The sequence below is a fragment of the Camarhynchus parvulus genome, chromosome 3 (assembly GCF_901933205.1).
Source record: "Camarhynchus parvulus chromosome 3, STF_HiC, whole genome shotgun sequence".
Lineage (NCBI taxonomy): Eukaryota > Metazoa > Chordata > Aves > Passeriformes > Thraupidae > Camarhynchus > Camarhynchus parvulus.
In genome coordinates, this window is record NC_044573.1 from 103,127,251 (window position 1) to 103,271,429 (window position 144,179).

A 144,179-nucleotide genomic window follows, 5' to 3' on the forward strand; every position below is an offset into this window, starting at 1 on the left:
GATACAATTCCTTTAGGCATTTAGTTAAGAGAAGCAACAGAATTCACATTCAAAAGAAACTGTTAGTTTTGCTGCAAGAAGCGCAGCTAATTTATGTAGTGAATTTTTTATACATTTTTCCCCTGATTTCTCTTCCCTGCTGTCCTCTTTCCCCTTTCTTCTTCACTACATTAAGAAATTCTGATGTGCCTGCAGCAACATCCACTGGTGGGGAGTGTCTGCAGTGATGCCAGCCCTGACTTCCCAGCAGTGGAAGCCAGCAACGTGTGCTGCTTCAGCAGGATGTGCTCCCTTCCGAGCCCCCTTGGGAATGGGCACACCTTAGGGTTCTCTCTAATCACACACGCTCTGTGACCCGTCACCTGGCAGACAGTGATCCCCAGCCCATCTGTTCTGCGCAGAAAACAGCACGAGAAATCCTTGCTGCAGATCAGGAATAAAGATGCTTCACAACCAGCGTGGTCCTGCAAGCTCTGACTTTTACTGGAGCTCAGATCCCCACGTGTCCACCCAGCGCCTCAGCTCGGGTTTGGGATGAGCTGATCCAAGTGCCAGGCAGGGAAATTCAGGCACGGGGCTGGGCATGGCACACCTGCAGTTCCCACCACCTGCACGGGCACACACAGCTTTGGGAAAGCAAACAGCACAACTCAGCAAAGGTTCTAGCAACAGGCAGTGCGTTACCCCTGCCTCAGGGGTAAAATGTAAAGAGTTCGTTTCCTCCCCACCAGAGGCAGAGGACCAGATCCCCGGCTGTATTCCTGCACTGATCTCATCCATTTATACCTGACAAAAACCTGCTCCTTCCTCTCTTCTTATGACAACAACCAAAGAAAACCAGGTCAAATACTTTTACATTACTGTGGTTTGACAATATATTTGAGGAGGGATTTTCAAGTCAGCCATTGCAGATACTACACTTAAGGGAAATGCAAATAAAACCTATTTCTTAGTGTGTGCAGGTCACAGTTATTGCACAATAACATTTCTCTTGGCTTCAGAAGACAGCTTGTCAAATCAAGGATTTCATCTTCCCATTGTAAATTAGCAGTAGATAATTAGGAACTGCCCACAATTAAATATTGGATGTTAAAAATAAATAAATCCCAGCACTTCCCTGTTTAGACAGTAAGAAGGCTTTGCATCAAAAAACACAGGACACATGAGAATGTGAATAGTAAAGAGCTCATAACAAAGAAGGATAAACTCTTCATTGTGTGCTTACAGCATTCATTTCTTTCTCTGTAACTGAGAACCTATACAAACAAATGGGATAAAAAGACAACATATACCGAGATATCAGCTGTAATCTGCCAATTCTTCAGCCAAACCTGCTGGAACACAAAGGAAAGGGGCAAGGTTTACACAAGGAGCACAGTGAGCCAGCTCTTGTCTCAACAAAACTCCTCCTCAGCTCCTATAGCTGCAGCAGGACAAGTCTAGGTAGGACTGACAAAACCACTTGCCCAGTTCCAGCAGTATTTCAGCCCAGCTCTTTGCTCATCCTTGGAGTTCACTTGCACCTGTGACTCGCTGTAGGTGAATCCCTTAGTGGCTACTCTAGCAGCAATTTCAAGCCCTGCATCATCAAAATTCCTGGGCACCCTGCTGCATGGGAGGCATGGATCTTTGGCTGCAGAGCACAAGGTAGTTTCAGTATCTGAAGGAAAAAACAATTGAGCAAGAAGTATCTAAGCCTGTGTGCAGTGCACAAGGCAGGACTTGGGCCACCATTCAGTCTGAAGAAGACCCCCCAAGTGTGTGCCACAGAGGATGCTTGTGCTCCCCTGTGTGTGCCCACAGCCTGCTTGCAGCCATAGCAGGGGTAGGGCAGCCAGGGGGCTGGAAATCCTCAGCAAATGTGCACCTGCTCCAAAACCCTCCTTAAGAAGTATTCTAGGTTGGGGAAGACAATGAGCCCATCTTTGTATGACCTTATGTTCTTTGTGGGAGTCTTCTCCTAGACTTAGGTACCTCATCTGCAGCTTCCTACCTCCAAAAATTACCCAAGAATTCCTCAATCTCACAGGAGAGCAGGGGAAATCCTGGTTCTGCTGTAGCTGAACACAGAGAGCTACTGGATTGTAAAAAGAACTGTTTTCCCTGACCTCATCTCTATCCCTTGGAAAAGGGATCACTCCCTTCCTGTGACTTTACAGGAGGAGGGGAATGGAAATGTAACACTGTTTCAGTGCATCACAGTGACAGTGTTTGTAGCAGTTTTATTTTGAGAAGAAAAAAAGGCTTCATGCTAAAAAAGGTTTACCAAAATATCAGCAGCAATTCAAGTAACAGTAACAATTTAGAGCAAAAGTGCAAGATCATCCCTGTTTCTGGCTCTGACACTTCAGGCAGCGTATACTAACAGGAGAAATTGTGATAGAATTACTGAACTAACACTGCTTTCATTCATTTTATGGGCCAAAACTATTGTCTCAAGTCCTTCTGAAGCACCAGATGCTCAGGGTACTTTGCAGTACTGTCATCCCACTGCAGGTGGATTTTCTACCACCAGGGAGAAGCCAGACAGGCTTGTCTCAATCAGTGATGCTGGTGTCAGCCTGGTGAGCCTGATGAATTGGCTTTGGTTAATGGACCAGGCTTGCTTGTGGCACCATCCCACCCACCCAAGTGTCACATTCCTCCAGAAGCCTTTAGAAATCAGTCACACAGCAGCTAAATGGAATAGTGGACATTCATTTGGGATGGCAGCTTTCCTGCACAATTCAAGAGCTATAAGGAGGTAATTATTCACTGGTTTTTCTCTGTGACAAAACTATTTAGAAGGGATTGCAATCTGATGAACACAACTGAGGGAGGAGTGCCCTCCTTTAATTCCCCAGTAAAATGGAGTCACCACCCAGCATCGTTCTAAGCCTCCTTATTTCTCATTAACCTCAGCATTTCCTTTCTTGCCCCTCAAAAAGCACAATTATGTAGACTGACAGTATCTCTCCTGCCCTAATGCCTCACTACAGTATATACCTTTGCTTTTGACTCTCTCTCCTGAGCCAGATTTAAGCCTCTGGTAGGCTTCATGCTGACACCTCTATAAGAAAAGCAGGACCATTTAGGAGACAGGCAGGAGAGTTATCAAATAAACTTTCCATTTTATTTACAGTTCAGGAGCCTTGCAGAATGACACACACTTATGGTTTGGGATCACTAGCAATTATTGTAAAGGTGAAAGCAGATACTGCAAATTTAACAAGCCTTTTGTATGAACTAATTGCATTAGAATACATTAGTAAGGGTGCACATTGTAGGTTTTATGTTTCATTGGAAAGGTCATCCTAGATTCTGGTTGAATAGTGAAAGAGAGGAAACCATATTAGCAGTTTATCCAGCAAGTGTCTCTAGGATGAATTTCCTTCAGGTCATTTGCATTATTTGATTGTAGCTGAATAGTTCTCCCTCTGCTAAGCAAGTAGGGGAAGACCTGTGGTGACAATAGGGGAAGTTCAAAGTCTTTGAGCCTTATTAGAAGGCTCATTTTCTGCACACATTTTCGTGCACTCATTTCCCAGAACTAGGCTAGCAGCTGTATAATCAGGACAGCAACTTTACATGCCTCCTGTAAAATACCAACCTCCCAGGGAAAGCTGCTGTTGGTTTTCAGGAGGCAAGAGGGCTCCTGCTTCTTCAGAGGTGCGGCACCCTGGTATGCCACAGCACACAGCCCCCCTTGCTGGTCCCTCTGCAGATGATTTGTGCCAGTTCCAGCCCTGATTCAGCTGCCTTGGGTGTCTCTAAAACACTGTGTTGGAGACAGTCACTAACCAACCCTGCCAGCTCCCAGGGCTCCAGTGGCTTTGCAAGCCTGTGTGGTGGTGGCAGCCCTGCAGAGGTTGCAGAGGCAGAGGGGTGGTAACAACAGAGCAAAGCCAGTGTCTGGGGAAGAGAGAGGGAGAGAGCAGCCCACAGGATCCTGAAGGAGGTTGTGGGGTGGAGAAGCTGAGCCAAGTAAGGCACAAAGTTTTGGTTCAAAGACAAAACTCCTCTTCCCAGTCAGGCAGAATTTCTGGGAAACCATCTTCCAGAACTGCCTCATCACATGGCTGCAGGAAGGGGACTAAGTGACAACCAGAGAAGAGGAGAGACTGCGTCCATCCAGACATTGTTGATCTGACAGTGTAAAATCTTCTGGTTACTCCATAAATTCCCATCAGGATTTCCAGAGGGTAGCTAGTGTCCACTACCTTTACTGAGCTGTGTATTTCAACCAACCCTCCAGAAAACCTTACTGGGTAAAAATCAGGAGGTGGCATTCCACTAGGCTAAAGAGTGCCAGCAAACCTAGAAGAGAAGATAAATTGATGCTAAAAACTGTTCCTATCCCCCCCACCCCAAGCCCCTCTCTGTTGTGTAAATGACAAAGAAAACACAGCACCCTCTGGGAGGCTGTAGTGGCATTTACGCTGTCACCAGCCACCTTTGCTCTGAAAGGAGGTGGCTTCTGCCCATCTGCCACTCCCAGAAGATGTAAAAGAGAGGAGCATATGGTTTTGAGAAAATGAAAGGTCCTGGTATCTCAGCTTGGTAAAGCTATTGACTTACTGTCTGACCTCTGGCAAGACGTGTGCCCTCCATCTGCCTGGCTCGGGCTGGCGAGACAAGCCAGGAGAGACCCGAGTGCCGGGATGCTGAGTTTGAGTTTAGCTTGTCAGAGCCACAGCAGCTGGTCACCCCTTTGATGCTGACAAGCTACATTAAGGCCTATTTCAGCCAGCTCACAGAAGCTGGGTCTCCTCGCCCCACAAACCCAAACTGGCTCTAAGGCTCCCAACAACTTCCCAAGCCCAGGAGCACAAGGAGTGTAAAAATTTGCACAGTACGACTGCTGCAAAGGTGAGCTGGGACCCCTTGGGCCCCAGCTCCTCTTCCCTCAGCTCCATAGCCCATTCTCCACCTGCTGCAGCCCCACAGGCTCTCCACATCTGCTGGGGCTGCACACTCACTCCCTGCCTATATCTCCTTTATACAAATGCTATCACTCAGCCACGGCCAAGGGATCGAATCAATCCACTCTGCATTGAACGTCACCTCTGGCAAGGTTAAAACTTCAGCAAAGCCCTTGTGCATTTGGCCATGGGGACTCATCCTGCACTGCAGCACATCGTGTAGGAGAGCTCTGATTGTGCAGAGGATGACTAAGCCCCATCAGAAACCAGAGGCACCTCAGCCTTCCAGAACCAAGGCAGCAAAATCATAACATGGGGATAGCAAATATTGTCCATCCTTCATTAAAGCTGCATAGCAGCCCAAACAATAATTTTTACATAGTCCACATTAAAGACATAATACTTCAAATTTTAGTGTCCCATAATTTGCATAGGGAATTCCAGGGAGGATATTTGATGGAGTGTGTTCCACAGCTCCTGTATGTATGTACTATATCCAATGGACATGACGATCCAGCATAGCATCAGGTAAGTCCTAATAATAGCCATATTTTAAGGCCCATTTCAAATATTTAAAGATACAATCTGAAATAAAAATGGAGTGTGAAATGTCCATATTAATAATATTATCATCAACCATTACTAAAGTCAATGGCTTGGGTTTACATCACTGCTACAGTCCCAATAATAATTTTATCCTGATAAATGCACCCAGGACCTCTAGTTTCCTCTTCTTGGCCCGCTTTATCATTTCTTTTCATAGGGAACTAAAAGCTGCAAGTTCTAGAAGAGGGATGAAAACCTCAATATCCCATCAGGTCCCATCAGCACAAAGACCCTGAGGCTGCTTCTGGTCCCTTCTTGGTGCCACTGAAACTGGCCTGACAAACCCCATTATTCAGCCACCCAGCACCTTCTTCTCTCCCATCCTAAGCTAATACAAATATGTTTTCACTGTCTCCCAAGTTTCCTGGTGAATTAATAGCCATGAAACCTACATCTGGAACTTGACAAATCTTTTTAAGCACCCTCCTCTGACACGACTCATGCCTGCCACCTCTGTCACCCCCTTCCTTGTTTACTTCACCCCTCTTAGATCCTGGTGCTTCTCTCCAATTCAGTAGGAATGGGGAGGGACAGTGTTCCTGACTGCTGTGAATATGATGGGGATGTGGAAGAAAGGATTTATATTGGTGTTATATGGGCTAAATATTCATTATATCAATGTCTTTACACAGCAACAAAGTAAATATAAAACTTTTAACAATGTGTTTTGAAAGGTCATGAAAATACATTGAAATACATCAAATCAATAACAAGAACTTCAAACTACTCTCAGAAAACACTAAATAGCTACATATAAGAATGATAAGCATTGGAAAGAGCTCCATATAAAATCATTTCTCACTTCAGTACCCTCTCATGGTCTGATGGAAAGATTTTTCTGCTCTGGAAGAAAAATATTTGTTTGTAATATCAGTCTAATACTATTAGTTATATTGATTCATGTTTGACTATAGACTGGTGGAGTTTTCAAAGCTTTAGCATTACACAGCTTATGAAAAATCTCTCACAGGAGGTTTGGGCTGGGCAAGGTGCATAGCAGGGTCCCCCAAGTGGTGTATATTTTGTTGGATTATGTTTAATCGAGTCATGCAATAATTACTATAGGTTAAATTGTCTTGAGTTGTTAAAATAGTTTTATTATTTTGATGTATTAAACATAAAAATCTTGAGCCTGTTTCCTTGAATTATTCTACAATTCCATTTCTCCTACTATTCTCATATTCTTCATGTGAATATATACAGTATTCCTGGTAAACACAAGCACCTGGAATGTGCTTGCACAAGACACTTCCAAAGACAGCACATAATCATTGTGTTACAGTTATAACCCTAATCCTCATATAAAGGAAAAATGCTGTGTGAGGCTTTTGTTTGCCAAACCTCTCTCACTTTTCCAAAACTCCCTACAGTATCATTACAACAAATTTGTTTCTTGGGAAGATCCCTTAGCCCTCACGCTCCAATGATGCATGAACCCCAGGGACTGGACATATTGTGCAGGGCTCTGCAAATGTGGATTACTTTTTACCTCAAAATTCATAAACAAAAAAGGTAATCTCATGTGGACCTGCTTCTCTGAATTGTTTACAGTCTTGGTTTGTATTAAAAAAATATATTAAAATTCCTTAAAATAAAAAAAAAGATTCCTTAAAAGTCTAGAAGATTAACAAAACAGAAACACTATTTAAGGTGATGAATCATGTAAGGTAATCACTAAACTCTCAGACTGTAAAATAGGATTACACACCATTTCTTCTTTTTTTTAATTTTCTCTCTTGGACACTGCAGTATCAACTGCTGTAGTCCTAAATTTAGCCAAACACTGCAATTATCAGATGTATTCAGTTGCAAAAGCTTTTGTCACTTTCCTGGTTGTCTGACGGTGTACGGTTCAATCATAAAAGGGCAAATGACAGGCGGGTGTAGGAAATGAATTTTCTTCTTCTTCCTGACATACCAGGGGAAGGCCCCCTGCTGTAATATGGAAAATCTTTTATGCAAAAGAGCACAGCAACTTACAGCACACAATCACTATGCAGACTTTTGTTGGAGTCTTTTTTCAAAATTCTGCAAAGGAAAGAGAAGAAAAGGCAGCCTTAAAATCAAGTTTAAAAGTTCAAATTTGATTTTAGCATTAGGGTATATTTATAGGTTTAGGGATCTGGCAATTAAAATGCAGCAAAGCTCCTTCTAAGTATGAACACGCCTTCTTTAAGCAATGTTGCTTTTCTGGTGATCCCAAGGCCACAGCAGCAGAGTTTTTCACACACAGCTGAAGCAAGGTGAGAGGCACAGAGGGATGCTGAGTCCAGCTGGAAGCAGTCAGGGCAACCCCATGTTGTCTACTTAGAAAACAAAGAGAAGGCTGTATATTTAGTATTTATACTAAATATATTATTTCTGAACATAATGCAAACAAGAATCTGGGAAAACACAGAAAAATATCCTTCCTATAGGTTTTAAGTAACTGCCTTTGGAATAAATAATCTCTTTAACAGAAGGGACTTTAACACCTTCTGGCAATAAACAAAATTCTTAAAGAGGGGGCAAAATTAGCATTTGTCATTTTAAGGTCCTGGTGTATAGTGGTATTATGGCAAATAAGCATCACTCAAATTATCCACAGGGTTTCCAAATGAGAACAGGTATGGCATAAAGACCTATTATTTGCCAAATTGAACTTTGGCTCACAATCCCTGCTCAGCTATATGAGCCACAGGTGCCAACTCCGAATAAGAGAAAGGCCTGCTCCTTGCACAGAGGCTGACAGTGGACACCATGGCAAATATTCTGGGGTTTCTCAAGTCAGTGACTCTCCAGCTGAAGGGAAATTGGCCAAACCTCAGGGGCATGGTGGTGCCTCCTGGGCTGGCCTTGCAGGCTGTGCTCGCTCAAGGAGCTTCACAGGCTCCTGTCCTGGTCAGGGAGCAGACCCTGCAAAGAGAGGGAACACAGCTTACACGGGGAAGCAGAGGTTTTACACCCCCAAACTACACTTCCCATCAGACATTGGTACAGTATTTCCAGATCAAATGTGGGGTCACTTTCAGCTTAATTTTTTCAGTCTTAACAAAAATAATACCTTTTTTATCAAGACATCTATTTCCTTGGCAATTTTTTTCCAGGAAAAGCTGATGTTTTGCTTCTAAAAATCTTTTTTTTTTTTAGTTAAGAACCCACATTTCTAATGAAAAACAGTCTCAATTAAAATATCCCTTTTGAATTGCTCACAGAAAACTGAACAAATACCAACAGCAGGACATATTAGGAAGGAATTTTTAATTCCTTAGTGAAAAAAGTAGCCCTTCAATAACCAATGGCTCAAATACAGCAGAACTGGTCCCAGTGAGTGCAAATCAGCTGCTGATTTCAATGAACTTGTGTCAGTCTACCCCAGGTGAAGTTCTGGCCCACTGAGCTCAGAGAAACAAAATGCCACCTTTACTTTTTAAACACTCTTTCTCAAATCATATTTCCCTTGTAATAATGTGCAGCAAGTGTTTAGCTCAACATGCCTCTTATAGTTTCTGTTTGGGAGATGATTTTTCTTTTTAATTTCTCTGTCAGGCACACTTATTGAAGCGCACACGCTTTAGACAGATGCAATCTGCAAAAAAGGTTTGAAAGACAATGATTTATTTATGAAATTCCTGGTTGAGAGGGTGAGGTAAGCCACACAAAAATTTTAAAGCTTCTCACTAACGTAAGGCATATGTGTTATATATGTAAAACACGGGGAGGGAAAACATTTAGAATATTTGGGCGCAAGTCCTTCACAGGGTGGAACTGCAGTGGGAGAAAAGGGGCAGCAGGTGGAGAAGAAACCATAAGGACAAGTTCTGCTCTGCCTTTAATTTCACTTTGTTCCCTCAGGGCCAGCAGCATTTATCATATGGGCATTATACATACATCAATTTTTTTGCTCTTGTGTGTTTTATGCTGCGTAGTCAGCACAGCAACCAGATCTGAAGCTCCATGGTGGAAACTTAAATTTACTGAAAGTATAAATTCACTGAAAGTCCCTGCAGTAAAGTGTTTTGGTTCTAGCTAAACACTTCTCCATGACAAAGTCCTTTGCTCCAGCTGGGAGATGCTTTAACTTGCAGATGTCTTCCAACAAAGTGGGCACACCAGAGTGCAAAGTGTGCACTGCAGAAACCATTTTTTGGCTGAGCAAGTTCGAGGGCTGCCAGTGCCAGTGTCCTGGGGTAAATGTGCTCTCCCTCCACAAGGCTGCTCTTCCTGGCACTGTGGAAGGTGGGAGGTTGGCAGACACACCCCAGCAATGCCACTCCACAGCATCTTCAGAGGGATTTGTCCCAGTCTATGTCCCACCATTGAATGCCCCTGTGACAGAGCCAGCTGAAGAGGAGGTGCATCCAAAGCCCTGAGGAGCAGCTGGCTGGGAGGAGCCAGTGGGAGCCCCATCCCTTCCCATGCCAAGCCATGAACCACCAGAGACTGTCCATACTCACTGGAGAAAGGTAATTGAAGGACACACACATGGAGAGGAAAAGCACCTGTTTCATGCAGGTTGCAGCTAAAAGGTGGAACTGAGCAGCCTGAATTATGGGAGGGAGAATGATGTAGGGAAGAGCAGCAGGAACTGGACTTAGAGAGACTCCTCTGGAGGCTAGAGTTAGCCAGGGATATATCCAAACATCTTTTAAAAGCCATATGTTTGGATATATCCAAACATCCAAAAAAAGATATTTTAACGGGCTTAACAGTCCTAGCTGTAAGCAGGTGGCAATTTCTGAAAGCTTTTCAGCTGAAATGGCATTGAGAATTGTGGAGGTGAGCTGGCAGTGGCTGAGCTGGCTGGCTCAGAAAGGACAGCCCCTGCACAGAGACAGGAGCATCAGACTGCTGGCACTGGCAATCAGGAACTGGTAAAGAAAGGCACAACAGCCATCAGGAAGATGTTGGAGCTGCCCTGTATCTCACTGGGGACAGGGAAAGTTGCACTCAATAAGGTGGAGAGTGGGGCTTTGGCAGAGAGATTCAAGGTGTGAGGTGAAAGGGAGAAATGTGATGTGAAAGACCAGTGAGAATCATGATCCTAACAGGAATAACTGGGATGGATAGCCAAAGGCACTCTCACCATACCGGGGGAAATCTGTACTCATTATAAAATCGTGTTCTGCTCCACCATCTTGTCCATCTTCCTGGCACATAGTATGGGAAACGATGTCAAACTCTATGGGTACAACACCAAACCACCATCACACAGGGCACCAGTGCCAGGATAATGCAGAGCTGGCAGTGGAGAAATCGAGCCAAAAAAGATCCAAGGAACTTCCTAACAGCAGACAAGCCCTTGAGTCACCCAACCCTGCTCCAGTGGTGAGGAGCAAAGTCCTTTCTGCCCTCCAAGGGAAGAGCAGTGACTTAGGAGGTTGCCAGTAGGTCCCTACAAGTGAAAAGGGTTAGAAAAGGAGTCCTCACCTGCTAGCAAGATCAGAGCAGAGGAAATTAAAATCTTAGACTAGAAAAATCATATTAGTGGTGTCTTCTGCTTCTCCCTGAGGGGTGGGAGAGGTAGATGGAGGGAAAGGTGAGGAGATGCTGAGTGTTGGGAGTTGCTATGTGAAAAATAAAAGATGACATTAATCAAGGTGGGAGATGAGAAGAGTTTTTGCAGTGCCCACAGAGTAAAACTGGAAAGGAAGATATGGCAAGCATTAGAGAGGACCCCAAGGGGATGGGGCTGGGGGTGGAAAGAAGATGAGAAGAGGCACAGAGAGATACCAGATGTAAAAGATAACAACCCAGTAGAATTTTGCCAAGAATAAAGGCTTCCCAGCCATCACTTTGAATCCACATGTCCACCCTCTACTAGTAAAACCATTAGACAGACAAGAATTAAGAGGAGAGGAATCAGTCTCCTGCAAACAGCTCGCTGAAGACATGACATTCCTGAAGAAAAATGTACACAAGCCTAAGCAGCTTACAAGAGCAGCTATCTCAGCCGGCTCACCCCCCACGAGCACTGGTAAATCCATGAGAATCAGAACAAGGAAATTGTCAGGGAAAGGCTGAGATTAGCCAGAGTCTTGACTAGAAAAATAGTTTATGAATTGTCATAAAAATTTAAAGCTCAACCTCACATTAGCTGCTGCAGTGTCTCTGCTCCCACCTACAGTACAGTTCGTCTCCTTCTATCTTCATCACTGACTGTGCCAGCACAAGGGGGAAATCTTCTGAATGTTTCCCCAAAATTAAATGCTGAAACAGCATATCATTATTTTTGATATTCAAATCTATTATTAATAAGCTATACACTACAAAAAAGATTCTGAACATGAGTGATACATCTCATAATTCTGACCTATTAACAGAAGTACATGAGTCTCCCTGGACCAAAAAAATAGTTGTTAAAAAAGATGAATCGCTTACTCAAATCAAAATAACATGACAGTCCCATGAAAGATTTCAAAATAAAAGTTAATAAGTTAATGGATTCATTTTACTGCTCCTAGGATGCAAACAGACAATGCAGAACAATCTTCTTATTAAATAATATGAATCAAGACTCCATCACATTTGTATTAAGCAACAGGCGCCAGAACTCAGTTTTGGTGTATTAGGGTGAGTGTGTCAGTGGGAGGGCAGAGCCAAAGCACATTCTGAATCTTCTTTGCCAGCAGTGACCAGGTACTTACAATTTTGTCATATACCTAGATATTATCCTGAATGCAGGGGTAGAAATGTCCCCCCAGCTGATGCCAGCAAAACCTTCCTGATTTACAATTGCTCCTCAGCCTCGTGGTTTGTGTGAGACTCACCTTAGCAGCTGCCCTTTTATGTGCCATGCAGCAGAGTGCTGGCAGCTCCCTGAGTCCCTTCTCCTAAACATCTCTCCCCTCCAAGAATTCCCAATAGCTCCTGATGGAGCCCAGGCAAGTGGCTTGAACCAGGCTGCCGGCTTTTCAGTACTGAAAATGAGGGGAGAGGAATACCATGCTCAGCGTGCACTAGAGGAAAATGTTTCTCAAATTTTTGATTTTAAAAAAAAGTAGGTTTTTCTCCAGTATGAGCAGAATAAAAATAAAATGGCATTTCCCTGGTGTAAAAATAATTCTTCTGGCTTCATACAAGTGCTGTAGCCTAGGAGTATTCCTAAAGAAAGAGAAGATACTTGGAAAGAAGGTTGCCCTTAGGGAGTGGCGGAGGGATTTTCTCCAGCCCCATGGATGTCCTGTTCAGTTTTGGCTGCATTATGTGGGCTTGATAACCAAAGTCTTTATATGCACAGGAGTTACTTTAATAGGAATCAGGGGTAACAAAAACTCTTCCATTTGAAAGTGGATTGCATTGTACAGGCATAAGGGATTTCACTGCCTGCTCAGAATAGATAGGTGGGAGGGTTTTAATGTAGCAATCAGGTGGTGAAAGGACAGGAAACAAGTAGCTTGTGGCTCCTGCCATTTAAGCATGAGAGGGGCATGTGAAGAGGCATTAATTTCAGCCACACTGGGCTGCAGGGTAAGGGCTATTCACATAAGGCTTTGGAGGACTGGGCTTGTAAACCCCAGCTGCTTAAACAAAAGTCTGAGGCACCTTTTGTCAAGAGCACCTAAGTCTGGTTTTCTAAAGGACCTTCCCCTCTTAAGTTACTTGGGCTACATGTACCCCTTCCATGCTGGATAACAGGGGGCTGTGCCTGGGCTGGGGAGGCTGTCAGGGATGGGGCTGAGGCTCAGCGGGACCCCCACAGGCTGCTGCTGCTGCAGGGCTGGATGTACCAGCACGGGCAGGGTACCAGGACCTGCTGCCATCCCACATCTTTCATCCCTCAGGCACTTTCAAAACTGCTGCCTTAAGCCTGCAGCAGGATTTCAGCAGAGGTCTCTTAGGCTTTAAGTAGCTTCTAACTGTATTTATGTGCTTTATCCCTTGAGTAGGATAAACAGGTTAGCAATTAACTCTGGTTTTCTGACCTCTAGCTGGATAACCAGATCTCTAATTATATTTTCAGTGGCAGTGAATCTCAAGAGTTGTGTGACACTATCTGAAAGTTTCCACTCCCATGTAACATCTGCAGCTCTATGTGGAAATTGGCAGCCAAGAAATTATCGGCAAAACAGAAAGCAAATTTTTTTTCCCCTCCTCAGTGCTTCTGCCTCCTCAGCACTTCCAATCCTTCCTCTCTGTTGCTTGGAAAATATTTACCCTGATAGGTGATTCCTGGTATGCCAGACAGGTCATATTGAAAATCAAAAATCCTGAGAAGTGTTTTATTCAAAATACCATTTTTTTTTAATAGGACCCTTGTGGTAGACAATATTCACAGGAATTAGAGGCAGTGATAAGCCCGATGCCTTGATAGGTTCTTTTCTATTGTTTCTCAATAGAGCACTATTTTTTTAGGAGCATGTTTTTTAGGGCTACAAAAATATTATTTATGAAAAAGAAAAGAAAGAAAAAGAAAAAAATTTAATGTAGCATTTATTGTAGAAGCACAAGTGACCTTCAGAAAGGTGATGTAGTTGCAGGAAGAGCTCTGGAACTGGCAGAGCACCTCAGGAACAGAGTCCCTAGATGGCCCAGTGCCGGGAGTTAACAGTGACAAAGCAGAGCAATTTGGAAAATCAGCTTGCTGTCATCCTGGATGCATGTAACTCTGGAAATAAAACAGTGATCTAATATAAGGGAAGTATATGAATTTACTCTGACAGCAATGCCAAGTGCTCATTCTAATCAAGTGCCACACATATTCTCACTTTAAAAGGGGTAAAATAGACAGCAAATTAGCTATGTTCACATCTTCAGAATGAGTGGTCTTTGCACTAATTTTTCCATGTGGATTACTGTACCACCTGTACAGAAATCCATATGGAAAAATGTGGATTTTCCTGTGGATTTACTGTACTACCTGTACAGAAAATTCATGTCTGTGTCTGAGCCCACTTCTTATTTCACTGCCCATAAAAATTATCCTTTCTGAAGACAGATGTGAAAGAACTGTTGAAGGTCTGAATCAAACCAGAAGAAAAATAAACTACTTCTTACTTACATAGAACATGATAATTTATTGTAATAAAAGCTGGTTTGGACTTACACCACAATCACTTCCACGCTTCAGGCTTCTGTGCTGCAAAGATTATTTTGGAGAGCTGTGCCAAGTTTCCCTGTCATCAGAACAAATGGGCAGTCAGACACTGGTAGATTCCTTCTCAAGATGGTGAAATCTAAAGTAAGATGTGCACACCATCAGATGATAACCTACAAAAGTGAAAGCCAAGAGAAGAAAATAGAGTTGACACATCAGCTGGAAAGCTAATTATACAGGTCTAGAGGACCATGACAAAGTCATTTTAGAAGCCTAATTTTGATTCTCAACGCAAAAGACGGAGGTTAGCTCATTAGCTCCTGCTTAGATCTTTCTTTTCTCAGGGGCTCCCTAGTTTCTCACAATTTGCCACCAATTCTGTTCATCAGGGCCCAGTGCATTACACAGCCAGCACCAGCCAAGTCCCTGCTCTGCCTGGACTACCCTCACCACCAAGACAGAACCTCATAACAAAGGTTACTCACACAGTGACTATGGAGAGGAGATGCCTACTGAGACACTGCTGATGGAAATCACATTTCCTCTATTTGTGCAGAAAGGAAACAGTGGGAATGTAGTATGGAAAGCAGGTGAGGGATACAGTGCAAAGGGATGCACACCTGAAGCTGTATTCAGGAAAAGAGAAAGAGAGGGAAGATCAACTGAAATTTTAATTGTTCTCATCTTTTAAAGTAGTGGACTAATTTTTTCATTGAAAATTTTCAGACAAGGAGATAAGGAACAGCCTTAAACATCCAAATAAACTTTGTGGAGGATATAGCTAGAAGTCACTGTACCCAGAAGAACTTAGCAAGGTATAAACAGTGTTGCATGAGGCCAGACTTAGCAGAAGGACAAAAGTACCCATAAAGTTCATGTTTACCCCTGTGCTGAGCAACCAGCCTGTACAGTGCCTGCTTGGCTCACATGGCACACCTGGAGCCATGTAGTTGCCCTTCTGCCTCACATGTAGACAGACACATGAGGAACAAGAATACAGGAATCAAATTGTTGCAGATCACAGAGTCAGGGCACAAAATATTCTGAGTGCTCTAAATAAAGGTCTAAAAGAAAAAAAAATACTATCCTGTGTAATTTATACCTCAGAGAACCAAAAGATGGGGATGATTCTGTTCTTTAGATGCCTGAAAGACTCCAAATAAATCAAGACCAAATAAGTAGGCAGGCTATTCCAAGCTGAGCCTGAAGGGTAATGTGCAAAAAGAGTTGTTTCATGACTGAGCCTACCCCATAAGTGTGTTCTCATCCTCTATAACCTGCTTCTAGGCTAAAAAAAGACCAGACATCCTTCCTCTTTCTAAAAGTTCTGCCCTGTTTTTGTGCTTGGAAGAGGTTATAAAGGCTGAATTCTGCAACTACCTGGCCAGCCACAAATACATTTTTGGTGGTAAAGCAAAGACAGGGGTCCAGTAATTGTGGTTGAGTATCCAGCAGTAACAGTGTATGTTCTCTGAGTGCATTCTTCTCCAAGAAGCTTTGCAATTTCCCTGTTCCTAAAGTGAAAAATAATTGCTCCATAAGAGTGTTGGCTCTTTAACAGCAAGTGATATACATACACCAATATTCAGGTAGTCTGAAAATTAATACTTATCTCTGTGGCAGTTTTACGTACTTGGTTTTCCCCTTCCCAGTCTGTGTGTTAGTTTCACAATCCCATTAACAAATCACATAGAAAACTAAAAGTGATCCACACACAGTGTAAAGTTAGCAATGAAGAATGGCGCTTGTCCATTGTCCAAAGATGCCATCTCACCTAATCACACTTTTAATGCATAAAAAACCAATATTTCACACATTTATGGAGGGGAATAAAACCGATCTGTTACTGGTGCCTTTTAGTTTGGCTTAGTTTGCTCAGGAAACGATGGTTTGATAAGAGCCCTCCTCACAGAAAGCATGCAAGTCTGAATTAGAAGTGTGAAACTGAATTTATGAAATAACCTTGGCAGTAAATAATAGCACACCTCAAACCAGGATTCATCACACACCTGTGTGGTAGGGAATGGAAGTCGGCTTCATCCCACTCAGAGTATCAATCACTCCCAGGATGCAAATTCCATGAGATACAGAAAGATTACTTTACATAAACTGCAGGAAGTATTTGAATCAATGTAATAAAATTTTCAGCACAGCATTGTACAGCCTATGAGTGTCCTTACAAACACACTTTTTTCATCATTTTCCATACGAACACGAGTGTGGTGTGTAGATAGATGAACGAGCTTGTAGCTGCATTTCATTCAAAGATTTATTCAAAGCTTTCAGTAATGGGTGTTGGCTGTTCATCAGAAGAAACCTCACCTTCCTTCAATTAGCAGCAAAAGGCCTGTGACCTTCACTCAGGGTGAGTCTTCTACCCTAAATGTATTTTGAGTGCTCTGCTTCATTCTGCCAGCATTTCTGAGCGCTGCCCAAAGGAGGCTCAGCCAGCAGGACACAAAGCACTGTTCCTGTGTGTCCCAACCATGTCCCAACTGCTGCTTTGGAAGTGTTCCCTTGGGACAGAGATCACTTCATGGACTGCAGCTCTCCACAGACCTGCCTCTGTCTACTCCTGTACAGGCACCTAAAGGAAACACCTGCATTTCCAAGCAGCCCAGAATCCAGTAGCAAAACTCTTCTGAAAATCTGAGTGAGATGTGTACATTAAAGTCAAATTCTTTCAAAACACCAGTCCTAAGATGTTGGGCAAACCCTTCTAAACCCCAGTCCTTGGTGGCCGTGCCAGGTGCCAGGGAAGGGGGAGCACAGTCAGCCCAGACAGCCACTGCCCCCGAGCTCTGCGTGGCAGGCACAAGGTTAGCCAGGCATTTTGCTGGGAAGGCAGACAGGAGACAGACTGTCTTGGTTTTAACTTCTACTACATAATACAATACTTAGGCTCCATTTACTGGACATACAGTCTCCTAAATACTCTGTTATTTGGTAAAAGTGTATCACAGTAAATCCCTGTATCATGTATGTTGCAAGGGATTTCTGATGCCAAGATACCTTAGGAAAAAGATGCATGTGAAATGCACAGTAAAAAAAATATAAAGGTCTCCTCTTCATTCTCATGGGGTTTTTTTGCTGTCATCAAAGAAATATAAACACATCAACATAAAAACATAAATCTTGTAGCTCATTTTATATGTGTTTTATGTATTAAAAAGAACTATTTACCTTCAGTTTCTTATTGTATTCCTTTTGAAAAGAGACTAATATTAAAAAGTTTTAAAATTAGTCATTCCACTGCCACTTCTTTCCTATTGCACTATTTATTACCTCTTTGAGTCTGCAGAAGAGAGATGCAAATGACACTTTATTCCATAAGTCTTTGGGTCAAACTCAGTTGCCTACATGCTGATCAGATTTCCTTTTTTTAATTTTGGCAAGGGCTAGATATAACCCATCTTCATATTAGATTTTGCAATATAATCCTTGTTACCTAAGCCCACCTACACCTGTGAGTGTACCAATTTCAAATTTCCTTGAAATTTCTTTCTTTTCTTTCCCTTTTTTTTAATTTAAGATTCACACACAGAATCCCCACCCTAACTGATATATAAAACATCAGGACAAAAGATAATAAACTTGTTAGCGGCAGTTTGGCAAAGCCTGAGAGGAAGCTGGGAATGTCCAGGTCCTGCAGTCACATCCAGAGTTAATTGAAGCCACTGCCAGCCTCAGTATAACAGAACTGGAAGTCTCTATTCAGAAAGGAGGGGGAAAAAACCAAAATACTTTAAAGATGTGCTTAATTCAGGGCACATCAGATCACCAGCATCACCCACCTGCTGGAAATCAGGCCCACACCTAAACCTTGAGAGCAGATCAGCTCTCGTTGCTATTACATTTCCATTCAGGGGGGCTGGGGAGGCTGCACCCCAGAGCACAAGGGCAACATTCATGACAGCCTTCATTCACTGCTCTGCAATAATTCTTCCTCCTGTGTTCTACAGAAGAGTCATTTAATATTTGCTTCTGGGTAATTAATTTTGGAAATGCTCTGCATTAAAACTGAACTGATCACCGTGTGTTCTGCATGTACCACAGGCACCCAGGTAACCTGGGGCTTGTGCTGTGCAAAGCTGGACACAGAGGAGCTATGGGTGGGATGGAGAGACTGCAGATTTATAAGATTGTTTTAAAATGTGAATGAACTGGCAAACCTGATTTTCCTTGGTGCAGCAATGGCTCATCTCTACTTAAAAACTAGTAGATGCAGAACTGTGTTGAATATTCAGTGTGCAACCAAGACTTCTGTCTTTGCTGTGCCCTCACTGGAAATTATTAAGCTTGTAAGTCCAGAAAAATACTAAACCTCTGTTCCCACGAGTTATGTTCACTCTGCCCAGCTCAAATTGTCATTTTGGAGCTTGATGGAAAAGTGATTGAGAAGGAGGAGACAAACAGCCATCAAACCAGGGCACTGGCTATGATGCTCCTGCAGCTGCTCCTTGCCTGTTCTCGTGGACAAGTTGGACCATCAGAAACTTCTCCATCCTATTCCAGGGTGAGCACCAACCCTCATGAACACAGAGCAATATTGTATTAACCAGTGTCCATGGCTCATCTACACTTCAGAAGTTTGGGATACCCAATGAGGATAACTCATTTCACAATGCTATTCTCTGTTCTACCCAACAAATTTAAAAATTGATACTTTCTTTCACTTCCAGGCAGAAGACTGAGTATAATGAGCTTGTGTTCCAGCAAGTAACAGGTCAGATTTCTTACTGTGATGAGGGCTAGTAGTGTTCCACACGCATTATAAGGGAGGCTTTGGAATAAAAATAATACACACACAATGTCTAGTTATTATCTATCATTGCCATATTGAATTAAAACCTAAAACTAATTTGATCATTTTATCAATCCTCCCAAGAGGTCACTCCACTTTAGATGACCAGTCTTAGCCAACTGGGACCACATATGTAATCACACAAGCACATTTTCATTTATGTACACAAGAGAAGAAACTTAATTCTGTCATCCTGTAACTTTTGAAGGCTCAATTATTCAACCTTCATACCCCTCAAACAGATGGAGTTCAGGAGGAGGAAAACTTTATGACTTGTTTTAAAATAAACATATCACTGGGTAGGAGAATTAAGTCCTCCACTCACAATGAAGTCTGTGACATCATTCCTTTCTTGAAATAATGGCAGTAACAGGCTGTTATCTTTGAGTGCTTCTCACCAGAGGTGTATTAGAGCATGGGTGTACGGGAGCATGTTCAAGACTACTGCTTGCAAGTCAGAACACAAATGCAGAGCAATGGCACTCTTGGATCCTGCTGTGGATCCCTTAGGGAGCTGCACACCCCTTGGCCTCTTTCCCTCTATCCCCCTTCAGTGTCATATTCTGTCCTATTTTGGGCCCTGATGTTTCCCTCATCCTCTTAATTTCATCTTGATTTTCCACCTTCCTCCTCTTTTCCCTTGTGTGAACCCCCATTCTCCCACCATCTTTCTACACTTCTGGCAGTTCTCCCCCTCCCAGTACTCCTGCCTCCTCCCATAAGATCAAACACATAAGATCACAAGAGAGCAACCCTTACTGGCTGTTCCCCTGCCCAGAAACGCAGAAATATAAAGTCATCACAAACAGGGGTTGCAGGGAAGACCTTCCCAAACCCAGCCACCTTGCTGCATCCAGAGCCTGGTCATGCCCAGGTGAGGGGAGAAGCTGCAGTCTGTTAAAGGTACCTAGAGCCTGCAAGGACTGCGTCTGGCACAGGATAAACAACCAGCTGTAAACTCACATTTTTAGAAACTTCAGAGTTTGGTTAAAAGCAAAATTCTGCACTTCTCTACCAAATATTGATGTGCTAGACTTTCACAATGAAATAATAGTGATAATTTTTTAGGATGTTCAAGTGTATCAGTTTTGCCTTAATTTCATTCTCTGAAACCACAGAACCACGAAACTGACTGCTTCCAAGACAGTTTGCGTTGAGTCAGAGACTAGCCAGAAAAAGCTCTTTAATTTTTATAAGTTTGACAGAGCTATAAACAATACTGCCAGTCCTGTGCATAAAGAAAGTACAAATCAGGCCATGCACAAAAAGCTTTATATATTAGCTGTAAAAAATGAGTTGTTTGGGTTTTTTTTTAAAATACCAGTAAAAACAGGCACCTGTCATTGAGGTGTTTTAAGCTTTCTCATTGCATTTGCAAGGCTCGCCTTCCAAACTTTGCAACTTTGCAAACTCAAGAAGCTTTTCTTTTGAAATGAAAGATAAGCTGCTTATATTTTCACTTGTCTCCTGGATCTTGATCTGGATGAAAACATCAGGGACTGAAACACTCAAATCAAGACAGATGGCACAACTATATAAGCAAGAGGAAGCAGAATTTCATGATGAAAAGCATCAAGGAACATATCTATAGGTGATAGCACCAGTGTGTCTATCAAGATCCTCGTATCTCTTATGATAAAATTCCAGCCTATGAATCTCAGCTCTGGGGCTAGTTATGTGCTCCTTTCCAGAGCTTTGGATAAGATTTCACTGCACGACAGAAAAAGTGATTTAGGGCTACCAGTACTCAGAGAGCAAGAAGAGAGTTCAGCTTCTTGCCCTGATCTTCTTTCCTCGCATCAGGTCTATTTTGCTACCTAAAGCCATGGTAAAAAGAGAGCTGTAACATTTCTAAACCAGCAGCAACCCCAACAAGCCCCAGTAAAGTACAGAGGACCATGGCTGAGGCAGCAGCTTACATGAGCAATGCCTGAGAGGGGTCAGACCCTTTTGGGGCCAGGCTCCACAGAGAAATGTGCATCAGTGAGCACACCTGTGTGCAGCCCCAAGTGCTCCAGGGGCTCCCTGGCACCCCAGGCTTCAGTGGGAAGAAACACACCCCTGTCTGCTGCGTTCACAAGAAAGGATGCTGAAGAGCTTGCTGAAAAAGCTGCTTCCAGAGATGCCACATTTGTCTGCCCTGGCAAGCAGGGTGAAACTCTGTGGAAGATGGAAGAAGGGATGTCTCCAGGGTATGCCCCTCTACAGTCCCACCCTCCATCCCACTGGCTGCTGTGGGCACTTCTGTCCCTGCTGATTCTTTTACCAGAAAGTAAACCTATGCATAGCACTACATGTGCTGACTTGATACCCCAGGGATTTGTTGAGATAGAACAGATAGGAAAACAGCAAGTGGATGCTTGTTCCTGTACTTCTATATTCCAGTAGCTTCCAGAAGAGTCCCCTCAACATGTACCTAACCCCTTTTTAAATGGCACACTAACTTTGGCCACTGCAATGCAAGGATGATGCTAACATATCCAGAACTTCTCCTGGGACAAGTTTGTGTGGAACTGATAGCACTGTCAGCAAGTTACAGGACAAAGGTCCAGCAATAAACTGGGCTACATGGGCATAGAGATGGAAAAAAGAAAAAAAGTAGAAAGTAGAAGGCAAGAATCCCAGACCTTCTTATTTTTAAAAAGGGGAACATTTCAAAGTGAGTATCAGGCACCTGTTGTTATGTGCTAATGGGGAAATCTTTCCACCAGATCCACAGGGCAGGTCTGAGATAAGCAGCTGGAGAATGATAAGTTATCTCTGTTTCGATTCAGGAAATATAGATGCTTCAGATGCTAATAGTGTGTCAGCAGGGAGCCAGGCACACAGTGGACTGCGGTTAAGTAAGCCCAGGAAGGTGTTTATTCATGTATAACATTTGCAGAGAAGGTGACTCGCTGCCTCCGTCCCGGCCGCCCGGAGGAGCTGCTTATGACCAGAAATGCGCTCGGAGAAGTCAAGCAGAAAGGTCAGGCGGGGCGAGAGGTGAATCCCAGCCGTGACAGCCCTCCCGTGAGCGCTGCCCGGCCCCGCTCTCCTCCTGGGCAGGGCGGGCGAGTGCCCACCTGCCCCTGCCAGCCCCGGCCCCCGGCACAGCCCGGCCGGGCTCCGCAGCCCTGCCGGCGTTCAGGGGCCGCGCCGAGCCGGGCTGCAGCTCGGCACAGTTAGAGGTCACTCGAGCATCCTTTGGCTGGATGGACTGCAGCTAAACCGTTCCCAGCAGACATTCGTCCAATCTATTTTCAAAATCCTCCCACTGTCACTCTAGGCAATCTATTCTTGTGCTTTGCAACTGAAAGTTAGAAAGCTGTTCTTAATGTCTAATCTAAACCATAAGTCAACTTTAAAAATGCCAAGTATGGTTAAAAGTTTCGAGATTTTTCCTAATAATAAATGTGGTTCTCATTCTATTTCTCTGTTGGTTGCTGCACATTCAGGGTACTTTCAAATCACTTTTTAAAACATCCCTCTACAATCACGATGTATAGAAACCATATTTATTATTTTTCACAAGAACTGAAATTGTAATTTAATTACATAAATCCAACAGTAGGAGATTTAAGGAGGAAAAAAATTGCAATAAAGTCCTGAGAGAGATGCCAACACTTAATTTAGCTGTAAAAGGTTTTCGGAGGTTTTTCTATCTGTATGTCTCACAGACCCATTGCCCAAAAATGTTCTGAAGTGGCAGCAGTGTCAAGCAGAAAAGACAATTCACCCATAACTAATAGAGAAAAATATCTCAGGTGTGGGAGACAAATATTCCTGTGTATATGCATACACATTCCTTCATTTACCACTCATCAAAATCCCTTCTAACTGTCCCAATCATGTGAACACAGTCTTTCATTTGCAAGATCCCATTCAAACCAGTTAATAGCAAGAGAGTTTCCTCCTGCCTCACTGAAGATGAACCCCTGGAAAACTGCCACTTTGCTCTGGTGCTTGAATTGAAAAACATTACTCAAAAAAAAACTGGACTCACTTTCTGATTCAAGCTTTTTGAAAGTGCAGTGTAAGGTTGCTACCAGCCCTGATTCAAACACAGAAACACAATAAAAACACAAACAGGAGCTCTGATCCTTTACATCAACAGCGCCAGATACGAAGGAAAACTACACTGGCTCAACTTTCTGGATCCACATGGCTGGGCACTGATTCATCCCTGGAGACAAACATGCTCAAAATTTACATCCTCAAAGCTTGTTATTTACCACTGGAAATGCCTAGCCTTTTAACTAGGGTGTCACATTAATTTTGCTTAACTTTAGCATCCATGGCATAGTCAGCTGTATCTGAGTGAGTTACCCCAGGCACTGCACTTCCTCCCAGAGCAGACACAGAGCACAGCAGATGAGCTGTGCCTCCCCTTGGCTGCCCTGCACTGCAGACAGCAGGAGTTAGGGGATGTTGCCATCACCCTTGCTGCCTGCATCCTTCTCTCCAGAGCTACCCGGGGAAGAGCAGAGAGCAATTCCTGGTAAGAGATGAGCAGCTGTCTCTGCTTACATTTCCTATCAGCAGGCTCAAGCATGCCCTGTTCAAGGTGCCTGCTTATCAGGACTGTAATTGGGATAACCTGGAGTGCGCTTTCAGGCTGAGAATTCCCTTGGAAATCCAGGTATATAAAAATTAGGTATTGAAACCCTGAATTTCAGTCTCCCTCTAGGTATCTAGCCTGAAGTGCATTGCTGGTCTCTTTTCTGTACCTTCAGCAAACACAAGGGAGGCAAGAGGGCTTGTGGGTGTCCTAAGCTGTTTAGCTTTAGATTTTACCACATCACACTGGACCTATATGTAGGATGTGCCTTTTTATTTATGGATATAATACATTATCTACAAATTACATTCAAATCAAGAAGCAGTGTCTATGGTCTTGTCTTTTGCAGACCAACCTAAGATGATAAATACAGTCTAATGAAGGGTCCAGGACTGCACACTCCTAGAAAAGAGGAACAACCATTCATACTCATTGTGTCAACCATGCACTTAGAATGTCAAGGCATGTAATTTTGAAATGGCCCCAATTTCCACCTTCAGCATGCCTACAGGACATACAGCATCAAGCTGGGTGATCTCAGCTCTGTCTGGAAGAGCTAGCTCTGTTATGCTGTGTACACAGCTATGTATATACATACATACAAAGTTCTGCTATGTACATAGCATAACATCTGAAGCCAGTCCCTTTCAATCTGTTCCCCACTCCCGAGATGGTTTTCTTTGCCCCATTGTAGATTAAAATCTAAAAGATGAAAATTTTTGTCCTCATTCCTAAAGTGCTTGTGGCAATAGAAAATCTGGACCTTGTCAATGCAATCTAGAGACATTATAACCAAAAATGTTTAACTGGAAGTATCATACAACTATAGCAAGGGGCAGCTCTCCCATTCCCACCTGTAATGACCAGGATGCGTTCAGACACGAGGCGAAGAAAAGAGTGAGGTCTTCATCTCCTACCCTTAAAACCAAAGCAGGCAGATTTTTTAATTAATGCATTTATTTTTTGTCAGCAGCCATTAATACAGACCTCTTTCAAAATAATGTATGCGCACTGGATGTTGACCAAGTTTTCCTGGATAGTTACTGGATAAATATGTTTGTATAGTATAAAAAAGGACTATTAAAAAAATGAAGAAAGGAAATAGTGGGTGGAGTATAAGAAACCCTGCAAGAAATTTGGGAGAGCTGGCAGAAGCCACTACACCACCAAACTGCCCTTGACTAGTCCAGTCTAACCACATTTCACCATCCCAAAAGGTTTGAACCAGCAATGCCAAAACTCTGGAGCAAAGGGACTAAATTAGAGACCCTTTTGGCTTCATGAAGATCTTTTATTTTGAGCAGAGAACAAGTTGTTGTGAAGCCATGGCAGGGAAAACACACTGACCCGGGGTCCCCCAGGATTACTGGTGCCAAACACAGAAGCTACTGTCAGCTCACAAAATGCTTTATTGACATGCCAATGAAAAAATTCTGTATTGCCAACCGCCCTCACCACACATCCCAAATTGTGCCATATGGCCAAAAGTACAACAATGGATTTTGCCATTCCTCAGGTTTGGGTGTGAATTGACAATGAGTCTAACATATAAATTACATCATCTTTTAACTTTTTGTGATATATAACATCAGACAGCTTTGTCTGGGACAATCCATCATGAACTAGTCTTGTTGACATTCTGGATTCTCTCTTCTGACCTTGTCCTTTCAGCACAGGCATAATTGTGCTTATGATAATTTTATTCCCAGTTAGGCAGTGATTTTGCACACCTTTGAGTTACAGAATAACTAAGAAGCCAGTTCTCTGTACGACTGCTGAAACAAGGCACCTTGAACCAATTTATGCTGAAGCGCAGGCCGGTAGTGTAGCAGTAAATAAAAGTGGATAAACTCACCTCTCTCAGTGTGCATAAGTGGGTTAACTCTTTACTCCTGTTGACTGCTGACTCTACCACAGGTGCACTCTCAGCTGGGGGCTCCCCACTGAGGAAACACCAACCATATGTCTGCACAGCAGAAAGTGGAGGGCGGGAGATGTACGACCCAGTCTTCCTGGTATGAAGGGTCTAGCAGGCAAAGGGAAGGGATCCAGGCTCATTTCTGCCACCCAGCTCTCGTGCAGAGACTCCCGTTTCAGCCACGGAGCTCTAGGCTCAGTTATCACCACTAATTTTTACATACTTGTATATCATCATGGGGGTTTAGGGATCTTTTTTTAGAAATGTAACACTTCAGCAATCATCTGGGGTGATGGGCAAATCTTTTGTGTTGAAGGATCGACTGTTCAGTGTCACTTTAGTGGGAATATACAATTATTATGGTACATGAATTATTTGAGCTGTTCCCTACGAAGACTGATTGCCTTTCATGGGCTGTGTGTGGGAGTAGCAGAGAAATCCCTGCTGCTCCAACTGGTGTCAGCACCCCCAGACAGCCAAGCAAAGCTGTGGAAGTGCAGCTGTCACGTCACCTGTAGCAGTGCCTGAGTCACGGTCCCTGCCCACCCTGCACTCAGAGCAAGGGAGTGATTGAGCTAGTTTCTAACCACTGGATTTACACAAATGTGAGAAAATAAGTTGGACTGAAATATACCTAAAATTAAACTTTGGGCTGTCACTCACCACAGCAGAGAGAAAGGGGCATCCCAGCACATCCACGTCTGCATTTTCAGGAGAGGAACAGTTATGTCAGCTGTAGCCTCCTCTCAATATGAAACTTGTAGACCAATTATTAGATTTTTATAACAAATAGGCTATTGCACTCCCACTGTGATAACTTGGCAACCAGAGGAGTGCCAGTGCCAGTTGAAGACCACTACCACCCAGTCACTTCTGCCCTCTTCAACACTATTTTCAGCTCGGCCCCTGAAGCTGACAGGAGGATATGGAGGAGCACACATCAGCTTGACCAGAGGCAGAAAGTAAGTTCCTACAGAATTGGTGGTTCTAAAGCTGGAAAGAGTGGCAAACAGTGGGAGCTCTGCAGGTTGCTGCTTTTTTAGCTGATTGTCACAATATTCTTTTGTGTGGTTTCTGGATCTGCTTCTGTTAAATGTGTTTTTCAGCTGTTTCTGGGGGAGGTTCTTTTTACTGGGGTGTGGATGTGTTGCTGAAGATGCTGTTCAAGTTTGCAGACTGCTTGTGTGCCACAAGCTAACTTTTACTGCCCTTAGTGCCTCTGGTCCCTTGTCTATCCAACTTTATTTGCCATCAAATTTAAGATAAAAGGAATTTGTTATTTATTGGAAAGATTAACTCCCTGGGGAATAATCACTTGTTTTTAGCATTGGTCTGACTGCATGGCCTAGGCTTCAGACATGAAGGAGAGGTGCTTTTGGGAGAGCAGGACCAAAGAACAAGACAATTTGCCCTTATCTCTTCCACAGCCTCCTCACCTACTCCATTTCTCGAAGCTGTTACTTAACATAGCATTAAACATAAATGGTTATCAATCCAGTCCAGAAAGTGGGCAAGAGGCATTAATAGACAAGAAATGGATGTTTTTGACAAATGCTGAAGCTCATGGAGGAGAAGTAACACTGCAATAACAGAAACTGAGCTTCAATTGAGTTGAAAAAGCAATTATCTGGTACTATAGAATGAAGTGAGAACAAGGAAACATTTTATAATGTTATGATTCCTGTTCCTAACAGTTTTTCGAGGTGGGTAGGGGGTTGCTATGACTTTTGCATTTAACCATGAAGCTACCAAAGGCCACCTCAGCTCTGCTGCACAGTTGCTCTCCCAAAACAGCCTCTGGGTAGTAACGTTTGTCTCAGTCTGGCTTCCTCGGACTTTTCTTCAAGAGCTTTCCGGGAGGCTCAGCACAAAGGCAGACACAACGAAGGACAGTCAGTACACCACCACCAGGCCGGGGATGCTGCCAGGAGGACAGAGCAGACAGGGTCGCCTGCCCCCGGCATCCTCTGCCCCACGGGTGAGCACCCTGCCACACGCTCCCGCCTCTCCTTTTCCTCTTTCTTTTTTTTTTTTTCTTTTTTTTTTTTTTTCAATTTATTTTTCCCCTGCAGAAGTCGAGGTTAAAGCCCTGAAACCCGAAGCCCTGAAACCGAGCTGCTTGGCCCCGCCGGTGGCACGGCCCCGCCACGCCCGCCCGTGTCCGCTCCGTGCCCGGGCGCCGTCGGGAGGGGCAGGGAGGGAGGCGAGGAGCGGGGAGGGGACGGGGCGAGCACAGGCTGCTGCTGCTGCGGCTGCTGCTGCTGCTGGGGTGACCGTGACCCGCGGGTTGTGCGTGGGTGACCGCGGGGCTGGAGGGGTGAGGGAGCAGGGGAGAGAGAGGGGGTTTCTCATGGGCAGGAAAAGGCACGATGCCCTGTGCCTGCGTAGGGGAGGGAGGGAGGGAGAACCGCTGAGGTTTTATTCTTGAGAGAAGCAATTAAACTGAAATTAGTTGCACTCATGAGCTGGGAAGCAGCCCCGTCTGTCTGTCCTTCCTCCTCGGGCGGCCGGCGGGGGCAGCCCCTGCGGCCGCTCCCCAGAGCATCCCCGGGCGCGGGCGAGGCGCTCCCGCATCCCCCCCGCTCCCGGCGCTCCCCGCCCCGCCCGGCCTCGCCACCACATCCGGGGCGGTGGGTGAGGGAAATTCAAGTTGCAGAAGGGCTGACCCAGAGCTGCTCCCCGGCCCCGATCCCAGCCCGCGGCGAGCGCCCGGGATTCGGGAGGAGCGGGACGGGGCCGGGAGCTCTCTGTGAGGCCGCCGGCTGCCGGCCGCCGAACAAGTCCGGTCTCCCCAGCCTGCATTTTAATCCTGAAATCTGGAAATGGAAATTGTTTGATGTATGAGGAGACGTTATCTAATTAGGGCGTAAGAAATTTAATCTTTCCAGCAGGCAGGTCATATAATTAATGTTAATTTAACGCTCAAATTCTCAGTCATTAATTTTTATTCTCTTAAATGTAGTTTGGCAGGGCCCCCTGATCCATGGCAATGGATTTTACTGAATGTAAGAGCACACTTGGTCTTCGGAGTGAATTACTGCAGCCCTTCCTATCCCAATAACAAGATCACATCATGTATGCATTATTAAGCCATGTAATTGAATGGTCCATAGTTTGCATATCAGACTATTAAAGTAATGTGTTTTGCTTTTCTTCCAACACGTAATGTTAAAGCCTTTGCGAATATTTGGTGATTCTGATAATTATCACCAAATTACTACAAATGTTCTCTTCATTAACGTGATTTCTCTCAAGCATTTTTTTTAAAAATGTCAATAATACATTAAGTGGTAGCTTGTAAAGTGTTTTTTAAATAAAACTTGTCAACTACAATTCGAAAATTAAGAAAAGAAAAGAAAAAAAAAAGGAAAAGAAAAAAGAAAAAAGGAAAAGAAAAGAAAAGAAAAGAAAAGAAAAGAAAAGAAAAGAAAAGAAAAGAAAAGAAAAGAAAAGAAAAGAAAAGAAAAGAAAAGAAAAGAAAAGAAAAGAAAAGAAAAGAAAAGAAAAGAAAAGAAAAGAAAAGAAAAGAAAAGAAAAGAAAAAGAAAAAAAAAAAGGAAAAGAAAAAGAAAAGAAAAGAAAAGAAAAGAAAAGAAAAGAAAAGAAAAGAAAAGAAAAAGAAAAGAAAAGAAAAGAAAAGAAAAGAAAAGAAAGGAAGAAAGGAAGGAAGGAAGGAAGGAAGGAAGGAAGGAAGGAAGAAAGGAAGAAAGGAAGAAAGGAAGAAAGGAAGAAAGGAAGAAAGAAAGGAAGAAAGAAAGGAAGAAAGAAAGGAAAGAAAGAAAGAAAGAAAGAAAGAAAGAAAGAAAGAAAGAAAGAAAGAAAGAAAGAAAGAAAGAAAGAAAGAAAGAAAGAAAGAAAGAAAGAAGTTAGGGAGAGAGAATAAACAGTTGCACGGAAAGAAAACAATTTTCCTCTGAGATTGAAAAAGACGACTTCCCTTTTTTCCCTATTTCAGATAAGTTACTATACACCTAAGAAGTTTCACTTCATCGGGAGCAAAAGTGCATGCAATCTAAAGAACTGTCGATTGCAGATGATACAGAACAGATGGAGGAACAAAGTTGGAGCTTTTCCCTTTACAGGGAATGGATGGGGACATAGGCGGACCGACAGAGAGATTGATTTGAAAAGATACTGACCTCTCTCCTTCAGCTGCAATTTAACTTGTCCTGGGAGGAAAAAAAAAAAAAAAAAAGACAGAGAGAGCAAAAAACTCCCAAGTGAGACCTGCCTCCTCCCCTGTCGGCCTCCTGCCTCCCCCCGCCCCAAGTTCGCACTGTCATCTGAACAAACTGCTGCGCCGATCTCAGAAGGTGAATAATTCTCAATTAACTAAGTAACTAACTTTCTTTGTGCAATCTTGAGTCACTCACTTAACTAAATCTTAAGCCTTCGAGACCCTTCATTATTGCCTTCCCCCGCCACACTATTTTCAAAGTTCAATAGCAAGGCAACAAAAAACACTGCTGCAAAATAAGAGTCTCTTTTAAAACTAAAGAACTGCTCATTTGCATCGGAAGAAGTTATTTTTTTTCCCCTGCTTTGAATTATTTAGGCACAAAAAAAAATAAAATAAAGGACACCCCACAAAGCCTCCCGCAGTCCGTGTCAGGATCAGTGTCACGGATGCTCTGCGGGGTGCGAAGCCACTGTGACCAAGTGGGTAGGCTGGATCAGGTGTGCAGTTGTGCTGTGCCACTCGGGGCATCCCGCCGCGGCGCTGGGAGGTTTCTGTGCTCAGCCCGCAGCGCTCGGAGCCCGCCGGGCCGGGCCGGGCCGGGCAGCGGAGGGTGCGCGGCGGCGGGGCGGGGCGGGGCGGCTGCACCCCGGGGCCGGGGCCGGGGCCGGGGCCGGGGCCGAGGAGGCTGCGGAGGCTGCTCGCCCCACCGGGAGCCCGGCTCGGCCCGCGGCCCGCTCTTATTTTGGTTGGGAGCGGGGAGCGCTACCGGCTGGAGCCTGGTGAGCGAAGGGAGGTGAACTGTGCTCCTCTGTTTGGTTTAGGGTCGGGTATTTTTTTTCTTTCCCTCTCCCTCCTCTCTCTCTCCCCTTCCCTCCTCCTCACTATAGCAACCAACGCCAGCCTGACAAAAATGCACCCTCTGTGGACAATGGGCCAGCCTTCCTGCTCGCCTCGCTCCTCTTCTTCCTCGCCAAGCGAAAGAAAGTTTCCAGCCCCCCCGGCCCGTTCTCGCCTCTCCTCCCGAGGCAGGCTCCCGTGCAAATCCCGCTCAGCCCCGCCGGGACTGTGCCGACCCCCACGTGGGAGGCTGAGAGCGGGGGGGACACAGAAGTCGCCCCCCAGCCGGGGCCCCGATTCCCGAGCCCGCCTTGACAACGGGCTGGCAGAACGCCCCTGGGCCACCGCCAGCCCCGCGTCCGTGTGCGGGGCCGCCCGGGGCCGCAGCCGCGCTGCCCGCGGCGCCAGCGGGGCTCAGCTCCCGCTCCCGGGCTCGCCTCTTCCCTGGCGAAAATCCCCATGCCCAGCCTGGAGCGCTCCGCACCGGAGGGAGCGCTCCGCACCGCTGCCGAGTGGGGCAGGGGCGGCCGAGAGCCCTCTAGGAAGGCGCTCCTCAGAGTGAGGAGCGGGAGTGGCGCCCAAAAGTGCCCCGAAAGCTGTAAGAGGGCAGCGAGGATCACGTCGCCCGGTGAAGCAGGCACACCATTTATCTGAGCTCCTTCCCGAGGATGTCTGTTTGTCTCCATCAGGCGTGAGCATTGACAAAACAAACAGAAAAGCGGCCGTTAGATTTGTCAGGGAAAGCTGGGCACTTTATTTTTCTTTTTTTTTTTCCTCCTAAAATCTTTTGCTGTGTTTCGTCCTGCACAACTCTCCAGACAGAGCAGGCTTTGGAAAGACCTTTGTGAGACGGTTTCCCCGAGCCAGAGAGGCTGAATCGCCTCTCCTTCCAATTCACCTGCTTTTCACGCCAACAGAAACGCCCTTCCAGCTCCAGCGCGGGGCGGTCATTTCCCAGCCAGGCTTTTGAACACTAAATTGCAAACTCCGTTGCACCAATCGCATCTGGGTCTGTCTCCAAGAATTCAATAAACAAGCTGTATTAACTCCAACCAGAATTTATCTCGTAGACTGATGGAATTCGTCTTTTTTTTTTTTTTTGCTTCTTCTGCTTCTTTTTCCCCCAAGGCCTCATATTCACCACTCAAAATTTAGCAGCCTGCCTTTGATAAATTACTCAAAGTAATCCCTGCAACAGCTAAGTCTGACTGGTTGACGTTGCGTTAGAAGTCTTCATAGCGGTATCTGTCTATAAAATATTCACTTGCGGACTACAAAGGGTGGATCATTTTTAATGACAAGATTCAGAACTGGAGGATGAAGGGAAAAGATTAATATCCGTGAATTCAAATAATTTAATTTCAAATACTGAACTTAGAACATTATATCCCACTAGTTTAAACACTGATGCAGATAAAATAGCAGATTCTCAGATGAATGGAGCGGCCGGAAGAACAGAGTTGTGGGGAATGTTGGAAATGAACATTAATACAAACTTTACAGGAACTTTTTTTTTTTAATTCTACACCTTTCTACGTTCTGTCTTCTGGGATAATCAGTATTCTAGCAGGGCAAAAATGTACATGATATTACACGTACACGTGTGTATATCTATATACGCAGGGAGTGAGTTTTTTTCTCTAGAGATAGGTGGAGAAATCTATTTAGATGGAGGATTTTAATTTCAATGGGTAATGTGAGCTTGTGCAATCAAAGTTATCAATTTCTGTCCTTTTTGTTTAGATTTCTTAGTTAAATGTGTTTGTTATATCTACCCCGAGGAGAAGCAACTTGAAAGTGTAGCTTTTGAGTCATCTTATAAATACATCCCTGAGGCTGCGGTTCTTGCCGCTTTAAGCAGTTTTCATTAAAGCAGCCAGCTGCCTCTTTGTGTAGATTGGATTTTTTTAAAGCAATCACTTGTGAAGCCCCGGCCTCAGTTTTGTCTCTCCGCAGGCCCTTAAAGTTGAAGTTTCATTCATGTCTTGGGTCTCTCCGCCGAATCAGACTCCTCGGAGCAACACTGGAAAGAGCCACACGAAAGCACAGGCTTGAATACCTCATAGAGAAAGGTTAAAAAGGAAGCAGAGATCAAAACAATCCCATCTCACAAAAGGTGCATTAAATGCGCCCCAGCAATAAGCACAAATCTTCCAAGTTGGCCTTTAAAGCGAGCACCAGGAGTCTCACGTTTATTGCACCCAGCAATTCTCTGAGCGACTCTCCACGTCTTTGCACTCCTGGAGCATTTCCTCCTAAAACAACATCTAATGGGTAGATAATAGAGACGCGGAAAGGAGGCGCGGGGATTTCTCCCCCTCCTCCTTTCCTTTCAGCTGCGTGAGTCTATCTCAAGGTTTGGAGAGCAGAGTTAAAAAAAAAAAAAAAAGCTTTTCACCTCTAAACACAACAGGCATATGCAAATACATATTCCCCACCCTACGGCCGCACGCATCCAAAGGCGCAGAGGAGCGCGCGTTTGGGGAGCGTTCCCCCGGCTCCCCGAGCCGGGCAGGCTGACGAGCGGCGGCTGGAAGCCGAGGCTCGCTAGGAACGAGCCGTGCTCTTGTTTTGCTGCTGGAAATTCAGCTTTCTCTCCGGCACGCACGGAGTTGAAACACCAGGGAGTCCAGCATCTCGTCAGCCGGAGCCCGCCGCGGCAGCTGGGGGCGGGTGGCGGGCAGGGGACCCCCAGGTGGGGAGATGGGGGGGCCGGCGGGGGGCGGCCAGAGGACTCCCGCAAGTCGCCCGCGTCCTTCTGGATGCACCTGATGTGTATGCGGCACCTCGCCTCCCAGCCAGGACTCAGCTCCAGTTAAGTGGCGCTCTATGTATTTTATAGCGAATATTCTCGAGTAGCTGCACTGCAATGAAGGAGATATCAAGGAGGCCTGTCAGTTCAAAGCTTTTGGGGTTGTTTGAAAATCTTCTTCACGTCAAAGTAAGCAGCCCTAGTATTTGAACAGCTGCTTTGAACAGTGAAAAGGGCTGAGCTGAATCAAAACACTGCAGTGTCTGCCCAAGACACCGCATCACCTTCAACCTGCTTTTATGCGAGCAGAGAAAAGGAAAGAAAGGCTGCTGAGACCTCTAATCCCGCGGGGTCAGCTCCGCCAGAAAGGGGCCACATGACTGTCTCTTTTACATCCCTAGCGGCCCGGACCTGAGCGGCGAGCAGAGCCGGAGCCCGCGGCGGGCAGCGGCGAGGCGACAAGACCGGCGGTCGGGCGCTCGCTCCCCGCTCCCCGGTGCTCCTCTCCACGGGGGGAGACGGGAGCGGAGGATGCTTAAGGAGCGGTATTAATGACAGGGCTAACAATGATGGGGAGGACGAGGAGGTGGAGTCTGCGGCGGCTCTGAATGCACCGGCCGCGCTCCTCGCTGCTCCCAGCTGCGCCTCCGTGGGCGTGCGCTCCGCCGGGGAGGGGGCAGGAGGGACGGCGGGGGGCTCTGCCGGGGACAGCGGGTTTTGTCCGCCTCCTAAGGCCGCGGTGCTACTCCGGTAGCTGTGATTACCGCTAGCCCGTGAGATGCGGCGGGGGGAGCGGCACGCAGGACGGTGCCCGTAGTAGGCAGCACCTGCCCGAGGGCCGGGCGGGACAGAGAGGGCCGGGGAGGGTGGACAGGAAATGCACGACTGAGGCAGGCCCGAAGGGGTTTTCCCCCCTCCCAGAAAAGTGTTGGGTGAATCTCGCTGACCCCGTGTCCCGTCTCCTGGTGGCGGCGAGCCGCGGGGAGCGCAGTGCCGTCGGCACCCCACGGGGACCAGCTGCCCGTGGGGCGGGCACACGCCGTGGGGCCGGGGCACAAGGGAGCTGCCTCGGGCCACCACCGGGGTAGCTCCGTGCTCGGCGAGCACTGCACGCTGGAGGCGCCCGCGTGAAAACCTCGCTCTGAAAATGACGCGTGGCGTGGCCCCTCGTGTCTCGTCCACGCAAGAACTTTTGGCAGCGGAGCTGGAGGCGGGCTGGCGGGAAAGCCGCCCCCGGCAGAGCTTCGGCGGCCCCAGGAGCGGGGCGGGAGGGCTGGCCCGGGCGCGGAGAGTGGGGCGGCTCTCCCAGGACGGTCCCCGCGATGCCTTGGCAGAAGCCTGCTGCGGACTTGCCCTGTTGTTTTGTTTCAACTCACTGGTCTACACCTAATTGGGAGGAGAGAGACGAGAAAATGAGCATCAAATTATAAAATTCCTGGGTGCCCAGTTGTTTACACACGGGAAACAAAAGGCACAGCTTCACTTCAGAGACACTGACTTCCCTCTCCGCAACCCTCGCAGAAAAGGCAGTATTGTTCTTTCCTTCGCCTGCATCTCGAAGAAAGGGAAAAAAAAAAACCCCAAACGTGAGGAAGAATCTCCACTCTTTCATGGACAAAGTTTGCGCCCCCCTCCTCCTCTCCTCCTCCTCCCTCCCCTCCCCACCCCCCGGCAGAAGGAGCTCTTGATACGCCGCTAAACTAACGAAACGAGGTAACTCCTGCTGCGCCCCTTGTCTCAGGGCACTGGATATCCTGTTTATGCTGCTGCTGTGTATATGTTTATGTGCAGGAGCCCATCCCCCCTCTCCTCCACACCCCCACGCAGAGGAATATTTCCAGGCAAGGAGCCTTTCCAGCGCTCACGTTAAACATGATGATTTATAAACAACTCGCAGAAGAAAGCTGTTTCTTGTTAGTAGTAATAAATTCCCCGGTTCGCCCTATTGTGTTATTTCGATGAAGATAGTGGGAGCCTGCGACGCTCACCTACCCCCGTGAGCAGTTTGTTTTCGAGACAAAGCTATGGCTTTCAGCTCAAAAATGGGCAGTGAACTCTTTTCGCGTCGGTCAGCCCGGCGCTGCTCCTTCCTAAGAAATCCGAATCCAGTTCCAGGGTCTCCTTCCTTCCTGTCCGGGCCGCAACTTCTTTTTCTTTTCCCTATCCCCCTCTTTTTTCCCTATTTGTTTTTTCCTTTTCCCACCACCCTCTCATGCCTATCTTCCGCATCCATGCAGAGTCGCCAGCGCAGCTGAGGCGGTCCCGCAGGCACCCCGTCCCCACGGGACGGGACGAGCGGAACAAAACCACCTCTGCAGCGCCGAGGTGCGAAGCCCCGACATCCCCAGAGGAGCGGCGCGCCCCGGCGACCACCGGGTGCCGGGAGCGGGGCAGGGCCGGCGGACGGGCAGGGGCCGCCCGCTCCCCCGCCCCCGGGGGCGCGGCGCTCCCGGGCCGCTCCGGGGGGCTGGCTGCGAGGCGGCGCTGAGAAAGTTGGGGGCGGGCAGGCGAGCATCCCCGGCCCGCGGCGCCCACTCCGGGGCGCAGAGACGCGCGTCGGGCCCGAGCAACAGGAGCCGGCGGCGCCCGGGCAGCGGCAGCATCCTCCCGCCGGCCGTGCGGAGCGGAGCGGAGCGGAGCGGAGCGGAGCGAAGCGGGGCGGGCCGGGGCGGGGCCGGCGGCAGCGGCGGCGCGCCCCTGCCCTCCGCTGGCTCCCCCCGCCCCGCGGCCGCCGCTCCCCCGCGCCCCGTTCCCCCTCGGAGTTGGGTCGGAGCGGGGGCGGGCCGGGGGCGGGGCCGGGGCGGGGCGCGGCCGGCGGGGCGCGCCAATGGCGGGCGGCGGCGGCGGCGGTCGCCGGGAGCGGCGGCGTCCGTCAGGGCGCGGGGAGCCAATGGCGTGCGGCGGCGGGGCGGGGCGGCCGCGCGTGCCTTCGCAGTGGGCCCCGCCGCGCGGGCCGGAGACGCGGGCGCCGCGCGGCGCCGAGGCGAAAAAGTAGCTGTCAAATGCGCGGCGCCTTTAACCGGCGCGATCAGTGCGGCTCGGCGAGTCATGGCGACCGCAGCCTCCAACCACTACAGCCTGCTCGCCTCCGGCTCCCCCATGGTGCACGCCGAGCCGCCCGGCGGCATGCAGCCCGGCGGCGGCTACCGCGACGCCGGCGCCCTGGTGCAGGCGGACTACGCGCTGCAGAGCAACGGGCACCCGCTGAGCCACGCTCACCAGTGGATCGCGGCGCTGTCCCACGGCGGCCCCGGCGGTGGCGGCGGCGGCGGCGGCGGCGGGGGCGGCGGCGGCGGCGGCGGCGGCGAGGCGCCCTGGTCGGCGGGCGCGCTGGGCCAGCCCGACATCAAGCCGGCGGTGGTGCAGGCGGGCGGGCGCGGCGACGAGCTGCCGCCTCCGCCGCAGCACCCGCCGCCGGGGCGGGCGCCGCACCTGGTGCACCACGGCGGCGGCGGCGGAGGGCACCACGCGGCGGCGGCGGCGGCGGCGGCGGCAGCGGCGTGGCGGGCGGGCGGCGCGGCGCACCTGCCGCCCGGCATGGCCGCGGCCAACGGCGCGCAGGCGGGGCTGCTCTACTCGCAGCCGCCCGGCTTCACCGTCAACGGGATGCTGGGCGCCGGGCAGCCGGGGCTGCACCACCACGGCCTGCGCGACGCCCACGAGGAGCCGCCGCCGGGGCCGCCGCACCACGGCCCCGAGCACCCGCCGCCGCCCCACGGCCCCCACCCCGGGGCGGCCGGGCCGGCACCGTCCGCCGCCGCCGCCGCGCCCCCCGGGCCGCCGCCGCACCACGACCCGCACTCCGACGAGGACACGCCGACCTCGGACGACCTGGAGCAGTTCGCCAAGCAGTTCAAGCAGCGGCGCATCAAACTGGGATTTACCCAAGCGGACGTGGGGCTGGCGCTGGGCACCCTCTACGGCAACGTCTTCTCGCAGACCACCATCTGCCGCTTCGAGGCCCTGCAGCTCAGCTTCAAGAACATGTGCAAGCTGAAGCCTTTGTTGAACAAGTGGTTGGAGGAGGCGGACTCCTCCTCGGGCAGCCCCACCAGCATAGACAAGATCGCGGCGCAGGGCCGCAAGCGGAAAAAGCGCACCTCCATCGAGGTGAGCGTCAAGGGCGCGCTGGAGAGCCACTTCCTCAAGTGCCCCAAGCCCTCCGCCCAGGAGATCACCTCGCTCGCGGACAGCCTACAGCTGGAGAAGGAGGTGGTGAGAGTGTGGTTTTGTAACAGGAGACAGAAAGAGAAGCGCATGACTCCCCCGGGAGGGACGCTGCCGGGCGCCGAGGACGTGTACGGGGCCAGCAGGGACACGCCGCCGCACCACGGGGTGCAGACCCCCGTGCAGTGAACTCGCGGCGGGGGCGCCCGGCCCCTCCTCCTCCTCCTCCTCTCCTCCTCCTCCTCCTCTCCTTCCCCCAACTTTTGATTGTCCTTTTTTTTCTTTTTTTTTTTTTTTCTTTTATTTTCTCCTATCTTTAAAAAAAAAAAAAAAAAAAAAAAAAAAAGAAACAAACGCGAAAAAAAAGAGAAAAGAAAACAAAAAGCGAGCGAGCGAGAGGGCGAGCGCGAATCACAGCGGACAGACAGATAGACAGACAAAGCACCTGCACCACACTGTCCCTTAGACTGTAGGAGGTGTGATGCTGTATTTTGACCTTTCCAGGCCAGTGGCCGTGCACGGGAGTGGAGTGGGTACCGCGCACCGGCAGGCAGGCGGGCGCCGGCAGGGCAGCGGCGGGCACCGGCAGGGCAGGCGCAGGGCGAAGCGGTTCGCACAAAACTCCCTCACTCGCTGGCCAAAACAGACGGCGCTGCCCTGCCGGGGTGGGGGCGGAGGAAAAAGGGGGGCACGGCCACCTCGGGTCCCCTCCGCAGCCCCCTCCCGCCACACAAAGGCAGATCGCATTGTGGAATGTCGCTCGGTGTTGGCACATGCTGCTGTGTTTATTTTCTGTGGATCCCCTGTATGAATATATGTAAAAAAGAAAAAGAAAAAAAAAGGAAGAGAACTGAAAAGCTATCCCTTTTGATGTAGACAGTATTTAACCGTACCAATTTGCACTGCAAGAAAATCGAAGTTTACATAAACAAAATGTTTATTTTTTTCTTTTTTCCCCCTTCCTTTCCGACCTTAATTTTGCAAATGACTTGCATTTTCCACAGTGAGCGTTAGTCAACCAGTGACCGGTCTACAACATGTTACTGTGTTTTAGCCTTTGCTTTATGTGTATATGTGAACTTTTGTTATAAACAAGTATCCTTAAATACGTGTAACGCTTATTTTCTCCTTTTACCATAGCAAAAAGAATTAGTATATGTGTGTGTATGTATACATGTGCACGCGTGCACAGGCATACATATATACACATATAAATAATCTCTCTATATACACATATATATGCACCTCCAGCTTCCATTCTCCAGAGATGTGACTCTCATAATTGTTTAATACACGCCTTCAATGGCAGGAGTCAAGTTTGGAGAAAGGAGAATAATGCAAATCAACAAAGTAAACTTCATTTTCAGGCAGTGTGTCCGGGGGTCGAGGCGCAACCAAAGGGGGAGGAAAAAAATATATGCAACCCTTCCAGACTGTGTCAGTGCGGGCAAGCAAGGCCTGGTGTGGGGAAGGCGGAGAGGGAACAACATGTTTCCAGAGTTTTCTCAGAGAAAGTGGCATTTCCTTGAGGGGGAAAGGGAATTATTTAGCTCCCCCACCACCGCCCCCTCAGTGCCCTTTCCTTCCCCTCCTCCCCCCCCGCGGCTCCCCTGCGTGCCTTTGGCATCCCCGGTCTCGCCTCCCAGGCCGATATCAGCCTCTAAACTTTCTTTTATTGAGCAGTTTTATGTCAAGGCAGAGCCAGGGAGAGCCCGAGGAGCTGCTGGGCCCGAAGTGGGGGTCGGGTGCTTACACCTGCCTGTAAACACACGCTGCCCCCTCCTCTCCACAGACACCGTGTGCATTTCTTTTTCACTTTACTTTCCGTATTTATTTTATTTTCTATTTGTATCCAGCCCCTCTCCCTTCCCATCCTCCCCTTGTCCTTTGGTCAGATTGTGGTATAATTTATTGAAGGAAAGGACCAGTTTTAACTTGGGCAGCCTTGTGTCTTTCACTGGGGAATGAAATGAAGTGGGGAAAAAATGCCATTTTTCAATCCGTGTTTCTCACCCCCCCCTCCCTTCGCTAATAGTTTTAAAGTGCATTTCGTGACATTATCTTGATGAGAAATGGTTAACTTTCCAAAATAAAAAAAAAGAGAAAAACCCACGGGGACAAAAAGGAAAAAAATGGAAAAAAAAAAGGAAAACAAAAAGCTCTGAAGGGAAGCAGAGGAGCAGGACCTCGGAGCAGCGCATGTATGTGCGTGTGTCTGCGTGCGTGTTTGTGTACTTATGCACGCACACAGCTATGCATATACATTAGAGGGACTTTATGATAGTTATAAATTCATAAAGGGATCATTTAGCCAGCACAAATGGGTGCTATAGAGACAAAGCATTTTTATAATCTAAAAGTTTACTTAGTTGAGTGTTGGACAATTATGGAGAAAAAACAGTCAAGCATTCTCTCGCAGAACTCTCCTATAAATATTGCATTCAGTAGCTAAGGCTTTAGAATATGTTTCTCATTGTCTTTTAAAATGCCTGTGACACTGGGTTTTCTTTCCTTCTTTCTTTCTCCCTTTCTTTCTTGCTTGCTTTCTTTCTTCTTGGTAAGACAGATGATGATTTCTAAGAGGCACATGCATTAGCCTTTTTCCTGGTTTTCCAACAATTGTTAAAAAGATACGGGCACCAAGCTTTTCTCTTTTCTTTCTTTTTTTGGTTTGTTTTTTTTTTAATTTTTTGTTTGTTTGTTTATGTGTTGAGCTGCTTGTTATTTAAAGTGTTGAGGACTAGCGCCTAGTGAAGTGAATCAGATCAGGGCAGATCCAGTGGTAAAGGGAGGAAATGAACTTTCAGACACTTATTAATATGTGCGTAAGGTCAGACAACGGAGTTGAGAGGATGTTTGAGAAAGCCTCAAACTCCAAATAGGTTTACTAAAAAAAAAGTTACCAAGCAAACCTTACCACTATGTATATATGTTTAATATTTGTCCTTTGAAATGCAGAAATAGTTTCAATGTTTTCTTTGTCTATTTTTCTTTTTTTTTTTTTTTTAAATGCTACCCAGGGAAATATTTTCATATCATTTTTAAGTGGCCTGCCTCAATGTATATTTATTTCTTTTAAAGCAAACAGGTTCTGGAAACTGTTTTTCTGTAGCTTTAAATGAGTAGGTGAACAAAATCTATATGGGATGTAATTTTTTTTTTGTTCAGTCTCTTTAAAAATACTTTGTTTTGGTACATTTGGATGTGCTTGTGGGGAAAAATAAAAACGCAGAGATCCTTATATATTTATGTTAAAGTAATATTTTATTATCTACATAAAACAGAAATGCACAATACCTTCATAGTTTCTTCTAATTATTGAAATATCGTTATTTTATTTTTAAAGATAGCACAGATTTGCATAGTTCTTAAGATCTGGAGGGAGAAGACCCCAGTACTTATACTGAGCTGAGTTCTGTGTAAAAGCACCGCCATTCCTTTCTATTTCATGGAATTTTTGGAATAAATTTGATGCCTATACCGAGAGGTTCCACGCTTATAACTTTGAGGGTCTTGAAGGAGAGCCTCGGGAGCTGTGTTCATTGTGTCTCTCCGCAGATGAACCACAGCCGTGTGTGTTTTGGAGCATTGATTTCTGTGCGGGTAGGGCTGTCTTGCCTTTGATGCTGGTGGGGAGATCTCAAGTTTTTTGCATGCTCTGGCGGAAGGCATGGGGGAGAAGAGGTTCGACTCTTCTCGATCCCCTTTGATAATTTAACATCTGACTCCTTAAAAAAAAAAGAGAGAGAGATAGGAAAAAAGCAAAACAAAAAGGCGGGGCTTAATGATGCGAGTACCGTTTGAAGGAGGAAGGAAGAGCGCGGCTGCCCAGCGGGGCTGCGCACCCTCGGGCCGGGCCGGGCCCGCGGCGGTGGCCCCGGTGTCACGTTCGGTGTCGGCGGCTCCGTGCGGTGACGGGCGGGTCGGTTTTCCCGGAGGGGTCCCGGCTGGGGACCCGCGGGGCTGGCGCGCTGACAGGCGACATCCGAGTGCGCGGTGTTCCCACGCGCGGCGGCGTGTTCAGGTCCTTCTTGTCTGGCTCGGGTTCCTAAGTGCGATATCCTGCTCTGCTCCCCCCTCCCCTCCTTCACGATAGTTTCTAGGCTTATTAGATTTAATCATCTTTTCTAACTTCTAGTCAATATTACACGCATCCCGAACAGATTCAGCTAAATGATCTTATCAATAGTTTCGAAGAGAAGTGACAGAAAGAAGAAGTGTTTTGTGACCGCAGACGTGCTGACGGGTAAAATGTTGAAGCTGGGTATGGATTTAGAAGTCCTTGGTCAATAGCCCGCGGAACGGGCTGCGGAAAGCGAGCAGCCTCTGCCCTCTGCAGGACACTCGGGTGGGCGCCCAGGGAATATTTCGCCTTTGGCGGCAGGGCCCTGCTCTCGGGGAGCGCTCCCGTCTCGGGTGGGCAGGAGGTGGCTTGCACGGACGGTGCCGGTCCCGGCGGGGCAGGCCGGACGCGGGCATGGCCGGCTCCGCCGGTGGCGGGTGGCGCGGCCGCTGCTCGGGGCAGGCCCGGCCGAGGTCCCGGGGCTGCTCCTCCGGGGCTCTTTGCCCGGCGACAGGCTGACCTTACGGGAGAGACTTCGCTCGTCCTTCCGGGCTGGTTGTGGGGAGGCCGGCTGGTTCGGGGGTCGTTCTTTTTATCGCTTTCGATGTCTCTTTTAAGAGAAAGGAGAGGGGGAAATGGAGCAGCCATGGGATGCTCCTTCTTCAGATGGGTGTCAGGGTGTGCGGCGGCTCCTCGGGCTCCCTCCTCTCATTTCCAGGCAGGGACACTCTGTCGTAGGTCAGATGTCAACAACAAAAGCCCTGTTTCCTCAGTTAGCTCTCTCTCTGGGGGAGGCCGAAAGTGGGAGGCGAGAGGAGAGTGTATATCCTGAAGTCTGTCAGTCCTGATTGTCATCCCCAGTGTCCCCAGCCCCGCCGGGGCCAGAGGCAGCAGTCGGTGCTGCCCGGCCCGGGGAGCTCCCACCGCCGCCCAGCTGCGCCGTCTTTCCTGAGAGAGGGCAGTGGGGGCCGGGGTTTGGAAAGAGAGAAGCGGAGGAAGGCGAAATCATCCTACAAATTCCCCAGGCTGCGGGGCAGGCCGGGATGGTGTCCGGCCAGGCGTCACTCTGGGGCTGGGCAGCTTGTGAGAGCCCCACCGGGGGCAGAGGCCGCGCTGTTTCTCCGTCGGGCTTTGTTGGCGGCAGTTCGGGGCTCCTCCGTGTCCCTTCTCCAGTGCCCCGGCTCCCGAGAGCGCCTCTGGCCGCGGCCGGGCCGCGGGGGCAGCGAGGGACGGTCCCGGCTGCCCGCGCCCTCCCGGCCTCCTGCCCGCGGCCTCGGACCTGGCCCCAGCCTGGGGCTGCTCCGGCCCTCCGCTGATCCGATGGGGGAATACCCTGCAAACCCTGTCCCTGGGCTGCCTACCCCTGCCTGCCGGGTGCCCGGGCCTCGGGCTGTCCCAGGCCGCGCTGTTGGAGGATTGGTGGCTCTTTGTTGCTGTGCCGTCGGTGAGGTGCACAGAGAGGTGACCCGGCCGCGGAAGGCAGGCGATGGCCTCCAGTGGGCGATGAGGCCCGGGGGAGAGCGATCCCCGGCGGGCGGGAGAGCTGGGCTTAGTCCGGTTTGAACCTCTGGCCGTGGTTACAGCGCTGGGGAGGGTGGTGGGCGTGGGGGGACCCCCAGGCCGAGCCGGGGCAGCGCCTTGCGGAGCAGGGAGCGGGGGGTGAGGAAAGAAGGAAACTGCCCGCGGCTTTTTGGCGGTGGACGGGGCAGCGACGGCCTCTGCTGCGTCCGGAGCGGAGCCGGGGCGCTGGGGTCCGTCTCGGGAGTCGTGGCTCTCCCGCCTCCCCTGCTCCTGCGGGCGGGTGTCTGTTTATTTTGCGTTTCGGAAGGGACGCCACCTGGGCTGCCCCTCTGGCTGTAAATCTCGATGTGGAAAATATAAAAATCCAAATTTTCAGAGTTGCAGACGCCAAGTTGGCGCTCTGTGCTCGGAGCATGGCCGGGCGCCGTCGGGGATGTAGGAAGGTGTTCTGCAGAAGCGAATTTACCCCTGGCTCGGACGGGCGATGCTGGGGAAGCAGGCACTTCTCCGGGGGAAATTAGTTAGAACAAAGCCAAAGCGTGCTTTAGCCGAAATGGTAAAACAAAAAGCAAGGACTTGTCTTCAGACCCAACTTCTCATCAAACTATAAACCAAACAAGTGGGCTCTCCGGCAGGCGAGTCCCAGCTGCAGTGCGTGGATTCTCACGCCGCAGTCGACCTCGGCCCGTGGCCTGGTCCAAGCTGTGGGTCTCTTCCTTCGAAGCACTTATCTCTCCCTGCAAAGTCCCTGTAAATACCTCCGAAACTCGGCCAAGTGCCCCGAGTGTGCCGGGATTTCAAGCAGAGCCCTCGGGGCCGGGAAGGCCGCCCGTGCCGGCACGGAGCCCCTTCCTTCCCCCGCAGCCCCGGCCCGCAGCGGCCCGGAGCCGGCGCCGCCAGAGCCGAGCATCCCCACGGGGACCCTGCCCTCCCGTCGGCGGGCAAAGAGAGAGAGGGATGGGGCGAGGACACGGCAGCACAGCGGCCGAAGCTTGCCAGCGCTGCCGGGAGCAGCGGCGGGGCTGCGGCTCGGGCGGCTGGGGAGGGGGCGCCGGGACCCCTTCGCCCCAGGGAGGCCGCGGTTCTGGCCCGTGTCCGCCCGGCCCGTCTGTACCCCTGCCGGCCCGGAGCAGGAGCTGTGCCTCCCTCGGCCAGCGGGGATGCGGGGCCTGGGGCCGCCCGGGGAACCCCATCGCTTCTCCGGCAGGGCCGGGGCGGTGCGGGCCGTCCCAGCGCCGGGTCCGGCTCCCGCCCGGCTGCAGCTCTCCCGGCCGGCTCGCAAGGTCCCGCCCGGCCGGGCTGAGCTGTACCGCGCCGTGTGTCCCTGGGCCTGTCCGCACAGATATGATTTTTAAGGATTAAAAAGAGAGCAGGCCGGTAGGAAGTTGGCGGCCGGTGTTTCTCCCCCTCCTCCTCGCACGGCGGTAAATCCTGGCAGGCAGAGGCAGCTTGTAAAAGTGATGACGAGACCGCTCTCCCCCTCCTCTTCCCCGTCCCGTCTCCTCCCGTCCCGGGAGTTGTAAGAGGCGCTCGTCTAAAAGTTAGAACTTGTTTTTAGCCAGCCTGACTCATTCATTAATTCTCCTTCCCTCCTTGATTCATTCATGTCTACAGTCATTCATTGCCAAGTCCATGGAGGCATCAGATCCTTGGTCAGTAGGGGAGACGTACAAACAAGGATGGTGCTATTTATTTCCCTCTGCCTGTGGATTTCTAAGACGTTCAAGCAGGCACAATCATTAAACTAATTTGTATTTGATTGTTTGGGCGGACGGGGGTGAATTTTATTGCACTAAGCATTCAAGCACGCACGCATCGCTGATTACCAGTATACATTAAATAAAGTTGTTTGTACACATTGTCTTACCACATATAGGCAGTCTTATTATTCTAATTACTCTAATTAGCGCATTGAAATGTTTTCTACTTGATTTGAGGAGACAGTGATTAGTTCTATTACTTCTTTTAACTCTTATTTCATGGAAAACTGTTGATGCATGTTCCAATTACCTTGTTTTTCTCTTTAATATAGCGTGGGCCAAAATTATTATGAAATTATATTGTTAGCGGGTAGAAACATCCATCTATTTTCCCTTTCTAAAATAATTTCCTTTTTTTTTTTATTCCACCACCACCAGATAGAACACCCCCAAAGCGTTCACAAGTAATTACTTCTAGGCAGAGCAGCACGTTTCTTCTTTACGATTTCTTCTGCTAGTGCTTTAGTACTTTGTGGCTGTAGCATTAACCTTTATAATTTTTTTTTTCCTAAAAAGAAAAAAAAAGTCTGACATATACTTCACGCAAAGCTATTTCATAAGTTTTAAATTAAGGTTACTATTAATTGATAGGATCAGTTCATCAAACATGTTACTTCGATAGGGAATTGTAATTAAAACCTTAATCCCGTTTGAGACTTAGTTTTATCTTGAACAATTTCTTGAGGGGTTTTCCCCCTTTTCCTTGGCGGTTGCCGCTTGAAGCACGGTGGGGGTACAGAGTGAAACCCAGACCCCACCAGAGCAGGGAGGTTATTTCGTTATCGAAATACCCATCTTCACTATTGAGCCAATTGAGGTTTTGTGTCGAGTTTTGGGATGTGTGTGTTGGCCTTTTGTGTTGATGTGGCGGCCACTTAAACCCAGACGGTGACAAAGCGGGCGGCGGGGATGGAATCTCGCCTTCCTTCCACATTACAGACAGGGAGACTGGCTATTTCTCGGTCATAAAAATACTGCCTTTTTTGTTAGCTTCCCCCCCTTCCTCTTCGGGTTAGTTTGTTAAATAAATACGAAGGGATGGGGAAAAAATAAAGAAGGGATGGGGGAAGGAAAAAAAGGAAGAAACGCAAACCATCCCTTAAATTCTTGGAAGTCCAGGTCTGGAGGGAAATCTATGGAGTTACATAGGTAAATATTGGGCCTGGGCTGCTTATACTTTTAATATTTAAACTGGGATTATAGGGGATGTAAAGACGCCTTCCTAACCTTTGCCAATTGCCTGCGCGAGGAGAAATCCCACAAGATGCACAAAGGGGCGAGACGGCTTCCCACCGCCTCTGATAAACGACTCCGCCGCTGGTGTGGCTGGGGACCGGCTTTCCCCCAGGGCCGGGGCTGACGGGGTGTGCAGCGCTGGGGTTTGGCGGGGGTCCTGTTTGAAGGCGGGGGTCCTGTTCCTGCTTCCCGCGGAGCATCGTCTCGCCCCGCTCCGTGGGCCGCGCTCAGCGCCGGCAGCGCTCCGGTCCGGGGGAAGGCGCAACGGGCCGGGGCCGGGATTGAGGCCGAGATTGGGGCTGGGAACGGGGCCGGGATTGGGGCTGGGAACAGGCCGGGATTGGGGCTGGGAACGGGACCGGGATTGGGGCCGGGATTGGGGCTGGGAACGGGACCGGGAGCGGGGCCGGGATTGGGGCCGCGCGTGGAGCGCGAGCGCCCCCCAGCGGCTACCGCGGCCGCCGCGGGGGCTCCCCCGGGAAGGGCCGGAGAGCATCCCACATCCCGCACCCCGCATCCCGCACCCCGCATCCCGCACCCCGCATCCCCCATCCCCATCCCGCATCCCCCATCCCGCATCCCCCATCCCGCACCCCGCATCCCGCACCCCGCATCCCGCATCCCACACCCTGCATCCCGCATCCCGCATCCCGCACCCCGCACCCCGCACCCCGCATCCCACATCCCGCATCCCGCATGCATCCCCCATCCCGCATCCCGCACCCCGCATCCCGCATCCCACACCCTGCATCCCACATCCCGCATCCCGCATCCCGCACCCCGCACCCCGCACCCCGCACCCCGCATCCCGCATCCCGCACCCCGCATCCCCCATCCCGCACCCGGCATCCCGCATCCCGCATCCCACACCCCGCATCCCCCATCCCGCACCCCGCATCCCGCATCCTGCACCCCGCATCCCACATCCCGCATCCCCCATCCCGCACCCCGCATCCCGCACCTCGCATCCCCCATCCCCTTCCCCGCTCCCAAGGTCCATGCTCTCCCTGCGCACAAGGACGGCGGGGCTGGCCTCAGGGACACCTGTCGGAGAGGTCGCTGGAGTCCATGGTGCCTCTGGGAGGGGGATGACAAAGTCGTGAGTATGCTTGTTGTCTTTTCTTCCTTTTTTAAAATTTTTCGGTGATTTGGTTTTGGTTTGTTTGGGTTTTGTTTGGTTTTTTATTTGTTTTTATGTTTTGGGGTTTTTTTTGTATGTTGTTTTTTGTTGTTGTTTTTAAAATATACACACAGAAACATCTAAATCCCATGTAAAAGTGTTGCTTGTCCTGTCGTCTGGATGGAATTTAAAAAAAAAAAAAACGGCAAAAACCATCACCCAGGAGATCCATGGTTTATTTGCAAGCCCCCGAAAACCGGGAGAGATGCCATTTGCCTCTCCTCCTCCTCCCGCTGGAGAGGTGTGCAGTCCCTCAGACTGGCAATCCCTCTTCCAGCTCAGGCATGTTGGATAACGGGACCAAGCTCTGTCACTTCTCCGTGGCACAGCAGCAGACCCATGGCGTGGTTCCATGGAGGGGACACCCGTGAGGCTCGGCTGCTCTGACCACGCTATGTGAGCATGGCGTCGCTCTTGCTGCTGCCCTCAGGCTCGCAGGGAGGTGCAGCCCAGCGCCAGGCATCCCGCAGCCTCCAGGAGCTGTTCCCCGCCCCGCGCATCCAGGCATCCCGCAGCCTCCAGGAGCTGTTCCCCGCCCCGCACATCCAGGCATCCCGCAGCCTCCAGGAGCTGTTCCCTGCCCCGCGCATCCCCCGGCAAGCAAGGGCACAGCCGGGGCAGCGGGACTGGGGCAGGTCCCAGGGTCCTGAGCCCGCCTCTGCCAGTGCCTTCCCTTCTTCTGGGAAGGCAGGGGGCTCGAATCCCACCATCTCACCAAATGGCTTCTGTTCTTGCTGAAGGCAAACCACCCCACATGCCAGACCAGTGTCACCAAATGCCTCCAAAAAACCGCAACAACCCCAAAACTCTCCTCCATTGGATGAACCCCCCAGGAAGAGAGATCTGGGGACAGCCCTGGTCTCCTGCAGGGCCTTTCTCATGCTGGCTGGGTGCTCTCTTTTTACGACAGCCTCCCCAGGTTGTCTGACATGTGTCAGGAGTTGGGCTCTGAATGGGCCCGCACCCCTGGGCGGCAGCACGGGCTGGTACGACCACACAGGTTTACAACTTGTGTTTATTTCAGTGCTGCTGGTTTGTAACTACCACTTGCCATGCTGTGTATGTAGGTGCTGAAAATGTTAAAATATTGTGAATATCAAGAACCCAAGACATTCAGACATTCTGCTGCAGCAGACTTCCTTGCACTGAAAACTGATAAGTGACATATCACGATCTCAGAGTCTCTTGTTAACTCAACAAGCAAATTGAGCTGAAACAAAACAAAACAAAACACCCAAGACAGATTAAGTTTTAGAAAGAAACAAGCATTCTGCACAGAGCTAATCGCACTACAGGCAGCCAACACTGTAGCACTGAGCAGACACAGGAGAAAATAACCAGTTTTCCAGCTGAACATCAATGCTGGACTTGTTCAGATAACAGAAAGGAGATGCTGTGGGTACAGCAGGAATTGGAAAGGTAAGCTGTGGCTACATCTTCAACTACTGACCAAGTCTGTGTCTATCCTACCTGTGGAGATAGCTCTGTTCACAGTAGGCAAAAAGCCATAAGGTCCAGCCTCCAAAAGGAACAGCTGGCTTTGTCCCAGGGACTCTTCCTAAACCAGTTGATAAGTAAGGATTGATTTATTTGCTAATAGGTCTGAGGAGCTGGAGAACATTGGCCTTTTGCATACTAATTTTGCATACATGCTCAGTATATATAATATATCCCAAACGAGCAGTTTTAAATTTTGGGTGGAATTGATGTCTTTAGCTTAAAGTAGTCTCTCATTTAATCATGCATGTCTGCCTCTCTGGATGGGGCACGAAAAGGACAGAAAACCCAGCCTGCCCACACGCCTTGTGTAGCCAGCCAAGAGAGGTGAGTGTTTCAGAGGGCCTGCAGAGAGGCTCTCCGTCCATCTGGCTTTGGTCCTGCCTCCCCTCCAGCTGACCATTCAGAAATACAGGCCCAACCACAGCAGGGGCCAGGCCACTTGAGGTTTTATATCCATAGATTCGATTTCACTCCCCTTCACTTCCCACAAGGCTGAAATCAATCTCGCTCTCCCCTGCCTGGCCCAGCACTGCGACTCTTGCCCTCCTGCCTCTACACCTCCAGTGAAAGGGCAGAAGGGGGCTCACCTCGAAAACACACACATAACCCAGCAGCTAAGCCTCAGCTGCACCTTCAGTTAATTCCCCTTGGCCTGAATCCAAGGCTTCCCACATTCCAGCCCTGCTCTACTGCCAGATTGGGACCTAACTCTCACCAGGGAAAATAAGGCTAGCTGCAGGAGGCTCCTGCTAGCCCCAAATACACAGCCTACATGGCAGGGGAAACCCCACCCCCATGTGCTGAACCACTTCTGGCTAAGGTAAAATTCAGCAGCAAGCAGAGTCTGGGCTAAGGACACACTGTGGAGTTTGCAGGAGACCTTAGAGGCAGTGGCTGCAGTAGCTGTGAGTGTTGTAAAACACCAATAACAGCCTCATTGAAATGTTACAATTCCAACCTGTTACCCAATACAGAAGAGCATCCCAAGGGAATATGGACCATTTTCTCATATCTGTTTTGAGACAAGATACAGCATTGCTATTTCTCGGCCAGAGGGAACAGCCTCTGCCTTCCCTGGATAGATCCTGCTGTTGTGTGTGAACAGAGCCACAACAGATATGAATCATTCAGCAGCAGACAGAAAGATGCAAAAAGCTGGAATTCCCTCACTCTTCCAAATTTAAGCTCATTATTTTAGGAGGCTTCTGGGGAAAAGTGTTTTTTGTAAGGAGACAGTGCTGTTCTGAGGAAAAAGATATGCTAGGGAGCAAGGCAGTACATGTACTTCCTTGCAAAGAGACAGGAGACTGTATTGTTCACTTAGTCTCCTGCAATATTTAAGGGAACTGAAAGATGTAAAAACTGCCTAAGGACTGTATATTTAGGAAAAGGCAAAAAGAGGGGTTGTAACCCGACCCCCTCACAAAGGACTTTTTCCTATCAGGGCACAGACAGCACTGAATCATTAGCTGGACATCCTCAATCTGTGGCTCCTTTATGAAGATCTGCCACTTTGAGCAGAGGAGACACAAATGTGAAAGCCTCTGCACCTTTTGGAGAGCAGCAGAACACCCATTGATCAATACTTTAACTTGAAAGCTGCCATAATTCTCTGAAAACACTGAATTATTTAAAAGTATAGATATAAAAAAAAATCAGAGCAGCATTGTAGATCTCTCAGTTTGATCAGTGCCCACAATTTTTTGATCTTAAAAATTCTTTCTCTTAGTCAATTCAAAGATAGTGATTTACTCTTGTGTAACATTTTTCTCCATGAGTGTCATTAATAACAGATACAGTAAATACTACCTGGTGACACACAAATGGAAAATGAATCAGAACTGTTTTAAAACTCCTCCCCAGGTCCAGCAGCAGCCACAGCATGGATAAAAACAGACCAGGGTGCCTGAAGGCTGTGTCCCACCATTTTTCTTCCCTTCCACAATAATTTTTAAAAGAGAGGCATCTTATACTCAGCACTAGGTAAGGGTTCTAGAAAAGATATCTGCTGGGGGAATGAAAGTCACTGCAAGGCACTGTATCAAGTCTAACAATGAATGTTATGGGGAAAAAAATAGACATGTTGAAAATAGCATGTCTATATTTTTTATAAAAATTTCTCTAAACAGAGATACCACCAGAGTTAGTTCTCTGAAGTTTATCCCAAACACAGTAATTTTCTTCTAGATTCTTCTGTGGTGGGCCTTCTGTGCTACAGTAATGTTAACATTTATTATTAGACATGTAGACTAGAAAAGATAACCTAAGTAGATTGCCAGTCACATCTTTCACATTCAGTGTAGTTTTTAAATAGAAACAATTTAATATTATTATATATACTTTTAAAAATATTTTGCCTGTGGTGCACTTTGAGCCCTGAGCTTGTAGCCAGTTAACAAGGCTGAATCTAAGCATGATTCATCCTTTCCACAAAGAAATTATACAGACTGCATCACTGGCCTCCAGCTGCATTTAGAGACACATTGGCCTGAAGTTTGAACTGAAATTGTTTGTGCATTTGCATCCAGAGGGGTAGACATGACCTTGCTACAAAAATTCTGATGCATTTATTTTACCTTCTGAAGATACTTCTCAGTTCAAAACTACCTGGTCACGGCATCAGGGCATTTTTATTTCTAGCTCTAAAAAACTGTGAGGGAAAGCATTATGCTAAAATCTGTTTGTGATAATAAATGCCTACATTGTATATAATAACATTTGATTTTACCAGTGAATAAACAATTGCAGCATGCATGGTATCAGATCTGCAGTGTTCTGTTTAAATTTCAGTCAAGATTGCCAATTGCATTGCAAAGTAACAGAGATAAGTTTGCATTTTTAATGTTTTCACAGAACACCAAACTTTCCTCCCTCTGTCTAGACATAAAGCAGGTAAAAGTATGGGCATGGAGAACATATAACTCCTTAAGCTGCCCAAATAAAAATGCACATCTGCCAAACAATAATGTAAAGAAGTGTATTACAGGCTCTCAGGCATTAAAGTCTGCAAATCCTGACATATTTTGAAATCTGGCTTTATCTGTGTAGGTTTTTAAACTGTTTACACTACCAGAAGTGCCCCACAGAGGAAAGACAAACACCTGACACCTTTCAGATTTTTGTGTGAATTTTCAATATTGTGAAAGAGGTATCATGAGAAACAGGGCCACCAGAAATAATTCCTGAAACTGTACTTTAGCAGGCATCAAAAGTCAGCTTTGTTTAGTCCAAATGCACAGAAGCCAGGTCCAGTCTTGTTCATACACTTCTGGATAACTATAAGCACCAGGAGCTCTGAATTGATGCTAGAAGACAGTTTTAGCACATTTGAAATTAAACTGGCCTGAGGCAAAGCTGTGATACAAAAGCAGAACCCTTCAGGAGGTGCTGGAGATTAAAAGTCTTATTAAGAGTTTCTTTAGAGGTGTTAGAAAACTCAAAGCTCTGTGTCTGGTTAAGTTAATTGCATTGAACAATTAACATTATCAGGAGAACCTAACACTCAAAAAATTTGTCTAGAAGAAAATGGGCACTGATTAAATCAACATCAAGTTTGGAACCCATAAAACCACTTTAGATAACTCATCAAAAGGAAGACAAACTCCTAGCAAAGCATTTTCAATTCAACATTTGGGTTGATCTTCACAAGTAGAGTCCAGCTGATCACCTGTCCCCTTCTGGTGCTCATATTCAAAGCTGCAGAGGTCTTAACATTTTTGCTAAATTCAGAATTTATCGTGTTACTTAAGCTCCACATTTAAAAGCAGTGCGAACATAATTAAAGGGATTAAGAAATACCTTATGGTAACATAATTTGCACTAGACTAGGAAATTATTCTTGAAAGAAAGTCAACAATTATATTTTTCTTGGAGGTCTCTCTTGGTACATTGTAATCTCCATATTCTGCTTTATATCCCATCTGTCTACATACATCTGTTGTCTCTTGCTCTGTACCACAAACTGTTTCAGGCATTGAAGCATCTATTTTGTGTAACACACCTAGTTCCACGTGCTTTCATAGGACTAGAGGAAGCTAACCATTAAACAATAATACACTTTTCTAATAATAATTTTTTTAAAAGCTAGGTTACAAATCAATATCCAAAAAACAACCTATTTCAAAACGAACAGTGATAAAAATATAAGCAAACTGTTCTTCAGAATGCATCATATTGTGTTGTATTTTATTGGTTTTTAAAAGGAATGCACGAAAGGTCAATGAATGTAGACAAATAATTTATTTTTTATTTATTCATTATTTTATGTACAGTTGGCATTTTGCAACACAGTCAAAGGGAAACAAATTAAGTGCAAAGCAAGATAAATATTATAGGTTGAATATATTTTAATACATTTCTGTCATCTCCAAATTAGCAGACACTGACAACTCAGGGAGAACATTAATTTCAACTTTTTTATACTGGCAGTAATGGAGTAAACTGCACAACACAGTATTATGATATTTTAAATGATCCAACACAGCAGAAGAAAACAGGCTTAATTTCCTACATAGAAATCATTGATTAACTTTTAAAGATAAGATTTTATCTTTGAATTAGCATTATAAGGCATTAGATTATTTCTCCATAATAAATGAAATCCTTCATGAATACAGGGCTAACATCTCTGTTTTGTGTGTATGTGTGTATTCAAGTCAACCCATACTTCATACCCCAAAAGCATCAGTCAAATGAGGAGGAGCCAGGGATCCATGGCGGAGCTGTGTCTGCAAATGCACACACATGTAAAACCTTTGGCTCTACACACAGAAAGAAAGAAGATACAGTTGCCAAATCTGAAAAGAAGGAATACACCAATAACATTATCTTCCACTTACTCTCAGTCAACACAGATCAGAAGAAAACCCTTGTTTTGAAATGTAATCAAGTACTTGCCTAAGTATAAAAGCATGAGTCTCAGAGAGGCATATCAAAAATAAATGTAGATGTTAAGATAAACACCCCTAGTATACTAAGAGGAGGAAAAAACTAAAACTGGATCAGCTAATTACTGAATAGGAACACAGAAAACAGATTTGGGATCTAAGACTGCACATACAGAAAGAGCTCTTGGAATACTGACTATACTTAGGACTGCAAAGGGGTGGATGTTAGCTTCATGGGCCAATGCAGCTTAAGATCAGAAAAACGGTCCTGAAAAACACATCAGAGAACTGCTGCCCCTCCCTCCAGCTTAGATTTGCTAACCACTGCCTTCACCATACTTTAGACATGCTCTTATTAGCCTTTCTAATGTAAAACTTCCAACGGCTCTTTGGAAGGAAGGATCTTTTTTGGGGAATTTATCGAAGCCAGTTAGGACCTGAATGTTCTCATATGTTCACACTAGCATTTTATACTTTAGGGCTTGAGTCACCACCATGAGGTTCAAATAAACAACCTCACTTTGGACATTTTTGTGGCACAGTACTGAGATGAACTATGTAAAAATTTAGAAGCTTTGGATCACAATCAAAAGTGGCTATCCTCACTTATGCTAATTTGAATTAAAGCATTTGCACAACCAACATGCTCCCACCTGCTGCTTGTTATTCTTTTAATTGAAGCTAAATGCCCCCTTCCTTCTGCTTGCTTTAATAGCCAAATTGGGAGAGAAAAAAAAACCCAAGCAACTAAAAGGACAACTACTAGAAAACAAGCAGTTTTCTAGTTTTAACCGAGATATTTTGTAGGGAGAAATCAAATCCAGTTCAACTAACAGAGCAATGAAAGTGGTGGCCTTTGGTGGAAGCAAGTCAAGCTAGGGGACTAATAGAGAGCACCAAGGGGTAAGCAACCTCTTACTCTGAATCCACTCAAGCTAGCTTCCAACAGAAATTGTATTGGGTCTACACAGACCTCTGCTTCTCCAAAGGTCAATTCAAGACCTCAATTGAAGACTAATCTGATCCAAATTACTCCATAGAAGAACCTATCTACTCAGTGACAGGACCGTAGGAGAATAGTGTCCTAACTTTAGTATCTACTCTAGATATTTAAAATTCAATGATATAAATACCCTCCAGCTACAGAAAATGTGCTTAGAGGCAATTATCCCTTTTGTCCTTCTCAACTTGTTATTACAAAAAGGCATAACTTGCTTCTGGTGCTTACAGGCATAGCATGCACAGCACAGGTACTTACAGATAGTGTCTGGAACTATTCCCTCTATTGCTGCACTTCCACCTTTACAGAAATTAGTTTCTTTAAAAGGTAATGCAATAGGAGTTTCTCGTTACATTACTCAAACTCCTATTGCAGCAGAAAATGGATCGTACTATTAAATCATAAATACAATGCAAGTATTTTGTTGCTGGTTATGCGATGGGGGGCAGGGAGAGACACCTATTATGTTTAAATGAATCCAGGTGCTGGATTTAGGTATTTAAATGTGAAAGTCTGGAGATGTCCTTCCTTCTCATCTGCACATATGAATAAATGTGAGCAGGAAATTTCCCCAGGGAATTCACACACCTCAGTTCCAGAGCTAGGCCAATCTCCACAACCCTCAACTCCACCATCTGCCTGGCAAGGACATGAATGCAAAATGCCACAAGATGCTGAAGAGCTGCAGTGTCTTTATGTTCATTAACAAAATCCAGAAAGATCACCATCACACAGATTTCACCATGACAGCTGAAGGGCACCTGTAATTGTCTGTATACCAAAGTTAAATCAGAAAGTGCAAGGTCTCCCTGTGAATACATCAATTCCTGGTTATTTTAATTTACTTTTAGTAACTATTCCTAAATAACTTCAAGCATAGACTAGCCATTAGTTTCCAAATCCTAACCACGCCATTCATTTCAGAACAGCAGGTATGTGCAAAAATCTGTGGCACTGCCCTAAAAGAAAAATCTAGAGAGACCAAGATCTGATAAAAGGGAATCCATCTCTGATGGTGAGCAGAGACAACACCTCCTGACAATGGTAAAATAGTAAATATACAAAAGATGGGAACTCACCACAATTATACACAGTACCTCCCTAAAACACCCAAACATCTCACTCTTTTGTAAACTTGGTCCTCTTTTTTACTTGAATTGGAATATTTGTGTTTGACACTATGAACAGATAACTGCTATACTCAGTTTCCAACAGAGTAAGCAGGGATAACTGTCACCTAAACCATGGCAATCTCAATTCAGTGTAAGGTCTGTATAAACAAAACTAAAGATCTACAAACTAAACCATTCTTAGTGTATTATAGACAACTCAGTTTCTACCCAGAAACTATCGCCAGTGCCCAAGAACAGGGTTATTTTTCTTAGTCCTTGGTGTAACTTTCAGGCTTTGGAGTGACAATCACTCTCCCATAAAACAGTTGTATGTTTTGTATGTTACAGAGCTGCATGTTGAAAACGTTACCAAAATTTTATTCCAGTTAAGTTGCATCTAGATTTTCCTGCTAACTTAAATGGAGAGATATGTTACTTCTCCCAAAATAACAAAAAAGGGAAATGTACAAGATTCTTGTGTCATGTTCCTTATGACAGGTATTCTTTCTTTTCCCCTCTCCCTACCTTCTTCAGCAATCAGTACAATGAAGCAAAGAAACCAACCACGGGCATATCTCGGATGATAAAACAAAGAACAGATGAGGCTGGAAAGGGACCTCTGGAGGTCATCTAGTTCAGCCTCCACCAGCTCAAGTGGGGCCACCCCGTCAGTGCCCAGGATGATGAATATCTCCAAGGGTGGAGACTCCACAAGCTCTCTAGGCAACCTGTGCCATAGAATGTGTCATCTTGGATGTTTCAGTTTGTGCACATTGCCTCTTGTCCTGTTCATGGGCATCACTGAGAAGAATATGGCTCCCTCTTCTTCATTCTTTCCCTCCAGCAGGTATTCCAATACATTGATCAGATTTCCCTTGAACCTTCTCCAGAGACTTTACCATTTTCACCCCCAAACTACAGCTTGTCTTCAGAAAAGGACCCGTTGCAAAAAATCTGAGCAATTACGTCTTACATGCATCTGTGTGTACATGCATGAAATAGTTTCAATAAATAACAAAAAACATGAATTCACAGTGGTAGGCAAAGAAAAACTATTTTTATGTAGTTGATAAAAATGAAACAGAGACATTCTGACTTACTGCACAAACATGTACACGAAAGGTCAATATTAAGAGCATCTAAACGGTAAATCTTGATTTAGAAGTATGAGCATGTGATACTATGTGGAAAGCTATGTTTCTGGGAAAGGTAGAGCTGAAGAGCTGACCTAGAGCAAGGCACTTATTTTCCTTACATCTATAAATAGCTCTGGCTACCCTTCCATGAGTTTACAGATAAATCTGAATAAATCCCCTTTTTTCTTTCCTCAACCTTGTTGACATTTACATTTCTTTAGAATCTAAGGAAAATGAGTTTTCAAATAGTTGAGAGTATTTTCATTCTTTTATTTTTAGAAAAGGTGAACAAAACATGCAACAGAAAAACTCATTCCTTACAATGGCTGCCCTTCAGTTTAGGACGTCTGTCCTAACTCTGTGCCATTTACCATCCTTAAGTGAAAACAACACAAGGAGAAACCAGAGCTATGTAACTCAAACAAAAGTATTTAGACCATTAGCTGAAAAGGAAAATCTCACCAGTGCCTCCTATTACAGAGGCTGAATCTTCTTAATGAGACTTTTCCTGCTGATGCATTTCTCTGAAGCTCCTGAGGATCTGTAACATGCAGCATCCATTTCTCAGCCCTTCCAAATGTTAGTTATCACAACTTGTCCTGTGCTGGTAACTTTTATTAAAGAGCACCTTCTTGCACTTCATTGTCAAGTCAGATATCTAAAAATCACAGAAATCATCATCTCAGTGAAGGACTAATGCCTTCATTTGGGAAAAAATGTTGACTGCATCTGACACAGCAAGTGCAGATGCATTAAACCAGGGATTTCTAGTCTAGTAATTTCCAAAGCTACAACTTACAGAATCACTGTGAAAGAGCCATGAATATGTAAATCATCTATATAAAGTCGCTCCCATAGTCCTCATAATAAAATGTTACATTTTATTTAGTTTTTGTAAATTTAGCAGTCCTGCTGATGTGACATGGGAAATATATCCCAAAAGATGCAATAAGTACACACAGTAAGAACCAGGACTCAGCACACAATTTTTGCAAATGCACAGTGGGTGACATTTCTGATGACAGCAGAGCAGTTAAACTACTCAGTCTTAATTATAGCAATATGAAAGATTATCAAAATAGTGGCAATACATTAATTATGTTTGCCTGTTCAAGCATTTACAGAACTATACGTACAGCCAGTTAGGTACATGAGATTTTGGAAAAGGAAAAGAGGATGCATTTCCAAAAACCCAAACTCAAAAGCCAAATAAACTGATAACATAAAACAAATTATATACCACAGGTATTAGCAAGGGGCAGAAGCAGATCCTGGCATTAAAAAAACTCCTCAAGGTTTCCTCCTCAGAATTTCTTTTTTCTTTCTTTTTTTTTCGCTTCTGTCTGGATGGAATTTGGAGGGTTTGAAGGTTTAAGGATGGATGTTGTTTCAGTCTTGTTTTTCAAGACAGGCAGTACAGCACTGGATGGAATTAATCTCAGTTTAGTATCTAACCTGAGCTAAATCACAGCTTCCACAGTCTCCAGAGAGGCTCTCTAGAACATGATTCATTCTACTTTCCTGAAATGTCTGCCTTAGGAGATTAATAACCCTCTAGAGGTGCCCAGATTCCTCCATTTTAGTAGATGTCTAACTTTCAGAGAACTACATTTAGTGAGATTAATTCTACTCACTGTGTACCATGATTACTGGACATCTTATGTCTGGGAAATTTAGCATAAAAGCTCTAAGGAAATGCAAAGGTTTTGGGAGGTTTTGTTGTTTGCTCACTTGTGGTTTTTTGTCTGAAACTTGGGCCTCCAAGTACATGGGGGACTATAAGGCCCAAACTCCCATACAAAATTGTTCTATATAAGTCATGCTCACTAATGGACTTAATCAGGTGGATAATTTAAAGAACAGAAACCCCATCCATTTCATAGAGCTATGCAGCCAGACAGCTCAAAATTATGAACACAAGTACACTACTGAATTAAAACCTTGAAGAGTTAAGAAGATGCTTTAAATGGTAAAGTTATCATACTAGTTTTTGTGTTTTATTATTATATTTTATTGTTAAATTACCCAAGGAATTACATCTTTACCAACAGGCCATCCCACATCAATTTCATACAGCAGGTATGGAAGACCCCCTTTAGCTTAAAAACAGGAGCAGTTCAGAGTAAACCCCTTCTTTTGGACATGTTAGCCATGTTTTTTTAAACATTTGTTGCCAAAGAATATCTTTTCCAAAGCTTCAAAAAGACAGATAACCAAACAACAGGATTAAAAAAAGGAATATCCTTAACAGCAGAATTTAGATAACATGACTGAGGGACAGTCTAGTGATGGAGACGAGACCAAATTCAAGAGTAATTAAATTTCTCCAGTGGAGGAATTGACATCATTCATTTTGGATTAAATGAAACTAGAACGTAAGTGTCCCTCTATATGACTGCTTTGCAAGAAGACAGTCCACAGTAGTTATCAGATTTTGCATTCACTCTTCATACCCTGTAACCCCTTTCACGAGCAGACAAACCAAAAGGCACTTTGGTAAAGCAACACTGGAAATTCAGCACATCTGTCCAGGCTTTTCCTGCTCCATGGTAGAGATGAACTCAGTCTCCAGGTAGAGTAAAGCAATAGTTGAAAGCAGAACTGCTATGAAACACCTTTTTTCTATTACACTCACTTTACAAAAGTAATTCCTACATGAAAAACTTTGAGATTTATACATATATGTTTATGTATGTACACATATCCAAAAGAATTCATATAAACACATGAATGTATGTGTGTGTATATACATAATTTATGCATACATATATATAAATAAATAGACACACTTAAGATAGCACAACTAAAGAGACAGCAACCTATTCTTGCTTCTCTGTGACATAAGGGGAAGGTCTAAAAGCAAGTTGTTTTCTTTATCCTACAAGTATTACAAATGTCAAGTCTGGTCTAACTTTATTTTGCTGGAAGACTTCTTGGACTTATGAGGCCATAGCTAAAAGAGCTGCTTACTCTCTGACTGAAGGTTGAAATCTACAACTATAGATGGAAGTCATTCCCAATCGCTTCTCTGCTCTTTGAATTAATTACGTGTCAGTAATAGCCAAATTTTAAACAATCCAAATAATAAGTCAACTTCAATTTATCTTCCAACTGACAACAGAGAATTCCTGAAAAAAACATTTTCAAACAGAAGATGCAACATAAGAAAGAAAAAATCCTCCAGTGTGAACAAAATTTCAATTTAAACCTTCTTTACGCTACCTAAAAAGCAACAGAGAATGCAATTCTTTACATGTATGTGATTACAAAAACACTTATTTGATTCACTGATGAGAAAAATCTCTATTATCTACCAAGTTTACCAGTTTGAAGGCACAATGGCTATCACTTCATCCACATCCCACTCTATTTACAGTGAAAAACAAACAAAACAGATCTCTGTAGGAAAAAAAAGGAGATAAACACAGAATAACCCCTGAGAAGTGATTTTACAACAAATACATTTGTTTTGAACTCTGTTCTTTGTAAACTCCCATTATCTGTACCTGTGTTCTCATGTAACTAGAATAATAATGTTTAACAATTACAATGAAAAATATAGACTAAAAAAAGTTACAAGTTCACAGAAAAACAAATGAACCCAAACATGATTGAGAGAAATGAGGTCTCACAGAGAATCATACCAAAGCTGTCACCTTTCAGTATGGAAAAAAAAGTAAATCAATTTAAAGTTCTCTGACAATGCTCAGATTTCTAAAGAAGAAAAAAATGGAATGGCATAAACTAGTTGGAAATCCCACAGTGCCATCTGTGTGGAGGGAAAATATCAAAAAGCCAACTGTGCATGCCCTTCTTTGGATCTGGAATTTCCCAGAGATTCAGCAAATTTTAAAAATCTGAAGAACTAGGCCTTTCAATAAAATCAGATAAATGTTCTGTAGCTGTTTCATGACATGGTTTATAAAGTATTGGCACCAGCACAAAGAGTTCAAAGCAGTCATTCAGGAGTCACAGAGATTGTCAGATTTTTAACGATTTGCAGCAATCCTCTAGTAGCACTTGGTTATTTACTGCATGAACTGAAGTGTTCTTTGTCACTGATCTTCAGTACAATACTGTACTTCTCTCAGACAAAGTATTTTTCTTCTTATTCCAGTAGGTAGTAAGTGCCATCAATACAAGAATAACAGAATCAGTATCAAAAGACAGCCTATATTTTATGGTCCATATGCATCAACAATGGCTAAAAAGGTAAAACTCTAAACCAAAGCTGTACAGAGCAACATACTCTAGCAGTGGTATTCAAGGGAAAAAAAAGAGAAAAGCTTCATTCAAGAAAGTGCAAAAGGAAGAAACTTCCAGAAATACTTGAGCAGTCTTAAAGAGAGAGTGCAATAGTACTTTCAGCTACTCTCCTCTTGGAAAAGCAAAACAAAACAAAAACCCAAACAAAAAAAATCCAGTAATAAAGTTTGGTGATTATAAAATCATCAAATTGTATTGCCCTTGTTTCAAACCCATTGTATTTTCATTGCTGTTTTATTGAACAAAGATGCTTATTTTTACACCTGACAGTAGATTTGATGCCAGTGAAAGGACAGTTGCTAAGACATTACCCTAAGTTCTACTTTTTGTGGTACTCTGCACAATAACCAGATGTATCACAAATAAAGTTTTGACCATGACAGAAATTTGAAAAAGAAAACTGCCCTGGAGTTTTCTACACATCACCAGTTACAACATTAAGTACTTGGCTTAAACTTTGTATCTCAATACCAAGAAGCAGCTGTCAATTTTATCTTTAGTTTCTGCTCTAAGTTCAGGTGGTCCAGGTTCTTTCTTGCATTTATCTGTTGTGCTGCTTAGGCTGGACTGTAAAACATCACTACATCTATTTCAGGTGAAGGAAGGGAGAAAACTGTATCAGATACAGTTCATTGCCAAAACTCAAAGAAGACGAAGTGCATTTTCTATCTGTTCTTATACACACTTAAACTGGTTTTCAAATAACTAATTATAGGCCAGATGATAAAATCTTATGCTGCAGGTCAAACTAGAATGCTACAATATCTGTGTATGTATATACAAATACATATGGATACATTTATATATACACACACAAACACATGAAAAGGAAGCACCCATATTTTCCTTACTGATAAATATTGAACTTCTGCTTTCACCTGGATATTAACATAGTGTATTGTGTATAACACCCTGTGAAGGGACATTTAAGAAGACATTCATTTGCTTCTCATTAAAGCCAGACATATGGCTAGTATTTAAAAACATGCAGTGCCACCAATTAACAGAGCAAAATAATTCTTAGGTACAATATCAACTTAAAGAAATATAATACATTTAAATGTATTTTACCCATCTGTGTAAATAATTAATAGTTTCCACTATTTTATAGCAGATTTATATTCTCCTTAAAAAAAAATTCAGCACAAATTTACAGGAAAACAACTCTGTCAAACAAGTTCCACAGCAGCATATGTAGGGAGTCACTGGGTGAAACTCTTTTTTATGAACACATTAGGAAAGTTGGCATTCAGTTCTAGCACAACTCTATTATCGATCTGTGAACAGAAGGACACATCGAGTAAAGAAAGATCTTTACAAGACTCCAGCAATTTTCTTAAAGATGCAGGGCTCACCATCCTCGTTCCTGTTCAAAAACAAAACAAAACAGAATTGTAAAGTTACTGAGAAAAGTGTAGGGTTTTAAGCTGTTAATACCATGTCATGAAAAAATGCTACTACAACACAACTTTTATCTAGATTATTTAAATGAGTTTTCAAATTAAAAGCTTCTCAAAGAGCACATAGAACTTTTACCTTTAAAAAGCCTAGTGTATTTTCTTAACTGTTTAAGTCACCGTCATTTCCTACTGGGGGACAACTTTACAGCTTCAAGGGGAATCTCTTGCTACAGAAGCCAGGTACCCAGAGCCACAAGCCCTCCCAGGGACCAGATGCTGGGCTTAGGCAGCAGCATGGAAGGTTACAGTCATGCTCTCCTGTTGAGCACACAGACCATCAGCACAGCAGACAAGTGACTGGGAGCTATTCCAATGCCAAAGGCATCAGCAAGGCTCCCAGGGCTCCAGATCAAGTGTGGGTATTACACACATGCAGGGGCAGTTATTCAAGAGACTGCTGATCATACATACATGTATGTATAAAACACACTAGTTAAACCCTGCCAAAAACAGCACTACAGTGACTGAACTCCCAAGTGTCACACAGGGTCAGAGCAAGCATAGGATTCAGTCAGAAACCAAATCTATGTTTATAAGCACAAATCCACACACCCACTACAGCTGATGGCCATCCAGACAGCCCAGTCCATGGTGCTTAGCACCTGGCTCATCTGACTGGGCTCTGGGGTGTGAGTCAGCTGTCTGGAGCACTCAGTGCCCCCTGGGGACCTTACACCATGCAGGACATCCACATACAGCTGGCACACAGGACACTGGACCCAGAGAAGGAGATTCATGCCATACAGGAAAGGCTGGAAGCCTGGCTGGTTACTCTAGGCAAGTGAACTGAGCCTGGGTGTCTACAGTGCGCTAAACTGCTCATCAAGCTTTCCTTCTAGAGAGTTTCTGTATCCAAGACTACTACAGAAAACTGTTGGCAGACTTGAACTCACACAGCTCCATCTTCATCTAACTAGCACCCCAAAAAGCCATCTAGTTTAGGATCTTATGATCCTGAGTGCCAGGGCCAATTATGTTCCCTACATTCCTTACCTCCCCTGCAAAAAAAGCAGCAGATTTTTTTAAAGTAGATTTTCACTGGTGAATCTTCTCAATTGCCAAAAATTATAATTTCAGGGTTTCTAAAGCAATCTTTCATGAATTCTACTACTTTTTAAAAATTTCTTCATACTTACAGCCCCTTCAAAAGTTCCACAGTTTAACTACATAACGTAAAAAAAAGAGAAAAAAAAACCAAACAAAAACCTCCAGCCTATTAGCTGCAATAACTAAGGTGCAACTAAAGAAGCATGAGATTGTTCCCAATTCACTATTTCTAAATCATGCATACTCCCATGCACATCTCTTCTGTTCCCTCAAGGCCATCTGTTTTCTAGACTCCCTTGTATCTCAAAATGACCTCTGTTGTGTTGTTTCTGCACTAATTTAGTACTTTTGAAACTGGATGACCAGAACAATACAGTGCACTGAGCACACAGTCAGTAATTTTATAGTAAGTCTTATGATGTTTTTTCCATTTCATGTCTAAATAACCGTAATTTTCTCTATTCCCATTAGAATGATGCTGGGCAATGAGCTGATGTTTTCCAAAAATTGTCCACAGGATCTCTTTCCTACAAAATAGAAGCTAATATAAATCCAGTCCCCTATATACTTAGTTGATGATATTTTGCCTCATGTGACTACTTCGTACTTGATTCAATGTTTTCTTCCTGTTTTATCACCTGTTTAGTAAGTATCACAAGATCATTCTGCCATTCTTCAGTGTTAGGTTCTTCACTTTAAGATTTTTCCATCCTGAATACCTGTGTGTTACCCTCTGGCATTATTCAGCCCTCTGCCTGGATTACATATAAGCAGAACAGAACACAGCAGTGACATAACTTCATTGTGAAAAGAGATGATACATTCTTGTCCTCTGAAACACTTATAATCCAAGAAAAGATAGTTAAGTTACAAAAGCAGCACAACCTTGGCTGAAGTTTTTGACAATCCAATCTTCTATGGATTGGAGTAGTACATTCGCCAAGAACTTCAAGGAAGTTTAAAGGACAAGAGGCAAAGCCAATACTACCCTTGCTGGGATGCAGCTCTTCATCTAAATATGGTAATGTCCTCTGTATGTCCACTGACTGACCTTCTCATGGCTGCCACTGGTTTACACAGAGAAAAAGATGATCTTACTGTTTTGTATCTCCTAACCGAAGCCCTTTACAGAAGGCTGTGCCATGTTTGTAACCCTGAATTACTCTAGCACTGAGGCTGATTTAAGAGACAGATCACACACCAGAAATAAGATTTCCAGAGCCCGATATCTGAGCTCATTTAGAATCACTGCATAAATACCATTTAGTCCTAACAATTTATTATTGTTCAATGTATTGATTTGCTCAAAAGCTTTCTGTATTGGCATTAGAATTTAAGGCAGCTTTCCAGGCTAATCTCCTGGAAAGAATGGCTCTGATGTAGCAGCCTGCTTGATCCCCTCTGCCATGAACACCAAGCAATAGCCTCGTATTGGGGTGAGCCTTCACACCTGGACTATCTACCAAGCCCAGCCACTCCTGTGAACTTGTAACAGCTGAAATACAGTATCATTCTCCTCTAGCCAGTGGTTCCTTAATCCTTCATACTGCCTTACTGTTATTTTGTTTCACTTTCTAGAGTTCATCCTCCTATTTTCATTCTCTGAATGGGATTCAATTTCAGAAAGACTCTGGATGGTTTCATTAGTTTCCAGTACTCTTCTGCATTAGCAAGGAGGTAACTGAATCCGGTCTCCAATTATTCTATGTCAGGCTTTAAGATTAGTTGCTTTGAGACATTATCGAACATCACCCAAGTCTTTGCTATCATGCCCCCAAATTTTATCTCCTCTACAGAGACTAAGCTTGTGATTTTTAACTCCCTTACCATTATGTAATCACCATCATCAGAACTGTCTGGTGGTTCATGCAACAGTCCCTAAAGATCTACACAGAAATTCTGTAACATGCTTTATTTATTCACTTCATTTGACCACACACTTTACCACAGTATCACTGTTCTACCATAAGGACCTGCTCTACCATTCCAAATGAAACTCTAGGAACAACACATTATGCTACTTACTTTTTTCCACCAAGCCTTAAAATTGCTACTACATCAGCACCTTCATCTAAACTCAGCCTCATTTATGCATCACAGCTTTTATGCTTCAAGATCCAAACGTGTATTTCTACAAAAATTCTAGATTTAGATGCCTAGCCACAGATTTTTTGTGTAGGATGTTCTTCATTCCTTCCTACCTGAACTTTGATAGTTCTCCTATCATTTCATCCAAAACTTTTAATAGATTTGCAACTAAGTAGGTCATCCTAAATTGCATGTTTTATTGCACCTGGGCTTTTTCCCCTCCTTAGACTTAAAATTTTATGTTAGGAAATACCTTTTTCTACAAGCAATCCAGTTGGGGTTTGGTTATTCACACCACAGGATAAATGCACATCATCTGTAGTCTTACTTTTATTTATACAATGTACCGCTAGTTATGTATGTATCCTATAAGCCCATTCAAAAGCATTTCAGAATTTTAATACAGCACATTTTCCTTTGCTTTTGAAAGACGGGCAATGTAGCCTGCTAGTTAATTACTTACATAAAGCATTTTTCTTCTAGAGTTTGGAGGCTTTTGGACCTTTATTATTTACTATAACTTCTCCTCCATAGACTAATCAGCGATTTTTCAGAATACATACATAACCAAAGCATTAAAATCTGCTATTTAATTTTGTTGCTCAATCAATTCCCTGTTACCACACTTGTAAAAGGCACCTCTGAGTAATGATCTCTTTGCTCCAACAATTATGCTTATTAGCTGTAAATAATTTAATTGATATCCATCATATATCAAAGTCTTCAAACTCTATAGCTGTTTAGGAGACCTGTGCAGGACAGCTATAAAAACTGCAGAACCCAAATTTCTAGAGCAAGAGACACTACTACACACCAAATAATATTTCAGAGTACCAACTCTTGAAAATAACTAGCACTCTTCCCTCAAATATTCTTACTTTTCTTACCTTTATGTCCCTAGACCAGCCAAATTAGCCTTTTATTCTTTACATTTAATTCAATCTACTGCACACAACTCAAATTCAAAATTTTAATGTGCTACACATTTTCATGTTTGAATTGACTAACTACGTGTTGATGTTCTCAAGATAAAGCTGAAAACTTTGACAGCTGGCAAGGGGGCAGTTGGGTTTTCTGATGCTCAGGAAGGTGTGGGAGGTGTTGGAATGTAGCTAGGAATACATGAATTTTGTGGTAACGAGGGTGTCTACTTTTCATTACTCTTTTCGTGCAGGACAGAGGCAGTTGGACCTTTTGGGGAGCAAGGTTAATACGATTTCCTCTTCACCCTTGACAGCAGCTGAGAACCCCACAGGAAGAGAACTCAGCAGCTGATGTGATGTGCAAGAAAAGCTTTTGACACTGTCAATTCAGGTTGCCATCTGACTTGTCACATTGCTCAATGCTGATCACAGTTTGAAGACTAGTTTTTTAACTACTGGTCTAGAGGTGTCCACTTAACTTTTGATAGCACTGGCTGATGTACTGCGTCACTACAGAACTGTCAGATGATCAGAGCTGGATCATTCTGACAGAGGGTGGAAACATGCCATGTCATCAGCAAAAAAGATGTGGGCTGAGAAGGAAATGATACTTGTAAGCAGGCAGTTCAGGATGTAGTGGGTAAAAGAAAGCTCAGAACTAAAAGTTCAAGAGAAGCACATCCTCATGCATTCAGTGACACACACCACGCTTCCTCTTCCAAACTTATGATACAGCAGATATGGACGAGCGCTTGATTTTTTTTAACAGAAATTTACTTTCTATGTTTTACACAGCACAAATACAGATTGACATCCAACAATCCTTTACATGGGCCAGTAAGTATATAGAGTCCTTGAAAACCAGGAATTTTCATCTTTCACAGAGTCCTCTGACTCTGTAACAAGGAAATTACCAAACAATTATGGTAAAGGACAGATGGGTAGCAAGCCTCAGGACCTATCACCTTCAAACAGCATCCAAGCTATATATAATCTGCATTTTTCATTCCTTACAGTTCAACAAGATTTCTTTCAGAGGCTTAGACTCCTCCACCCCTGAAGGTATTGTGATGATAAATAACCTATAAGTGAAACAAGAAGTTTTCTCTGTCAAGTTTATAAGTTCTAACAACTAAAGAGAGACACCAGTATAGTATCTTGAACATTGGTGACTGCAGTGAAGGGAAGATATTCTGACCCTTACTTAGGTAAGTGCTTGTATGTAGGAAAAAACTCGCTTTTACACAGCTTTGTTGAAGCAAAAGAAGTTCCCTTACAGCACACAGTGCTAACCCAGCAGCAATACCTCTACATCCTTCACAATGCACACGCAAGCCAGACATTTCTTTACTTGGGAGATGACAAAGGATATAATGAGAGCACCTCTCATTCCTTCACATCACAGAGAAGACCCACTGTTCAAGGTTACTCTTGCAAAGCTGAGCTCTGACCTCTTACAGCTTCAGCCCTGTTGTCACACTTCTACTGAAGGACAAAAACATACTATACATTCATGCAGCTTAAAGTAACAGGGTGGCCCTGTATCACATGCCCAAAGCAAGAGCACATTCAGAGATTTATGACTTCCTTGGTACTCCCGCACAGCGAGAGAGTCACTCTTTAGTTCAGACAACAGAGACTTCTGCACTTACATGGGAACACCTGGCAACTCTACCTCCAGATGACACAGTGCGGTTCTACTCAACAGCTCTTTCATGTAGCCATAGACTGTAGTGGTTACTACATTCAGACAAAAAAATTAACACAGTTTCCTCACTGTTGCCAAAAAAGCAGGGTAAGTCCTTCCCGTACATAGTGAATATCACCTTGTACTGACTTGTTTACAGCAGAGGACAACCTTTTTTTCACCCTATCAAGTATTTCTCTAAAGAAAGAAAGAAATAATTTTTTGCAAATGATTCATTTTGCAGGAAATTAAACTGGATATCCCCTAGAGAGGATTTATGTGAACGCAACATGCAATCTCACAGGAAAAGTCTGACTTTAAATCCATCTGACTCAGAAATATTGGTAAGCACCAGGGAACAGAACAAACTCCTTTTCCACTTTCACATTACTTAAAAAAAAATCATTAGGATGTCCAACTGAATTAAAATCTGAATTCAAACACAAAAGAAGTGTGGCAGCAAGCCTTCCCTGCTGTCACACAGGCAACAGAAGTAACAGACTATCCATAAGTTCATTCAACACAGCCAAACTATTCTTTGGGGAAGCCTCTGGTGCAGTAAGGAGATCTGAGCACTCTGTGGGCAGACACGAGGCCAGTGTAACAGAAGCACATGGAAGTGGGTGGTCAGGGGCACCTAAGTGCTTCTTAGAGACTTAATTGCCTACGCTATCTGGAAACTTCTCGTGTCTGAGCAGGGCAGTGTGCCCCTGATAATGCAGCTTCAGAGCAGATTCTCTTAAAGATACACAAAACACAGTACCCCTGGGGGGCATAAACATAACATATCTACAACTTGAACTAGGTGGAGTTAATGTTTTTTCTGTTCATATGTCTTTCCCACATTGGTCAGAAGGCAACTCTCTCAGTCACAAGTGAGTAAAACTCTTTATCATTATAGAAGAGTGTACTGGAATGCCAATCTGAAGCCATATGGGAAATACTTTGAAATTATAAATGCTGATAAGAATAAAACCTTAAACTTGCTTGGAAAATTATTCATGTTGATGGCTCTCAGTTCTTTGCAGTATCCCTCTCAACCTAAATGTAATATTTTCATTACAATTATTAAACATTAGAAGTATACAGAGCAACTACTTTATTCCCTTTCATTTAAATCTTCCTTTTTCAACTATCCTGTGAAACTAAATTGGTAAAACCATGAAGAATTTTCTCCCACACTGATGTCACAAACATCTCTGCTGTCCTACATTATTATAAAAAGAAAACCTCATATGCCACCATAAAAGAATAAATTCAGCATCACACAAAACTACACTTCTCAAAGTCCTTACTCAAGAGTTCAAAGTATATTTACTTTAGATCTCTAAAAATATTTTCAACTATGGAAACTGCAGAGGATTAGAAATTTCTGATTTGCGAAGCTTTTTGACCCCCCCATCACTTCCTTCCCACCTTACTAGAAAGTCTATTTAGGTTTTGTTTTTAATTACCCTTTCATCTTTAATAACTCAAATTCACTTACCAATAAAAGTGATGAAGAAATTCAGTATTGCATACTACATAATATATATTATATAATATATAACAAATATTTATTGCACAAAAGCAAAATGTTTATTGATCACAGACTCATGCTATAAATACACTTTGTCACGCTTCACAGAAATAAAAATACAAACAAAAGCAGAAATAATTATAAGAAATTTGATCTTCTGCTAATCAAAAGAGGAAGGTTTCAGTTAAAAAAGCTGATAGTCATGAAAATAAAAGTTAGTGGAAAAAAATCTTGCACTTAAATTCCAATTTAAGCAATTCATACTCAGCAGTCAAATTACACAGCTGGTGTAAATCTACTGGCTTCTGAGTCAGAAATCATGCAGTGAGCAAAACGTCTCTCTTTTTTTTCATGTGCTAAACCATAATTTTAAGAAATAATTATTTAACAAATATGTCTGGAAGACAGTTTGGTACTAAGGACTCCATTTTAGCTGAAAGGCTTTTGAGATCCATAAAACAAAGCCAACACTCTCCCCTTCTCTTACCCAATATATCCAGCTGCCGTAGGTGCGTGCAGTTGGCAGCGAGCTCCTCGATGTCTGTGTCACACACAGACCTGTTGGCCGTAAGAAAGAGCTTCTGCAGATTGGGCAGTTTGCGTGCAAGGTTTGTGAAGCAGCCTGTGCTGCTCTGGAGTGTAGGACACCAACCAAGGTCAAGTTCTTCCAAAAGCTGGCAGCCCGAAGCCAACTCTGCGATCCCACTTTCAGTTATGTTTTTACATCTCCACAAATCCAGACTGCGAAGCTTTTTGCATTTTGCTCCCATCATGCTTGCTATAAGGTCATAGTCTTCAATCTGCAAGGAAAGCAGACGCTCCGTCATGCGCAGTATCGTTCCAGACATACAGAGGTGTTTCAAGGTTTGCTTCCTAACACACATAACTCAACTGGCTCAAGCATTTGTCATTTCTAAAGAGCTCTAAAAATTGTTCATTGCATGGTACAGTGAGATCTATTTTTAGAAAAGACAAAAATAAAATTAAATTCCTATAAACCCCAGATTCAGCTGTTTTTAAATTCACTTGATACTGAGGATCAAACCGCAGCAAAAGTTGTTTCTTTGAAGAAACAATTTTTTTTGCACAGTTGTTTTCCCCTTAAAAGATGATTATAACAGCTTTTATGACCACAGGAAGTGTAACTACTGAAGAACGATTGAAGTACTCATTTCCATTTTAAGTTGATCAGTTGCTGTATGTCCTTATGAAAGTCTTATTAATTGCTTGTTAAGTGATTACACATATAGAGAATTGCCCAAAAACTTAGAAAAAGGCAGAAGAACTCTGAGAAAGCCTACAAGCCATTTTAGGCCTAACTAAAGTAGTACATAACCCTTAAATATATGACCAAGCTGCATTCATCTTGGACCTTGCAAAAGAGTAGAGTTTTGTATAAACCTTGCATTTAACACATCTTTGTGAAACAAACCCAGATTGGTTCCAAAGTGAGTGCATACACACAGACACAATCCCCCTACACCCTGAATGCTCCAAGCACTCACCATGACACAGCTGCCCAGGCTGAGGTGCTGCAGCTCCGAGCAGAAGTTCAAAATACTGAGCAGGGCTGTTTGCTGCCACGGGGGAACACATCAGAAGGAAATACGGAAAGTGAAACAAAGAGAAGAGGTCAATTAGACATTAAAGGCTGTCACCACATTTCCTGAAATACAGCTCAAAACTCTTTTACAGGTGCCTCAAATGCCACTTAATGAGTCTCTGGGTACTTTACCCATTGATTGGCTTAAAGAAATGGTAATCGTTACAAACCTTTATGCAAGTCACTCTGGATGGGGTTGTGTGCTGTCCTGAAGATAGCCACACACCACTGACCTATCTGCTCATCTCCCATAGGAGAGCGGGCGAAGAGTGCAGCAAGATCAAATAACAGGCAAGGCCAGCCTGCAAACACAGAGGGCTGGCCACACACCAGGAGAAGAGGGCAGGCTCTGACATTCTCCCATCAGCTGCAGCCTGATGGAGCTGCCAATAGAGCTGCACAGCATCAGGGCTGGGCTGGAGACTTCAATGTCAAAGGCAGCTCCGTTCTGACAAGGATGCTGACAGCCCTGTCACTACTATCACGCAGACTGAAACAGATATAATGGGTATTTTACACTCCTGTTCCTGCCATTTAAGGTTGCCATTCTTTGCAGAAAGTACTGCACATTGCTCAGCCTGAAACTGACTGCAACATCAGACACACCTTACAAAAGTGCTAGTCTGTTCCACAAAGGAAACTTTTACAGATTTTTTACCTGTGTTTCTAAGATACAAAAAAGATCCTTCTGCACTGTCTGTAAACATATTTTGTTTTGTATTTGGAAATGCTCGCAGTGTGAAAAATAAAGAATATAATCTGGGATTCACATCACAAATACCTGTGCATCATAATTAAAACATCACTTCATTAGGACTTTGTGATCTATATGAGCTTTAAAACAGGACTAGGCTTCACAACATGTTAACAAGAAAAATATGCACATTTCTACAGAATATACAACAGCTTCTAATAGAAAAAAACCCAAGCAATATACAAGTGACAAAGTAATCTACTGCTATTAAGTGTAATTACACCAAGAACGCTAGTCAATGTTTATATGCAGGGGTAGTATAATTTATAGTTTCTTTAAATATAAATTTACTTGTTTTCAGAAAGTTTATCGTAAAATGCTTTATTTAATTTCCTCTGTTACATTCCAATGGAACCTGGCAGAAAGATGATCCTTTGCCATATCACCAAGAAGAAACATCTGATTCCTGGAAAGACTGGCAGACACAGAACAGGGACATAGCATGGGGCATTCACAGGGACCATTTCAGACATTTAATTTAGGTGTCTCCAAGGAGCAATTATAAATACTCAACACTTGACATGCTGAATCTTGATTCCAGCTTGGCCTTCTAAGATTTGATTTCCCTAAGGCAGCCTAAAAGTAGATGCTAAGAGTAAGCCTTCCTCACAAATATCTTGGTAGAAGTCCTACAAAGTCATTGTCCCTTGCTTGCTTGACTTTCATTCACTTTTTAAAGGAAAAGGTAGCTAGGGAATGAAACACAAGCATTAAAAAGTCATTATTTAAGAAGTTATTAAGAATATTTTAAGGTTGGTAAATGTGTAAATATCCAATTCATTTTAAATTGAGCAGTTAATAAGCAAATGGTTCACTTGGATCATGAGAGAGGAATAAACAAATAACTCAAAGAGAATGAGACATAGTCCTTCCTATTCAACTCAGTGAAAGCTATGAGCTTCAGAACCTACTCAGATGCACAGATTAAAAACAAAATCCCCAAACCCCTGTCTGCAAACCTTAAATATTGGAGCTAAACAAATCAGTCTCTAACAGCACACAAAGCTCCAAACAAGGTTTCTGCAGGTATTCAGATGTCTCTGCAGCAAAGCTGAATATATTGCAGCATTCCACCAAGTCTTTCAGTAATGGTTTCCAGACTGGAATTTAAACATTGGCCTGAAAGGATGGGAAACAGCAATCTCTTTCCTTAATTGACACAAACAGTACAAAAGTGAACAGTGACTCTGAACAGCTAGTAGGATGTGAGATCAATTCCATGCCTCTTCCGAGAGGGGCGAAATAGAGAGGAGGACTAGTATTCATAGTTATCTTGATAGATAATTGAGCTCCATGTGTTAACTTCAACAGGAATGTCATGGATCTCTCAGAGTACCTTTTTAGTCCCTCTCTTTTTTAAGACATTCCTTCCTGTACTGCCATGCACTGAGGCTACATTTTCAAAGGTCTTTTCACAATCTATTACTTTAAACTATTATTTAAGAAACAAAAACAACTTTTAAAAAAGAGCACTAGAAATCTGAGTAATAGAAGGGAGTTTGGTAGAACACCATGTCATACCATCACAAATCATGCCAAGTCAAGCCCAAGAGTAAACAACCACATACTCAACATTCATTTCACTGGCTATATTAATTCCTCTTCTAGGGCTCACACATGCCCACACACAGCAAGCCAGATTTCCTTCAGACGCAGTGTCTGTTCTTCTGTAACTGAGGTGGGCTTCGCATATGTCATGCAAGAAGAAAAAACCCTTTGTGCATGCCTAGCTGTGTCTCAGTCAGTTGAGGATCCAGGTGGCAAAAGACATGAAAATAGCAGGAGAGAATGGCAGCTCACAGAATCCATATGCACTCCATATAGGAGGACGATCATTGTAATAACCTGCCTGTGTCAAGCCATCTGTCAGTACAACAGCATGAGTGACACCACTCCTACTGCAGCAAAGGAGAACAGCAAGGCAGTCACCCCATCCTGGAGCTGCTACAGGCCAACTTTCCTGTGTTAGAGTGCTTCACAAGAGGAGCCTGAACCTGGAGTTTAACTTCACTTTCTTGGCCAAGCAGAGACATTCAAATCAAAGACTATCCATCTAACAACATTCTTCAGCCTGGCAGCCAAGACATTTATAGTTCGGAGATTTCTTGAGTTTTCCCTGAAACAAAGGCAAGGTTTAGCTTTGTACCGGCTCCCTTTTAAAGGGATTGAGAGAAGAGTGGATGATTATAAAAATGCCAAAATACACTAAAACAAAAAAAAAACACTCTGGAGACAGACTTTAGATAAGATTTACTTTTGCTTAATGGAATCATGGCATTAGTGGTCTAAATTTCTTTTGCCATCCAAGCAAAACAAAACCTATCAAAATAATCAATTTTTATAAGATTCCACAGACAACAGGAAAAGTTCAAAGTGAGTGAATAAAATGGTCTGCCCTATCCTCCATTCCCAGGAAAGAGGTTTTTAGATGAGGAAAACAGAGTGAAGGAGTTGTTTTCAGAAAGAAGACTGTGATGTCAAACTGATCAGAAGGATATGACAGCGTTGCTAAACACAACCTTACAGAGCAGATTTCAGAAATATTTTAAGGCATAATAGTTAGTCATAAACCTCAGAAAAGGAGAAGATGGCCTGAAGATTCTCTGAAATCTTTATAAACGGGTACAACAAATGTCTCTCAGAAAGGACATCAACACAGCTGATCCTGGCTTGAACAAGAGATGAGATTACCATTTGAAATCCTACTTTTCTCCACACAAGACAAGTGACAGGTCTGTCCAAACATCAGTCTTCCACCCTGTAATACACACCTGAATACACACAATAATACTTACTGGAAGACAGTTATGTGCTGTGTATACTTCAAATAAACAAGTGGTATTGGACTAAATTGTCTCCTACTTGTCTTTGTAAAGGCCTTGGCCATCACACAAGTTTTGACTTCAATGAAGTACTGCTGGTTTGAACAGACACCCCCCAGCAGAAAACCAAACACTGGTGTCAGAGCAATACACTTGGCAAGACTGAATCATGCTTGGCTTTTTCCAGTATTTTTTTACATTCATGATCCAGCAGAAAGCACAAATAATTTCTGATGTTATTATGATAAAGAAAGCATCCAACAGATAGCCTGAGCTCAATGTCTGTTCAAACAGAAAACTCTTCTGTCTGTGGCAGATGTGACTCACCTGTGAAAGATGCACTTAGAACATTAAACTATTTACTGATTGCAGTTTCATTGTCAAGTAGTGTCAGAGATTAAAAAATATAAAAAGGATTCAAAAATACAAATGATGCACTATAATATGGCTATCACACAACAACTCCACTACCATGCTACAAGGCATGAAAATAAGTGCACCACAGTGTGACTCTGGAACATTAAAGGAAGAGCTTAAGAAAAACAACATTTTGCTTTGGGTTAGAGAAGAAATAGTCTGCAGCTTTTAATTAACTTTCTATAGACAAATCTTGTAAGATACTTTTAAATTTGTAACTGTTTTACTGGAGACAAACAACAGGTTGTTTCTTCTCCTTCTCAGAAGAACCATGTCTGACATAAATTGGGAATTCTTCCAGTCCCTCAATAAAACAAGAGCCTACGTCTTTTAAGATACTTTTATTCTTCTGCAATTGTTTCTTCAAATTTTTCAGTGAAGTTAATGCTAAGACAAAGGAATCCAAAAATTATCTTAAGATAATTAAAGACTGCTTCTGAGTTACTAATTCTCCAGTTAACCTTTTTGTTAAAGAAAAGATTGAATTATATAGGATTTAATTTTGCATTTTTAACATTAAAAATCCAAGTTACTAGTAGAAAATATTTCCTTCAATAGCCAACCCCACAACCCTGCCTCAATGAGGAGGGGTAAATGTGGTAAAGACGAGGCAACTCTGCAGGGTGCTCTAAGTATTCTGTCTTCCTAAAAACTATCAAAGTCAATGACTTGTGAATGAATTCCTTAAAATTCTTGGAACATGAGATACTGAAAGAAAGAAGAACTGGAGAACTGTGAAGGCCAAGCCAATGAAATCTATGTCTCTCTCAAGCCTACCAATCACATCCACAATTCTCAGAAGCTGATTCTTTAGTAAAAAAATCAAAATATTCTTAGAACTGCACAGAAAGGCTCCTCTGTTCATGATCTGAGCAGAAGCTTCCCTTTTGTCCCCAAAAGGTTTAAATTTACAGGAAGGGATGCTGGAATTGGCTGACTTACCCAGAGAAACACACAGCTGTGGGAACAGATTAGCCCAAACCATCTCTAACTTCAGCACACACACCATGAGTGCTACTTACTGTAGTTAAATTAAAATGTATTTTCAAATAGTTGATGCATCAGTCTACCTTAACCCAGTGAAATAGCATTTCATAGATACCACACCAATAAAACTTTTGGCATACTAGAACTACCTGTAGTAAAAAACTCAACCAACCAAACAAGGAAGTCCTCAAAAGAAACCAATTTTATTTCAATCTGAGTGCCACTATTGCTACAGATATTTGTAATTACAAACACCCCCCCCCATACAAATGTAAAATACAGTCTTGTTAAGACTGTCAAAAGTAATTAAAAACCTACAGAAATTCACAATTCTTATTTTCTCCTCCCTTTGGCATGATATAGCACTAAAAGAAAGCCAAAACTCAACTGTTTGGGTGAGGGGATTTTCTTGGCTCAGTCTGTGAAAGAACTAAGTCAGAAATTACTTGGCATCTGCTATTCTACAATGATTAAAAACCTCATTGGATGCAAAGCCAGAATTCTCTAAACTTCTACTGAACCATGCCTTTTGGAAGGTACAACAGGGCAAACCAATACTGCCTGTAAGTAAAAATAAGGTCTACTTCAGGAATTTCCAAGTATCATACCGCTGCATCTAAAAATCTACAATCATACTGCACTAGTCCCCAAAAGCACTTTTTTTTTTTAACATAAAGGAGAATGTAATAAATTAATAATGCAGAAAACTAAATGTAGGATAATGGTGAAACACAACTTTCATCTAAAACCGCTCCAAAAAGAAATTGTACAATATGATTTTCCCCCACACCCACAGTATTTCAAAGCATCAAGATAATTTCAGTTCCAGACTTCTTGGTCTATGATATTTCAAAACAATTATGCTAACGATACGAGGTACTGTGAGTGGTTTATAGAGAGGAGATGCATGCTAATAAACATGTGAGAGTCAGTGGTTTACCCAGATGAAAAAGCCACAAAATTAATTTTAAATAATTACAAAGTAATTATAATTACAAAGTAATACAAAGCCTTAGTTTTCAGAAGAAGTTTTCATACCTGCTGGTTGCCCAGAAAGCACTCATTTTCAGACTGCTTCTAAGGTTTTGAGCTCTGAGGATAAATACCTATTCTCAGTAGCTTATTTTTTACAGAAAAAAACCTACATCTGGGGACAGTACACAAACATTCAATAATACATGAAATACATAACACACTATTTCTTGTTGGAGCTAGAGGTCTACAGAGCTATTCAAGTTGTTCACCTTCTACTGGTCTATTTTTCACTATATGTTAATTTTCAGCTAAATAAAATGTTACAGAAAATGTCAGGGAATCATATGTTAAATTAGAACTAAATGGTGGCCAAATTTGTTTAAGTCCTTCAGTTCCCTGAGCTATTTCATGAGGAAACAAATAGAAGAGGTCACTTCACCATTTACCATGGTGTTTGTGTGGCCTTTTGGAAGAACAAGATGATGCCCAGGTAGTCCCAGAGAGACAGAGATATCCCCTGCAAGTATCCTGTCACTTTGTGGCCAGATATGATCATACCTCTTAAACAATCTTAAACAATTCTTTCCTCAAATTTTCCAGACAAAAAAAGGTTGAGCTTTGTAACAAACTGAACTTCCTGCAACCTAGAAAAGTGTGTTATGTTATGTACAGTATTTCAAGTCCTTACACACACCCCTATGTAGAGTATCCTACAGAGTATCACACGCCAGAGAACCTCAATCTTTATATCTATCCTCATACCACAGCTACAAAATGAGTAAATTGCTACTACACAAATTTTATTGACAGAAGAAGTGTAGCATACAGAAACCATGTACCTTGCAACTGGCCACAGTCAGAGATCAGGAACACAAAGCTCCCGGGTTAAACTCCCAATTAGTGTCATCAGCACTAAGAGAATCACAGAAGAGCTAAGTGTGGGAAGGAACTTCTGGAAACTGTTTAGCTCAGATCACCTGGCTCCAGGTCGGCTGGCATCTCCAAATCAACTGAAAAATGCTGGCAAGAGATGTAGGACCCAGACCCTTTCCAGGATGAGGCCCCCACCCTGTCCTTAAATACCACAATCACAGGGTAATGAGTAATGCCCTCTGCCATTAAAGCAGACAATTTTCTTTTATAGATTCCAAACAAACATGGCTGCAAATCACACTAGAAGCTGGCATTAGAACAGGAATTCTATTGTTCCCCAGGTATCCACCAGCTATCACCTTGGAAGATACAACATGGAAAGAAACATGATGAAAAGGGAGACAATTGAAATGTATTCATTAAAAATCTGCTGTCCATATCTCCCTAATGCACATGGATTATAGGACCATTTCTGAGATATCATTTTTGAGACAGTGATAAAACTTCTGTCTCCAAAACTTTATGACACATTTAAAAACACTGATGCAACATGGACACTTGTGAGTGCGAGGTGGGAGAAGAACGAGGTGGAATGAGCCCTATTAACGAGTGCAGGTGTAGCCTCTCAAAAGTCAGAACAACCTCACTCCTCAGAAACAGACCCAGCATCATTTGCAAGCTGGGATTCAGAATATACAGGGGCACCTTTTTGTTCTCTACAGCTACTTGGCAGTGCCAGGGGCACAGCAGGGACTGGGACACAGCAACACAGCAATTACTGAATTAATTCAATGAAAGTAATAGTCTCTGCAGTTAATTAAATTACTGTATTTTGATTTTGCTGTATTTGGTCAAATTATGCCCTCCCTTATGTCTGCAAATCTGTTTTACACCTTCTTCTTCCCCCTCACTTCACATTACAGGCTCAAACAACCAAATTCCACACTGTGAGCCTGACCTGAAATCAAAAAGCACCATCAAGGCCCTGTATCACACAATTGTCACTGACTCAACTTGATTCCAAGAATCCACATTCCAGCTACAGCCTTTCACCTTTTTTTTTCCCCACTATTTGCTTGCAACTCTTCATCCTAAAGATTCATACCCAAGCCAATGGAACTTTGCCCAAACTGAAACAATAAACTTTAAACAATAGCTCTCAAAAGTATGATGTGACCCATAATAGGGTATTTCTGAAAATACTGTAGGACATTTTTATGGCAACATTAAATGTTATATTGCTCATAGTATAAGAAAATAAGAGTTATTACATTTGCTGCTATGATTCTTCTGCTTCTTTTTGGTATCCAGGATTTCCAGTGTCCTCTCTTGAAGCTACCCAAGTTCCAAATTCGCTTTTGGTCAAAATTATCAGAGATAAAATCTATAAATACACTTGCTTTAAAATGTGTGAAAAACAAAGTCCTTTGTCCATTGTAATTAGATTTGAATTTAGTTCATTTTGTATCTCAAATACAATTGCAATACAATCTTCACATTTTTTTCTTTACACATTAGAAAGATTTCAGACTATCATGCAACATGAAATATATAATCTTACATTAAAATTTACACCCATCAGTAAGAAGACTGACAAGTTCTACTGTAATTGTGGCTTTGGTTTCTTTAAAAATACATTTTTGGCTGCATTATTTATATGGACTAAATACTTCACAATAAGCACTAAATTAAGAAAATATTCATGCTCAAGGATAAAGATGTGCATTGCCCATTACTGTATACAATAATACAATGTTCATTGTATTCTTCAAAAGCATCAAGGCCAACAAGTGCTTAAGTTGTGCTATGAATACATTCAACAAATCAACATAAAGGAGTAATGTATCAGTAAATACTAATTCCATCAGTACAAAAATCCCACAGATATAACAGTGGTGTTGAGCACAAAGAAATTACATTTATAAAAAGCTGAGATCAGTTTCTCAAAGCAAGATACAAATTATTCAAGCATATACATAATCAAACAACCCTTAAGAACCTCTAATGAACTTAAAGCACTGGAAAAATGAGCCACATTTGGTGGGGAGGAGGACAGCCATGCAGGACACTTTTTTAGTAATTGAAAAGTTACTGAAAGTCACTGGACTTTCCTTCTTCTAACAGAAGAGTTGAAATCATTCAAAGATATTGGAAGCTTCAATTCAGACATTAGAAAAAAATTTTATACACACAACATCACACTCAATATGTCAAGGAAATAACATTACATATGGCCTTAAGAATCACCAGGGTTAAGATCAAAGACTACAACACTCTCCAGAGGGTACAGCAATCTTCCAAAGCAGCAGTACACTAAGTAGCAAAATACCAGCCTTGCCCATTTCACTAAAAACATACACTTAAAAACTCCAGCTTTGATTACAGAATTAACGGCAACATTTTTAAATACAAAACCTATTCAAAGAAAATAGCTAAAGTAAAAAGAAACTGTAATTACAATTGCTCAGACAACATAATATTATCAATTTTATTAAGTTTTCATTGCCCTCAAAATCCATGCACCTAAAAAAAATCATTAATAGTACTCAATTTTTCGGCTGAGTGTTTCCTTAGAATTTATCTATTAGTGTCACAGTAATCATATACATGGAAAAAGTACAACAAATGCTTTAAATTTAGATGTTGAAAGAACTTTTTTCCTCTTTCTTAGTATTAAAAGTCAAAAAAGTAAAGGAAAAGGCTACAGCAGGACTTAGACTGCAAGAAAATCCCTTGGGCATTTTCTTGGGTGTGCATATGGGAGAAATACCACTTATTTTATTAAAATGTTAATTCTGTATTTTTATCAAGCATAATAATGCAAAACCAGAAACAGCATTATTACATGCTGACAAATAGCATGGAGAATCTTCATCTCTTCCTATGTTATTTAATCACATGCTCTTCCTATGTTATTTAATCACATGTCCAAATCCACGACCAAAAGAAAAAATTGTACTATTTACCCAGATGTGCTCTAACACATGAAAATTTTGTAGTTTATTTTGCTCATTGCTTGGTTTAGGAAAAAAAGCAAGCCCCTGAATTATTTAGGAAAACAGCCTAAATGAAATGAACAGATTTTTCTTTTGTTTTCTTCTTCTTGGATTTTGAAACAGAACTTTAGCAGAGCGCTGTATCAGCTCTGTTCTTATCACCTTCTTATTTTCTCATAATAAACACATACTTGTTATCAGTTTGCATTTTTTTCTTAGCAGATTCACAGCCTCAGATTCTTTTCACTGAGCAGATCCAGTTGGCACCAATACAATGCCAAGTTCTTGGTTAATCATTAGCATTGTTCCTCTGTTTGCTCCTCAGAAGCTCCAACAATGAAGACAGCAGTAGAAATTTCACAAAAATCAAGAATACTAACAGCTCTTTGCCAAGTTTTACAGAAGTCTCAATCACTTGACAGCATGCTTGATCAATCTATCCTTTTTTGCATATAGCCATCACTTACTAAGAAGCATTTCTGTACCAGCTGAAAAGTACAGAAGGAATGGCAGCCTATTTTGTACAGATAACCAAAGGTTTGCACTAAGAGAAGTTCATATTGAGAAAGATAATGTTATTTCTACAAATCTGTGACTTTTGTAGTTCTAATGTTCTAATTCAAGTCCTATGCCATATCTTCATTCTTTCCCTTTTATTTTTTGACCTGTGATGCACAATGTGTATTGTTAAGTGGCTTCATATTGACAAGTAACACCCAAGCATCATCTCAAATTTACCTATTTAAAATTCCAGAAATTTCTCTTCCACTGTTTATTAGCAACAGCACCTTTTGTTCATACATATGTATAAAATGGAAGCACAATCTCATATAAACTTGATTATGAATGAATATTCTTGCCAGCTACAAGCTGCATGTCCATACACCCGAAAGGGAGAAGTGAATCTTCACAATGTAAGGGCTTCAAAGTCAGGAAATATTTACCCACATTCAGTTTAATTTCAAGCTCTGCTCAGCAAAGCAATAGCTGAGGAATGAGTTACCAATCACCTCAGAGTACATTCCATCTGCTGCACTATTACAAGCATGAAGTCTCAGATTTCAGAAGTTACCTGAGTAGAATCAAGAAGATTCTGAACAATCTTCAAACAGTAAAAAATAATAAAATTATACAATCACTACCTCTGATACAATGATCTGAAAAAGCTTTGTGAATTAGAGCCAATAGACAAAATGAAATAAAGAGATTTATCCAAAATTAACAAAAAGACTAGTATTGTAGAAACAGAACAGATACACCCAAGGCACCAATACAGCTCTATTCAAAAAATGCAGGGCTCACCAATTTTCTCTGTGGCTTGAAGAAAATAATAATTCTTTCAATACAGAGAGCAGCCCCCACAGTCATGGTGACTGCACACCCCACAGTAAGCATCACCCAACACCAGGCAGATCACCCTTGAATCTAACTACCTCGTGTTACCCACTCCATTACAGACACCTAGCTGGAACTTGGGCACAAACAAAGTTAGGATTCGCCAAATAAAGGACAACAAGACCCAGCTAACTCTAACACGTGTCAGGTGTGAACTGCTTATGAATGCAATATTGTAGTTTTAACTCCAGATGTCCCTTGCACATCTAGCTGACAGAACCTACTGTTCCATCTTCATTCCCTTCATCACACTACAGATTGACACCCCATACAATCCAGATTCACAGCCTGACTTCTGTGTGCACCAAAAGCACAAACACAAGTAACACACACAACCAAACCCTTCTTAAAATGTTTAATCTAGAATTAGAAGCTAGGAAAAAAGCCTGCAGAGACATGGGTTTGCCCCCATTCTAGCACAGCTTCTGCAACATAAAAGTAGGACAGCTTCCAGGTAAACCATGGTGGCAAGGTTGTAACACATGAGTAATGTAGCTACTGAGAGGGAATGGAATTTTTCTGATTCAAACTGCTAAGTTTATAAGGATACAACATTTGTAAAATGTAGCAAACTACAACAGACTGCTCAGCTACTTGTGGCACACAAACCCATTCTATCTTAGAGCAAGCAGTAACAACTCTGATTTGGGCAAGAAACTGCGTAAGAGGTAATTTTTGGACCGTAAATGAGAAGTTTATGAAAAACTTGTGTTTCGTGTCTCAATTGCTGCTAATATCCAAAGACTATAGGAATCTAGAAATTAGCAAATCATTTGAAAGGAAAGAATGCTGAGTATTAAAGGAAGTTACTAAACATGATAATTTTACAACTATATTTGCCAATACAGTTTGTCTAGAGTACACTTCAAAATACCAGAAAAGCTTTAAATTTGTAATTTTACCACATTGCTTAAAACAGGTGGTGAAAAGTCACCAACCCTACCATGAAACTTAAAACATGCAGGCCAAAAGCTATTCTGAAAATGAAAACACATCCTAAGGATTTTGAAACTACCTTTGGATTTTCTGAATTTAGCTCTGAATTGTCACTCAAAATACTAATTTACTTTTCATTACTGGGAAAAAACCAAACCCCAAACCAGCTTTATCAGGATTGGAAATACTTATTGCAAAGGTTGAAAATTGCTGTTCCTACCTCCACTTTAGTTCTGTAGAGAATGAGACGCTTTAGGCTGCCCACTTTGGCTATGTGGTTGAAAGCCTGAGGTGGTATTTTATCACATGATGAGAGATTTAATTCCTGAAGATTTGGACACATTTCAGTGATGACTTCCAAGCATGTTTCATTGAGGAAATGGCCACAAGACAACTCAAGACGTACTAGTTCAGAGCCACAGACTTTCAGGAACCTGTAAAAGAAGCCCATGTTTTAAGTGAAAAATTAACATACTTTCAGGTGAGAGTCTGAATACTGTCAAAACCTTAACCATGTAAACCAGGAAATAATTCCTTTCAACAAAGAAAAGACAATAGTCTCAATAATTCTGTTTTGGTTTAGGAAGTGAGAATGTGCTTTGTTATTAACTCTGAGATAATGGAGCAAAGTAAAACACTGATCATGTTCGAAAAGTTTTAAAACAGTCAAAAGCCAATTTTTGACAATGGTCTGCAAGTTTACACCAACAATTTCATATTATCTCAGAAAGATCTGCAAATATAAAAATGAGGTTAAACAAATACTTTTAAATGGATGATCTATTCAGAATTGTTTTAAGACTTTCAAGAAAAGAAAAAATCTCATTCTTTTCATTAACAAGTCAGAATCAACACTTGCTAGCTGTTCTAGAACACAAATTCCTGAGGAATATATGACTTTCATTGGAATAAAAAAAAATTAACCTATCATATGAGAAAAGACCCAAAATGTAGAAACTTTGATGGCCTCTATATTTTGCTTTCCTGACAGAGATCTTGTGTCAGAATCTCAAGCTCTTTTATCTCTAATCCGAGCTTTAACCAAAATGACATAAACTTAGTCCCTTTTCATTTCAAAGATAACCTTCAAACCATAAATTACCCACTAGGCTTGTAAGCTTGATATTTAATAAGATTAAAAAGCCCACACAATTGGCATGCTTATATTTTGATAGTTCCTCCAGTAGAAAAACTAGTGTCTTAAACTACAGCTTGTAATCATTTTCCCATGTTATTTCCTAGAATAATGGATCTACTTGTGAAAGAGCATGAATTAGTTTCTCTTAATAAATATTCTGTTCTGCTCTCTTACCAGTTCTATCCTACAAAAACATTCAGGCAGATAAAGCAGCTTCAGGTTCTGACATTTCCACCATGAAGTCAATATTACGTCTTGGGTTTAACTGATGTAATAAAAATGCCAGACAGACACAAGGCTCCTGCTCGCACAAAAACTCCGATTGCTACAAAGAAAGAGTTATTAGCCTTCCCAAGCATTTGTTCATGCTGAAGCTTAGTATGAAATTGCTGCTGGACTTAGAAGAAGACACATTCAGAGAGGCATTCCTCAATGACATCCAAGCCCAAGACTTGAAATCCATCTTTCAAGATCCAAGTTTTCAAGCTGCCTCCTTTCCTTATTTTTTCATTACTCACTCAAGTCATACTTGCTGTTCATTATCACCTTTCTTTATTCCTTTCACTTTGCATATTACATGGCCTTAGTGTGATTATATAGATCCTATATAATACAGAGGGAAAAGGAGATTCCAGGGTGGCATCTCCATCCCTAGATGTGTCCAAGAGTCACCTGAAACCTTGACTGACCTGATCTAGCGTTGGGGACACTGGCACTTCAAGTGGAAGCTTGGAGTAGACGACCTTCAGAGGCCCCTAACATCCAACATTTCTATGAGCCTAAGCAAACAGAAACAAAGAGAGGGTCTGAGACACTCAGAAAGGGGAGGCATAAGCCCCAGAGCCACGGGAGTTCTGCCATGTATGGTCTGCAAGTCTACTCCTCCACTGCTTTTTCTAACTCTGCAGTCTCTATTTAGGCTCTATTTAGCTTTTAAAGTCAGAGTTTAATAAAACACCAAGCAGTTTCCATACTGGATACAGTGAATTCACAGAGACTGGTAACCCTTCCTGTGGGAATGTCAGAGCTGAAATGACACAACAATTCACAACAATTAACATCAGGTATTTAAACATTTAAGTGCTATTTTAGACTAGCAATAGAGCTCAACACTATTATGGAGAAATGCAGGATGGAAATCCCCTGGAAATCAGAGTAGAGATATATGGACACATTGCTGATTACCAATTAGCCAATTCCTCTATTTAATGAGTGCTTTAACAATACATTCACACAGCTTTTTTCATCAACAAATTATCAGGTTTGTTTGAATGATGGTATTTTCCATAAAACTTTGTCAGTCATCACTTATTATACCTCTAGCTTTTAATTTGTTAACAAATAAATATTTTATTAATTACTCCATTACAATAATGGATGTTAGTTTAACTGCCATATAATTTAACAGGGCTTAGCTGTTATAAATGTTAGTAGAGATCAATGCTTTTCTCCTTCTAGGACTATTAAAAGTTAACATTACCAGGTCAGGGAAACACTCAGTTAACCCCTAGATATGGAGAAGAACTCCAGGCTCACCAGCTGGAGGAATCATTATCCTCATAACATTTTATTTAAACTCATTACACTTGAAACACACAGGCAGAGACCAAACATGGTGACAGCAACAAGCACTGCCCTTCATGGCTTTGCTGCCTTGTTGGAAAAGGTTATTTAGGAGACATGAAACAGAAACAAAAGGGGGATAAGGTACATGCAGCAGCAGGGTACAAGAACAAGCAGACATGCGTGTAGGAAAGAGAGGAACAGGAACAGAAGGAGGAATCTGAGGAAGTCAACAAGCAGCACAGGGCAGAGAACACTGGGCAGAAGTGCACAGTTCTGTGGGGGCACCTGATCTTTGTTTGAATTAAACAGACTGCTCAGGATAGAGGTTTTTGCTGCTGCCTTTCCACATGGATGTCCATGCAGAGCCATATGGCAAGGTTCTCATACTTTCAAAACAAATGTGGCATGGTCTTCATACCTCTGAGACTGAACAGTCTCTGAGTGACTGGCTTCATTTAGCTAATCTGAAAACAAACAACACACAAAAAAGCACCTTCTACCCAAATCAAAATTTCTTCACATTTTTTCACATACCTCTCCTTTAATCACTGAGGATTGACTGGTTCCTGTTCTCAGTCTCTCCTCTGTTCTGCAGTCATCCATCCCTCTAGTTTTGTTTTTATTATCAATATTTTATAGACACCATTTCTGAAGTGATTTCTCTTCATCCCTTCATGTTTGCTATAAAATATGACTGAACAACCTAGGATAATGTGAACATGCACATTTCTTTTGCTAGACAGTGCATTGGGCCTTTCCCTTGAAGTTTATCCTCACTCTAGGAAGTAGCATTTCAGGCCTTTTGGTTGTTCAGTCTTGTTTCTTTCTAATTTTTGGAGGGTGGAGAGGGGCCCTGTTTTGTTGTTTGTTTGGGGTTTTTTTCCTAGGGGGAGGGGACTGTAGTTTATCATAAAAAAGGAATCCCACTTTCCATCACCCTCTGCCTACTCTCAAGAACTACTGGTTATTTTCAACGCCTCAAACTATTGGGAAGTAAGTTCTAGTGAAGTTTTCCTGAAACATCAAATATATCTATTAGCAGGCAGGATGATATTTGCTCATGGTTAAACCCATCATGATCACAGGGTCACTTAGCCCACTAACAATTTCCAGTCTTGTAATTCATGTGTACATCATAATCCAATTTGGGATCTCATGATCCAAAATTAAAATCCAAGGTACAAGAGATAGTACTCTTCATGACAGAAAGACCTTCCAAACAAAATTCTCAAAATACCTTTAGACATGTACTTATGCAGGTACTGAACATATCACATTTCCTCCAATTATTTCTGGTGGATCTAGAACCTATAATTAACTCTTAGTTTAATGATCCTCCCTTACTCTATATGTCCCAGTACAAAATTACTGAACACTCCACAAAAAGTAGGGATCAGTAGTAGTTCTGCTCTCTTTTGTCTACTCATCCTCCCTAAATGCAATTAGCTACATAGTTTTACATTCCTTTAGTGCAATTAACACAACAGTTTTCTATTATGCTGATTTTACCAAATCTTTATTCAATTAAAATCTTCACTACTGATTTTATACTCATTGAGATATATTTGAATTTGGTATCCAAGAGAGAGGGTGGAAAACAGAACCAACTTCCATTTGTGAATAACACAGGGTCGGATAGAATTCTTTTCCTTTAGCACTTTCCCTTGTAACGTTACCTTACATTAGCACCCATATTAGGGATGTTAACTCTGTTACTTGACAGATACAATATTGCCCCATTTGCCAGGCCTTCCTTGGTATAAGCCTCCTAGAATTAGTATTTCATAAAACAGCCATTTCTGTCTGCTTCAAGCCAACTACACACTCCCTCCAGCATCTCAGGTCTCCTGTTTCCAGAGCCTGCCAGCAGACAAGCAAAATGTCAAAACCCACCTGGATTTTATTCTTCCTCATTGCACTTCCAAGATCTTGAGATCTCCTCTTTCTTACTTAGTTCTATTTGTATGATTACTTGCACAAGCTCACAGAGCACTTTCTGCCTTACAGTTTTGCATTTAAGAAAATGGTTTGAAAAATTCCATTTTAATATCCTTCCTAAAGACCTGTTCATGTATTTTTAAATTCACAGTGATGCTTTTCCTTTCAAGACTGCCATGTTACATGACAGCAGCAGCACTTAGCACAGGTAATAGTAACTAAAGTGTTAAGGCTGGTATGAGTGGAGAACAGCTGGGTACACAGAGGTGTAGGAGGGAAAAAGAACAAATGGCATCACAAGGGCTGGAACAGAGTTGTGTGTTGGTGGAAGTCAGATTAGCAGGTCAATGATATCCCTGAACACTTGTGCAGGCAGTTTCTCAGGGCACACAGATTAGGAGATGAAGGATAGGAGCAGCACAGGATGGTGAGAGCACATGCCAGACAAATTAATTTGGACACACATCTTGGTTCTCTTGGCACATGCAAGTATTCATGCTTAAGAGTGAGACTTTGTAAGGTAATTTGGTTTTAAAATTAAGTCACTTTCCCTTCCTCTAGCTATTCTAATTAGTACAATGTTATTTTCTACTCTAACATGTATTATACTTCTTTTTTGGTAAGTAAATCCTAAAACATGGCATGTAAATATGTAGAATATCAAGTACCTAATCTTGTGCTTTTGTCAACCCAGACCAAACTATATCAAGAAAAACATGCAAAACAAATGTTGTAACCTACTCTCAACCGACCCTAGTTTTACTAAAAACCTCTGGAAATTAAAGCAAGAGACAGACCTGACTGTTAAATTGAGAATCCTTGTAAAGTCACACATTACTCCCATTTTCTATGACTGTTTGGTGCATATTTCAGTAATTTCTCTGACCCTCCTTCTAGTTTGACTTCTAGCAAAGTCTCACCAAATTAAATATTGTCAGAACACACTTCTACTAAAGGCAATGAAAGCTTTCAATTGTCAACAACAACAAAACTGTTAAAGAAATATTCCTGGATGTGCTTGTCATGCAAATACTGCATCACTAACCTGAAAATAAAACACTATTAATTCATTTTCACAGTGTAAAATGTCAGATGTAAATAAAAATCCTAATTCCTCAGATATTTAAAGCAAAAGAGTTTAAACAAGTTAATGACATTATTAGTGATCCAAGGAAATCTGCATGCAGAACTCAGTTTTTAAATTGTCATTGTCCTTGAGCTGTTTAAACCTCAGAGCATTTATCCAGCATCTCAATATTTACTACTTCTCCAATCAACTCCCCTCACTCTTTCTATATAGGTCCTACCCTCCCACACTGATATTTCCCCCTGGCACGAAGAGATGCACCAGACCTCTAAAGCCAAGAGAAATGCAGAGCTGCTTATGTAACACTTGCTGTTTAATCTTTGCTTATTCCCTGTCATTTTACATTTCAGGCTCCTGAGACTGCTCAGATACTCCTTTCACTTTTTTGTACACTTTTAGTTCAATCTAATATAAAGTTTAGTTAATTTATATTATATGCTGAAATGAAAAATTTATGATAGTAATTTTTAGCCCTAAGGAGTAGATGTTATCAATAAGTTAAAATACCTTCAGCTTTGCCTCAGGATGTTCATATGCCTGAAGCATTCTGTCTTCTCATGATAATACAGTATTTGCTCCAGTCACATTTCCTAAAATTGCTTTTAACTTCTTTTCACTCTAATACATTTCTGAAGAAAATATGTATTTCCAATCATTTCTTAGTATTTTCAATCATTTCATGCATATATAAACATTTTAAAATGACAAATTTATACAAGCTACTACTTATAAGACTGTCATAAAAAACAACAGATAAAAACATTTTTGAAAGATATTTTCCAAAATAAGATTTAAGCAAGAATAGCATTTAAACATACCCTGACTTGTAGAAATCATAACTTAAACTGTACTACTGTAAGAATTAAACCAACTCTACCAGTTTTGAATTCAACACTGACAACTGCAACTCCAAATGCTGAGAAAAATGCAAAAACATATGTATCCTGGTTTTGGACAAAAGGAAAAATGGTGAAAAACAAGTCTTGTTCTAATGAATCTCCTCTATTAGTAGACACTTTCATAGCAAATGAGCCACAAATTTTCCTCTCCTGGAGGCCAGGAAATTTGACAAACATGCTGACGAAGACCGTCAAAAGAAAAACTTAGGTTGCAGATTTTACTAGAAAAGGCTTTTACAGAAGAAAGGGTTGCAAAATAATTTCTTTAACAGAAAAAAGCTTAAAAACAGACCTAGTTACAGTGTAGAAACTTTGTTTCACAAGGGAAAATGATAAGCACAGTTTAGACATGCAAATTATTTAGCTTATAACTTTGCTTCTAAAATTTACGATTGAACTGCACCTCCCATTCCCAGACTGCATCCATCTCTTCCAAGAAACACTTTTTTCTAAAGCTAAAATAATTTCAGAATTGCAACAACGTCAAATTTTTATTCCTATTTGCTACAAATAAATATAATCCCTTATAAGAAATAGAAACACAAAACATTTACTCACAGATTATTAACAGAGAGATAATGAATATTTATTATTTAAAAACACTGTATACACATACATGTTACTAGTAATTCAGCACTGAAGAAAAAAAAATTAGTAATAGTAAAGTAATTTTCAACTAAGTAGAAGTCAGAAATGCCAGTTTCTGACTGGTAAAGTTTATAAGTCTCTGAATCTGGCAAAAATTTCTTACAATACTACGAAGACTTTTCACAGTACTGTATACTAAAAAAACAATAAATCATGGAAATGAAAAAAGTTGCCACAAAGATTCACATATGTTAAGTTTTCAAAAGACAGACTTAATAGCTAAGCATCAGAAAGCAGGCACTTCATGATTTCAGAGCTGAATTCCCAATTAAAGCTTGCATATTTATCCTCTGCATAAAGTATCTAAGACAAAATCCAAATTTAGGAGAAATTTTTGTACCCAATTCAACAACTAGCCGATGTATATTTTCTCTCCCTACCAATAAGCACAAAAGAGGCATAGGATTCTTGTATTATACTGGAGGGTCTGGAAAAACAGAAGAGACATTCCCACTTTGTCATCTTGACAAAATATTTCCTCAAAATATTTTACTTCCTCAGGTAAGGAACTGAGGCACGAAAGGAAAGAAAATGTCTGCATACTTGAGTTAACCTTTTTATTCAGAAAACAAATGAGAGTTAAGGCAACTTTTTCAGATATATTAAACATTTCTGTTTCTTATCAGTCAATTTCTGCTTTCCCCTCCCATTGCTGATTACCCTTTAGTTGAAGCAACAACTTTTGCTTTAATGAAATGCATTGATAGAAGCTGTTTAACTAATGCAAACGAGCAAAGAAGCAAGAAACGATATCTTAAGAAAGCAGAGAACATGGCTGTTATAGAGAGAAGAATCCCTGCAAATTTGCTATTTTAATGACCTACACCACAGTCATATTTTCAGCTCATTGGAATATGCACATGCAACCCCCCTGTTTTCCAACAGGGCTAACGTTTTAAATCACTTTTATGAAAATATTTGCATTTACATTGGACTCCAGTGATTACTAGGCTCATATCATGTGAGCATGCAATCAGTTTATTACTGCAGCCATTCTAATACCGTCCTACTGATGACTCATCTGTACAAAGAACAACCACAAACATTTTCCTTGTGAGATGGATTTTTGATAGCTCTGTTCTAGCACAGTGGTTCAGAAGCCCAGAAGAAAGCAAAACACTGCTCCCCCTGGAAGAAGCCTTTCAGTCACAAGCAGCTTGGAACATGCAGACTCTTCAGACTGCCATGGACTTGTGCTGCTATATTTAGTATCTCCTACTGTTTTAGCTGTTCCTTTTTTCTACATCATAACAATCACATCCTTTACAGTAAATCCAATACATTTTTTGCCTTTTAATAAAGTTTCAAATACTTAGTGAAGCTACCGTGCAGCAGCCCTGCAAACAGAGCTTGTCAAAACATTTCTGTACATTTGACACTGACCTGCTAAATCCAGAAACAGAGATGGCTCCCCTGTTTCCAGTCCAAGATAAATTCAGCCACTGGATGAGTGTGCAGCGAGACTGTAGGTGCTCCAGGGATGTGTCATTAATCCTTGCCCAGTAAGGTTGTAAACTGAGATGAATGTACTGTAGAGGGTCACAGCAGTGTTGATACAGTAGCTTACAAGTTTGTGCTAGTCTACACAGGTCTGGTACTGTAAGGTGACTCAAAATCAACTGGATGAGCTATATTAAAAACAGGGGAAAAAAAAGTCACAGATGGTCATATAGCACTTAAAACATTAAGGGAAAACTGCAAAGGAATAAGAAAATGCGTTCTAACTTCAAGGAAAACTAAAACCTTTTACTTAAAAGTAACTTCTCAAATCAATTAACTATTAAATAGAACTGCACTGCCTTCTCAGTTTGACAACATGCTAAACAAGAAAGGAAAAAGCAGATCAGCATATGAAAGTGACAGGAAGCTTTCAAATCAAAAATTTCTTTACCCATGCTAATTTAAACAGTGATATATACGTAAACACTATGTTTATATATTTCCTTTCACTAAGTCTGCTCTTTCATTGAGCAGAACACAGAACTGGCATCCTCCTTCTTCTATGTATTTGGTTTTAAAGATGGGAGATATTTGCAAAATACATGGAAAAACTATATCACGTCCCAGTTTCCCCACACCCTAAACCAATTTCAGATTTATTGTTCTTCTCACTGCTTTAAAAATCACTGTTTTGTCTTCTATCTTATATCCTCTCCTCTGGACTATGTAACCGGGTAAAAAATTCAACATAATCAGATCTCCTTTTACGATCTCCTCCTTGCTGTAATACTTTGAGAGCATTTTTGTTCTACACCAGAGTAAAATCTGAACAGCAAAACCCCTTTTTAACTGTATAAGTTGAATCATCTCAGTTTCAGAATAATCACCAGCCTTTCTGACTAGCATCACTGTAACAGTTTTTGTAATAACTTATGTCACACTCGGAAACTAAGAAATATCCCTCCTCTCTGTTTTCCTTTCCAAGGAATGATCAACACAGACATAAATACTCTCTTTAGGAAATAAAAACGCCTGACAAAATAAAGAAATCTCCTTTAGCTTAGGAACTGAGAGAAAATGCACTTGAAAAATGAAATCTAAAAATTAATGTTTACTTTACCAGAGCTGTCTCTAGCAGATGTAAGTACCTGCACTCAAGTTACATAACTTAAATTGACTGTTATCAAGCAGAGTGGGAAAGAGTAACTCACCAAAATGAATCAGTGTAAATTAAAAAAACTACAACTCACAAATCAACTCTAAAGGAAGAGAATCCTGTGGTCCTTTCAAAACACCAATGTTTCATTTTAATGTCTTAGAAGGATTCATAAGACAAATCCGCTAAAAATCAGAATGAAATCTATGACGTAAAATGAAAATGGAGCTTTTTGTGAGATCCAAACAGATTGTACTTCCAATGCATCACTTTATTATGCAGCTACTTTCCACCTCCCCTCCTCCCCCCTTCATTTTTGGAACAACAAAACAATTCAACTTCCTGCAAAATGGAAAATGTTACTTCCTACTCAGCTCCAGATTTAGTATTTAGATTTCCAACAAGATCTACATATCTTAAAACATTTTAGTTTAATTCCAATGCAAAAATACAGTGTTTGATGTACTCCAGTTTCTTTCATACTTGGTTTCAAGCCTTTCATTTTCTCTTCTCCTTGCTTGTTCTTTCCCCTAAAACCAGCCCAGGCTTTTGTCTCTGCAGGTCTCTGGAACTCAGATAGATGCAGAGGACCAGCACAGACATTTCAATGTAACAGCATATATAAAAAATATATATGCATATATAATAACTGCAGTTACATTATAATCAGCAAAGTTTGCACCCAACTGACATTTAGGAACCTGTTGACATTTTGAAACCTAAAATATCCAAAATAACTAGGAGCTAAAGACATAATCCCAAGTTAATATCTTGATTTTTGCAAAATTTCAGTTAATCCACACTATGTAAGTCAGCTAAATATCTATTTTATTAATGCCTTCTCCCTCAGATTTTTCTCCCATAGTTTCTAGAGCTGAAAGGTCAGCAGAGGCTGCACAATTAGCAGAATTTATGTCTACAATTAATGTGACATAATATCTGATAAAAGCAAAGTAATACAAACTTCATTCAATGAGAAAAAAGCTATTTTATAACTTCTGAGCAATATAGAGAATGGTGAATAAAACTATAAATGACTGAACAATGTCCATTTACACTAACTGATGACTTCAATGAGTATTTTGTAACACACAGGATGTTTTTCCACACCTGAGATGAAATTGTCCATGTCTCAATCAAAGAAATCTGTCTTTATTTTTTACTGAAATTGAGCTACTTCATAATATATGGAATGAAACCATACCATGAAATGTCACTCCTAGAGCATTATGTTATAAAGTGCTTTCTCCTGGCTTTTGATTAAACAAAAATAACAGGTTCAAAACATACAGGCTAACAACCATTAATCACCACTAGCCTGGAGTCTGGTGTCTGTCAGGAACACACTTTTTGTGTCTGTGTACCCTAGCATAAAGTACAATTTGATATCATAATGAGTATGTGACATGATGTGCTGTACTGCGCTACGCTGTGCTCGTGGTGATTCCAAGAATGCTACAAAAATGAGTATCTGCTTTGAAAGCTAATCTCATAATGTAGTTTCTCACAAACAACAGTTTTTACTGTGATTTTTTTTACTGTGAAAAATTATGACAATCATTATTATTTCACACTTTCTTATAAATCAATCAGTAAAAACAAAGTTTATCGGAAAAAAAACCAGAAAGAAAACAAAATATAATTTATACAACACTGATTGCCTTTTTAGGCTATGATGGACTAAGAATGCAAGAGTACTTCCTCTCCCATTTCCAGGGAAAAAATGGCACATGCTAGCTTTAAACCAGGTGTATTTTTTGAACTACCAAATAAAAAATATAACATCTTAAAAAAAAAAAAAAAAGCTTCTCACTCCCTAAAAAGTTTGCCTATAAGCCCACACAGAATTTCCACTCCCTAGTACTGGGGGCAAAACTTTACCAATGGTCTAGTTTCTAATAATACTTACTGAACCAGAAGTTTCTGTGGCTTTTTAAGCTTTTTTGTTGTAAAACAGCAAGCAACAACCATTTGTACTTATAAAATACTTTCTCTGGCTAGAGCACAATAAAGCACAACTTGATTTTGTCAGAAAAGAATGTCTAGGTGCTGGTCAAACCTACAGTACCTGCACTTCCTACAAATTTCCTTTTTCAGTTCTTCCACATGAAGATGAAATGGTTTTCCAATAAAAAAATACACTGGCCTATGCAAAGCACTCAGTCAGAAACAGACAAATGAACAACTTGTAATTTTTTGACTCTTGCAGCTAGAGCTGCTACAGCTTAGAATCCATTTAATTAGAGCTGATATTAAAACATGCTCAGGTAAAGGACAAAGGATATGTGCACAAAGAGACAAAGAGAGAAGACATGAAGAAGATGGTATTTTAGGGCTTTTGACATTTCTCAGCATAGTTTAAGGAAACACACATCCCTGGTTCCACACAGTACAACTTGCACCAGCAAACACACATACATTTATTAGTGCATGTGAACACCAGCAGACATGAACAGCTCATAAAGCTTGTAGGCAGGTTTTGGAAAAATTAGCTTCAAGGAATGACAAAGATGTAATTTATATCTTTCTATACCAAAATTTTTACCAAAAATATATTTTGGACTGGAGCATGCAGAGTCTTCTGACTCTCCTCTCTGGAGACAAACAAGCTGGGGTTTTAGTAGCCAGCACATCTTGGTGAGTCTCAAATGCACAACATGGATGCTGTGGCAGGTATTCCTCAGCTTTCCCAAAAGCATTGAATTTGGTCAGGCCTTCAGACTTCAAGTATTCCTGCAAAGCCAACTCAGACTAAGGCCTTACCCCTTCCACTTAACAGGCAGCACAAGAGATGGTCAAAGATCTGGGAAGGGAGACAAGTCTCTCCTCTAAAATCCTTCCTCAATTTTAAGGTAGTTCTGGAGAAGAGATCACAGATAGTACAAGTACTTTACAGCTAATTAACAGCTGGTTAACACTATCCAAGGTTAGGGAAGGAAAATTCTCTCACTAGGTCATCTAAAACTTTACAGTTTCTTCTACAGAAGTCTGTGCCCTGGGAAGCTGAGCATTTTTCTCTTTTTTAGACAGGAGCAATCCTAAAATGCCTTTGGAGTTTATACTGCAGCAAACCATTCCTAATGCCATTTTGAGGAACAATATATCCTATGAACGACAGTCTATGGAAGTTTCAGAAATACAAAGGCAAAAAAAACCAAAAACTTAGGAACTGCTGCCTACATAGCAAAACACATTCGGCTTGTAGATTTTGTGAATTACAGAGGATAGTATGAAAAAGCTTCAAACAGCTCAAATAAGGAACAGGCAGGTTTATGAAAACTTAGGGCAGTTACACATTGACAATCAATACAGACCGACAGAAAAGGTACCATTTTTCATGCAATGCATCAATCAAAACCAGAAGGAGTCAGCACTTGCCTTACTTCACCCACAGTTTGAACACTGCCCCTAAAAAGCTGACATTTGTCAGTCTTAAATAGAGCATGCAGAGTACTGCTTCCATATCCAATGTGATAAAAACTGTCACACCACCAAGTACAACATTTTTGTTGCTCCAATGCCCAACCCTTCCAGCTGGACTAGAAAGTAGGAAACTGGAATTTTTGCTGTCACAAAACCGGTACAGAAGTAGTCTTTTATGGTTTTCTGACAAATATTCCACCCATATTTTCAGTTTCTTTAAACCAAGGCAGAAGAAAAAAAGATGTTCTTGGTATTGACAGACCATATAAATTTATTCATGAAACCAAACATGTTAAAAATGGATGAAAAAGGAAGCTGGTAGACAAAAAGGAGAGCAGAAAAACAAAATAAAGTATATGGAGACAGAAGTTCATAGGAGTAACAAGTCTACACAAATACTTCCTAAATTAAAATTTTAATATGTGTAATCAACCAGTTATGGTTTGATTCAATGATCTTGGAGGTCTTTTGCAACCTTCATGATTCTATGATCATGTGGGAAAGAAAAGAGATTGATTAATCTCTCTGATATTTTAGTATATTACAAATCAATTTATCCAGCCTTCTCAAACAAGAAAAATTCCTACATTTAAATGAAGTTTTATCTACAATTAATTCCCTTGAATTACTAAAACCAACATGTTTTCAAACTTTCAAACAATTATGCAAAGTACTTTCTTTACTTCAGTACTGCCATGCAAGCATCAACAGCAAAATATATTAAACACCATGTGTACTCTGGGGAGAAAACAAACAACCAAACACCACTAGAGCTAACTCATGATAAAATTAGTTTCCTTATTTATTATTCCACTGCATCAACAAAAAAAAGAACCTCAATCCAAACTCAAGGGGTTTGGTTTCAAAAGAAGTTTCAAGAGAAGACAGTAAGAGCTGTTACATTCTCTTCCTTTCTCTTCCCTCTTTACAAGCACAGCAAACTTCTGCAGGCTACTAGGGCACATGGTCACCCAAGCACAGCCTTCCTGCATCAAACTAAGATACTTAAGAGTCCAAAGATATGGTAAGAACAAAATGCTATTTGATTAGATCAGGCATTTCTGCAAGCACCCTTCAATCCATGGCAGCATACCTCACCCTCCCTTTCAAAAGCAAGTCTGGTTCAAGCCACAGGCACTCTGAGCATTTGCTGAGCTATACCACGGCATGAACACTTGCTGCCTCTGCCTGCAGCACACTGAAGAGCAGGAGCAATCCTGTCTCTGCCCAAGTCTGACCAGCAAGTAAAGGCCCCTTTCCACGATGTGCCAACAGTTTATTTCAGTAGAGGTGAAGATAATTGTTTCATCTCTCAATTCTTACTCCAATCAGGGTACCAGCCTTCATAAACCGCTGTATCCCGCTGAGAATTGCCTGGCCTGCACATGGTATTCAGCAATTATACTCCACAATTTCATTATACTGGAAATTAGAGGAAAGAAAATACTCTCTACAGACTCTGAGCACATTTGCAACCATTGTGCTGCCAGGGGAGCTGAAAGGAGTTTTTCACAACTGTTTTCTGTTCTAATGACAGAATAAAAAGTAGCAAGCATAAAAAGAAGACAGTGTGCTGAAGTCCAGCTATAACATATTTTATCTGCACCACAATTCAAAACTTAGCTGGATGGAAAAAGTTCATATAATAATAATATAAAAATATTATGACACTTTCAAGAACAAAGCTCTGTAAGTTTTGTAAGGGAGAAAACAGGAAAACAAACTTTTAGACTATTGCAAACTCTTTCCACCTCCAGATGTTGACTGAATCTTTCCATATCTCTTCTGTGTATTTTCTTTGTCAAGTATGAGGACTAAAAACCTACCAGAAAACTGCTAAAAGCTTATAAGTTCAAGAGCTGGAAATTCAAGGCTAGAGTATCTGGTGTAAAAACTGTGTGTGAGTGCAATGATTCTTGAGAAGTAAGAGTGCAATAACCATGCAAATACCTAACATCCACCCATGGAAGCAGACAAACTTACAGAATTCAGGCAGTAAATGCAGGAGATTCACGAGGAATGCAAGGAATTGAGAAAAAACAACAATCCTGACCAATACTCTGTAAAGTACCTTTGCACCCTTAACAATCAAGACAATGATTGAGTATAAACATGCTTTTCTTACCTCATAAGGCAGTTTATCAAAATATCCATTAGTTGGCCATTCCCTGAGGGTAACAATGCTGAACTGTTTATTAAGGGCGTCCATTCCACAGGCAAATTTTTCTTCATCCTCATCTTCATCTATATCATTCATATCAATCATTGAAGTCTTAAGTGAAAGCACAGGCCTCTCTTTCACACCATGTAGTACTACTGCATCCAATTCAGTGTAATAGTCCAGAAGAGAGCTGTTCACTTCCAGTCGGATCAAGTTTGTGGGGAAGTTTATCTGCTTGATACAAGGTGTGAACTGCCGAGCCTGAGGACCATTCACCTTCGAAGGTGCCTCAGACCAAAGTATTTCCCACCTGGGGAAAAAAAAACACACATACAGTACAGGAATTAAAATCAAAGTTACTAAAGCAATTCCTGAGCACAGTAAGAGGGCAACATCATCTGTCAGGCGTATTTAACAAGCAAGAAAAAGGCTGAAAAGATGATTTATGATACTTACATTTTCCCTAGATTTGATAAATATCCTATGGATGAATTTAACTCCTGGTAAACTCACACTAATTCATGACCTTAGCATATTTTCTCCACTGAATAACAAAACAAGCTGTAGACTCACAGTCACTTTTGTTAGTGTTATCTGTGCCCAAGTTTATCTAGCATCTCACTGGTAAGGTAACCAAAATAAATGGATTGCTGATGTCTTCACAATGATGGCATGTTAGTGTAAGTACACAAGGAACACTCTTGCCATGTAACCCAAAGAGAGTCATCTGACCTCTTATTTCCTACAAAATAAAAGAAAAAGCCCCCACCACTCAGACTCTCTAATATCAAGCCTGTCCAAATTACAGTATTACAAACTACCAAAAAAAATTAAATTTTTAATGTGTTTATCTGCCTAGGCAAGCAAAATGTTCCTTTTAGAAGTAATTCACTGACAAATTAGCAAAGAAAGTAGAAACTTCAAGTCATTTTTTAAAGAGTCCTTTGCAAAAGACGCCAGAATTTCCAAACTGGTGAACTGGAAAGCCTTTCTCCTTTTGGTCCAGTGACAGACAGAAGTTCAAGGCATGCACAGAACTACCATACAATTACATCCTTAGTTTCACACACAGACCCTAAATCTCCTCCACCAAGTGACAAAGAAACCTGCTGCCAACTGAGTAATCTGGGGGAACCAAGTCTTACATTCCTTAGATCTTCAGCACTCCCAAACTTGCCTAAAGGCCTGAAAACACAAACATGATCTTTTATATCTGCATAGGTCCTCACTTAATGACTGAAGATCCTTCAGCTTCAATGTTTTTCCTCCCTCAAGTCTAGTTAATTCCTAAAGAAGAAAGCCTCCAGAAGTTACTACTGCTACTCCCTTTGACAACACGCTTACTTTGATACTAATCCAGAGACTTTCACATGCACACCATCTATTTCTGATCAGCCTAGTCTTGGCTTCAAGGATTTCTCTCAGACTTCTTGTCTTGCCACATGAATCTCAGAAGCACTCTATCTGCTCCCCAGTACCTCAGCATCTTGGCTTCCCCTACCAGACACCACTACCTTGAACTTACAACAGAAACAAATGCTTTAACTTTTTCCATCATGACAGAAAGTGAAAAAATGCAAGGATTTTCATTAAAACACTGCACACAGCCATAACTTCCATTTTACAATGAATATTTTCAGGCATGCACAGATAAATTTTCCTATCCTACATCATGCTGCTCTCCGAGTACTTTATAATAGAATGGGAGACTTGAAGAACTCTTATGTCTAAAGGAAAAAAAAAACCAAAAACGAAATGAACAAAAACCAAACATACAAGAGTAGCGAGCATATGGCTCATCAAAGTACTAACACAGGAGAGTGGACAGCTCTACCCTAAAATTAACAGTTTTCATAAGAGAGACATAGTATTAAGAAAATATTTCATTAATTTACAAAATGAATGTCTACTCATGGCAAAGTAACAGCTGTAGTCCCACTGTCACATCCTCTCACATAGGTCGATTCTCTAAGCAAATACTCAGTGCTGGCAAGGCACATGACCTTCCTTGAACACATCCAGATCACCATCTGACATTTTGCTTAGACACTTCCATGTACCCACTCAAAGTATCCTTAGGGAAACTCAAAGGCTATTTTTTCACTAATCTAACACACATTGGACCATCAACTTTTAGCAGAATGTGTCTGTTATTGACTTCTCCTTTTGGACCCTGGAGAGAGGATTATCTAGCAGCAGCAGAGCTCTCGAAAAAAAAAAAATCATGTATCTGGAGATCTGGGTTCATCAAATTGCAGTGCAATAACCAGCTCCAGCAGGCAGTAGCTAGTTTCCAGTCCTTGTAATAAACTAGAGAAAATGGAAGACACGTAGCATGATTTCACAATCTTGTGAAGCTCACATTGCATACCAAATGCTGATGAACAACAAAACCAGTGACAGCTTTCCACTGTCCTTGTCATGCTGTTTACTTCTCATCAACAGCCCACCAATCTAACTTCAAAGAAGTTAGCTCTTGGTTTATCTGGAAAAAGTCAAGTTTATCAGGTTGATTTGATGATGTTCTCTGCCTTGGCGGCACCACAAACAAGAGCAGATAATAGCAGTTGCTCTGAGTCAGGGCTGGCAAATCTTTCCCATGTGTAGGCATGGTAAATCCTTCCCATGCTCTTACCCCATTACTACAAGTGGAAGTGATCTCTTCCTCTGGGATCACCACTGTGACACTTAAAGAGGCTGCAGGTAATCAGAACGGGAGTGAAGAATTCACATGGGGATCAAAAAAGTCTGGATTTCCAAGAGGCTTCAGAAAGAATTTCATTCTTCTGTTCTGGAACATTGTTTTGTTATGGTAATCCACTTAAAAATCTTTCATAAGAAAGGCATTTTTACAGTCAGTCCTGGTTTGAGGATATGTATCCAAATCAGTTTCCCTAGGAAGGTCGCCTGCATCTGTTTCAAGCTTACAATGTTCAATAAGCTATTTAACCCAAAACAAAGAAACTGAATCCCAATAAATGCCTTTAAAGAAGGCAAAGGATTTCTGCCTGCCCCACACCCCGAGTTAATTAAGTAGCTCTCAAAAATCAAGTAGAATCAAATGAATTCAGGTAGTACATTGTTTGTCCTCCATTCTTGCAGATATATAGTAACAGCTGATCAAAGATGTCACACAGAGAATACTTTGATTAGAAGGTTTCATCAGCAATGGGCTGGAAAGCCTCAGTGTTTCCAGCAAGGAGTGGCAGGCAAAGCCTGAATAAGAGTCAGCAACATCTGTATTTTCTCTAGTAATTGAAGAAAAGGAGGACATTAAGTGAGTTTCTCCAATCAGCCGTGGACTCCGTTTTCCCATTAAATTTCTCTCTGTCCCATGAAGACAGACAGGAACTCAATTTTCTCTGATACTAAAGACTCCATAGACCTATGTGGTTAAAAAACAAACAAACAAAAAAACAAACAAAAAACCAACAACAACAACAAAAAACAAAATAAAAACAAAAAAACCCACATCCTTCTCCCTTTACCATGAACAAAAATACAATCTGGTAATTTCTAGGCTGAGAATCATATGTGGAAGGTCTGTGTCAAATGATAGCACATATTTAAAGCTTGCCTAATTTTTTGTTGACCTAATGTTGTTGGAAAGATTTTTAATGGTTAAGATGATGTCTGAGCAGACCTGGTTACTTCTGAAGAAATATATGTAATAAGAGAGAGTCTTTGAAAAGGTGGCTTCTAGAAAAAGGAATCAGATTTCTCTCCAGCAGTACAAGATTAAACTTTGCTTGCAATTGCTGAGGTTTCTTGTATTGTCAAATCAAGATAGGTGTAGAACGTAAAAAAAAGTACTACAAGCAATTCAATAAATGCCTCGCCTCAAGAAACTAATAGCTGAGTTAAAAGCCAATAGAAAGGGGAGTTCCAGATAGACCAACAAGGAGAAGAACATAAGGAATCTCAGAGAATACAACCACACCTTTGACAAAAATGCAACTTGTGAAACCATTATAATCACATGCTGCTCTTAGCCAAGCAACTGCACAGCAGAAGTCTGTAGATTACCTAGGAGAAAATATCTCCTGCCTGCAAACATGCCAGGGATGCTCCAGCACACTAGTTCAAACCAGCCTGGAAAGTGTACCCCTGAGCTGTGAGCTCATAAACACAAAAGAAAGGGAAGACTGGGAAGATCATGATCACAACTTAAGAATCATTCAGATTAAGCTGATAAGCAGAGTTCAAGGCAGTTTTAATTATTATGAGAAAATACGAAGCAAATTTTAATTTCTACCAAGAGTTCAATTCTGAAATACCAGAGACAGCAGACAGGACTCCAAGAATGCTCAGGACGTTTAAAACAGCAAAAGGTACTTCAAGTAACTGCTCTGTCAACATGAGCCTTTTAGGAGCTTCTCAAAAATGACTGTATTCCACAAACTCAGAATTCACTTTTCTATGACAGGCATTGAAACAAGAAAAAGCTGTTTGCCTGAAGATGTCAAAACAAGTTTTAAGTAAGGATGCAAATGTCTAGAACTTGTGTGTTACACATAGGTGAGATACAGGCCCGGAGGTTCCTTATCACACTCTAATGTGTTGATGGTATCAGCAGTGTTTTGGGTGTTTTCATCTGAGATTCTCAGGGAATAAAAGGCAGAGTGAAAGAACCATCTGAATGCCACTCTCTACAAGAAAGAACTCCTGATATTTTACATTCACTACACTGCCTTTCTGGTTTCACTCCATTTTTTTAAGGGAGGAGAGGCGGGCAAAGAGAGAGGTTCCATAAAACATTTTGATCGCTGTCCAGGTTGCTTAAATACAATACATTTCCCACTGGAAGGAGAGGGAGCCTTTTATTTTGTCCATCTTCATTAGCTTGCTGCTCTGGTTTGTAGCAGCTTCTGTCTCTACAGGTTTCAAGACTTACAGAAACAGAAAGAAACTTTGCATACAGCAAATACAGTTAAGCTTGGAAATACTGAGACATGCTCAATTTTCTAGTAAAATTCTAAATGACATGAAATTAAACAAATTAAAAAGAAATAAACAACAGGAATACACAAGGCAGAATGGAAGTGGTCCCAGACAAATGATTATGGCATCTTGTCCATGAGAAAAAACCTAATAAGTGTCACACCTTATCTGTAGCAAGCAAGAAAAAAATAATCACAAGATAATCTCTAATTATTGAAGAAGCAATCACTGCACTGCAGGAAGGACATATACTACGAAATATTACCCCAAGTACAGCCAGAGATTCCAGACTTGATAGGAATCTCTGATTTTGAGCTTTTATAAAAGCACATGAATGTACAGTATCACTATAACACATATATGACATAAAAACAGCAGTCAAATCAAATTTTAGAAGACCACAACAGGAGAATAAGGACCACTTTTTGTTTCATATTACAAACTTAAAAACCTAAGTTATTTTTATAAAAGGAAAAAGCTGGAAAAGTTCTGAAACAATTATTTTTGACTTTCCCATTTAAACAAAGACTAACAACAACTAACTATTAAGAATATCAAAATGTAACATCAAAAGGGCTGTAATTACATACTGTAATGTAATATCAAAAGGGCTAACACTGACGAAGCCACTAGGGAATCATCAACAGTAAGCCTTCTGAGTAAAAAAGGAGGAAAAACAAAACAGGAAAAAACCCCATTTTTCTCATCATAGAGACTATCTATAACTTACCCATCAATCTAATACACTATGAAAAACAAAGAAAGCACTCTTGGCTGGGTTCAGCTTATGCTGCATTTGTCCCCACCACATGTGTGTAGAGCTCTGCCTCTTCCACTGGCTGAAGACAACTGGCTTGGTGACAACTCAGCATTGCCAAACCCTACAAACACAGAACGTGCGCTACTGTACAAAGTCCCAGGGCCACACTAGTAAAATAATCACAACACAACACAATCAAAAATAGGGATTGATTTCTTCACCACATAAAAATTGAGACTTTATGTTACAACATGTCCCTAATCTCAGGCTATTATATTTTTCTTGGGTCTTCTGCACTTGGTTAATTCACATAACAAATCTGTACATGGAATGTTAGTATAGCTTAAGGAATTACCTACACTTCTCACCAGTCAAGATATGAGAGGCAAAAATAAAAAGCACAAAAGGTCTCAATGTGTTAGAACAGCAGTTCCTCTGACATTGATGATTTTTAAAAATTGTTTTATGTAGAGAAAAGTGATGTAATGCCTTTTGTGTTTGAAGCAGTGAAAGGTACGAGAGGATGCCAGTTGAACCATAATGAAAAAAACGTCAAACTGTCATGTTCTAAGCATGAGGATTACTTAGAAACAATTGCAAACCCTCTGAGAAGTAAATGCTTATTCCCATTCCATGAAGATCTGACCCCCACCCTTAAAGACACTGAATAAAGCTCACCTGAGACAGCATCACACAAAGCTGCAATAGCAGTACTCAGTGCACCAGCAACAAAGGAACATGACCAAAGAGCATTTTCTGAACACCTGCATGAGCTGTTCTTTCATGCAACTGAAGCATAAAGTGAGTAATACATTAACCAAGTATGTGGATGTTAGCCATTTTTTAACAAAAATATGTAAAATTCTCTTGAGCATGAGCTGGGATACACTAGCTCCTCATAAAGAGACTTGTAGCCTAGAAGCTTTTGTACACAGCAAAGTTTTGACTTCACTGACAGTTTGGCCTTTGTATATCAGGTAGGAGCTGGTGAAAGAGAACTTTCCCAATGACCTGCCCTTTCTACACTGGTGTTCAGAAACATGTACAGTGTCAGCTGATAAAACAAAGTAGCACTGAAAAGCTTCATTGGTAATAACCAAAGTATCAAAAAACAAGGTATCAAAATAGTCAGAAGAGGAAAACAAAGTTCTAAGTGCCTTTTGAGTAAGTAGGTCATGGCCTTTTTTAACAGAAGAAAATAGTATGGCAGTGCTTCAAGACCAAAACATCAGTTAAACAAGGAATCACCTGAGATTACAGCAGCATTCCCTCTTCAAAAAAAGAATTCTTAGCTGATATCTCAGAGAATTTTTGGAAGCAAAAACAAGAGATAAGAACAGAAGCAGAAAAGAGACTGTGCTCTTGCAACTCTTCAGATTCCTCTCATAAAGGTGAGCAAATGAACAGAGAAAAAATATTGTGTCCCTCATGTGGAGAAAGGGTTCCTTTATCTTCCCTTCAAGACACCATACATAAGACATTGCCTTCTTTAGAAAAAAAGAGACAAACCAAATGTTCAGCTCCAAACACAAATCCTGCAGAGCAAAGGTAAGCAAACAGAACAAAAGCATCCCTCTAACACTTCTCTAGCATCAAGACTAACAATTATTGCAGAGGCAGCACAGACTACGCCTTCCAAGGATGCCCAAGACAACCTTTTTCCAACCAGAAATGTTAACCTATGCAGGCAGGACAGGGGGCATTCTTGCCTACAAATTAAAAAGTAAGATCCTACAGAAACTTCATCTTTTATTATGAAGAAGGGCATTTGAGCTCTCACTCTGACCACACCTCAAGAGAAGTCATAAAGCACATACCCCAAAGTTTTATATTAGTATTTTCACTTCCATCTCCCTTTAGCTCTCTGTACAATTTTCTATTCCTCTTTTTTTTTGTGTACCTAATTAAATAGGTCCTTCAGTTAACTATTTTTGAGCTTTCCTCCAATCTGTGTTTCACCATAAAGAAATAAGATCTACATCACAAAATAAAAAATAAAGTGGAAATTCAGAATTGCCCAGAAGCCATTTCACATTAGGTTCTGAATTTGAAAGTCTAAAGCTGCCTTCACCACATACCATTCTGTAAATAAGTTCTGTATTACAGTGCCAAAAGCACTCATACTTCTAAAGTTAGGTGGCCTGTTATTATTACTTTGACCTATCACTGTTCCTTGAATTCAGATGTTTACTTTAGAGCTATACAACATAACATATTCTCATTAGATCTGTAAAACAAGCAAATGCACTTAACCACAGCAAATGACAGAAGCATACAAAATATATTAACTGGGAATTTTGAATATAAACCATGATGCCTGATTTTCCAAGGGTTTTTGAATGAACATCAATGGCCCAGTATTAGAAAGCAAGGGATGACAAGTTAGATCTAAAAACATACTTTTTAGTGGCATCTGTAAAAGGTAAGTCAGTAAAAAATCACCCAACATCCATGCTAGCACTGCTTATACCACCAAAGTGTGTATTTCATAACAATATAGTATTTGTTGACATACTAACCTTTACAGAACACATTTTGTTAAGTATTTCTTCTATCAGCTCTCCCTTCCTGTATATCTTTGGTATAATTTAATCTCTTTTTTATATGGAATACTTCAGTTGCATATACTGACAGCTTTTCCCAGTGTTTTTCCCCACTACATGCTGTGACCTGTTCACTTTCTCCTTCTATTTGTATTTCCTCACCTCCTCACTAAGAGCTTCTCATCTCACACACAGTGTTTTTCTTTACTATCTTATCATTCCCCAGTTTACCACACTCCTGATCCTGCAACTGGAATTTTATCAAGACTTCCTAATATAAGGAAAACTAACAGGACCAAATCTGCTTCTTTTAGATGAAGTGAGTATAAAAACAAGTTCAGCTCACTACCCTTTGACCATACCAAAAATAAAGATCAGACAAATGGTATCACCTTTTGTCTGACTGTTCTGTGCTTCTGGTTTCAGCTTCATTTCCATATGAATAGTTACAGTGCCTGATTGTACTACACATTCAAACTAAAGCATGCAGAGAATAGTCCATGGCTACACGAAGCAGGATGATACAGCAGCTATGAATCCTCAACCTCTTTCACACAATTTCCTCTTCCTACTGAAGGAAGAGCTCAGACCTACCACTTCAGAAGTAGGGTTTTATACAGATATAGTAATTATTGCCCATAAAAATTCCAACATCAAAATTCCAACATCATTACACAAATTAAAGTTGATATTAGGACATGCATTAATTCCTAAAATGTCTACATTTTTGAAGTTGCTATCAAAACAAGACACCACAGTTTTAAAAACATGAAGAAATAAAGAAAATTTTAGTCAGTCAGACACAAAACTGATAAATATTAGGAAGTAAAGTTCACTAAGCAGCCCTATTTGTAGCACTTAACATTTTACAGGAAAGCATAAAGAAGAAAAAAATTACCTTACTTCAGCTGGTGGATTTTGTGAGTAAGGATTTGCAGAGCATGCCAAAATCCTGACTACAGCTCCAGGATGATAGGTTTCCAGAATGTGCACTGCAGTGGGATAAACTGGTTCTTCAAAAGCAAGTTCCACATAGTCCTGGCTACAGAAGGTGGATGGAGTCCTCTTGAAAGGCAGCCGAGCGCTCGGGCAGCGATCCCACCAGGTCCCGTAAGTTCGAAAGACAGCAGTCTGGGTAAAGTCACCAGAACTAGGGTACACGTTGGGAATCCCTGCTAAATTCCACATGGTATAGGACATGCTGTTCTCACTGCCATAGTGAGAGCTGAAATCCAACACTTCTTTGGCATACTGAACTATTTCAACATTGATAGGTAAGGCGCGGGTGTTCGATTCAATAGCCCTCCGACTGTTCATCTCTCCTCTCGTCGCTGTCCTAGCCCGGCGCCGAAGGCACATGTAGTAAAACATGCTCAGAACTGTTAACATGGGAAACACTGGTGGCATCTAGATAGGACTTAGGAAGATGCAAAAATTCAGGAGTCCTTTGTAAGTTGCATTAACTGCCTGTGGTGTTTTGGAAAAGAGCTGATAAAACAGAATGAATAAACACAGTGAGCAGATACAGGATTCTTAGAAAGCAAATTGTGCTGTTTTGAATATCATCTTAAACAAAGTACTGCTACTAAAATATTAATAAATTATTGTATTTTATTGTAAGACAATTGTTTAGTTGGAAGCTAGTAAGTGTGGCTTCCCATTTACTTTTTACCTTACTTGACATTCATTTTTTTGTTTAAAAAAAAAAGAAGATATGAAGAAACATCAGCCAAAATCAGCCCTCAAGCAACCAAAAAACTAATGGTTAAAATAAGCATTATCTTTAGGGATTTATTACAAGAAAAGAAAATTGCAATAACTCAGGGAAATGAATTCAAGTATGAAATGAAATTTGGCCCACACTGCAAACAAGTGTGAAAGCATATCTGAAGATACACCTTCCCATTGTGAAGACACAGCTTCTTAAAACCACTGTGAATGGTTTTACTTTCTTAAAAGAAGAGTAAATGGTCTTAAGAGTAGAAAGAAGGAGCTTTTGGGCTGTTAATCTAAACTTGAACTACTGCTTCCTCTATCAGAGCGCTAATCGGAAACAGAGTCACAAAAATATCGCCTTTACCGTTTGAAGCTGTCCATGACAGCACACACCAACAACAGAAGGGTCATCAGCCTCCCGAAGGATGCTCAGAATTCACTAACAACATCATCTTCCTTTAAACCATGCAATAAACGAGGTCTTCAAAAGAGTCCTGGCATCAGAAGCAGAAGTCCCCACAGAAAGCATTTTAATTCTGACAAGAGAAAATATTTTCATTAAAGTAGCAATTCAGTTAAACACAAAATGTACTAGATCTGCATACTTTAAAAACCCAACACAAAATATACTATTAATTAAGAATATCAATGTGTTTTACACAGACAACACCAACACAAGTAAAACAATCAAATAAGCAGGTTTAGCAATAAGAGAAAGCTAAATTAAAGGTAAGATACTTTACTAAAGTTTTCTGTTTGCAACAGTGAAGAAACATTTATAGCTGAATGCTCTCTACAGGACACAGGAGGGCTGTATCATATTCCTACTAATAAAGATCCTCTTACATATGCTTGTCCCATATTGAGCAGCTGCTCCATACCTGCGTGATGTAAACTGTGAGTTTTACCAATACACAACGAAATGTGCCGCATATTCTCTGATTTCCGCCGGCACTACATGACACACTTGGGCTATGAATTCACAAAGTGTTTCTCACAAACTGGCCTTCTCTTTAACTTGTCCATCAGCTTTACTAAGAGAGAATAAGGAGTAATGCCTGTAACCCATTAGAGGCCAAGCAGGGATGACTAAGTATGACTCAAAATAGAATAAATGTTTTCTTCAACAGCCCGCGCTGGAGTTGCCGCTTAGTTTACCACAGGATACACACTGTGGTAATCTCAGAACCAACAGATGTGACCCTTCTATTGCAGAAGACACCTCAAGTAACAATGAACACAATGCCTCACACTGCCAGGCAGACAAGCCATGTATTTAATGTTTGCAGTGAGTACAAATGAGACCCTACCATAGCATTTTTGGGAGCATAAGTTTAAAGTAGGGTAAATTATTAAACAAATGTAATTTAAAGTCTCTACACAGATCTACAGTGTGTTTTTTAGGTCAGTTGCTCATTCTCATACTCACAAACACACAGAGATGTACAAACAGCTCTCTTTGGCATGAATGTTTCCAGCAAGAAGGCACTTGTGGTAACAGATAAGGAGAAGCTGCACTGTTTGCCCTTTTTACTCATGACAGAAAGAAAGTTTACTAATGAAGTGCTCAATTCTCACTTTCTTGCTTCTACTATTATTGGCCTTTTGTTTAGTTTCACATGTTGATGTAGCTGTCCAGGACATAAATTACTCCTGATAGTGCAGAAGGGAGTGCATAAAACAATATGCCAGAATTACTTCAAGCTCCCCTGAAACACCAAGAACCAATAATGTCACATTTCCAACAGACAACCTGAGCCACCTTTCAGAAAAGACACTGGGAAAAAAAAAAGTAGCACAACCCTGAACCTTCTTTCCTTCCTAAAAGAAAAAAAAAAAAAAGAAACAACCCCAAACTGAAAATAGTTATTGTTTTATTTTTTCAAAGCAGAGATGCTTTGATGTAAGATGTAAGTAAAGATTACAAATACATTCTCCTTCTGGATTTTTCCTCTCTTAAAAAGAAAGATCTATTTAAGGAATATGCCAACAGACATTAAACTTCAACAAATGTTCTGCTATCAAGCCCTGAAATCATGGCTACATCAGCATATACACCACCTTCAAACTCAATAATTTCGTGATTAAGAAAAATACAGCATTACAGATATCAATTTTAAGAATCATTCAGCTATGGTACTTGAAGATCAGTGGGAATCACTTATCTCACATATGCAATCTACACAACTTGACATCTGCCCTGCAAACTCCAGGCTTCCTCTGGCCACAGCCTGCAGTTCTTGTGGCACTGTAAAATCCAGCTGTGCTCCTTATCTTAGCTTGTCCAAGAGCAGCAAAGCCATCCAACAGTTCAGGGCTGTATGCCAGCTAGCTGCCCAGTTTAAGCCAGGTCTAAGAGAGGAAATAACCTGAAATCATGCTGCAGATTTTCCATTAGCAATAATGTTAATTTGGGTCATTCTCCCTCTAGCAACTTAATAATTTCATAAAACCTGTAAAAATTTGAAATCCTTGACACCGACACAACTTCATCAATTTTGGCTGGCATTGGTCAACAGGGTCATAAGTAAGTAGGAACAGAAAGCTTTCATGTAAACTTACTAGTTTAAACAACAGAAGTGGAGGCAAATTAAAGAGTTAAAAACAATATCAGATATAGTAGCTTATAACAAGAAAGACAAAACTACTGTAAAAGATGGATTAAATAACCATTAGGACTACAATACAAATAGGAATTTTTCTTCTGGCACTTTAAAAGAAGCATTAGGAATTGTGCGGCGTTAAAAAGACAAATGAAAAATTGCTTCAGAGGTTAAAGGATAATAAGCTAGTGAAAGAATTACATTAAATACAGGTCAGTAGGGCCAGATGATACAAAGAGATTTTTTTCAGGAACTATCAGAAGTCAAGCTCATTTCTAATTAACAGGATTTAACTTTGCAAAAAAAGATAAAAATGCAGACTCAGGTCTATGCAAAGCATCAAGATAAACAGCTCTGGAGCTCATGTACATGCAAAGTTTATGTCAAAAGCTCCCCCCTTCCCTCGAATTGCTTGATTATTTTAAAGAGATCCACTTAGGCCCATGCAACTATGCCTTTTGATCCTGGCTGGGTCTTTGGCCTGTTGTATATTATTAATTTTTTTTTTGTACAGGCATAATTATGCTAAACTAAAGTCTAACAAACGTTTCTTGTGTGTCTTTTTATCCTCCTCCCAAGCAGCAGCCTTCTACATATTTTGTTTCTTTTATTTTTTTTTCCTGTCAATACCATTAAATGGACTGAAATAGTGCTATGAAATACCAGAACCAATTTTCAGTCTCTTCTTCTCCCCAAACCATCTTGGTGAGTGCTGGCTTGAGGGGGGAGCAAGACTGCACAGGCCCCAAGCCAGATGAGCTCAAAGGACTACCAAAATGTTATCTCTACTTTTACAGACAGGGCTCCAGAAAACCACTTTGGACTAGACCTGGAATAAAACTTTTTAAAGAGATATTTTCTTTCAAAATACATTAGAGTCCCTCACATTATTTACAACATCTCCTAACCACACTATTATTTAATTTACAACTATTTCAATTATATGGGTGAACTCCCTTTTTCTAACCCTTCTTTTCTTCTTGCTATACATACAGAAAGGCTTCTAAGACTGTAATTCACTATTTCCTTCTTCCAAGCACAGAAAACCTAGATAAAGTAAAACATCTTACAGCTTCTGTACAGATATCATGGGAAAATGCACTAATCAAGTTAAAGCATTCAAAAGCACTAGATCTCTTCAGTCTATTTTGCCTCTTTTTACAGAGAGTTTTTGTATACAAATCTATTTTCAAGCTTTGAAGCAACCCATCCAATTAATGACTCCTGTACTTGAAAAAACAGCATGAAGCTGAGTCAAGCAGGTTTAGGTGGGTATGAGGAAAATGTTTTTCACTCAGAGGATGGCTGGGCACTGGAACAGGCTCTCCAGAGAAGTGGTGACAGCACCAGTCCTGTCTGTGTTCAAGAAGCATTTGGACAATGCTCTCAGGCACACAGCGTGATTGCTGGAGTGTCCTGTGCAGGGCCAGAAGTTGGACTCGATGATCCTGATGGGTCCCTTCCAACTCAGGATATTCTATGATTCTACCTGTTCTTTTTAGTTAGTTTGGCAAATGCAACTCCCCAATATCCATAATCTTATCCCATACAAGCAGAAACAGTGCAGAGCTATTCACCAACCAGACTGCTGAGAAAAGGTGGGAAGTACATAGAAAAATACTTGAGATTTCAAAGGGCTGTGAAATGAAGGATGTCTGTGAAAACATAACAAGTAACAGATACTAGATTTAGGAAAAAAAAAATGGCACATTTTATCCCTGAGCCATCTCTAGAAAAGCACATGATAGGAAAGAGTTTGTACTATTTCAAGAGAAGCAAATGTTGTACATGCTAGTCATGCATACACCAAGTTTGATTTTTAAAGCCAGTGAAGTAATAATGCCTGTTTACACCAGCTTTGCTAATCTCACATTTGGGAGCAGTGAGCAGCTCTCCTTCATTTGACTATAAAAGAAACAGCAACATTGACAAATTACAAAGAATGAATAAATGACAAAAACAAGGGCTCATATGATCTCTGCAGAAAGATTAACACAATTTAATACGTGTGTCTTAGATAAAAGACAGTAAATGGGAAATCTCTTAATTATCTTTATACACTAATGCACAGAGGGAATACTGGATCCTTACATTACAGTCTAAAACAGTACATTTACCACAGGTTAGCATCTCTTGCTGTTAATTACCAAGATTATACCAACATCTACACTCAACTTGTTGAAACTAGAAGCTATTATTAATTAAAAATTAATAAGCTATTACAGTATACTTTAAACTCAGGCCACATTTGCTGTGTTTCTTCCCGTAACATATTCTGGCACTAAAACGAGCCACTTCACACACATTTCTAACTAATAATTCTACTGTTTGAAAAAAACTGCAATATATGGCAATTTTATCTATCTAAAATCTTACATTGCCTTCATGAGCACCAAAAATCCAAGAATTTTTGGTTACTTCACTGACTGCATTCCTGCTAGGACCAGACTAGCTGAACCACTATGTGGTTCAGCAGAGATACAATGGAGAGAAAAGTTCCTTTGGCACCTATTACACATTCAAAGCAGCCACCTTGTCTTATGGAAGTAGCTTTCTCAGAAAAAAGAAATTGTTTCTCAATGTGAGTAAATAATCAGGTAGCCCTTTCTATTAACAGCCTAAAGTTACTAGCATTATGCAACTTCATTCTGACCTTCCAGCTGTGGTGAAATTCTCCCCGTCATGTAAAAAAAAAAAATTAAAAATTCCCCACACTCCTTTTAAAAATAAATTTTGTGCATTTGTCTTATTTGTCTTTTCACTTTTCTCTTGAGATATCATACTGCCTCTCCATGCAGGCATACTCTGTACAGCATTTATTTGTTGGTCAGCCACTTCCTCACTGCACTGATTGCAGCTTTTAGGCCATGTAGTTGGAACCTCCCACTGTCACAGAATTAATGAATCAATTGGGTTAGAAAAGGCCTCTGAGATCAACAAGTTCAACCTAGACCTAAAAGCACCCTATCACCTGGACCATTGCACTAAGTGCCATGTTTCCTTAAACACCTGCAAGGACAGTGACTCCATCACCTCCCTGGGCAGCCCATTCCAGCGTCTAGCCACCCCTTCTGTGGACAAATTCTTCCTCATTGCCAACCTAAATCCCCCCTGGCACAGCTTAAGCCTGTGTTCTCTCGTCCTAATCATGTCCATTCACATCCAACTGATGCCCATTTGTCAGCCTGCACTGGTAACAAATAATCCACAAGAAGTGAAGCACCCCAAAGTACACACGTAAAAAATAAAATAAAATAGTATCGCTAGTTCAGCTCCTATCCTGCTTTCTGTCGTGTTGTGATCGGGGTGAAGCCGTGTAAGTGTGGAACACCACAGGGACCGAGCAGCGGCGGAGGACCCGCAGGGGAGAGGAGCACAACCCGTGCCCAGCTTTGTCTGGTCCCAGCACTGTTCCTCCCGTCCTCCCTGCTCCATCCCGCCCCTACCCCTTCCCACTCCTCGGGCGCCCGCGCTCCCTTCCCCGGGGGGGACAGCTCCCGCCGAGGCCTAGGGACGAGGCGGGCAGGTGCGGGCGGGACTGCCCGGTGCCGCCGCTGCCTTCCGCGTCCCCTCCCCGACAGCAGCACCGGCCCGGCCCGGCCCGGCCCCGCCAGCCTGCCCTGGGCGGGGGGACGGGGAGCGCACACCCGCGGCCGCCCGCCCCCCGCCGCGCAGGGCCGGCCCCGCACCGGGGCTGCTGCAGGGCCCGGCGCTGCGGCCCCCCGCGCCCGCCCGGCAGCGCCAGCGCCGCCGCCGCCGCCACCCTACCCCGTCCGGAGGGCGGAGCTGCCCGGGCCGCCGGAGCCGCCGCCGCGCCGGGCGCCGCCGGAAGCAGCGCGCACGGAGGGCGGCGGGGGCGGGAACCGAGGGAAGCGGCGCGGCGGGGGCGGGGCCGGCGGCTGCGCCTGCCCGAGCCCCGGCGTGGGGCGGGCCTGTGCGGGCCGCGGCTCGGAGAGTGTGCTGTGGGGTAGGAGAATGTTGGAATGACAAGGGTTGGAAGGGCCCTTAGAGATCATCTAGCCCCAACCCCACTGCCATAGATAGAGACCCATAGCAGGTTGCTCAAAGCTCCATCCAACGTGGCCTTGAGCAATGCCAGGGATGGGGCATCCCCGGCTTCTCTGGGCAACCTGTTCCAGTGTCTCACCATCCTCACAGTAAAGAATTTCTTCCTGATGTCTAATAAGTTTCCCCTCTTTCAGTTTACACCCATTACTCCTTGTCCTATCACAACAAGGACAGATGCAGAGTCTCAGTAGCTTCCCCTTCCCCTCCCCTGTCGGCCCCTTCAGACACGGGAAGGTTGCCATGAGGTCTCCACTGCGGCCGCAACACTCCACAAAACCATCTCTTCCAGACTGAACAGCCCCAGCTTGCTCGGCATTTGTGGGGGAGATGCTCCAGTCTGGACTTGCTTCAAAACTTTCATGTCGTCTTTACACTGGGCACACCATAACTGTACACAGTACTACGGGCAGGATCTCACCAGAGCAGAGTAGAGGGGGAAAATCACCTCCCTGACCCTGCTGGCCACACTGCTTTTGATGCAGCCCAGGACTCCATTGGTTTTCTGGACTATGAGCGCACAGTGCTGGCTCGTGTTGAGTTTTTCATCAGCCATCACACCTAAGTCTTTCTCCACAGTGTGGCTCTCAGTCCGACATGTAGGTGTCGGGGATTGCCACAATCCGGGTGCAGGACTTCACACTTTGCTTTGTTGAACTTCATGAGATTCCCACCAGCCTGCCTCTCAAGTGTGTCAGGGTCCCTCTGGAGGGCATCCCTTCCCTCCAGGGTGTTGAATTATTGGATGTTGTGGTTTGTGACTCAGGCCCACTCTGCTTTGTGTCTTGTTACCTCTGCAGACATGAAGGCCACGGTGAGGTGGGTGCTGTGAGCCCACCCGCTCAGGATGAGCCCCAGCTTGGTTTCTCACACAGCTTTTTAACAGTGTCTTGCCCTAGCCCCAGGCCAGTTGGGTTATGCTTTCAATGTCATGTTTGGGTTCCTAGTATGGCATAAGGGCAGCCCTGTTTTTAATTGATCTTATCAGTTCTTACTCCAGCACACTGTGGTGCCTCTTGGGTTGCTACGTGGTGTATTGCAAAGGAAGTGGCATATAATTTAATTTGGTGCACGAGTGCTTTCTCTCCCAACCACCCCTTCCAGTCAGAGCTTCTGCAATAATCACTAAAATTGCTGTTACTCCATCTGGTCTCCTTAGGTTTCCAGCAAAGCTCCATGCTAGATGGGACCTGGGATTTTTCAGATGCAGTAGAAAATAAAGTTGCTGACTTTTACTAGGTGGTCAAATATAATTCTAAAAGTCCAGAAAATATGCAAATAGTTGCCATGTAAGGTGCTTTTTGTATAATGCTTTGATATAAATTCTATGCATTTATAATAAATTTCAAATATAGAAATCTATAAGTTTAATACAGAATACATTTTGGTTGCTAACTGCAGTGGCAGACAAGCCACCACACAACCCTGATTTCCACAAGGGACATGCCAGGATGTCCAGTTTCTAGATGATTTGTACACCTGCATGCACCTGTAGACACATGTACACGTACACACATGTTTTATGTGCCTCAGACATCGCTGTACTATTTTAAAATAACAATTCAAGCCCCAAATTTTAAGTCTCTGCTTCCATGGAAGAGGGAGCTAGATTCTTCAGGTTTCAGTGACAGCAGTGTAGAGTGCCTTTTGGCACCATTTATCCTCACCTCAATCCTACAATCAGATGCAAGCTACAAGAGTATTTATAAAGGTGTTTTTAATAACCACCTTCCCAGGGAGTGTCCAACTCAAAGTTTGGATTTTTAATACAAAATAAAATTGGAAACAAGAATATGAATAAGTTTGGTGAGTCAGAAAATAGGTTAGGCATGAAAAGAAATTTTTGTAGTTTATTTTATTTATGTTATTGCTTTCATTTTAGGTTTTGTACCTCTCATGCTATCCTCCCCTTTCAAATTAACTGAAGAAAGAGAGAATACTTGGAATGCACAATTTATCTAGCCCATTTAATTGGCTTATTTAACAAATTATCTAACCCCTTCTATTAGCATTCAATCACTTAAGAAGAGTAATGCAAAAGTTTCTATTTCTGTGTATTGTCAGCTGTAAAGAGAAAGCAAGCAAGAGACATCTGTAGAGAGGTCTGTGTTTGGCCAACTAATTTCTGTCCTTTGTTTTTATGTTGTGTGGAGGTTGAATTCTGTATCAGTGCAAAAGCTAGATGGATATGAAAAGTTTTTCTCTCAGTCCACTCATCTACCAGTTCACAGAGGCTGGAACAGATTGCTCTTAAATTTAGCATTGTCAAAGTTCTGTGTTTGGTCTGGTCTGCTGGGCTTATTCTATAAATCACAGGGAGACCTGGATACCTCCAGGTGATCCAACGTATCCCCTTCACTCCATGATAGGTGCCTAAGGGACATGGAAGTTGTCACTGTTTGGAGGTACATCTCTCTTCACACAGACCATCCTCAAGCTTTCAGACAGAAAATAAGGATGTGCTATGTGTGAACACATCCTTAACAAGCTAGAGAAATTACAAAACCAACTCCATCATTATTCACAGAGGCTGCCCAATGGCATGTAGCATTTTAAAACTGCAGAAAGACTAGTATGTATTGAAGGGGATAGAGGGCATTGGGTGACAGTGTCCTTTTTGTCTAGTCTGCTGTCTCAAAGTCATGCTATGTGCATTCAAGATGTGCTCCAAATTACTGTCAAATTGTCATTCCACAGCCTTTGCAAAAATCAATTGATGATCTGTTTTTATTCAACAGTTATCCACATCTGGAGCTGACAGATAATTTCCAGTGAGCTATGGCACATGAACACTTTATACATATTTCTATATCCACATCAGCAGTAAAATTAGGTGTAGAATACATCCCAGAAATAGTCCACTGTTGAAAGGAAATACACTGGTAAAGCAGTACAGAAAACCTTCTGTTTGCAACATAAGAGTGAGACCTGGCTTCTCTGTGTTAATCAAATTTTGTAATCACCAAATTCACGTCTTAACAACATCCTGCTTCTTCTTCAGGTTTTTCTCATTATTATAACCAGTGGTATGTCTTGCTTCTGAGGGGAAAACTTAACTGACGTTAGTAGGAATATTGTAATTTCAAAAATATGCATAGAGCATGGAAAAGCCATGTAAGTGGCATGGATAAAAATTTATGTCTGTGTGTATACCAAAGGCACATAAAGGAGTGATATGACTGGTGACATTTCAATTACTTTTGGCTCCCAAGACAGGTGACTAGGCCTTGAGTCCACAGTCAGGTACTTCAACTCATCCCAAAGCACCATTGTGATAACCAGTTAAAATGTCCAGAGGGAAGCTTTCCACAGGAGGAGGTAAAGATCCCACACACCAGCTATTGTTTGTTGGAGGTCAAAGGCTCATTTACATTCTGCACTCACAAAAGATGTCCAGATCCACTTTTCCAGGAAAAGTGGTTGTTGGAAAAGCACATGTAGCAGAGGGATTTATAGTGAGAACAAAGAATCTGCTGATGGAGCAGGGGGGCTTACCTGAGCCTTGTGCAAACACTTAGAAGACAACTCCCAGTGGAAACAGGGTAACACTTTGGTTAAGTTTGCAAACAAGGGAGGCCTCTTGCTGCATCTAACATATTGTTTGAGAAAACATTTTTTAAGTAAACAATTCATGCAGGAAACTAGCTGACTTTTAAGTCACCAGGTCCTGCTCCCAGCAGGGAACTGATCTGAATTTTGTTATCACTTTGCAAAGCTTTGTATATTAAAATGTTAAACTGAACCCTAAAAATAATGAAATCATTTTAATCAGTGAGTTATTTTTAATACAACAAACTTAGCCAAGTGCTAACTGCAAAGCGGCACTGAGTGTGTATGCATAACACCATTGCCACTGGTGTGAATTGTTCTTTCTGGCTTCCTCTGCATCCCAGGATATTAACCCAGCATAGGAAACATCTCACTGCCTTTTGGACCAGCATTACTGCTTTTTGATATGTGAAATTACATATATTCTTTGAAATGGAAGAGAAAGTATACTAAGTCAATGAGATTGAGTAAGTTTGTAGGTGTTCCCATGAGCCAGGCCTAACAATTCTTTGGCTGATATGTTAGCTGGAACTCTTTTTTCAAAAGGAAAATTTTTATTCCCTGTGGGGTTTTTACCCATGTAACAATATTTTGTGTACCATTCTCTCTTTCTCTGCTATATTATTTGAAAATGCTGTATTGTGTAGTTGATCATATTTACTGCATTTTGTCTTTATTTTCTTGTATTTTATCAAAAGATAAAAGAGAAGATGTGCCACAGTACAAGTATGTGCTTAAATTTTATATGCTATTAAACAACTGCTGTGTTTCGTTTGTGCCTCTGCTGCTTGTTACTAGTTCTTGGTAGATCACATAGAATTTAGGCTATAGATTTATTGAGCAAGGCTGCTGTCTTGCTTTGTCTCCCATAAAGTCCCTAGTATACATGATTTTATATATTTATATATTATATGACAGTAACAGATTCAGCATTTGAATGGTTAAGCCCTGCCTTTATTGTGTAAATACTCCACATGATATGTAATTAAGCTTTAAGAAAAAAGGATAAAGATTGAGAAAATGCTGATTTATTAAAATACAGTATTACCTGGACATATCATGGTTAAACATCTTTCTTCTTTCCTTTTTGTCTTTCTGCAGAAATATGAGCAGTTATCCTAAAGCCTGGAAAGGATGTGCTGACTGAAGCCTTTATGAGATTTTTAATGAGGATTGGGGAATCTGAGATAGCAAAATCTACTGTATGTATACAAGGAGGTTGTTGTGCAAGAATCTTCAGACAAGTTTTAGACCAGAATCCTTTGTCAGCAACAGTAGGATCCAGTAAGGATAATATGCTAATTTTAACCAGCAATAGGCTTCATATAGGGATCTAAAGGGACAGAGATAGATACGATCTTATTAAGCTTTTGTGTTGACACTGCACAGCTTGTTCCTGCATTCAATTGAAATTTAAGAGCAGGGCTGTAAAACCTATACAACATTTTAGGAAGATATACAGTAACATTGAAACCTGAATAACAATTGAAAGAATGGGTAGGAAATTCCCTTAGCCCTTGGGCTACCACCATTTTTCTCTTCCAGCAGACAAGTAAATGCTCTAGGTGTCTATGCCATAAAAAATTTTCCCAGAGGCAATTCTGGCAAAGCACCTACTTTCTTCAAACCAGACTTGCTGCTTTAACCTTCTGAATGTCAAATTTCTAAAAGTAAGTGCTCCTGGTGCACTGCTGGCTGTTTCTACTCTAGGCTTTCCTTGGAGCCTGCTAGCAGTGCAGAGAGGTATCACAGGCAGGTACACTCAAGGAGCAGGGACAATTGATTCCTTCCTTATAACAAGAGAGCTGTAAGGTACATTTAAACAATGTCTCATTGTAATTTCACAATGGAAAGAAAGTTCTAACAATTAGAAGGACAATTAGTGTTTTATCAGACTTATGATATTGATTGGTAGTAATTGTTAATCAGCTCAAGTATCATTTATCATGCCAGTAATTTTTCTTTAGAAATTTATCAGTGATTTAATATTTTAATGTATAATGGCTGTATGAACTATCTGCAAGCAAGGAGCAGAGGATGGGTAGTTTTGAGATAGGTGTGTAAAATGTCCACAGTGCATTTTTCAGCACAAAAAACAGGGGAATAGATACAGCTGCAGTGCAGTACTTCAATGTTTGCACATCTGAGTCATATTGATCTCAATAGAGATATGTCATTTAGCCTCACAAAAAGACATTGTCATCCTCTCATCAAGCATCACATAACTATTTTAAACTCTCTACAATATGTTCATATGACCAGAGATATTTTTATAGGTCAGCTGTGTTCCATGGCTACAAAACAGTTGTTCATCCACTGCTGCCACATTTCACAATGGCATGATCAGTCAAATCAGAACTCAGCAGAGCTGAAGAGTTACAGATGCTAAACAGTAAGATGATTCCACCAAGGGCTTAGAAGCCTGGAAAGCATTGAAAAGTACTGTAAAGTTCCTATTGCGGTTCAGATTGGATCAATGTTAGCATTGTTATCAGCAGCACTGAATGCAGAAGCTGGGGGTGGTTCTTTGCAACTGATGTCTTAAGCTTCTGATATGATACATCAGATGGGCAAAAGTTTTGCTTCAGAAAGAGCATGTGCATCTACAGATGCAGAAAAGCTGCTTTCAGCCATGTAAATATGCCAACAGTAAAACCATATGCTTATTTAGTATCTTTCTTCATTGCTAGGGATACCACACGTATGAAAATTAAAATTGATGGATCAAAAGACAATAGAAGAAAAGGTGTCTATAAAAGCTAAGGTTATGGTGCTTGCTGTGTTTATTAAAAAAAGAGAGACAAGGGAATATACAAAGCATTTTGAAAAGCTTATTTTGTGATGGAACAGTTCAGAATATATATTAGAATTCAGCATCCTATTTTGTTGCCCTCTTTTAAAACAAAATTATCCCTGAATTTTAGTGAAGGAAAATCTGAAAGGTCCAAACATATGCAAGCTTTAAAAAGTCATGGGAAATCTAATGTAGCTTGGGCAGTTAATGACCTAATGACCTCTTGGTTAACCTAATGAGTCCTCTTCAACAAGCAAGGGCACAAAAAAGGAAGCTATCTTCTCAAAGAGATAAGGTCAATTTGCCAGCAGAAATTATCCTCCTCTCAGAGTTGAGGATAAATGGTTTCCAGTTGTCCATCTGAGCTTGTCATTCAAGCATTTTTCCAGACTGTAGAGAAAACTAGGGAAATGGATTGAGAAAGAGGGCTCATATTGCTAGGGCAGGTGTGTAAAGCTGGCAAGAAGTCTCTTCTGATCTTTGTCCTTTTTGTCTTGAGCAGATAATGTGTAAGTAAAGAAAGTGACACTTCCCTAAATACATAAGCTTTTAGCAGCCAATTTCAGGAAAGACTTAATGAGCTTCAGCTTTTAACTAGAAGCATGTATCCACCTTCTTTCCCTGCTATACCAACAGCTAAAACATATGCTGTGTATGTGTGCTTGTAAATTCCATATGTGCAGACGCACACACTCAGGAAACACTTCTGATCTCCTTAATTTGTGCAAGTCCCTTAAGTGTGGATATGGTACAAATACAAAATAGCACAGTGCACAGCCAAATGTCTGACCCAAGCGTTCTCTGCTTAATAATGAACTTGCTACAGCAATAGAAACAACTGGACTAAGTTGCTTCTGAAGTATGCATTGGTACCATGTTGGCATTCAAATGACCATAATATAAAAGCTGTGGGTGGGTCTGGGGTTTTTCCATTCTTGGCTAATAATTATACTGGAATTTTCCTTAGCAGGCTGGATACTCTATTTCCATCTTACAGCTGGTTAGAAAGAAGCAAGCTGTTAGTTACAAGTAAATTGAGTCAGTTTATATAGCTATCTCCTTCTGTTTTGCAACCTTCTAGCTTTTGAAATTGTCATATTTTCTTGCAAGAATTTGGCTGGTTTCCCTAATTGATAAAGTAGGTTCATGATCTAGGTCATATTTATAAATAGAGGGTTAATGGGAGGCAATATCAAGCAACATGATGTCATATTGGTACACAGAGGGATTGTAATTGGCAGAACATCTACATGTAAGTTCTCCATTAAACACTGCCAGGAAGAAATACAGGAAAGCGGGAGTAAATTCTAGCTGATCCCAAACAAGAAGAACTAGGCATTATTTTAAAATAATTCCTTTTCTACATCCATACATCATGATTGCTTTAGGAGAGGTCTTATAGCATAATGGGAGGTGCTGGTTCCTAGCTATAAAATTACCAGCCCTGAGAAACTTCAAGACCTCAGGTATGTTCAGGCTGAGTCAAACACAACAGGGTCACACACTGTTTAACCTGCATGGTCTCTGATTTTATCAGCTGTGGGTTGATTCCTGGTGTGTTAATGAAGACCTAGGCACAGTTTTCTTGATCAACGTAAGGCTCATAACATGTTACTTTAGAGGTAAAGAAAGGTTTCAATTTTTGAGCTGTTGCATCTGATACCTCAATTATTCATCCTGGGAATTAATGTACAATTAGCATGGATTCGTGCTCTTATGGAAATCGATGGTTACGTTAATTTGGATGCAATTGTTGAAAGAATTCTGAATAATGAGAAGGCTGATAATAATATCTTTGTATTGGACACAGCTCAGACTGTGTAAGGAACAATTTTTTAAATGTAGAAATATCCTCATAGTTTATTTGTTCAAGTGTCCCTTCAGTTTCAGGCTACTAGGCACATGTGCCAATGACTTCCCCTAATCATGACCATTCAATAATTTTTGACTACAAGTATATATAAAAGAATTGGCCTGCTTCTGTATTGATTTTTACACTTTGAAGCGACTGGAATTAACCCATTATGAAGTAGCATAAGGAAGATCTTAGGTAGGTCAGTTCTTTCTGGAGGTTTTTCCTCCAGCATATTATGAGATTTGTCAGTGAGTTTCTGGTAAGGCAATTAATTAGTTTATCCAGTAACAAGGTAAGAGTGTGCAGTTGCTAAGAACACTGGAATAAGTTTTTCAGGGCAGAGTGATTTTATTCTTTGTTTTTAAATAGAGCAGCTTCCCAAGAAGACTGGTGTTTGTTTTGAATCTGTTGGTTTGGGGTGTTTTTTAATCTGTTGATTTCTCTGTTCCTGCATCAAAAGCTTTCCTCACTGTTTGGAGGACACAGCTAGAGGTCACCAGTCCAAGCATGAAGCTGCAATGACATCTGCAGCTCCTGCATGGGTTTGGGATGTACAGAAAACTGCTTATGTGTGAGCAGCCCACTCACCTCCACACAGGGGACATCAAGTTATTTGGAATAACCAGCAAAATTAAACAGGGTTGGGGTTTTTTGTTGCCTGCTGTTAGCTTCCAGTACTCATTAATGAAAATATTTATCATTGCTTATGATTTTTTTTCCTATTATATTATTATAACCCTTTACACTGAGTGTTGTCCTGTCCCTGGCTTCCTGATGATCACTTATTCTGGGCACATAGTTCTGAAGGTGGCATTGTTATTGACTGAACCTACTAACTGACTGAGAAAATGTTGATTACTTCACATTCCTGAAAATTAATCCTGAAACCTTCCTGAACTATATTAATCAACTCCTTTAACTTTTTCTCCAGTGGAGAAGGTGGAGGCCAGCAGTGTCATCGAAGAGCAGGTGCTCCTCCCTGCCTCATTAGCACCTTGCCTTCTTCTGTTGCAAAATCCTCAAACCCAAGAGGGCTATTTATAGCTTTTACAAAGCTCCCTTGGCCTGTCCTGTGTCTGCAGCTAACCATTTGTCTGCCTCTTCCACGGTGTTAAATCAGCCTCTTGTGACAGCACCCTCAAGAAGCGCAGAAGCAACGACTCTGGGATGTCATGGCAGGTCTGAAGGAGATGGATGGCAGCTGGAGTGGGGGACCAATGGGAGCATTTAAACCCATCAGCTTCTGAGAGACTGAGTCAGAAATCAGGAGGATGAGAGTGATCAAAGGGGAACAGGAAGGCATAGGAGGGGTGAGGAGCAGAGACTCCCATGAATAAGAACTGGATGTGTCCCAAAACAGGAGGATAATGTCAAAATGCCTACAAAGCAGATGCTGGTAACAAATTACTTTTAATTTTTTTAATATAAGTATCCAGAATGTATTATGATCAGAGTAAGAGAGGGCACTTAGCCCTAATAATAGAAGCCATGCTAGAAAAAAATGGGAATATTTTCCTCCCTGAATTTGCAATAATTTTCTTCTGACACTTATCCTTGCACAATGTCTCAAAATCAAGTACTACTGTTGCATTGTGATGAACAAGAATCTTTGTAGTCCTCTGTCTGCAAGGTATGTCTCAACAGCTGTCCTTGTGGTTTCAGGATATCTATGGATGGTTTTTCTTTCCATAAGCAAGGCAGCACAGCCTGACTAGTCAAGTAAATTACTCGCAAGCACCAGGCCAAGCTACCTCCATACACATGGGTTACTGGGAATAAGAATCAGTATTTCAGGTTGGAAGGAAAAATCCTGTGTTTCTAATGACAGTAGTGATAAGCACAATGACAAGTGCTTTTTTATGACATTAAAAAGTAGGAACCTTTAAATGTTGATAGCAAAGGTGTGCAGTGCAAGTTAATTTTCAGCATGTCAGAAATGTGTCTGTACATCCTCCTGCTTACAGTAATAGCTATGCACACACATGGAAATCAAATGCTCTAGGTAATAACACCCAGGTTGGCTGCAGCCAGCTGAGTGACCTTACATATCTATCACTTATCTATGTATGCAGATGCTCCCCCATCACAAAGGAGGATTAATGATGTTACTTCACAGAGCTAATGAGAGAATGAACCACTTAATGTTTGATTCACAAGAGCTGTAAAGCATTATATAGACAGTGTTTGTTTTTAATTCCTCCCTCTATCATTCTGGCTAATAGGTAGTATTTTTCATATTCATGCCATTATTAAAATCACATTCTATTTCCTAGATAATCCAAAGCATCTTTCTGATACTCTTTTTCTTGCTTCTTTTCCACTTAGCATTTCTCCTTCAGGCTACCTGGGTTGCAGAATCTCAGTTCAACAATATGCATTGGTTAGAAGATACAGGTGGGTAGAATCATGTGTGTGTCCCCTTCCCCCAAGAGTCACAACCAAAAGACTTTATTCTCCTCTTACAATACCTAGTGATCTCTGATTTTTCTTCAGTTTCAGGATCTCACTATTGAGATCCAGTTTACTCTTCTGGATGGAAAATGTTTAAAGGATCTGACTCAGAACTTTTCTTCCCAATTCTATAAAACTGAAAGAGGTTGTTCTCAAACAGTGTATGTCCACATCTGGATAGAGCATACAGGCTTTTCCATCTGGTTCTTGCATCAACTAACAAACATGAAAAGACATCATCTGCAAATTCTATGAAGCATCATGTGTCATTTAGTTCTTATCTAATACCAGGGGACTTGGGATTTTGCAAATATTTTTACAGGGTCTTAGAACCACCTGTATAAAAATTGGTTCGTATTCAAAAATGACAGATCACCTGTGCTTGTTAAAATAAAAGGTAGCAGCAGTTACACACTTGTGATACAAATAAGAATTCTGATCTATGTTCTTCTGCTTCATTTTTGTTTTTATTTTTTCCAGTAAAATTTCTCATTGTCAAACCCATACATTCATTGAACAAATCAGGCTATGTCCTGTCCTATGACAAGCATAAGTGTTCTAGGAACATAGTTTAAGGATGAGGCAGGTCCCATTTAGAGCTCCCGAATGGCTCTTGTATTTCCTTTAAGACAAAAAACAATAAATCACTCTTTTATTTCCTTCTGTTACAGGCTATTAGCCTTGCCAATGTGAGATGCTTTCTTAAAGCAACTGAGACAGAGGTTCATTTGAAGCCTGCATTAAAAATATCTTTCCACACTGCTTTCTTTCCAGTCCCCCAGTTAGAGAGTTTCTTTTTACATTTGACTTTCCATCTGGATTCAGAGCATTCTGAAAAATCAGCTCTCCCTCTTCCAGGGGTTAAATTTCTGCTAACAAATATGGACTATTTGATATGAAAACCATTATTGTTTGATATGTCAAATAAAACATTTGTCAATCAAAAGTCTTTAAGCACTGGGCTGTGTGACATTTACTCTTTTATAAACCGACAAAGTCCCTGGTGGCATGCCTTTCTTCCTCTCATTTAAATAGTGGTAGAAGAACAAATCACACTTCAGGGCAAGTTGATAACTGCCAGTCACGATTTCTGCCTTGTTTACTATAATGAGCAGGGTAATAAATGCATCTGACCATTTCAGCTGGCATTTGCATAGATGAATGATTTGTCCAGTCAGTCGCTCTCCAGTGATTTGGGCCTTTTTGTCAGCACAAAGAGCATTCAGTCTCCCTGGAATTTACAGCAGCCAAGCTCTCATTAGCAAACATCCTTTACCATGAATGATTCAAATAATTACCACTGAAATAATAAACTGTTTCACAAAAACATTTTATTTGATGGCTCCAAACATCAACTTTTCTGAATTGTTGACATTCAAATAAGCCAGAGAGCTTTATTGTTGAGCAACAATGATTCCCTTGTAAAAGGGTGGGCATTGTTTTACCTCCAGCAGACCTTTAAACTTGGCCAGATATCAAATGTGTCCCTCAAACAGCCAGCCAACGTGCTGGGTAATTGGAGGGCACGTACCAGATGGAGCTATAGTAAAACTGTATGTTCAGGCTCCCAACTAATTTTCACTAGATTTACTAAGGATATTGTGAGTGTAAAATTCCAGACTAATTAGCAGCAAGTTATCTCTTTGCTTCTACAGGAGTTTTGTAATTATTAAATGGGTCTGCTTGCACTGAGTGCTCAGTTCTGAGTTCTCTTCTGTAATGGTATTCTAGTGCATAATTAAGTGTTATTTGATATAGTTTTGGAGTTCAATCAAATGAGCAAGCAACAATTATATCCCATTATGATCTCCTCTAGTGCCTGACAGTGGGAATGATGTCACTGTATTTCCAAACCCATAGCATGAGGCAAAAGGAATTTCCTGCTATCATTCTCCTTTACCCTTTTAGCATGCATGATTAGGAAAGTTTTATTAGTTAATTTAGAGTAAGGCCATTTACTACAGCTTTTCATAGGCTGCAGGAATGTATTCAGTTTTCATTGCAGCATTGTTTGTATGGGTATGTGCATGAAATTATTATCCTTAATATCAAGAGAACGGGATTCAATTGCACATTTTATGCTTCTCTTAACTGTAAGAAAACAAAATAGAACAACAGAAGGGGGAAATATTTTACTCATTCTAGCACATTCTTCATTGCATGATTTCACTTTCACCTTATGGCCAGGTAGGTAACGGTAATCTCAAACAGCCTAATACCTGAGACCTTGATATTCAGAAATAGAATAACTGAGTTCTGATTTTCATTTACAGGCCCTTTATATTCTTCTGGCAAGATAAATTTCTTCTGCTGTCAAGGAGAGGTAGAGAGCTCTTAAAATATGTGAAAGTCAGGCCAGTAAAATTAAATACATTAGAACACATGACTGTTATTTGCAAGCCATAAAGCATACTCCCTAAGATATAATGTCTAATAATTGTCCTGAGTCAGGAAGGCAAATATTTAGAACTCAACTTTTCATACTTAGGTATTTGCAATAGGATGAACAAAATCTGCCTCATTTTTATTCACCCAAAGGTAATTGCCCATTACAACATCCACATTTGGGACTATATATTCTATTTAAGCATCAAGCTTTGTGAGCTGAACCCAAGTGAGCAAAGTTACTTAGATAAATTGAACAACATCTTTGAGCTTTCCAGATTTGTCCATGGGCATTTCTTCTTCATCTGGCCAAGACCATTCAAGTTCAGTCTAGTTCAGTTATTTTTTATTTCCACCTGCTTCTCTAAGCTGTAGTTAGTACCTAGGTTAAATAGACTATTTCTTATCCTCCTTTTTGACTTTTCATCAGAAGAAAATTAAGAAATCCCTTAATAATTCATTTTTGACAGATATATAGTGTTTTTTGCTTAAATTTCTGTTCCATTTTGGTGTTGATAGAGCTAAGGAACAGACAGAATTCGCTGGGGCCATTTACAGATGACCGAGTGTGAAGAATATTTTCCATACCTTCTGGTAGTCTCATGTTCTTTTAGACTGAGAGGAGCTTGCTCTCTTGCAATGAAGAAGAGTAAACACTCAGTTAAAAGCACTGCTGCTTTCCAGAGCAGTCCAATGAACATGTCAGCAGGAGGAGAACCTGCATGCTCATATTTAAGTCACAGTTTGCTCGCTGTAGTTCTTCTGTAGTAAATTGTTCTTGCTGTTACCATCTTGCCAGTGAGGCACAGTGGATGTTCTGCTTCTGTCACCACCAACCTAGACTTTAAAGCTGAGTTAATTAATGATCTATTCAATCTCAAACTGCAGACATCTCAGACATCACCACAATTTTAGCAGCAGTTAAAAATGTCCTGTTTCAATGAGAGCAAAAAACCCCAGAATTTAAAGTGGGATTCAGCTCCAGATATAGGTGTGTAGGAGGCAGGTGTGTAAGCTCTCATCTGAGTGAGTTGAGACCTTGTTAATACTGTCAGAGAACATGGAGAAAAAAGTCGAGTCTCTGTTGACTGTAAAGAGTAGAACTCCACAGGTTACAAAGGAAGGTGAGGTGTCTTGCTCACCTGTAGAGATCTCCACGTGGAGACCTGAGTCTCAGTTTAGTTATTTCAATATAGGCACTTTGTGTTATTTTAAATATTCTGTGGAATCTAAGTCATCTGCACAGAGCTATGAGCAATTTCCACACCTCTGGAACAGCAGCTGGAGGCTTAGTGCAAGCAAAATATCACTACAACTCATGTCTGCCACTCTAAAAAAAGTATCTTAATCCTTCCTCAGGTCTATAAATCCATAAACACTAAACACTGAAAATTCTAGCTTTGACAAAACTGGAGCACCCTGAGTAGAGTAGTTTTTAGACAGAGTCACAGAATAGGTGCCTCCCTAGCAGTGCATGCTGCTGCTGGCAGGAAAACAGCATGCAAAGACCATTTACATAATACTCAGCTTCTTGGGAACGTGGTGCCTTCCTCACATCTCCCCTTTCTACCTGGTAGTAGAGTAAAAGGTATGGTCCCAGTACAAAAACTAGTTACAGGAAGAGGTTGTATTTTATTTTTCCAGTTCACTTTCTTGTGCTTATGTAGGGGGATAGAATATAAGAAAATAAAGATAGTGTAGGAAGTAATCTTACTACTAAGGAGTTGCAGCTGGGCCAATTATCAATGATCAGGAACAGGCCTGACTTTACCAGGCCACAGCTGTAACCAATGAGAAGAAGAGTGCTATAAAAGAGTGGGGTGGCTGGTTGGGAAGGGAACTGGAGTCGCTAAGCTGCTTTGTGAAGAAGAAAGAGTCAGTGCTCTGAGTAGCTGCCCATGAGAAACACCAAGAAGGTATGAAACTTTTGTGATGAGGAGACAACAGTATGGAACTCCTGCAATAAGATGACAACATGCTTCGTCTAGCAACATGATTTATCTCATCAAGCCATTACAACTCCTTTTAATTGTAAAATGCAGCTGCAGTTTATTAGTAAAATATTTTTTAAATTTCTCATGTGTTTTTCTTTCTAATTAGGAGACTTCCTACAGTATGTCTGACTATTGTTCACTTTTACAACAGACAAACATAGTCATATTAAGTAAGCCTGAAAAATACCCCCTTTTTTATCTACTGCTGTGACAAGGTTTTAACTGGTAAATTTAAAACTCTAAACACAGAAAAGTTTCTGTAAATGTGTTTTGTTTGCAGCTATATTATCTGTAGCAAAATTGGCAAATTAAAAATGGACTTGCAAACTACTCAAAAGCTGTCAATCTGGAAGTGCTGGTTTTTTGAGTTTAATTCAGACCATTTCAAGACATATTTTAGTGAAGCAGACCCTAAATTTATCATGAGTAGATAGCAAATAATTTTCTGTCCCATGTAAGAGAGATTGTTCTGAATATGGAAATGTTACATAACAAAATGCCTACCAAAATTTTTATATGATTTCTCAAATGGAAATAAATATCAATTTATTTTAAGCCCTTTCCTATCCTTTTAATTTACTGGTGGTGTACTTCTTGAGAAGAACCAGTTATATGGCAAAAGTGAACTTTTCATTAGAACTATCATGTATTATAATATTCCCAGTTTCAGACAGGCAAAAAAAATTAATTAACAAAATTAGTTTTCAGTGATATCCAGGGTAAGTTAGGAGGTTAATGAGACATATGTGGTTCATACTGCAGTCAATGCTAGAATGACTTAAGGTATAAAGTATTGCACAAAATGTGAAGGATTTCAAGGTAATGCAACTTTAGAGTTATGCTCCAGTTAGCCCATTGTATTACACCTTGGTCTGTGTCTGGCTGTTTGTACTGGATGTTCATACTTTTATCATTGTGGTCTTTTCCTGAACACCCTGGCCCTTCTTTGGCAGTATATTTAGGAACTGTCAGAGTTAGGAGTACACTTAAAGTACATTAGGTGACTCAGTTTTGTGAGACCATTCTCTACTTGAACTCTTTGGCAAGGCTTCAATGAGACCTGAAGGGGAAAAAAAAAAGACATTTTTCATAAGAAGCAAATGTCCATCTTCCAAGATGGATGCTTTCACAAATGTTGTGTTTATAACCAGAGGCGAATGCTCAGCTTGCTATTGTCACATAAACAAGCACCAAGGTCTTATGATCTGGGCAACAATAAGATGCTAAAAACCTGATTTCTTTTGTGGGTAAGTCACAACAAGTGACCATTTATGAAGTCTGTTCTCAAACCTCATGACTCTGAAGTCTGTGTTCTTTGTATATGCAGATTTACTGCTTAAGAGCTAAAAAAAAGCTCAACAGGCCCTGAACCATAAATAAATCCCAGCTACTGAATTTTCTTCTAAGTCGTGTCCTCTGAAAAACTGTCTGACTCCTTCAGAGGTGAGTCATTTGGCCTGAAATCTCTTCATCAGTGAGCCAGAACCTGCCTTCTTTTCTGTTCCTCCTGTAATGATCGCTGGCAATTCCCCAGTGAAAGAGTAAATCAGCCCCATGGCTGTGCCTTTGCCACAGGGCAAGTGTTCTCAGAGGCCCTGCTAGAGAGCATTTCAGCTTCCTTGCTTCTATGCAGTCCAGGCCTTGCTAGGATGCTAAGCCAGTGTTCTAGTGCTGTAGAATCTGCATTTCCTACATTTGTACTGCTCTTATGTCTGTGCCATATAGTCTCAGATGAACAAATGTAGTGAGGAGAAGGAGATGGCAGCTCACAAGTGGGAGAAAATGTATTTAATGTGCAAACTGTGCATAGACTGTAGCCAGTACACAAGGTTGTCAGAGCAAAACAGCTACAGATGGCGGGGAGTGGAAGAGCCCCTGTGGTACCCAGATTAACCAAAATTAAGAAGGTAACAAAATCACAATATTGTTTATTTTTGTTCCAGTCCAAATACCCAATACTTCCACATCAGCTTCTACAGCCATTAACCTGATTCTGGAGTGGGAGAATAGACAATAAAAGAGGAGCTATGCAAAAAGCTTAATATAGAGATATTGTGCCTTATCCTTTAGATCTATAACAACTGTAAATGCAGCCTGTTAAGCCTGCAGAGCCCTCCATCCTCAGAAACCTAAGTGTTTCCAGGGAATCCTCCCTATCCAGCAGCAAAATTATAGCTGTTGTACAGCTGTTTTGCAGTGGCAAGAGTGATGCTCTGCCTTTCTGAGACACAGCACTGTGAGCACGAATAGAGCTTCTTCCCTTTCTCTCTCATCTGCCCTCTTTCTAGGACAGCAGCAGCTGCTGGACTTTGCCTTGAAACCTTCCCCCTGCACTGAGCATCTACACTACAACTTCCCTAAGTTTGCCTTAATTTTGCTGGAGACAGCAAGGAGTTAAACTCCCACTGTACTAAATGAAACTGTACAAAAAGGATGTGACTCCCACATATCCCAAACTTTCAGATACCAAGCATATTTTCTTGAATGAAAGCTCTTTTGGTATTTTTCATTGGAGGAGGGAAAATGCATTTCAGAAGAATCAAAACCAACAAAGAGATTACAGATAGCAAATATAACACTGCACATATTATGATGGATAAGTACAGTAAACATGGATGGCTAATTAAGGGAATTCTTGAGAATGTCTTGAAACAGGATTGCTGTATACATTTCTGATGAGCCATCCATTAAAGGCATCACATTCAGGAAGTATAATGGAAAGTTTTTTCTTTCTACCAGAACTACTTTATCAAAAAGCTAAACTCATTATTATTATTTACTGAGCTCACAGTAGTGCTTAGAGTTTCCAGGTGTTAATCTAGCTGCTTAACAAATCTCACTAAAGACAGCTGCTGACTCAGATTTCTCAGGGAGAAAAGCAGGAGGAGATACTCCTCTCATCCCTTTCCAATCATCCACCTGGGTTTCTTCGGGGCCAAGTAGCATCTCTGCAGATCTTAGATATAGTCATTACTTCCTCCATGTATTTCTTCAGTTTGAACTACTGGATTAATATGAAACTTGTGCTGCAGCTCACTAGAGCCATGTTTTTACAAAACTGAGTGCAAAATCTTCCATCCTGCCTTTCAGGGACAGACCTGAAGGTGAATCCAACCAGTAAGTGCCTTGTCTGTGAATGATTTCCCTGCAGTGACCCCAAGCAAAGCCAACAGTGGGAAGGCAATTTGGAGGGTGCATAACTGGGGCCCTTCTTTGCTCTACGTTCCTTCAGTAGTACAGTTTGACTCCTACAGAATTGAGAGAATTTGCTGGGACAGAGCAGAAACTGAAGCTGCATGTCCTGAATCTCATCCCTGTTAATGCATCCATAGGAAAATCTCTTCTTCACTTCATCTAAAAACCCACCATCCATTATATATATTAAAAAACCCAAACCAAATACAAAAACACAATACAACAGTTCTAGTTTCTTATTCAGTGCTCTCAAAGGAATAAAACTCTTTCCCCCTTGCTGCTGTCACCACTCTCACCTCCCCACTCTTGTCTTCCAAAGTTACAGCAGAAAATCTGTGCACAGAATCTATTCACTAAAGGTAAATTATGCTTGGCCAGCCTGGTCATTAGAGAAGAGCAAAATGTCAGTAGCAGAATCTAAAGCACTCTGAGAATCAGCATTCCTACTGTAAGTAGGAAACATTCCTACTTACAGAATAACTTTTAGAATCTTAGCTGGTCTGCTCCTAGCTTCTTTGAATCTAATGAATATAAGGGCCATCTAGCCCAAGATGCTTTTTTCAGCAGATTGGAGGGCAGATGACTACAAAAAAGTATGAGAATATAGAAAACACGTAGTGATATTTCCCAAAAATACTCTCCTAGCAACCACAAATTGTCATCTCAGAGGCTTTATGAACCAGAGAGAGTGTTTGGTTTTTCACTGCCATTGGTGGATTTCTTTTCCATGAATGGCTCTGAAATAGAAGCAAGGAACAAGCCAGAGACACCACTACATTTATCTGTCTAAATGCAGAGGTCAATGGAAGAAAAATATCATGTAAAAAAAAATTCAGTTTTTTTTGCCTTAATGCAGAAAGCACTGTTTTTCATGCTGATGGTACCACAGTACGTAGTCAGCTGAAAATTTAAGTTTTATTCATCTCCATAGTGTGGATACACCAGAGGAGTCATGCTCGAGCAGTATAAATTACAAGAGTCTTCATGAAGTCAGTGAGTTTCCCTGCATAAACCACAGGAAAATTTTGCTCACCATAGTTTCCCCCGCTTGAGATTTTCTTGATAAACAAGGTTGTTAAGAAATATTGCATGTATTCTTGAGTGGCAGATAAAAATTATGGAGGTTTGTGAAGAGAAATTGCTCAAAAAACATCAAAGAAAAAGAACTGCATGCTCTATGTTGTAATTAAAGGAGTTAAAGCGTATCTTGGATAGCCTTGAATGATGTTTGATAGTACAATTTTATTCTGTTTAGGAAAGTTTGCTATCCAACTTTATCAGGCTCCACAAAATTTCAGTATGATATTTTAAAATCTATCTAAAACAGCAAGACAGATATGTGCAACACCGTGAATATAAATGCAAGCCATTTAAAGTATATCTAAGCGAACAATCCAGTAACAATCTGATCATGCAGGAGAAAAACAGATAATCTGAATTTGTCTACATCCATGTATCTCTCTCTAAATATCTATCTATGCATACTCATAAATATTTCATCTGGATCTAGCTTGTATTTGGATTCAGCTCCTAACCTAGATGGGCATAGTTCACAAATTGCCTGTTGAGTGATCCTGCTTTGTTTTGTGTGTGTAAGGATGTGATTCTCACAGCTGATAGAGATTCAAAAATCCTAAAAGAAAAACTCCTGAAGGACAATATCTTTGGTTCTGATTAGTCAAACACCTTAGATTCTTGCTGCAAGGTGCATTATGGAAGGTAGTGAATTCAATGCTCAATTTCATATTAGAGGGACAGAAGTGAGGACTTGGTTTCTAAATACCTTTTTCAGTTGACCTTTGCAGCTGACCACCCAGGGCACTCAGTTGTAACACTGTTGAGCACCTAAGGAATGTTTGTTCTGTGCTAGGGAAGATTTTTCTTAAATCAGGAGCAGTATGAATAAGATATTTTTATCCCCAGAGGTTTGTGTGGTTTTGTAATACCTGAAAATTAAGCACACCTGTGACATTTTTTATTTGCTTATATAAAATTAGTTTTCATTGGTATGAAATACAGAACAAAGAACCACGTATCTTCAGCTCATCTTTTCTATAAAACTTTTCTTTTAAAAAATTGTCTGCTGCAACATGCATGTTTGCATATCTGGATTCAGGAAAGACAATGGTTTTGCCTATGAAAAGAATTTTAGGGTGAAGATCACTGGTTTTCTATATTCTGTCCATTCTAAACTGGCTTTGGCTGAGAAGAAATGCTTGCATTTGTTTCTAAAAGGTAAATTTTCAGGTAGATGTTAGATATTGAAAGCAAGAACTTGACAATAGCTTTCTGCTCAAACATAGTTATAGCATTGCTACTGTGATGTCAAAGAAAACCTTTCAGCCCAACATGACCAGCCTGACTTGAGCTGTCAGCACCTTCAGCGCTGCCCCCCAATACATTGCCTTGGCTGAGCTAACAATTTTTTGCTGAAGATTTCCACCAGATATATTTTTATACATCACCTAGATGTGTAGCACTAAGCAAAAGTATAAATATCTGGAAAAATTAACTCAAATCTCAATTGTGTCCTCATAAAGCATCACAGAGCAAAGCATTTGAAAAACATTTGCCCAGTTGTCTTTTTATAGACCAATTTTTAATGAACTTTTTTCTCTTCTTACACTTCAAATCAGTTGAAAACAGACTGTGTGAAATGTACCTCCTGTTACATAGTACTACCAAGCTCTGGAGTAGCTGAAATGACAGCATGCATGGGTAGCTGCAGCACAGAAAACTCCAGGCAAATGCTCACACAACACAAATTTCACAAATTCGGGTCCCGATTCAGCAAAGTCCCTAAAACATGAGCATAATATTAAGGATACAAATAGTCCCAGTGAAGCCAGTGGAATGATGTTCCCTCTAGTTCAGGGCTGTATGCTGAGGCACATGTGCACAAACAAAGCCATAGAAACCCCCATCTATCTCTCAAACAGCCGCCGCTGACAGCTGCTGAATGCGGACGAGTGTGCCCAGTGCCACTGCGGCTTCTGCCGGCGTTATTGCCTGTGTCACCCCGGCGTGAGGCCAAGGGAGCACTGGCAGCTGCTCTCCAGGGCCAAAGGAGATTGTAATGAACAGGAGGGAAGCAGGCAGAAGGGCCACATGGAGCTGTAAGGAGCAAGGGAGAGAGATGTGTTGGCGGCAATAAATCCCCTCACTGGAGCCATAAAACTTGGATTTTTCTGTTAATAGGGCTCTGAGTTCCTCTGTAATGTCATCAGGAAAAAATTACAGCATTTGAAATGAGGACAAGGAAGTATCTTGAAGGTTTAGGCTGATTCAAACTAATTTGATCAGACTATTTCTTCATTAAGACAATATACTCTTAAATACATCAGACGATACTGAACTGAAATCAGTTCAGAGTATACAATCAGAGTATATTGTGTATATTCTGTTCCCTTAAAAGCATAGAATCTCTTCCTAAGCTCACCTACATACACTAAGAGAGGAGGACTGGAACAAAGATCTATCATAGTAATCTCTGAAGAGATACCTGATGTAGGGTTGTAATTCACCACAGCACGGAGCAGTTACCCATGTGCCTCTAGCATCCCTGTCCCCTTAGGGAAGAGCTAGATAAGGCTGCCAGGGCCTCTGCAGTCTGACTCAATCTAATCTGAAGACTGTAGAACTTTGGCTGGTTCTGACCAAATTTGGCAGAGGGGCAATAGGCCCAAAGACACAAGCTCCCGTGGTTCTGTGAAGGAAGGCAGCTGCCCAAGGAAGGGAGATCCACCCGAAAGAAAGGCAGGAGTGTGTGTTCAGCCCTTCTTCAACATGGAGAATCATGGAAACCTCAGCTGTGACAGAGGCTTGCTCAGTGCAAGTCCCTCAGTACCAGAGACACCCACCAGCCTGTAGGAAGCCAAGCTCCTGCAGTCCTACTGACCAGGAAGCCACCAGGAAGCTTCCAAAGAGAAGAGCAAGGCACTGGCTGGAAGATAACCATACTTATCAACTGATTTAATATATTTCTACTGCTAAAATCTTAGCACTTGTCACAGTTTTAACTTTCTAAGGTAGGTCCTGGGCTCCACCTGACAGTGCTGCTCAGCCTGCCCACTGTACAGCCGGGGGAAGATAAAAGGAAGCATATTCTGCACATCAAGCTGGTTCAGTTCCAGTGCAGAGCGTGGACCTGCCTGAGTGCAAGTGGAGCTGTCAGCTCATACAGGCTTCACTGTCAAGGGCTGTGTCATCTGTCAGCGTCGGTTCCAGCTCACTGTACCACATAGAGGCGATGCACTGGTGCCTCCCAATTGATAACACGCTGCCAGAAGCATGTTACTTTCTCATCTGTCTTCTTGTAGCTGTCAAAACTGGAATCCATTAATTAGTTTGTTGTTGTGAATTTTATTTGTTCTGAGGACATGTAAATTTCAAAGTAAGACACGGGAAAAAAAGGGAAAAAAAAGCAACCAACAAACCAGGAGGAAGGTGCCAATGGGGGGTTCACAAACCCTAAGTGGCAGCTATTATGAAGGGTAAGTGCTGGCTACAAGAGCCCCATCTAAGTGGGTATAATGATGTGGCTAGTTTCACCACATTGCTTTTAATGAGACTGAGCTGCTTACAGGGAGCGAGATGTAGTGACAGCTAAGGAGAGGCAAGAAAGCAAGGCACAAACTCGGAAAGTCAGCTGGGTTGAGAAGACTCTGCTTATTGTTTGTGTGAGGAGTTTTTATAATTTACATTGTTATTTAGTGGAGGGACGGTTTGACTGAGCTTCTTTTCCCCATATTTTACATCTCATGAAAGACATACTGTGATTTCAGAGTGAGATTTTGCCAGCTCTGTGTGTTAAAAATGAGATGCTAGCACTTGAGTGCACAATGCCATCTCTAAGCAGAGCAGCAGTTTCAATTTCAAATATTGTTTATTTTTATTTTGCACAGGTATTTTTGTCCACTCTTACCTTTTCATAGTGTCAGCAAAGAGACTTAAGGTAAAAGTTTCAGAAGCTCCCCAAGCGAGTCTTCAAAAGTGAGTCTGCATGACTGGAGAATCAGTGGGACCTTAGTGCAGCTAAGCATGGTATAGCAATGAAATGGCAGCACATGAGCACAGCCTTGGAACCAGCCTCACCACAGGCATCAGGAGAGCTTGGGAGCTCCCTCACAGGCACACAGACACCACCAGGCAGAGGCAGACTCAGGCAGATGCTGCTGCAGCCTGAGCTGAAGCAGCCACCAGGATTTTCCAAGTCATTGCTGCCACATGCTCTCTTGTTTCTAAGCTCAGTCACTTTCAAATCTGTAATCAAGCTCGTGCACTACTTAGTATTTCTGCAGTCCCCATCATAAGGAATATTGCACGCTAGCTAACTTCAACTTGGCTATCTCTCTTTCTACAAAACCCTACAAGGTAAACTACCTATAGGAAACCATGTGTTAGATGTTTTGGTACTCTAATTCCCTCTACTGGAAGGGCAATTTGCTAATGCTGTGACTCAATGTGATTTGTTTTAACATTTTCTATAAAGAAGTGACAAAATACTTCCCTAGATTCTGTCCTCAAAATAGCTGCTTCTCTCTGAAAAATCAAGATATCTCCTTCTTTTTGTCCCAAATTATGCCAACCAAGGGCATATAAATATATTGGCCCAGCATAAAAGGTGGGACTATATATTAACAGATAAGACAAACCTGCTTCCAGGAAATCAGATCCTTTCTTTGCTTTTGCAGTGGTTACAGAAAAGGAAATGAAGTCCAAATTTGCAATTCAACAAGGTTACTTGGGTGTCAATAAAATACCTTTCATCAACGCTTTATGGCCATTGTAGTTGGATATCTTCATTTGCATGCATTTGCCTCGTGTGGCAATGCTCACTTTCCTAGGTATGTGTTCATATTTTTTAATATCCATTGAAAATTTGGCTCAGAATCAGCTCTTTAGTGGTTTAAGTTCATCCGCTCACACAGGTAATCCATGAAAGAACAGGTATTTTAAATGCTCCTCAGAGAAATAAATTGCTGCTTTATGTGTGGTTTGGGTGTTTTAGGTACTCCCATAAAGAAAAATAAATGTTGTTTATGATCACTGGTTATATACTTGTATATCTGAAATCCTGAAATCTCACAGCCTGGATGATGATCTCAATGTTATATGCAGGAATGGAGTGTTTGAACTTTGTCAGAGCTGTTGCTCTTGCCTCTGCCTTCAAAGCCACCCAAACCTGGCCAGAGCAGCAGATTGCACACAGCCAGACCTGGGGCTGGAAGAAAAAAAGCTAAAAGCCAAATATTTGCACTGTGCCAGGAGGAAAGGGACAGCCAAATGCAGCCTCCTTGGTTCTGCTCTTTGCTTCTGCACTCAGGGGTATCAGCGCCCCCCTTCTCCTCACCTGCACACTTGGAAGACAAGGAAAGTGCCCACCTGCCCATCTCTAGCAGCTGAGCTCCAGCAGGCTGGCAGGCAGGGTCCTTCCCAGGCTATTCATCTGCTTGGAGAAGGGGCTTAGGAAAAGCAGGAAGCTGCATCCTCCTGGCTGGGGGACAAGAGTTACCCCTCTGGGTGGGAAGAAAGCACCAAGGAGCTATGAGGAAGTGAGCACCAAAATGCCTCCCTGGAGGGCTGCCTAGACGTGGCCTGTTATAAGCAACTACATTTTTATGCACTGCAGTGGGGCCCCTGTACTGCAGGTGCTCGTAAAAATAAGCAACAGCTACTGTGGATATTTATTGCCTTATTTTGGGAATCTTATCTCTCAAGTAGCAGCAAACAGAGTCATTTGAATACAGTTGCTGGCTGAGATGCACATGAAATCAGAAGTATTTGTTGGACAGAGTCTTTTTAATGTTCATGGCACTACAGGATATTCTGGAGAGGGATGGGACAGAGGTGCACTTGAGGAGTGGCTGGCAGCAGCAGCCACCTGGCAGGGTGCTTTGATGGGTGCTCCCAGTGCTGGCACACAACACCCAGAACTGTGAGGCTGCTTCTTCATCCCTCATGCCCCAGCGGCACAAGGGCAGGACATCTTACCTATGGGTCTTGTAGGGGTCCCGAAGTCCGTGACCATCTTTGTCCTGAGTCAGTGTCAATCTTTGCCTCTGTGTGAAATGGAAGGATTTTAAGAGAGTCCTCTTCAGTGGGGTTTGTCCTGGGACATTTTGCAAGATGGAAGTGAGGGCATAATGAAGAGATTGGAGATAATCTCTTCATGGTCAAATTGTATGGCATAGGTCAGCTATCAATGATATAACTGATTGTTCTGTTGTAGAAGGTGGAAACTAGATTGCCCTAAAACAGCCTCCCCTCGCCTCCCCCAGGAACAGAGAGGCATATACCCCCAGCTGGTAGTTTATAATAAAGTCCTTCAGGAGTACATTTGCCTATGAATACTTAAAGAAACCTTCTGCTTTCTGCGGTGGATAGAAATTCATACTTTTATTCACACTTTTTTCTTAATGACCTTCTGCCATAAGAGCAATTTGCTTAGTCCACTCCAGGTGATTTTGCATGATTTGCAAATCTAATTTTTATCTCCACGTCTCACATTTGAAAATTTTTTGCCACCATATTAATTTAACATTTTTATCTTTTACCTACCCAGACAGCTCATCGTGACCTTTAAATTCACTTACAAAGGATAACCCATTGCTTAATCTGGACCAATTGGCCTCAGTTACAGGCTTGGTGACAAATCATTATTTCTACTCCAGCTCTTTAATTGGCCAGAATGCTCTTTTTTATCAGATATATTAGCTGTCAGAAGTGTCTGCTAGCCTTTGCGTACTTCCTGGATGGTGTCCAGGTCATTAAAGCAACATCTTCTGTTCAAGTCTGGAATATTTATCCTGTGCCAAAATCCTAACTTTCTCCCTGCTTTTAATTAATTAAAGCCTGAAGAATGCTAGATGGGTCATTCTACAGGCAAGCCTTTTGAAATGGGAAAACTGATACAAAATGTTTCATGCTCCTTTTTCTTTTACTCGTTCAGCAGTTTTGCTTCACAAATCACAATTTTATACTATTTAAATTTCATCTGGTTGAAGTATTTTACTTTTATTTCTGCTGAATTATTTTGCATGACAATAAGGCAGGCACAGTTTCATGGGCAAAGAGGGAACAGCAGGAGCCGAAGGGGCTGTAACCCCCAGCATATGATGGGAGAGCAGCATCCCTCTCCATAGTCATTCCCCTCTGCATAAAGGGATGAAGTCTCACCAGGAATGAATCCTCTGAGAATCAGAACCAGCTTCTGAGGGAAGAGAACACCCCACAACTCTGGCCAGTTCTCACAAACCTCTCCTCAGCTGCCTGCAGGGAGCAGCCAGACAGCTGAATCTCACCTCCCCTGTGGTGCTGTGCCTGATACAGCTCTGCAAGGTGCTCAGGCACTACCTGCACAGCTAGAATACATGACCCACCACCTTTCTGTATTTAATGTCTAACAGAGATGCTGGTAACATTGATAGTCCTTCATCCCTTACACTCCCAGAGCAGCAACATCAAGATTTTGATTGCCTCGGTACCATAAATGTTGTATTCACCAGCCAAGGAGACCTGGTTAAAATCAACCTTTACAATGAATATTTATTTATTATTTTATACTACTGTGTTTATTGCCATTCATAGTTTGTATTCTCTGTCAGTGACTCACAACAGAACAAAGGACTTCTTGAAAGGAGATGTGGTTAAGTGTGGTGATTTCTTCATTTCTATGTAGTAAAATATTGTTCCTTGAAGATACATCTTGTAATATCTCTTGATATTTCCTTTATGCTAGTCTTCAACATAAAATTCCAAAGTCATCCCTATGATAAAAATGGATTGACAGTCTTCAAAATGTCAAAAGTTTATTCCAGTTTTGTCACTGTTATGTGAATTTGAAAATAGACCTACCTCGGTGAAGATCTGTTTTGTTACAAATATTTCTTGCAGCTTCATGTTCTTCCAGCTGTAATATTAACACTGTGAAGTGTCAGGTTGGTGTCTAAAGGCATGCCAAATGGAGGTGTTATTTGAATGGCAAATGATGAAAAATTGATGTAAAGTTTCTATTTTTGCTTCATGGTTTTGTCTTATAGAGCAAAAGCAATGTATTTTAAAAGGGTTTGTTTGGAGGGTTTTTTTGTTGTTGTTATGTTTTTGGGTTTTGTTGTTTTGGGGGTCTTTTTGGGGGTTTTTTTGTTTGCTTTTTTTTTTTTTTTTTTTTTTTTTTTTTTTTTTTGCTGGCTTTCTCCTTTCTATATATGTTCATTTTCATATTTATTTCTTATTTGGATTTGGATAATCTTTGAATAGTTGAAGAACGTTTCTGGGAGAGCAATGTTCCTGCTTTGCTGATCCCTTTGCAGGGATCAGACTTCACTATTGTTTGGATTTTTTCCACAAAAAAAAGCAATGTTTTTCAGGCAAAACAACAACCCTTAAGTAAAGTCATGGGGGCCACATGACCTGAATGAGGCAGAAGGGCTCCGCTAGACGCGCTCCCTATTGAAACCTGCAGTGTCACCTATCAGAGAGCTCTTCAATCTCCAGCATACAGTATGTTTAAATGCTGTGTAAATACAGCTTCTGCACTTCCATTTATCTTTGTCTCGCCTCTGCCGTGGCGCTGCCAAACAATGCTGGGAGCAGCGGGGAGGGGGGAGCCGGAGGCTGGGACGGGAGCGCATCTGCCCGCGGGCCGATGGAAGCGCTGGGGAGGCGAGCGCCGGCCGCGCTGATGGGAAGCGGGTCCTGCGGTTCACGGAGCCCGCTCACACCGCCTGCCATAGGCTGCGCGGATTTCAAGCCTGCTGTGGGGTTTTGTGAGGTGAGGGCTCGGGTTTGCAAGGGGTCAGAGGATGCGGTTGCATAGATCCCATTCAGGAGGAGGCCCTTGACGTGTGTTTATTCTTAAGGAAGGATTTTGCTGTAGCTCAAAATGAGCTGTGTCTCAGCCATGCCTTGGATTTTTCTCCCCTGCGTTACAGTAAATGTGAGTCTCTCAGAATTGCCTTTCCTTTTGGCATCTAAACCTGATGCAGAGGCTCTTCCTGAATTCTATGAAT

At 41.9% G+C, this 144,179-nt stretch overlaps 2 protein-coding genes across 2 annotated transcripts; one reads left to right on the forward strand and one right to left on the reverse strand.

Moving 5' to 3' along the window:
* The first annotated feature begins 36,533 nt into the window (after positions 1-36,533).
* On the forward strand, positions 36,534-41,497 carry POU3F2 (POU class 3 homeobox 2). Its single transcript, XM_030946487.1, has one exon. The coding sequence runs from the start codon at positions 36,602-36,604 to the stop codon at positions 37,907-37,909; it is 1,308 nt and encodes a 435-aa protein (XP_030802347.1). The 5' UTR covers positions 36,534-36,601; the 3' UTR covers positions 37,910-41,497.
* Positions 41,498-52,932: 11,435 nt separating this feature from the next.
* FBXL4 (F-box and leucine rich repeat protein 4) lies at positions 52,933-115,720 on the reverse strand. Its single transcript, XM_030944628.1, has 9 exons — positions 115,650-115,720; positions 109,643-109,814; positions 108,461-109,050; positions 99,283-99,628; positions 92,522-92,766; positions 84,083-84,296; positions 71,610-71,681; positions 70,592-70,904; positions 52,933-62,746 (listed from the first exon to the last, which is right to left on the reverse strand). Exons 3-9 carry the CDS (start codon positions 108,967-108,969, stop codon positions 62,583-62,585), a joined length of 1,863 nt encoding a protein of 620 aa, XP_030800488.1. The 5' UTR covers positions 108,970-109,050; positions 109,643-109,814; positions 115,650-115,720; the 3' UTR covers positions 52,933-62,582.
* Positions 115,721-144,179: the final 28,459 nt, after the last annotated feature.

Excerpts from the sequence above, each read along its gene's own strand:
- FBXL4 (XM_030944628.1), bottom strand. The coding sequence starts at position 108,969 with ATGCCACCAGTGTTTCCCATGTTAACAGTTCTGAGCATGTTTTACTAC. Across the intron at positions 84,297-92,521 it reads TCTGTTTCTGGATTTAGCAG|GTTCCTGAAAGTCTGTGGCT; the intron begins GTCAGTGTCAAA and ends CTTCTTTTACAG. Across the intron at positions 71,682-84,082 it reads TCTACAGAACTAAAGTGGAG|CAAACAGCCCTGCTCAGTAT; the intron begins GTAGGAACAGCA and ends CCCCCGTGGCAG.
- POU3F2 (XM_030946487.1), top strand. The coding sequence starts at position 36,602 with ATGGCGACCGCAGCCTCCAACCACTACAGCCTGCTCGCCTCCGGCTCC.